This window comes from Balearica regulorum, chromosome 8 (assembly GCF_011004875.1).
Source record: "Balearica regulorum gibbericeps isolate bBalReg1 chromosome 8, bBalReg1.pri, whole genome shotgun sequence".
Taxonomy (NCBI): domain Eukaryota; kingdom Metazoa; phylum Chordata; class Aves; order Gruiformes; family Gruidae; genus Balearica; species Balearica regulorum.
In genome coordinates, this window is record NC_046191.1 from 1,928,815 (window position 1) to 2,032,448 (window position 103,634).

The 103,634-nt window shown below is 53.2% G+C and overlaps 5 protein-coding genes and 3 long non-coding RNA genes across 16 annotated transcripts in view; 4 read left to right on the forward strand and 4 right to left on the reverse strand.

Annotated features, from left to right (window-relative positions):
• Positions 1-876, forward strand: part of GNG12 (G protein subunit gamma 12) — a 23,952-nt gene extending 23,076 nt beyond the window's left edge. For 2 of the 4 annotated variants that reach the window (XM_075759135.1, XM_075759134.1), the window contains exon 5: positions 1-148. This exon is cut by the window's left edge and continues 971 nt beyond it. The gene's annotated coding sequence lies outside the window, so the exon portion shown is untranslated. The other 2 variants (XM_075759136.1, XM_075759137.1) reach the window with 1 other exon arrangement.
• Positions 877-4,983: 4,107 nt separating this feature from the next.
• On the reverse strand, positions 4,984-24,506 carry GADD45A (growth arrest and DNA damage inducible alpha). Of its 2 annotated transcripts, XM_075759145.1 has the most exons (5): positions 24,501-24,506; positions 7,030-7,119; positions 6,825-6,926; positions 6,504-6,717; positions 4,984-5,839 (listed from the first exon to the last, which is right to left on the reverse strand). In XM_075759145.1, the coding sequence occupies exons 2-5, from the start codon at positions 7,071-7,073 to the stop codon at positions 5,726-5,728; spliced, it is 474 nt and encodes a 157-aa protein (XP_075615260.1). In that variant the 5' UTR covers positions 7,074-7,119; positions 24,501-24,506; the 3' UTR covers positions 4,984-5,725. The 2 variants fall into 2 exon arrangements, with proteins under 2 accessions (XP_075615260.1, XP_075615259.1); XM_075759144.1 differs by lacking the exon at positions 24,501-24,506 and having other exon boundaries at positions 7,030-8,200.
• Positions 24,507-25,241: 735 nt separating this feature from the next.
• On the reverse strand, positions 25,242-27,834 carry LOC142602706 (uncharacterized). The gene is made up of 2 exons (XR_012836470.1): positions 27,054-27,834; positions 25,242-26,398 (listed from the first exon to the last, which is right to left on the reverse strand). It is a non-coding gene; the product is annotated as an uncharacterized LOC142602706 (long non-coding RNA).
• Positions 27,835-27,953: 119 nt separating this feature from the next.
• Positions 27,954-44,960, forward strand: SERBP1 (SERPINE1 mRNA binding protein 1). 5 transcript variants are annotated; one of them, XM_075759138.1, is made up of 10 exons: positions 27,955-28,460; positions 31,717-31,879; positions 32,819-32,956; positions 33,078-33,173; positions 33,782-33,856; positions 36,103-36,280; positions 39,523-39,570; positions 42,144-42,317; positions 43,320-43,358; positions 44,549-44,960. In XM_075759138.1, exons 1-10 carry the CDS (start codon positions 28,073-28,075, stop codon positions 44,603-44,605), a joined length of 1,356 nt encoding a protein of 451 aa, XP_075615253.1. In that variant the 5' UTR covers positions 27,955-28,072; the 3' UTR covers positions 44,606-44,960. The 5 variants fall into 5 exon arrangements, with proteins under 5 accessions (XP_075615257.1, XP_075615253.1, XP_075615254.1 ...); XM_075759139.1 differs by having other exon boundaries at positions 33,102-33,173; XM_075759142.1 differs by lacking the exon at positions 33,078-33,173 and having other exon boundaries at positions 27,954-28,460.
• Positions 44,961-51,058: 6,098 nt separating this feature from the next.
• LOC142602708 (uncharacterized) lies at positions 51,059-51,554 on the forward strand. The gene is made up of 2 exons (XR_012836472.1): positions 51,059-51,302; positions 51,385-51,554. It is a non-coding gene; the product is annotated as an uncharacterized LOC142602708 (long non-coding RNA).
• IL12RB2 (interleukin 12 receptor subunit beta 2) lies at positions 51,454-69,489 on the reverse strand. Its single transcript, XM_075759146.1, has 15 exons — positions 69,388-69,489; positions 68,042-68,368; positions 67,252-67,366; positions 65,893-66,068; positions 65,528-65,667; positions 64,680-64,824; positions 62,081-62,160; positions 58,775-58,994; positions 57,311-57,511; positions 56,248-56,349; positions 56,013-56,168; positions 55,242-55,379; positions 53,728-53,815; positions 53,072-53,171; positions 51,454-52,761 (listed from the first exon to the last, which is right to left on the reverse strand). The coding sequence occupies exons 1-15, from the start codon at positions 69,443-69,445 to the stop codon at positions 52,258-52,260; spliced, it is 2,550 nt and encodes an 849-aa protein (XP_075615261.1). The 5' UTR covers positions 69,446-69,489; the 3' UTR covers positions 51,454-52,257.
• Positions 59,191-67,229, forward strand: LOC142602707 (uncharacterized). Its single transcript, XR_012836471.1, has 4 exons — positions 59,191-59,362; positions 61,514-61,599; positions 62,093-62,178; positions 66,667-67,229. It is a non-coding gene; the product is annotated as an uncharacterized LOC142602707 (long non-coding RNA).
• A 12,771-nt stretch (positions 69,490-82,260) lies between the features above and the next one.
• IL23R (interleukin 23 receptor) lies at positions 82,261-99,507 on the reverse strand. The gene is given in 16 exon segments (XM_075759147.1): positions 82,261-83,008; positions 83,472-83,562; positions 84,778-84,874; positions 85,719-85,769; positions 89,722-89,805; positions 90,692-90,889; positions 91,783-91,999; positions 92,280-92,362; positions 93,316-93,475; positions 94,166-94,261; positions 94,263-94,312; positions 94,508-94,683; positions 95,623-95,746; positions 95,903-96,196; positions 96,973-97,067; positions 99,384-99,507. Coding segments are annotated over 15 exon segments (2,400 nt in total). The 5' UTR covers positions 97,031-97,067; positions 99,384-99,507; the 3' UTR covers positions 82,261-82,387.
• Between the last annotated feature and the right edge of the window lie 4,127 nt (positions 99,508-103,634).

Here is a 103,634-nt window from a genome sequence, read left to right on the forward strand (position 1 = left end):
GAGTCAGAATTTGGCTCTTTTTAAAATTCATTTTTAAAGGGGAAAAATGCCAAATTATATCCAGATTGTGGTTATGCAGATACAATTGGAGGGCCTTTCCATCAAGTAAGTGATTTTATATATATACATAATAAATATTCTTTCTCTCTGTGTGTGTATATGTGTATATATATAAAAACTTTAATAGTATATTTATACAAACCTTGCATATTAACAGAAAACTTTGAAGGGATTGAAAATAATACTGACTTCAGCTGCCTACAGGTGTCTTTCCCTGTAGCCGGTGGTTCGGAGGTTGAAGTTGCGATCTGCCATAACTCTGCATTTCTGTAATGGTATTTACAGAATTTATTAACCACTTGTAACTTACTGTCTTACGTTGCATATTTGTCATTTCTATATTAAATTATATACACACTATTGATATATATCGAGAAATTACATATCTGTTTAACAAGCTTCTTTAACAAACAGTTCAAAAATCGACATTCAAGACTGACAGAAAATTGTTCTGCTTATTCTGTGCTTACAGGCAAATTATTTTTATAATTAGAGTATTTTTCTAGTAACAATTTAAAAAACAATAATGTAGATCCACACTAATTTTTTTTTACTGTGTTTGTGTCGATCATTTTTTAACACATCTTGTTAAAAGTAGTTAATGAACTGTGTTTGGGTGTGCAAGGCTGTAAGTGTGGAGAGAACGCCTGCTGTGCTCGGAAGTGTGCAGGCAGGTCTGCGGGGCGGGTAAATAACTGCACCTCGCTGCCGGAATATTGTTCTCCATCAACCTGCTGTCCCTCTAGTAATCTGCGGTTTTATTTCGTTAGAGCTCCCTGCCTCCCCCCCCCAAAAAAAAAAAAAAAAAAAGAAAAAGTCACCTGTGTGCCTGCAGAGATGCTGTTGGGGTCTGGCTGCTTCTCTCTGTCGTCTGTTAAATAAAGCCTGATCCGGCCCCGGGGTGCTGGCGGGTGCTCCGGCCCCAGGGTGCTGCTGGGTGCACTGGAGCTGGAGCTTGGCCACGTCCCGTCATTCCCACCCGTGACACCGTAGTGGGGTGTAACTCTGTACTTTCTAATAAAGAGCTTCTGGCACGTTCCTCGGGCTCGCTCCATCACTCCTCTGCTCCGAACCCCCCCGGCGTTCGTCAAGCCAAGGCCGAGCGTGCCCCAGCTGTGCCCGTGGCTCTGTCCCAGCCCGGCGGCCGAGTTCAGTCTGTTTTTCAACTTTTTCCATGCGATTTTGACATCTTTGTAACGCTGGGGTGAGATTCATGCCAGCATCTATTTCACGCTTGCTTACACATCCCGAGAACAAAAGGGTTGATTGTAGGTGGCCGTGATCCCATCGGTGATCAAAGGCACAGGACTAAAATCACCGCGCCGGGGGTTTTTTTCAGGTGTCTTCTCAGTTTTAGGTCGAAGACTTGAGATCATCAGCTAACTCCACGCAGCTGCCTGCTTCTGACGGCGTTTGGTGTATAGATTTTCGGTGAACTTTATTTTTTAAATGCAGTATATAGGGATGTGCGAAAGCTCGAGCGGTTACATTTGCACTTTGCTCTTTTGCTATAAATACTCCCATGAAAGAACAGGAATTGTAAAATTTTGGGGGAAAATACAGACTCTGCCCTAGCAGAATGAAAAAAGAGAAATGAGACTATCTGCGTGCACAGCTGCTGGGGAAGCCCGTGGAGGTGGCCCGGCGCTGCAGGCCCTCTCTTTTATACCAAGTGAACCCAACACCGCTCCAGAATGCGTATTTATTCTTTTTGCCCCCCCCCATAAATTAAGCAGCCGGCTTGTTGTTTGTGGTTTTTTTCTCCGTATTTGCTAATTTGACTCTTTCACGCTGCGTTGCGTTAAAGGGAGAAGGGCTGCCTGGTGGCGTGGAGACCTGACTCTTGCTGAAACAGCCCCTCGCTAAAACATTTCTGCTTTTTCTTTGCTCCCAGCTCGTCGCCGTTTGTTTGCCTTGGCCTCCTGGAGCTGGTGAGCGGCAAAGGTTGAACTCGCTGGTGCGTCGCTGGGCGTTTCCTCCGCGGGAAGGGTGCTGATGGGGTTGGGATGGGGATGGGACCGGTACCCCCGCTAATCTGCCAAGGGTCCCCGAAAGAACCTGGCTGTCCCGGTGGCGTTGGGTGACAGCAGGACAGGTCTGCTGCAGCCCCCGGGTGGGCTGGCCGGGGTGCACCTACTGAGACCCTCGGTGCTCGCAGGTTGTGTCTCACTCCGGGCGCTGGTGGGACCTGTTCGGGCCAAACCGAGGGGGCTAAAAGGAGGGGAATAGGTGATCTCCCACGATCTGCTCGCAGTTCTGGGCTGGGCATCGCGATGGCGGTATTTGGGTGGGCACCGCCGCAGGGCGGGAGCTGCAGGACACCTCAGCGACAGAAGCTGGGTGTTCCTTAAAAAACAAACCAAAAAAAGTTTAGATTTTTTAAAGGCCCTGGGTAAAGCCTTAGTTCTTTTGGGTGGGGAGATTTTTTTTTTTTCTTTTTTCTTCCTTTCCATATCCTTTGCTCCCGGGCAATCCTGACCCATCCCTCTTCTGGCTTCGTTCTTCGTGCCGGGCTTGGGGCCGTCATCCCCAAAGCACCGATGTCCCTCCCCGGGGGCTGCGGTCCCCCGTGTGAGCCCCCCCCCTTTCCCGGGAGGCTCCTCGTGCTACGCCCTGCCAAAAGTGGGAAGGTTTTGCTTGACTTTGTCGCTCTGTCTGGATGCTTTTTGATTTTGAGTCAGCAGTCCGGGTTGTTAGAAGCCAGAAAAGGAGGCTCTTCCCCAAGCCAAAGCTTTTATTTAGACACGTGTAGGTGTTTATATAAACACGTACGTATAGGTGTATGCGGGGAAGGGGGGTTTCTGGCAGGAGCTGCCCCCTGTGTTAGCAGGTTTTATGAAACGGGGCCTGAACCGCTCCCATCCCCACACGCAGCAGCCCAGACCAGTGGCTGGCCACGCCGGGGAGAGCGGGAGCTGGACCCCTGATGTTGGCTGCAGCACAAAATTAGCCCCAAAATTAAATAAAATAAGCCCAAAATTAGCACTAGGCAGAGCAGCAGCTCCAGCCCAGCTCTCCAGGGCCCCGCTCTGCGGTCTGAAGAGGTCCCATCGCTGGGCGCAGCTGCCGCTTACTCCTCCTTTCGGCTGGTTTTATGGAACTAACGTCCTTCCCGGTACGTGCCGTACGCCCTGCCCGCCTGTCCCGGCAGCCGGTGCTTCCCTGACGAGTGGGTGCTGCTGGGCTCCGGGACGGCTTGGCTCCCCAGAACCCGTTCCTGGCTGCAGCTGCTCGGGGGTGTCAGGGCCCTCCCTTGCCAGGGTGTTTGTGGGAGGGATGGGCATGCGGCCAGGTGGGGACCCCCTCGGAACTGGCCAGTTTGGGGGGGGGGGGGGGGGGGAAGAGTATTTCAGTGCCCAGGCGCGTGCTGGGCCATGTGCCCCTGGGGCCACACATGGTCCTGGCCAGGCAGTTTGGGCTGGGGGAGGCACTGGGACAAACCTGGGGGGGGGTCGGGGGGTGTGGGTGGGTGTTGGTTTGCATTTGAGCTTGGTGAAATAGCAAATATCTCCAATTAACTTTAATTCCAAAAACCCTGATGAATCCACCCGCCCTCTGGTACACACTTGGGAAGAGCAATGGCGTGGCTGGTGTCCAGCAGCAAAGGAGGGTTTGCACGGGTTTAGGGTCAGACATGGCTAAATTTTTTCCTCGGTGTCTGACATTTGTGCAGTAAGAGGGTTTTTAAATACGTGTGAATGGAGGCAACAGCCGGCGGATCAACTCCTGGGAGTGTATTTGCTTTTGAAATGCTGCTGCTGAATACATGCCATAGCGATGAAGCTAAAAATACTAATGTTCAGAAAACTCCCATTTTGTGCGGCTACCGCGTTGGAGCCGGGCTGGGGCTGGGGCTGGCTCTGGCTCTTCTCACTGGGCTGCGTGCCGTGATGGGCAGCGAGCGTGTCCCCTGCACGGGGGGTCCGTGGAGAGGAGCTGCCGCGGGCCGTGTTGCTCCCGCACGCTCCCGCAGCCGTCCTGTGTCCCCAGGGCCCGGGGACGGCGTCTGCCCGGTCCCGAGTTACATGCCGGACACGACGCGAAGCCGCCGCAGGGCGGGGTGACGTGGCCCTGCAGCACCGCGTTGGATGGGGACGGGCGGCCTCGTGCCGGAGCGTGCCGTCCCGCGCGTCCAGGGAGCGGGAGAACTGGTCCGGCCTCGCCGCCGGGCTGGGCACCGATCCCGCTGGGGCTGGGGACAAAGTGACACCCCCTTCCCCCCCCCCCCACCGCCCGCTGCCGGGACACGCACAAGGGCTGCAGGGTCCGGCGAGCTGGGCGGCATCCAAGGCAGGTGCTGCCGGCAGCGTGCCGGGGTGCGGCACACGTGCGCTTAGGGAAGCCCCGATGTAGGTCACCGGCGTCCCTGGGGCCTGCCGCAGGCAGCGCGGCGTGAGGGAGGCTGTTTTCCTGCTCCGGCCCGGCGAGGGATCTCTGCCACACGCGTACAGCCTTTCGTGTGCCGGCGTGGATGCGTAACGAGCAGCCTGGCACAGAACCCCCTGGCCCCGGGGGGCACAGGGAACGGACCCCGGGGGGCTGCGGCTGCCGGCCACTCCGCTAGGCCTGCTGCCTTCCCGGGAAAGGAAATGCCGGGTCCAGTTCTCCACCCGCGGAATCGGGTTTCCCCAACTTCCAAGAAAACTCTGGCTCTGCAGGAGCGCTGGAGCCTCAGAAATAAAGCTTCCTATTGTTTATCTGTGCCGTGAGTGCCAGCGTCGAAGAAAAATAAATAACATTTCCTGCAGCACATCAGCTGCTTTCCCATTTAATGGTGTGGGAGGAGCAAGGAGCAAATCCACCCGGCCCCAGCACAACAGGACCTTGCCCACGGCCAGGACAAGGAAGCAGCTGCCAACTGAGCCCTTTTGAGTGTACACGAACAAACGGCTTAAGAAAATAAAACCCAGGACCAAGAGTTAAGAGTTTAAACTTTATTTCAAAAAAAAAAAAAAAAAAAAAAGGAAAAAGAAAAAAAGAAAAAACACAACACGACACAAAACCAAAAACCCGAAAAACCAAAACACTAACCAATTTCAAACGATTATATTAACGTAGCCAACTGTTAAGAGATGTGTGGTTGCAGACCAACTGCTTAAGGGCATTCTGGTTCTCAAACCTCCCGAGTATAAATAATTTTTTTCATCAATATCATAAAATAACTTATTATATATCTTAGCATAAAAACTTGAGAATTAACATCCCAAAAATACGATAAAATTGTTTGTAAAATGCTTCGATTAACCTTTTTTTGCTCTTTAAGATACCTAAACCAGAAACTCTAAGTTGCACTTTAAAAAACCGTGAAGGGTGTTGGGCGTTTTCGGTGAGTAACCGGCCGTGCGGCACCCCCGCGCGTCAGGCAGGGCTCGTTCCTCCGGCGAGGCAGGCGCAGCTCATCCCGCTTTGCTTCCACGCTCGTCCCCATCGCTTCGGAGTCAACAAGACGTAGTTCAACTTCAGCCTAAACCCCCTTGACATCAGTTTTGTATTTTTTTGTTGGGTTTTTTTTTGTTGTTGTTTTTGTTTGGGTTTTTTTTTTTTCCCTCCCCCCCCCTCCCCTGTAATCCTCGTGCCAGGGCAGGGAGTTACTTCCTGAGCAACTGCTAAAAGTATTGCAAAACTTCAGTGCAATTGGGTTCAGTTCGTTTGCAGCCCGGCGCGGTCACCGCTCGGGGAGGTTTATCACTGGCACCCACTGATCCATGTAGCGACTCTCCCGGCAGAAGCACATCAGCTGACTCAGCGCTGGATCCTTCCACTGCGAGGCGTGGGGGTTCTGGGAACAGAGAGGGGGGGGGACAGCGCTTCAGTGGAGAAACAAAAACAACCCACACGGAAAGAACAAGAGGGGAAAAAAAAAAATAAAAAAAAATAAAAAGCACAGCAGAAAACCCAGTGGCAATTGAGGATGATTCACGCTCCTACGGCAAACAAACAAACCAACGCCAGAACCACGCGAGGAGTTTCGTGGCCTTGGACCCCAGGGCAGAGGGGAAAAAAAAAAAAAAAAAAATTTTTTTTTTTTTTTTTTTTAAATTAAAAGTTTCCCTTGGGCCCCTGCAGCTCCTGCGGGACCCTCTCCCCGTTCTGGCCCAGCCACCGGCCCCGGGTCCGAGCCCCGAGCGAGGGCCGCAGCCGCCGCCAGTTCCGCTTTCACCGAGCGGCCCCGAACGCGCGCTCGGTTCCAGGCTTCGCAGGGCAGCAGAGGCGCCCCGCGCGTTCCTCACGGCGTACCGGCGAGGCGGGTAATGCCTTGGAGCCCCCGGCACCTCAGGAGGAGCCGCCTTGCACTGCCCGAGCACCCCGGGGGCCGGCGGGGGCCTGAGGGCTACGACCGGCTCCTCGGCCGCTCCTACGAGCACCGGGCCGCAGCGCGCTGAGCCCCGGGGGTGCCGGCGGTGCACGGGTGTCCCGTCCCGTCCCCCCCATCCCCGGCTCACCGTGACCAGGACGCAGTGGAGGTCTGCGGGCGGCTCGGGGCCGGCGGCGGGCAGCAGGAGCTGGGCCAGCCGCGCCGGGTTGCTGACGCGGAGGATGTTGATGTCGTTCTCGCAGCAGAAAGCCTGGATCAAGGTGAAGTGGATCTGCAGGGCCGCGTCCCCCGCCTCCTCCTCGTCGGCCGCCAGCAGGCACAGCACCACGTTGTCCGGGTCCCTGCGGGGGGGGACAGCCGCGGTCACCGGCGGGGATGGGGAGGGGACACCGGGGGAAAGGAGCGGGCGGGGGGGGGGGGGGAAGCACCGGGGATGGGGGTCACTCACACGTTGAGCAACTTGGCGGCCTCGTAGACACCGAGGGTGAGGCTCCGCTGGCTCAGCGCCTTGCTCAGCACCTCCTCCAGCGCGTCCCCCGCCTGCTCCATCCTGCCGCCGGGACAAGCACAGACAAGCCGTCGTCACCCGAGGCCGATACCCCTCCTCCTCCGCACGCCCCGCGCCCCGTACGCCCCCCGTACCCGCCCCGTACCTGCCGGCGGCGCGGTGGTCCCCAGGCAGCTCCGCCAGAGTCATAGTGCGGCCGCGGGGAGCTGCCGGCGCCGCTCCCCCACCGCGCTCCCTCCGCTCTGCTCCGCGCCGCCGCCTCTGCGGCACAAAGGCGCCCCGCAGGCGTTATCCCACCCGCGCCCGGCCAACCCGCGCCGGCCATATTTGCATACTCCCCTTCTATTGGTTCATGCAAATGAGGCCGCTCCCCTTCGCCGACGAGAAAGGCCGGCCTGACCCCGCGCTCACGCCGCCGCTACCGGCCGGGCCGCCACGGGAACCGACGGGGTGGTGGCTGCTGATTGGCCGCGGGTAGGGGAGGGAGGGGCGTGGCTTGTGAAGGGGGCGGGGTGAGGGGTGCGGGCAGCACGCGCCGCGGGGCAGCAGAGCGTGGCCGCTGCGGGCAGCGCGTGTGCGGCCCAAACGCCGGTTCCCTTCCCGCCCCCCCCCCCCATTTCCCCCCCCAGAGACGGAGCAGACGCCGCTCCCGGGCCGAGCTGGGGCGGCAGCGGGCAAAGGTCGGGCACCGGCTGCCGGCGGGGACAACCGCGCGTTTGTCCCCGAACCCGCGAGGGGCCGAGAGCCGGAGCTGGGAGCGTGCCCGAGCCGCTCCCGGGCAGGGCTGGCCCGCACAGTGCTCCTGCCCCGGCATCCGGGTCGTCGCGACTGGCAGCGCCAGCGCGTCGCGTTAAACGTCCCGCCGGGCGTTTGGTTTTTTTCCCAGGCTGGGCCGAGCCCGAGCGACGCAAAGTTCACCCGCTCCTGCTGCGACGCCGGCGCTTCGCCGCGTGCAGCTTCCGTTGCCCGCGTCAGGCGTCGCCGGTTTATGGCGATACCCGGAGATAAGAGCGGAAAGCGTGGGCCGCGCCCCGGCGGGAGAGCCCCGGCAGCACCGCCGGGTCACCTGTGCCTCGTGGCCTGGCGTGTCCTCGCCGCGGAGGCCGTGCAGCCGGCTCTGGGATTGCGGTCGGCGGCGTGGGGCAGAGCCGGGCCCGACAAAGCTGGACGGGGCATCTCTGCGCCGGGGCGTCGTCAGAGCAGCCTGGCGCTGCCACCGATTCGGCCTCCGAAGGCCACGAGTTTCCCTTGAAATCCACGATGAGGATGAAGTTGTGTCTCCCCTGCAGCCACAAAGATTGGCCTTCAAGCGAAGGCCGACGCGCTCGGGAAATAACCTCCCCGGCTCTTTAAAACCTCAGCACGAAACGTTGTGAAATACCTGGCGCAGTCTGTAGCACTGGCGGTGGTGAAAGCAAACAGCGTTTTGACGCATGGTTTTCACCGGGAACGTGATAAAGCAATCCCTTGGCCCGACGCTGCGAGCGTTTTGCAGTTACAACGACGCGGCCGACGCAGCGTTTACGCGGTGCCAAGAGTAAACGAGGGGGTGGAGGGACCCACGGGCTGCGGTTGCACAACGTGGTTTAACCCACGGGCCCGGAGAGCGTCTGCGGTGCCGGGAACGCGGCGTGGGGGCCCGTGCCGCCGTCCCTCCGGGAACCCGCGGTTTCCTTCACACGGGCTCTGGCTTTCGCCTCTGCGGCGTCTCCCGGGCCGCGGCGTCTGCTCCGTGCGTGTGCGGTGGCAGCTTTTGTTGGTTCTGAATTGGCTCGTGCTGCACGGGGGGAGGTCAGAAGCTGGTGAGACCCTTCCAGCAGGTCCCTGCCCGGGGCGGGGGTTACCCCAAGCCTTGCCTTAGAGGACGCCCCACCACGTCTTCTGCTAGGCCACGGTATAACTTCCCGGTGAGTCACCGGCATCGCAGCCTGTGCTAATACTTGCAAGAAATACCTTTCCTGAGCGCAGTCTGAAGCCTGTCATAGCCCGACGTCACGGAGTTATCCTGACTTACTGCACCGCCGGGGGTGGGGGTGGGGGGGCGGTGGCATTTCGGCAGAGCACCCGGCCACGCCACGGCGGCTGGCAGGCTGCTGCCCCGGGGCCTGGGCTGCTGCCCTCCGGCACGGTGCGTTGCTGGTGGCAGTTACGGTGCAAAGGACGCCGCGAGCGCTTCCCGCTGCGGTTATCCCTGCCTGGGGAGGGTGGGGGGGGGGGGGTTTGGAGCCGCGCCGGACTCCTCACGACCGCCAGTACGGTGAAGCAATGCTTCATGTTGGCCAGAGCTGCGCAACCGCTCTGCAGCTGGGCGCTCGAGTTTGTTCTTCTGATGCTGACTTAGCTGAACCGTTGGTGTTGGAGCCCGGCGGAGGAGAGCTGCTCCCCCGGCCCCCCGCCACCCCCCCCCGGGCCAGCTGGCTGCCAGGGGCTGGGCAGCACCTCACCCTCGCCGGCCCCTCCGCGGAGTTCCCAAGTGCGGGGTTGAACTTGGGGTTTCTCCAGGAACTTTTGCTGCCATATGGCCCGTCTCAGCTTGGGAGACCTCCGGGGAGGATTTCTTCTAATGGGAGCTGTGTCAAAGATCACGCTTGCTCAGCTGTCGCACCGAGAAGCCGCCTTCCTCCTGCGGCGAGTGCCAAAACGCTTGCCCAACGTGGGCTGCGGGCCAGCGCGGTCCCGCCGGTTCCGGCGGAGCGGGGCTGCAGACGGGACCCTCGGTGGTCCCTCGCAGAGCTTTTGGCAGCCTGCGCTTTAAAGGTTTGCTTCCATCGGTGTTTTCCTTCGGCTCGTAAACAGCAGCAGCTGTTTTCCAGGGCGGTGTTTGCTGAAGCGTGGTGCGCTGCGCCGGTGAGCGCAGCTGAGCGATGCAGCGCGGCGTTCGATACAGGCTGTTTGCAGAATCACTTAATTAGCCATTTGGAATACAAGATCTGGCTACGAAAACGTTTTCCGTAGCAGAATACAGAGAGCGATTTCAGTAGCCCCTCGGTTGCGTTGGCTCCGGCGAGGAAAGCTTCCAAAAGTTTCCATATGTTCCCCCCGTGGGGCTCTCGCTGCCCATTGTCCTGCCGCTGCCGCCCCGATGAGATACGACACAACTTAACGAAGCCCACGGCATCAGGAGAAAGGGAAAAAAGCCTCTTTTGCATCAGGTGGAGGGACGGCAGATGGCAGGACCACAGCTAAACAGGTGGAAGCATTGTGTGGCGACCCTCCGAATTAAGTTCGGTTAATTTGCTGTATCTCTATTAGCAACTAAAATCTCCGGCTTCGCTGCGAGATCTGGGATTGTCTCTCGCAGGCGGTCCGGCTGCGCAGCCCCATCTGTGGCCGGCCGCTGAGCTAAATCTGTCTCGAAGGCAACTGAAAAGCAGCTGAAGGCTCTTTTCTCTCTCCTGGGCAGCAGCAGCTCCCTGACCCGCGCCGGTCATGACAGCAGGCGATGCTCTAAAACTGCGTTTTCCCTGCAGGTTTCCCGGCTGGGGGTGGTTTTCCTTCCCTCCCTTTGCCCAGAGAAGCGGCAAGGGTGCGCGGGAGGCACGCGGTCCCTCCTGTTTTGCAGCGAGGAGACAGAAAGTGGCTGCGCTTTGGATGCGCCTCGGCCGCCGTCCTGGGGAGCCCGGGATGGAGTCGGACCCGCAGTTGTCCCTCCGCCGGCTCCCAGCTGGCAGCTGCTGCTAAACCTCCCTCTTATCGCCTGCCAAAAAGCGTCTGGGGTGTTTTGTTCCCCCCCCCCCCCCGCCCTTTAATCCTGACTTTCACAATTCTCCGGGCCGATGCCTGCGGTCCCCTCCGCGTTCAGCGTCGCAGAGACGGGTGGACTCGGGAGCCGCGTCGGGTTCGGCCGGGGGGGCTCGGCACGTCCCCCCGGCGCTGGCAGACCCCTGGCTCCAAATGTTATCTGGGGCCGTGGGTTTTAGCTGCCTGGTTGTTCAGGGCAGCTCGGGGAGCGCTGGGTTAACGCGCAGGGATTTAGGGGATGCCCGCTCGGGTTCACCCGGAGCTGCCGCTGCAGCAGGAGCACGTTCTCGGCCAGCCGGAGACATGGGTCCTGCACATAAGAGCACCGAGTTGTTTAAGTTTTTGGGAACGAGACCAAACATCAGACCGTGTCAGTGAGAGGTGACTAAGCCCCGGCCCTGCCGAAGGGGCCGGCAGCCAGCCAAGCTCCTTCCCGGGGCGCTGCGGGGGGCTGCCCACGGGTGGTCCCGGCCACCGCTGCTGCTCCTGCACCAGGACCGCGGTGCCGGGGGCCTTTCAGCTCCCTTTTCCCTTGGCTCCGTGCTGTCCCCGTGCTTGTGTGGCCCCGTTCTCGTTTGCAGCGATGTCCCCGTCTGCGCCCTCGGTCCCCCGCCTTGCTGCTGTCCTACGTGGGACCTTTCCCCGGCTCCGCCGACCCCCACCCCGGGCATCCCATTGCTACATGAGTGCCCCGGGTCCGGCCCTTTGCTCGGTGCCGCAGAGACACGCTGCCCGCACTGCCGGGCAGCACAACACCCCCGCCGTGCTCACATAGCGGGACCATGTGTTCCGGGTGAGCGTTTCACTCCCCTTTGAATCAGCCAGATAACGAGGGCAGCGATCGTCTTTGCAAAGCAAACGCCAGCTTGCACATTCCCCGGAACGGCCTCTGGTCCAACAGTCGCTGCATTTTCCCAGCAGCACCCAGTCCCACGTCGACGAGCCAACCCCCGCACCCCGGCTGGTCCCGCCGTTTCCAGCCAGCGCAGGCAGCAGCATCCGCGTTCACCTTCCCAGGCTGGGGCATCCCTGCCTGCGCCGCCCCGGGCCCCTGCGAAGGCAGAGCCCCCAGCCTCCGACGCTCTGCAAACTTTGGCGCGCTCGGCTTTGCCTCCCTGCAGAGCGGAGCAGGAGCCCGGGCTTGCTCCAGGTCTGCGGGACCCGGTTTCCCCGTGCACCATCAGTGCGTGCTCCTTGCTCGGGCACAGAGCGCTGCGGCCCCGGCCGGCACCGGCGGCAAAGCCAGGGCAGAGGTGGGGGCCGCGGACAATGCCTGCAGCCCACGCAGGGCTGAGCCCAGCCGTGGCAGGGTTAGGGGCTCCGGGTAACCCGCCGGCAGGCAGCCCGCGCCCTGGCCGGGTGTCCACAAGGCACTAAATCCACCAAAAAAGCAAAACCAGGAATCGGCTGCTCGGGGATGGGCAGGCACAGGGCTCCAAAGCCACCCTGGGGGGGGGACGGACCCCTGTATATACAAGACAAAAATCGTTTTTCCCCTGTTGTCTTCAGAGGAGTTTCTCCATCCCCGATGGAAATAAAAGCGGGGTTCTGCTAAAGCAACGCCTGCTGGCATTCGGGGTTTAACTTTGGCCGGCGCCTGGGAGTGCGCGGGGCAGGCGGGAAGCGCGGCTCCGGCTGGGTTTGGCTCCGGAGCCAGGCACCGTGCCAGCAGCGTTCCTAACCGCCTGGGTCACGGGCGTGCGGCCGGGAGCCCGGCTCGGTGGCACTCTGCCGGCGGCACGGAGCGGCGATGAGACTTTCCTGGCAGAGGCGTTCACCTTCCCCGGCGGATGCAGGGAGCAGCCTTGGCCCAAGCGAGAGCCGCGCTCCCTCCCCGTGGCCACGGAGTTGTGCAGGTGGAGGTGGCGGGGGCCGACTGTCCCCAAAATCCCGAGTCCCAGCCCCAGAAGAGCGGGTGTGGGCTCAGGAAGAAAGGGGTGCTGGGGATTTTATACTAAACTGCGCCGACTGGTCTGGTACGGGGAGTTTCAAACAGCTCGGGGCTCCCTGCACCAAAAGCAAACGATTGCACCCCCGGCTTTTGTTGGCAGAGGTGGAAACCGTGAGCGAGGACGGCAGTGAAGGGGGCGGGGGTGAACACTGGCTGTCCCCCCACGACCCCATCTGCATGCATGAAAGGAGAAAAGTTGGGGTGCAGGACCCCACGTTCGGGATAATGGTGTCTGCTGCTCTTTGCAGAGCAGGGCTGGCTGCAGACCCCTGCCCCGGGGGTTACCTCTCCCAAAGGGGGGGGGGGCAGGGATCTGGGGGCATAGCGGTCCAGGGCATCTGGGATGTGTTTATCCCACGCCGGTTTGCCAGCGCTCAGCACATTCCTGCTGACCTCCGCGGTGCCGAAGCATCGCTGAAAGGGATTCGGGTCTCACCGGCCGTGGCACGTGGGGTTTGGCAGCAGGCTGCTGTGCTGAGCGGGCTGCGGGAACCGGCTGGATTTGCACAAAATAAGGGACCTGCTCCCGTCAGCAGATGTTCTCACCTGCAGCCAAAAGCCCGTTGCCGCTGCCGGCTCCCGCGGCCCCAGCTGCAGCAGCATCCCAGCTGCCCCTCGCCGAGAAAATCAGGCGCGGGGCTGCGCAGGGAGCGGCGAGCGGGCCAGGAGCCGTGTTTGGTTTGGACTGCTCGGAGAACTGCAATAAAACCCAAGCGCCTTTGGTTGGTGCTGCAGGAAAGCATGCATGGGGCTGGGAGAGGAGAAAACGCCAGAACCTGGGGTGGGGGGGCCGGCCGTGCCCCTCGAGCTGGGGGGCTTTACTCACCTGGGCCTGAATTGTTATCGCAGAGGCCCGGGGATTTTGGGACAGCGGTCACACCCCGAGAGCCCCACGAACAGAGAACGCAAGCGGGAGCCCTGGGAGTGCTGCAGCCCGCGTAGCTGCTTGAAGGGCTTTTTCCTCCTGAGCAGAAGTCGGGCGGCTCAGCAAGGCTCTGCCCCGCTGCCGGCTCCGGGCGGTTAAGGCTCAGCAGCTCCTGGTGCCTCTTAATTCAGGGCAGCAGAAACCAGTGCTGCTCCGTGGAACCTGAAGCGCGCTGGAGAGGGCTGCTGCCGCTCCTGGCACCGACGTTCCCTCTGCCCGCTGCCCGCCCTGGCCCCGGATGCATCCCTGCATCCCTCCTCTCCGGATGGGAGGGGATTTTTCCCACCCTGCGCTCGGGTCTGATCGCAGATCCCCCCCCCCCCCCCGTAACCCGCGTCTGCGCCGGAGCTGTGGCCGGGGGACCCGGTGGCCTGGGCCACGGTGCCGGCAGGCCGGGCGCACGCGGCAGCGTCGGGCGCTCGCACGAGCCCTCCCGCCTGGCCCGGAGCTGAAGCCTGGGCAGTGCCGGGCAAAGTCCGGGAGCTGGGACATCCACTCGCCGCCTGCAGCACCACTCCCCAGATAAACCTGCAGTAAAAGGTAAAAATAAACTTTGTCCCATTTAATAGCTGCGTGGAATCGTAAAACAGCCCACGAGTGGCATTTGCATGAGTAAACACTTTCCCGCCCGCTCGCTCCGTGCGAGGGAATTGGCTTCGTGTGAAATCGTTGCGGGAGCCAGCCCGGCCCTGCATCCGCAGGGATGTTTCCCGTTCGCCGAGGGTTTTGCTTTCCCCCCTGCCCGCAGGAAAGCGCCGGTGGGAGCAGCAGGATCGTGTCCGCCCCCGCCGATGCAAACCCAACCGCTGGTCCTGAGCCCCGTCCCGCACACGAAAACAGAGAACTGGGTTCGTTCAGCCTTTTACTCCAGAGTTTATTGCTGTTCCTGTGACCAGCGGGTAGGTCATGTGGGGACAGGCTAGGAGTTTACATTAATTTGGGTTTAATTTTCTCATATAAAGCACTGAATGGGGGGTGAGGGGGGAGTATTTAGGAATAAAAAGGGGCTCTGAAAGCCCCGAGTTCGATGGAAGTCAACGACTACTGCAGTATATTTCAACAATCCCACGAAGTTTAGTCCAAAGCCGATTTAAAAACGTACCTAACGGCCAGAAACGCAGGAATCTTATTTTCAAGGGCACTGGTTAAGTTTTTTTTAAGGGGCAATTTTAACCCGCGCTGGCAGTGGGGGGACACCCCTCACCCCCCCCTCTTTTTCTTTGCCCACCCTAAGACAAAGGTGGTGTTGAGGTTATTCATCCTGCCTGCTCCTGCCTGCTCCTGCCCGGCTTCGTGCGGCTGCGATCGCCGCCTCTCCGGCCCCCCCCGATTCGGGGGGGGCCGGAGAGGCGGCGATCGCAGCCGCACGAAGCCGGGCTGCCCCCGGGTGGTGAATCCCCGGGTTACCCTATGGAGCAGCGTGGAAGGTATTTCTGGCTCCTACAGGTCTGAAAAAAAAAAAAAAACCCACCAAAAAACCCCCAAAATAAAATTGCTTAATTTAGAAAAAAAAAAAAAAAATTAGGAAAAAAAAAATAAGGAATTTTGCACTATTAACAAAAAAAAAAATACCCGAAGTGCAACGTGTCGCGATAGAAAATCGGGTATTTGCTGCCTGTCTCGGGGTGTGCTGTTGGGGAGTGACTTGGGGTTTTTTTTTGGTGGGGGGGGGGGTGAGGTTGGTGAACCCAGTTGGGTCTCTGGTACTGGGCCAGCCTGTGGGAGCGGTGGGATTGGGGTGCTGCTGGTCGCCCGCACCCCACGCGTCCGTGTCGAGCCGGCGGCCCATGGGGCTGCAGGCTGGGAGCCACTGACCCCCCCCGCCCTGCTCCGGGGAGGGCTTGGGGTGCAAAATTGGAGGAAAAGAAAGGGTGAGAAACCTTCCCGCGGCTGCAGGAGCAGTGGGAGCGAGGTGGGACGGAGATGGGGACATCCCCTCCGGATGGGGACATCCCCTCCTGGTGGCATCTCCCCACCAAACCTGTCCTTCGGCACAGGGAGCGGCTGCAGCCCCCGGGGGGGGGACACGCAGGGCCCCCCGGCTCAGCCCCAGGGCCTCTCTGCCCCCCAGCCCAGAAGCTCTTTAGGAGGAATTAGAGGGGATGAAACAAGCAGAAAAATGCAGTGACCCGTGCTCCGGGGCATCTGCACCGAGCTGCTTCCTGGCTGGCCTCACGGAGCAGCAATGTCCTGCGGGGCAGGAGCAGGGCCGGGGGGGCTCCCCACTTCCCCGGCCACACCGGTGTCACTGCGCTGCCCGCTTCCCTGCCTGCAAAGGGGACAAGGAGCTGCCCTCGCTTCCTGCAGCGCCCTGACCGGGGAAGGAGCGGATCGTTTCCAAGGTCGTGAGCAAGGAGAAGCGTGCAGAGAGCACCGGGTGCTTGCTTGGAGGACGCTTTCCCGGCCGGTGCAGGGGCAGCAAACTGATGGCAAATTAGCACTCGTTAATTGAGTTTTAGTATAGTTGGCATTGCAAAACTCAGTGAATTAGGATGCAAGAAGACCTAGGCTTCCTTTATTCTCCACCAGCAAGCCCTCCTCTGTGCCTGCTGCACTGTGGGGAATGCTGACGGCGAGGGCTCAGCCCGGGTGGGTGTTTTGGGAGCGGTGGAGGTACCCCGGGCGGCTCCGCTGCGGGGCTGGGGCAGCCCGTCCTCGTACCATCACCTCAACGTTCGAAACCATTGAATAACCCCAAACTTGTGACTCTAGTCCCAGGGAAAGGTGCAAGCAGCCATCCCCGCGGTGCCGCAGCCCGGGAATGCCGGCACTGCTGCTGGGCAGCAATTCCCAGGGAAGGGACGGGGCAGAGCCTGGAGCAGCGCCTCTCAGGCCAACCCTTTAACATAAACTTGCAACCAAGGTAATTGATTTATTTTTTATTCAGGTCTGTAGAGCCGTTTAAAATATGCATATTTTTTAATGAATCGTGTCAAGGGTTTTTTCCAGGATATACGCTTCTAAGGAAATCAAGTGTTGCTGCTACAGGTCCCTGGTGCTGGAAGATTCCCTCGTCCCGGAGCAGTCTGGCACATCAGCCCTGGCATGCTTGCGGAGGCCAGTCCGGAGACAGAGCAGCAAGCCATGCTGGTTTTATTTTCATGTATTATGGGAACTGCCAGCACTTTTTAATTAGGAGGATTTTTGCCTCGTTTTCTGCTCAGGAGCAGTCTCTAGGCAGGAGGCAGTTTCCTCTGGTTGCTTTGCAGTTACTCGTGTAATGATTACCCCGCTTGCATACATTCGGGTAAAGCAATTTCTAGCGTTGGTTGCACCGTGCAGCTCCCTCCTCCTCTGCAGCTGGGCTGGGAGCTGGGCAAATACTGAGTTTTCATGATTTTTCATTTGGTTTTGGGCCGGGGCCTTCCCAGGGGCTGCAGCAGTGTCGGCTCCCAAGCGGTGGCCGTGCATGGCTTGGGGAGGAGCCGGAGCCACGAAATTCTGCATCTCTGGAGCTGCGGCACCCCGGGGCTGCAGGAAGGTGACTCCAGGGTGCCAGCGTGGGATGTGGGTTCCCATTTTCCCATTCTGTGTCCCGGCTGGGTCCCAGGACACCGGGGGAGCCGTCAACGCGGAGCGGCCACGGGACGGCGTCCCCGGGGGTGAAGAGGATGCTCTGGAGGGCTGCCCAGGGGACGGGGAGGGGGCGTGGGTCTGTATGGCTGGCAGCGGGTGAGCTGTGAACCAAAGGGCTCCTCTGGAGGCTGAATAAAAAGGGATTTCCTTCGGGAAGGGGGATGCGCCACTGCGAGGAGCCTCAGCGGGAGGGATCCCTGCCTCAGGGAGGGGATAAGAGCCCGCCAGGGCGGCAGAGGTGGGCCAAGCAGCCTGGCAGAGGCTCCTGGTGCCGAGCGGGTGCCGTTCCACACGTAGCCGCCCGCTTTCAGGCAAAATGTTAATAACAATTTGTTCTTCGGTTCCTTCATCGACGGCACTCAGAGCGATTCGCAGGCGGCAGCCGGTGCGTGCAGCAAACCCACGGCAAACGCAAATCCCTTTTTTCCCCTCTGTTTTTTCACAGGCAGGAGCTGGCAGCGAGGGGCTGCCCAGGCCGCCAGCGGATGCTGCGGGGCCGGGGACGTGCTTGGTCCAGCCAGGTCCCTGCTGCGTGGGGAGGGCTGGTGGCTCGGGCAAGCCCGGTGGCTCCGCGGCCCTTCGTCACCAAGGTCTGGCCCCTCGCTGCACAAACCGCCGCTATTTTTGGTCCATTTTTGTAACACCTTTTCAGCCAGGAAAGTAGTGCCTGGGTCTGATTCTTCCTGCAGTCCTCCAAAGTCTGTCTTTAGTCTTGTTTGTGGTTACGGGAGATGTGTTGTGGGTGGGTGTCCCTGCGTGTCCCCCCGGTGCTGGGGACCCGTGCCCTGTTACCAGAGCGGGACCCCCACCACGAACGGGACCTCCACCACAAACAGGACCTCCGTCGCTGGCCCGGGACCGCGCTTCCCACAGCGCCTTATCGGAGCCGGCAGCCCTGCGGCTCTCTGCTCGTTTGTCTCTTTATCTAAAGCAGCAGCCGCGGGGACCCAGCGGGATGCCAGCGCTGGGACAGCCGGGGAGCGATGCCACGTGGACAATGAAACACACCAGGTTAAAACCTCTGCGTGGGGAGGTGCCCGAGGTCTTGCTACCAGGCTACGGGTCAAGCGTCTCTCGTCTCAGGTGCGGGGACGTGCCCCCACGTCGCTGGTGGATGAGAGGATCGCTGTCGCAGGAGTCACACGGGAGGGCGGCCGGCCAAAGGTTGCACCCCCCAGGCAGGAGCTGAGAGCGCTTGGGGTCTCTCAGAAACACGTTCTGAGCAGTTGCACATCCCCCTTAGGCATTTTGGGGGCTGATGCCTTAATGATCGTGTGTGATGGAGAACCAGCCCCTCGGCCCTCTGCTTGAGCCTCCGGTGCTCAAGGCTCCGGCCCCGCCAGCAGCCCCGGCTGAGGTTCAGCCCCCCCTTGACGCCCCCCACACCATGCCTTGGAAGTGCCGCTCTTTGCAGTGCAATCCCCCCGCCATACGTCGGCTCTGGGCTCACGCTGGCAGCAGCACGGCTCGGATGGGCTGAGGAACCGCCCCAGCTCCACTCCGCACCCCGAGGATGCACAACGAGCCTGGCCAGGGCGTGCCGCAGCCATCGGGATTTGGGGCCCCAGCTCCGGCTGGGTGCTGAGACCCTTTGCAGGGCAGGGGACTGGGACGAGCCAGAGCGGTGGGGAACCTCCGGAACTGAACTGCCAGCAAGAGCTGGACACGCAACAACAGCCCCGGGGCTTGTTTGGGGTGCAGAGGCCTGCGCAGGTCAGGCCGCCCACGTCGCTCGTTAGCAGAGAGCCAGGGTAGTTCCTCTGGCTGTAATCACCCTAATGAGTAGTTGTCTTGCCCAGCTGCAGCAGAGGCAATCCTGTGACCTGCTTTCGGTGTGTTTGATCTTGCTTTGCTTGTATTTCCTCGCCCGGGTGAGCCTGCTGCCCCAGCAGGTATGGTCAAGCACACGCGGTCCGAGAGCGCCCAGGACCGGCACGTTGACTGAAGCCGATGTCCTCTGCCGCTCGCCGCCAGCACCCAGAGGCTCGGTGGTGTGCCCTGCTCCGCTGGGAATACATACCTAATGAGTGACTGCCAGCATCACCATTAATGGCTCAGGCTAATCGCCCAGGCCTGACGTGGTGCTGGAGGAGGAGGTGATGCATTCCACACGCTCGTTACACACGAGGTTTGCTGCATGGGAGCTGCTGCTCCCGCACATCCCCACCTGCCCAGAAATCCACGCCTGCGGTTTGCTCCGAGCCCCCGGGATGGGTTGGAGATTCTCCTCGCTGGTTCCCAGCCTCCCCGACACCTCTGCAGAGGTGTCATCCCTGGTGAGAGGAGCCAGCGGCCATCGGAGGCTGCCGTGGCGGTGAATCACGGCTGCTTTAATCCCCGCGTCAGTGCCCTGCCCTGCAGCGCTCGTCTGCCGCAGCGCCAGGCACGAGGGCTCGCCGACGAGCTCGGGTGAACGCCGACGAGCTCGGGTGAACGCCGACGTGCTGAGCGATGCCGCAGCCTGGCCCTCTGCCCGCAACACGGCGAGGGGCGTGGGATCCGACCGCTGCCCATGTGGGATGCTCCGGGAGAGGGATGGCTCTGCTTCTCCGTGCCTGCTACAGGGGACTGTATTTCCATACGGAGGTATTTCTGCATCTCAGGAAGAGTTAAAATCAGTGCTGAATAACACCCCCAGGCATTTCTGGTGCCTGTTTTGTGTAAGGACTGTGGCTGCCTCCAAACCACCACCCCGGTGGCAAGCATGGGATCTCTTCCCAGCCGTCTCCGGGGGGGGGGAAATCGCTGAATTACTCTCCCATGTATCTCCTCTGGGTGGGAGGCAAGGCGACCTCGAACCCTGGCTCTGCCTGAGCACAAAATGAGGGAAATGCCCGGAAATACAGGCATGAAGCAGAGCAACGCCTTCTCCCCAGGAGCGATCTGCGCGGACGAGACGGGCTGGCTGCGTGGGGGTTAGTGGGTCCCACGGGGCTCACCCCCACCCTCCCGGCCCCCACAGCTTCCCCGGCTGAGTGTGCCACAGCCCCACGGCCCGTCCCACGGCCTCTGTCCTCTGCAAGGAGCGCAGAGTCTGCGCTGCTGCACGCCTCGCTGCAAGCCGCCCTTGGGCGCAGCATCTCTCCTTGCTCTGAAGCAGCTGCACAGCGCCGTGCTGGTCGGGGAACTGCAGGACCGAGGGACCCGGCCCTCTGCACCCCACCGCGGGGTGCTGCTTGGGGACACGTGGGGGGTTCGGACCTACCACCCGCTCGGGGCCACGCACTGGGGACGGTGACGGCGTGGGGACCCTCTGTGCACGGAGGAGCAGCCGGTCCCTGGGCGTGCGTTGCTGCGGGGCAGGGGCTGGTGCTGAGCAAGGGCACCCGCAGGAGGAGGGTTTGGGGTGCGGAGCGGCACCGCCCGGGCCAGCACAGGAGGCTCTTGCCAAAGGCTTTCGCTCGGCCTCGTAGCAGCACGCACAGAGCTTGTTTAAATCAAACACAGCGGAGCAAATAAAAGCCTCAGCTGACTGCGGTGCGCTGGGGAGCCAGCAACAGGGTCACCCCGAATGCCGCACACCCCCGGGACCTCTCCTCCCTCCCCGGGGTCCTGCGGGGCTCCGCTCCTCCCAGAACAGAAGCAGGCAGGGAGAAACAGGCAGGGCGAGGGGAGCCAGGGCCCTGCCCCATGTGCAAACAGCCATGGCTGCCCGCTGCCCGCACAGGGTGCTCCCGGGCTGGGCTGCTGGCAGGGACGGCTTGGCTCGGACCCCGGGGCTGGCCCAGCCCCAGCCCGGGTGGCTTTAATTTTAAATGCATCTGCAGGGACAAGTAAGAAAATGCAAACACGAGCGCTGGCTCGTGTTTGGGACAGGTCCCTCGCGCGGGAAGGCTGGGGAAGCACTGCGGGCGGTGGAGCTGCTGCACGCCCAGCAAATGGGCGCGCGGGGCGGGAGGACGAGGGTACCAGGTCGGTTTGCGCTGGTCTCTATTAGAAATCGCTGGCGGCAGGAGAGAGAGCTGCAGGGCAGATGTGCGGGAGAGCTGGGTTTAGGGCAATAAGCCTTGTCTAACCCATTAAGTTGGTGACTTCTTGGAGGCCGGGGTTTGCAGCGCTCTCAGAGTAACCAGGAATGAGCCAGCTGTGGTATCGTTATAGCTACAGATGCAGCAAAAGGCAATTTTTAAAATAATAGCCTGATATGGTAGAATTTTCCCTTTTCTGGATTGCTGCATTTCTGTGTCAGCCCAGAAGTATTTCTGCTTACAGGAGCATCCGGAGGCGGTGGACGTGCCTGGGCTTCCTCCGGGCCCTGGGAAGGACCATCCCGTGCTTCAGGACAGACCACCCGGTGCCGTGCTGCGGTGCCATGAGGCTGGGGGGGTCTGCCGGCGCGGCGGGGAGCTTGGCCAAGCTGCCGGCTCGCAGATGTCGCTCCTGCCCCTTGTTCTCGTGCAGCTGCCAGGTGGGAAGCTGTGTCTTCCTTAACTCAGCCCTGCCTTGGCCCTGCCTCCAAATAACCGTCCGCTCGTTCCCTGCCCTGCATTGTGCTCCATAAAACAAAAGGGCCCTTTTTATTCGAGCGACAGCTGAAATCTGGGCTTTACGGAGCGGCTGTAGCCAGCCCGCAGCAGGCGGAGGGGGACGGAGAGGCTGGGGAGCAAGGCGAGCGGGCAGGCTGAGGATGCTGAAGGTGAGCGCTGCCTCTCCGCAGCCCCAGCGCCGGGTAGAGGAGGCTGCGGGGTGACTCAGAGCAGTCTCGCCTGCTCCTGCGTCGCAGCTCGCCCCGCCGTGTCCCTGCGAAGCTGCCGGCTCAGCAGCCCGGCCCAGCTCTCCCACGGCCGCCCTCCACGCCCTGCAGCCTGTCCGACTCCGATCCAGGCACGCAAACAGGATGGGCTGGTTTTCGGCACGGAGCTGGGCTTGGTGCTGCTCGGGCAGCCGGCGGGGATTGGAGGCGGCACTGCTGAACGCAGCTTCATCCCCACAGCCGCTTCCCCAGCAGGACTGGGACCGGCCGAAGCTCTCCCAGACAGCCTCGGTGGCCGTGTCAGTGTGGGGCACACTAAGAGTTGTACCCCAGGGGTTTTCAGCATCCTACGGACAGCACCCAGTCCGGATTTTGACTGTCCGTTTGGATATGGTGCAGTGAGTCAGCTCGCTGCAGACACGTCCCGTTTGCACAGTGCGGCTCTGAACTCGGACTTTGGCCAAACCTGTAACTTTGGGATGCTTGAACCCAAAGGCCCAAGCCCAGCCCCAGCTGCCCACGCTTACAGGCAGGACACAGGCAGGGATGCAGGCAGGGCAGGACACAGCCCCAGGCTTCCCTCGCTGGCATGGAAAGCCACGCCGATGGCTTTTCTCTGAAACGACATGGGTTGCGGGCTGCTTTGGTTCATTTTCTAAGAGATGTTCACAGGAGCGGTGCAGCGCTAGAGCACCCAGCATGGGTCCAGCTCTGCCCCTGCGACCGGGGCCGGGGCAGGCTGCGGCAGGTATCCGGGCTCCTGCGCGCCTTCCGTTTGCGTGGGAGTGCCAGCCATCACTGGCATCCCCAAATGCCTCTCGGGGGTGGTGTAACCCCGCGGGCACCTGAACCCCCAACACCAAAGACTGCGGCTGTGGGTCAGTGTGAGCGCAAGGGGCTGAGCTGCCCCGTCGAAGACAGCAGAGAAAGTGGGGAGGAAATGTAACTCCCGATGCTGGACTTGCTGCTGAAAGCGCAGGAACGTGCAACCACGGGCTGCCCCACGCTTGGCTGCAATCGTGGTTTAACGTATTCCCCTTCCTGCCAGCCACAGGGCTATGGCATGACCCCAGCCAGCCTGAAAAAAAAATAACACGAGGAAAAAAACAGCATCTTTGCTTTTTTCCAGCCAGATCGGGGCCCTGATCCAGCTGCCGGTGCAGTCCCGTGGACGGTGTGCCAGCACAGCAGCAGCGACGGCCGTACGTGGGAGGCGGCAGCAGGCAGAAAGCGGCCGTGTCAGCTGCAGCCAAGATGGGAACCTGCCCGTGGAAGCAGGAGGCAGTTTTAGCTAGCAGGCAGGAGCAGTTTTCTCCCCAGACAGTTACCAGCCGGCCCAGCGGGTTTCACTTCGGCATGTCCCACTCTTCCCAGCGCTGCTGCACACGACCGTTGGCCGTTTCGCTAAGGCACCTTCATTTTTCCCCTCTAATTTCCCACAGTAATAACCCTGAGAAGAGCCGCTGTGGGTGCTGGCAGCGGCAGCCGGAGCAGCTCGGCGAGGGCTGCTGCAAGTGCAGGGGCACCCGGGCAGGAGGGCTCGGTGTCTGCAGGGGCCGAGCCGAGCAGGGTGCCTGCTGCACGCACGGGCTGTTTTTCGGTGCAGCATTGCTAACTGCATTATTTAACGCGTGGCGGGTGCTGGGGCGCAGAGGCTCCCCTTGGTCCCGCAGCACCTGGACCTCGGCGTCCCTGCGCTCTGCTGAGCTTTTTAGGATGGAAAAACATTTCTTCCTCTTTTGTTTCTCTGTCTTTTCAGATCAGCAAGGCAGCAAAGCCCCCTCTCCTCCAGCGTTGGTCCCAAGGGAGCTGTTTGATCGGGGCAGCTGTGGCAGCTCCTGTGTACCCCAACCCTCCTGGCACCCCCCTCCACAGCACCGGGGCCTCAGGAGCTCCAGGAAGGGGTGGGGAGAGGAGAGCTCATAGAAATAAGGCACACCGAGGCGATAAAAGCAGCGTTTGGTGTACCTGACCTTCTGCTTTGTAAAGTTCCAGTGCTGGTTTTCTAGGCTAAAAATACCTTTTACCTTGAGTGCTGTGAAGGAAGAACACTTGCCTGGCAGGTTGTTTAGGATTCAGGGGAAGAAAGTTCAGGCAGAGCTCAATTAGTCTGGCTTAATTTACAAGCGAAGTTCTGTGTCTGCATGATTTGCTTCACTTGTCTGTTGCACATTTTAGTGCATGGAGCAGTACCGGGCTTTTTTATTTTTCAATGCACGTACTTAATGTAGAAGCACTGTTGTTGTTCACATGTTTACAGCCCTCCTCATAATGAAACTGTTGTTTTTTCTGCTATGAAAAAAAATATCTAGTCCTGTGCTGAAATGAGCAGAATATGTGGGAGGATAAAGCGATGTGGTGCAGATCATGTGTCTTCTCGTAAGCTCTGCCTGACTTCTCCTGGTCATTCCTGTTGTCCTGCCCAGCACCGCTTAACTCTGGGAGTTCTTCTCATAAGGGATCCATGCACCTGAATGCGCTGATGCGAACAGCTCGGCAACAAGTGCTCTGTGTTCTTGCTACCTGCTGTATTCACCGCCATGAGCAAGCCTTAGGTACTGCTTGGCCACTGCGATGTACTTTATTTTTATGTAAGTAATGCAATGCAATGCAAAGTAATTGCAGAAGTTACAGTTTTAGGTAGTCTGCTTCCTGTCTTCCACCGTCTGCTACTTCAGCCTCCCCAGCACTGATGTGCTTTGCTTATAAAAAGCGTCAGGAATAGGTCACCCTTCGCTCTGCGCTGCCTCTGCTCAAGCCGTACGATGGCTGTACAGCATCTCCGTTTGAATGGTCAGTATCTTCATGCAGCAAATCAAAAATCCAAAGAAAACAATTGCCAGAACAAACTGAACAAGAAGTTGCTAAGTTTTTCTGTGGCATACAATGATTATGTGATACCTGAAGTTTTTCTTACTGGTCGGAAGTCATGGCCATACCCAACTTTATTCAGAAGCAAACGTAATGTCTTCTGTACGAGAAATCACTGTAGGAGAAGATCCATCTGAAAAAAAACCCCAACCAGGCAACCTCCTCCTTGTCCGTATATTGTATGTTCTGACAGCAAAGTAACACATGCGTCTGGAGAAAACCAGCAAAATAGATTTATAAAGGTTCTTAAGTTTTATATTAGGAAAAACATGTCTTGGGAGCGGAGCAAGGACCCAAACAGATTCTTCTTCCCCTGGCCTCGACTTGCTGCATTTCCTATTCTTGCTTAATAAGCAGGCAGCCAACAGCTGCTGACAAAGCTTGAAAATAGCATGAGTGTAGCATGTCAGAGAGCACTCCGTGCCTCTTTTGGTAAGCAGTGCCGGAGCGGCTCCTTAGGTAGGTTATCTATAGGCTGGCTTCGGCCAAGGAGCGTTGCGTGTCCCAGCCATAAATAGCACCAGCGATCTACTTCTTTGGGTGGTGGACACGTTGGGTTTACTTCAGTGCGAAATGATAACACAGGTCTCTGCTATGCAGAACTGCATCAGCGTGCCCAGTCTTTGACGCCAGCTCCTGGAAGCCTTCTGCGCGTGTTTGAATTACCCCCTTGCAGTCTGCTAGCATCTAATGACTGCACCAGCAAGCAGCGTTAACGAGATGACTGTCCTGAGACCGACCTGTGGGGTTTCAGTGATTTGGAAGCCATAATATAAAAGTTACATCCTTGATTAGAAGCAGAAGTGCCGAGTTAATAGTCCTTGGCTATTTAATTCCCAGGCAATAGTCATCCGCTGTTCGTATCTTCAGTATCGGCTGCAGTTCAGCATCGCTGAGCATGCACGAATGTTTCTCTGGCAGGAAATTTTCCCGACATTCGGAGAGCAGCAAAGCCACAGACCTCGCAGAGCTCTGTCAGCAAGCCGCGCCTGCAGCATGAAAAGCACTTGGGGCTGTTTCTCCCTGAAGCGATGCACAGGAGGGCCTGGCTGCGGCTGGCCGTGGTTCCGGAGAGCAGAATCTGCAGCATCTCAGCCCAAAACATACTGTGGAAAATATTTTCCTACTCCCCAGGTGCAGGAAGCCAGGCTTTTCAGCTCTGCTGCTCATGAGGTCATTGGTTTGACTTGAACATGCACGGCACTTGCACGGGTACGGCGGTAGGACTCTCCCTCGGTGTAAAGGCTCCCTGTTAGTTTAGAAATTTGTCTTATGGCCAGAAGTGCCTGAAAACTGTGAATTTTATTCAGTGGACAACATTGTCGTTTGGACTTTTGACCCCGTGTGGTTAATTGTCTGGCCTCTGTTGCAAATGCCACCGTGCAAGCAGGCGGCGCGTGCCAAAGCGCGCGATGGTCCCGAGAGGAGCCGGAGCTTCCTACCCTGCACCCTGCAACTCCCGGTTCTTGCTACGCAGAACGAATCAGTCTGGTTGTTGGTGATTGCATTCACATGATGATCAAATTCCCCATTTACATTAAAATAATTTGTGTTTAATTCAAGGTGTGACCCAAAACCTATTATGCTATTATTGCTTGAAGAAAATATTTGGAGTTCTGAGGATATCACTTATGGTGATGACGTAATATCCTGAGAACAGGGCGAGCACCTTGCGCGAGCGACGCAGTGCTTCAATCCGCCTTAGACCTAGCAGCGGTACTGCAGGAGGGGCTTCCTCCAACGCAGAACAGGGAAGGCTGATGAAAAACAATCAATGCGACCAAAATAATTCTCAGCTAATCGAGAAGAAACGAAACTGCGGACTTACTTTTCAAAACCAGTTGGTTTGTGGCATCTTCAATTTATGAGCAAAGCACATTCAAGAACTGAGCAAATGAAACAAACTCCTAAAGCAATTATTTAAAGAGTACGCAAGGCAAATATTAGAAATATTACCCTTGCTGAGGATAAAGTTAATGATGCTAACAGGTACCAAAAGTTCTGACAATTTATTTAAAGATATAAACTCTGAGCGTAGGCAATAGCGCTTTAGGACATGTCAAATCTGTGCCAGTTAAATATGTTTTAATCTCTCAATGTAATTCCCACTGGCTATAAATAGAACGATAAAGACTAATTAATACTGCAAATGTTTACCATCTTCGCTTGATACTGTCTTCTAATTGTGTATATCTGCTAATTAGATGGTATAAATGGTAATGCAAGGCGGAAATTTTATTATACACCTAAGATCAAGGTAAATCTGCCAGGTTTTGAAACAGTAACTTTAATAGGTTATAGCAGCAAATCTCTTAAACCCACGTTACTGATGTTGCCTTCAGTGACACAGACTTTATCTGAGCGTCATGCTTTAAAAAGCAATTTAATGCTGGTGAGAGCTGTCAGATTCACCGGTTTTGAATGCAAAAGCGCTCTGTATCTTCAGCAGGCAACGCGTCGCGGCGTTAAACCCATCTCTTGACAGGACCGTGTCCGCGCTCGCCCAGCCTCCGTACGTGGGGTACTTCATTTTTTTCGATCTATTTTTAAAAAGCAGCAAGATGGAGAGGAAGGACAGTGAGAGAAAGTCAGTAGTTTCATGTATTTGTGTGTTTACCGGGACACGTGCAAGCATGGAAGCATGAATTCGTGAGCGGGCGTCTCAGTACGCTCTTAAACCCAGCCTGCATCATTTAATCCTCAAATAAGCTCTACATACACCCCAGCTGTTTGTCGCACTTTAACGTGCCAATTCGTTAGGAATCTATGGATTTTTTCCCACTTTTTTCCCTCACAACATCCTTGCCCGGTTTCTCCACCGAGGCAGAGCCGCCGGGCCGAGCGCAGGCCGAGGTGCGCCACAGGAGAGCGGGCTGGGACCGGGGCGAATGGCGCCCGCCGCCACACACGCACGCCTTAAGAGTTCAGAAAGACGCTTAAAAAAAGAGGCTCATCGCGTCAGGACTGATGTCATCGCTGCCGGCAAACCCCTTCCAGGGTTCTCGGCACCCCTCCCCGGGGGCCTAGGGTCGCGGCCGGCGCCGGGCCCCTTCAGGCGACCGCCGGGGTCCGTTGAGGGGCCGCCGGGCCCACCCGCGCCGAGCGGTCCCACCGCAACTCCCCGACCCGGGCTCGGTCCCGCCCGGGGCGGCGGCGATGGCGCCCAGAGGCCCCGCGCCCCCCGCCCCGCCCGCCCCACACAATGGCGGCGCAGGGCATGCCGGGAGATGTAGTTCGGCGGGCGGGTGCGGGCGGCGGCGGGCGCGGGCCGCCTGCCGTTCCCGTCGTGCCCCGCGCGGGGTGAGGTGCCCGGATGTGCCCGGCGCCGGAAGAGAAGCGGGTCTCTTCGGGGCCGGCCATCTTGTGCGGCAGCGAGCAGGGCGCGGGGGCCCGGCAGCATCGGAGCAGGATCCCGCCGACGGGGGCCCATCATGCCCGGACACCTGCAGGAGGGCTTCGGCTGCGTCGTCACCAACCGCTTCGACCAGCTCTTTGATGACGAGTCCGACCCCTTCGAGGTGCTGCGGGCGGCCGAGACCCGGAGGAAAGAGAGCGGCGGCGGCGGCGGGAGCCAGGGGGGCGGCGGGGCCCGCGGCGGCCCGGCGGGCGCTCAGACCAACTCCTCCGGCGGGGCCGGCGGCGGCGGCCCGGGCCAGGCGGGCGCCGGCGGCGGCGTCGGCAGCGCGGCCAAGCAGCTGCGCAGGGAGTCCCAGAAGGAGCGCAAGAACCCGCTGCCCCCCTTCGCCGCCTCCGCCGGGGGCGCCGGCGACCGCCGGGAGGAGGGCAGCGGCCAGCCCGGCGCGCCGCTGCGGAAGGAGGGTGAGCGGGGCCGCGGGGGGCTGCGGCGGGGGAGGGAGCCGAGCGCCGCGGCGCTGCCGGGCCCGGCCCCGCCGAGGGGCCGCCCCTCGCCCCGCTGGGGCCGCGTCCCGCCGCGCACAAAGGAGGCGGCGGGAAGGCGGCGGAGCGCGGCGGGCCCCGGGCAGGGCCGAGCCCTCGGCTGCGGCGGCAGCCCCGTGCCCGAGGCGGGCGGGCGAGCGGGCGGCGGCGGCGGCCTCGCCCCCACGTGGGGGAGCGCATGGCGGGGCCGGCGGGCAGCGGGAGCCGCCCGGGGCACCTGCGTGGAGGGAGCCGCCCGCCCGTCCGTCGGTCCGTCCGCGGGGCCCGTTAGCCGGGGTCCCGGGGAGCCGGAGCTCTGGGAGCAGCGGGAGCCCTGCACGCCGTACTGCCCGGCCGCACGTGGCCGCGGGCGGCGTGTCCCCACGGCCCGTCCCGCTCAAAATGGAGGCGGGCGTGCGTGGGGTGCCCGGGTGCTGTTCTGGCGTGGCGGGGCCGTGGGAGGCGGGAGGGCTGCCCGCGGGAGAAGAGTAGCGTGAAATAGAAAATCCCAGCAACGCGTCCTAAACTTAAATTGGGTTTGTGTGGCCTGACGTCTTTGACAGGATTATCTGGCGATTCACTCGGGGCGTTTTTCTAGGGAACGGGTGGTGATAGGAATCACGAGTGTATTTTAGTAATAGGTTGTGTGAGTTCTCACCCGTGTCTGTGTAAACCCATAAGACATCCCACACAAGAAACTTTGTTGGGGGGAAAAAAAAAAAAAGAAAGCATAAATAGGTGAAATGGATATGCTGTGAGCAAAGTAGTGAGTAGGACAGAGCTCTGCATGAAGACGGAGAGAATTCCTGCACAAAATTGTGTCGTCCCGTGGCAGGCACTCGTATCGCGTGTAAACTTCTGCACACGTCGAATTGGTCAGGTCTCTGATTAAATTGGAATCCTTGAAATGCTTCAGAGTGTAGTGACAGCACTTGACGCGCGGGTGAGGAAATCGCTTGCCAATTGCAGTTTAGACGGTCTTCTCAGAAACGCGGGCAGTTCAGAAGAGCACGGTGCTACGTGAAAACATCTTAATACTTTGGCATTTACGGCAGTGCATGTTGCAAAACAATTCTCCGCTTTATAAGAGAGAAAAAGTTTTAATATAATAGTTATTTTAGAAAGTGGGCTTCCCAAACGTTATTTGAAAACACCTTGTGAGAAGCAGAAGTTAGGTACTGTGTTACAATACTCTCTGCTTATGGATCTTTTGTACATTAATGCTTGAGAGCTTTTTCCCTGTGAGGAATGTAGTAATTTGTCCCAAGTGGCAATTTTCTAAGCCAGCGTCCTCTGGAAATACTAGTCAGGTAGAGAATTCTGGCACTGTCCCTCACGACCTAAACCTGAAACACAGGCAGTGTCTTTGGTCGACACAACGCAGAGGATTTTGGTGGGGCTAGCAGTCCGTGTTTACCTCCCAGTTTTCACATTCATTTTCAAGAACAAGCACTATTTCACTGTGAAAAAAGTATTTTGTGGCTTATTATAGTAGTGAAACAGAGAAAGTCAGGCCTGTTTTTCTAGCAGTGTGTATGGAGCACTGTAGTAAACAAAGTCATTTTCCAGTTTGAAAATTTCTAATTTTTGTGCAGAACAGCAGTTCTAACATTATAAAGGTATTGGATGCCATGGTATCGATGTGCTTTGTTTCCTGGGTGAGAACAGAACGTATTGCAGTTTAAAACTATTCCACTACTCTGTAAAGGTGCAGGTGATTTGACTGGTGAATTACCAGTTCAAAGCTTTGTGATGCTACGGAAAAGAAATAACTTGTATTTTTGGTTAGGCTTCACCAGGAACCGGGTTTTTCTGAGCGCAGGGTGTTGAACTTGAAATTCAAAAGACCTGGATTATTCTTCGTTCCAGTTCTGCAGCATACCTCCTATGTGACACTGGCCTGGTTGCTTTCCTTGCTGGGCTTTACCTCTTAAAAGGAAATGGTCGTGTTTAGTCGAGAGTCCTATTCAAAGTAAATGCTAGTGAGTTTAACCCCTGTGTTTCCTCAGGGAGTAAGGATTACTTAGCAAGCAATGTATGTCATGCAAACTTCATGTTAAGTACAGCTTGTAAGGTAAGGAAGACATTGTTCATTTGGGTGTGTTGGCTTGGATATCATTACAACTGTAACTTCTTTAGCCCCACCCAAATATGACATTGCTTGTTAGGCAGGAACTTGGTTCTTTAAAAAAATTAATTAAAAATTGGCAGCTTTTAATTTAAAAGATAGTTCACAATTCTTAAGCCAGCCTTGGGTGGTTTGCTCAGTGTTTTTCCCCTGAACATTTTGGCAAGAAGATAGCATAACAAAGGAGTAATGTGCTTGTCCAGATCTTTCTAAAGAAGAGTAAACAGGCTTTCCCGATGAGTGGAAAAGAAAGCTGTATTTAAGATCTTTCAGATGTCTTAGCGAGGAAGATGATGCTCATGGGGAGCTACTATTTAAAAAAAAACTTAGCAAAGGCCTAGAGAGGGCAGGAAGAAGGTTAGCCAGTTGGGTGGCACGGTGTATTCTTAAGCTATTTTAAGTGCCCAACGAGGTGAGTCTTTGTCAGGGAGCGTCTATGGGACTGCAAGGATTGGTATGGGTGAACGCATCGTTTTGGCACTGGCCTGGCACTGGGCTGCCAGTGAGACCTCTGTGGGTAAGGGTGGCCCTAGGAGAGCAGACCCTGCCCTGGGGAGTGCTGCTCGCCAAAGAAGTTTCCAAGAAGAGCACAGTGGGATGAAGCAGGGTGGCTGTCATAGGGACTTGGGTCCAGTGTGGTGGTGCTGACTTCGTTTTGGTACGCATGAAAATAAAAACCACTTGTTTTGCCTGAACAGCACCTTTCAGAGGAAAAAAAAAATATTAAAAAATCTTGCTTCTCTTGATCCTTCTTTGAAAGTTGACCCTATCGTTTTAAAATGGATTACTGATATATTGTATGCTCTGACAGGTTTTGTTTTCTACAGTATTGTAAGAGTACGCTTGTACAAAATACAATTTGATTGAAATGCTGCGTAAAAATGTAAATAAGAATCAAATGATCTACAGTGACCTTTTTATAAAGGTATAGTTTCTCAGATTGTCCAGTTGCAAGGCTAGAAGAAAAACTTCAATTCCAGCTTACCTTCAGTATTGTTTTATGGTGTTAGAGTCAGTATCTCTCCCGGAGCAGCTCCACATTCCGTTGATGTGTTTTGCCTAATCTTTCAGGGATAAGACGTATTGGCAGGAGGCCTGATCAGCAGCAGCAGCAGCAACAGCAGGGTGAAGGCAAGCCCATCGACAGGAGACCGGAGAGACGACCTCCTCGTGAGCGCCGCTTCGATAAACCTGCTGATGAGAAAGGCGAAGGAGGAGAGTTTTCCGTTGATAAGTAAGAATTTTGTCTTCCCTGACAGCTTTCCTAGCTTTGCTAAGAAGGGGCTGTCCTGCCTTCTGCTACTAAGTTTAAAAAAAAAAAACAAAACAAAAAACAAACAACAAAACTTATTTCATTCAATCAGTTTAATTTTGATTCAATTTTTGTCAGTCGCAAGAAGAGCATATGTCATGCAGGCTATAACACTTTCCTTTTCTGTGATTTTGTTTACAAATTCGACTCACATTTTAGACTGAGTGTGATCTAACATTAACAGTTCCATTGGTTTAACTGAAAATACGGTTTGAATCATTAAAGTATCCACTATCTCTCTCTAAATCTATGGCAGGTGGGTCAGGAATGGAACTCAAGTATAGCTGTTGCCTGCAGGATGAGATTTATCTGCTGTTACAGCTGTTGCTTAAATCCATACAGCTGACTTCAAGCCAATAAAAGTTTGTCCATGTAGGTGTTTACACCTTGGCTGCACTGACTTCAGATGCTGAAGCCATCTTACGTCTAGGCAAGTTTTAAAGTGTCTCAAGTGTCATGTGGGATCCAGAATTCAAGTATGTTAAAATTTTAGTAGTCAAAGTTAAAATCCTTTTTAAAAGTTGGTTGGATGAGTGTGAGTTTTAAATTGAAATTGTAGTATCAACTAGTGACGTAACACAATACAAACACTAAATTTTGGAATTTAATGCCAGAAGATGCAAACAAACGATAATGCTTCTGAGCATTTTATTTTCAGATTCTAAAATGCAGGCGTTGTATATTGGGAGTTTTTTCAGTATAATAATTTGGCATTGAAATTAGAGCCTCCACACAGTTACAAACAGTAATTATCAAAGGAAAAGTAAGTAAATAAAATTCTCAGAAGAGAAGAAGCAAACCTTAAAAACCATGCTGTAAATTTTTGGAGGTGAAATATTCAATTTGACTGTTTCGTGCTAGGCCCATTCTTGACCGACCTATGCGTGGACGTGGTGGACTTGGAAGAGGACGTGGTCGCGGCCGTGGAATGGGTAGAGGAGATGGGTTTGACTCTCGTGGCAAACGCGAATTTGACAGACATAGTGGCAGCGATAGATCGTAAGTCTTTAACTTTTTCTGTTGGTTTTTTTTTTGCTATTCTTTACAATTAGTAAATGTTTTTAAATTTGCCTTTGAATTTCTGTATCTGGACACTATAATGTTAACTCAGTTTTGTTAGTTCTGTTTCACATTCACATTTCAGCGGCCTAAAGCATGAGGACAAGCGTGGTGGCAGTGGATCACACAACTGGGGAACCGTCAAAGACGAGCTAACGTTAGTAATCTGTAATTGCTCAGAAAACTGATAGCAGAATGTTAATAAATCCTAATTCTTACGCCTTGCAAAGTACAAAGATTTAGCTACCTTTTTTGCCTTTGCTTTTTGATAATTTTTGCTATGCTATTAAAGCAGCCTTTGCAGAATTTAGAAAACTGGCAATTTCTTGTAGCATGAGAGATGGCTTCAAAGTTAAAACCAGAATTTTGGGGAAGTTTGGATTGGGGGGTGGGAGGTGTCATACTGGTTTTTGAACAACTCTTTTATACTAAAAATAGAACAATTTAATTTTATCAATTTGGATCAGGTTAAGCATGCTTTTTTTACAAGCATTACATTGAAAACAGTATTTTGAATACCTGTTTTGTGTCAAGGTACAGTGGGAGGCTTTCAGATCAAGCACTAGCAAGTGTTGGAGAAAACCATTAGTAAGGTGGAAAGCATAGAATTCAAGAAGACACAGAGCACCAATTCTTAATAAAATAGCTCTTTTTATAAAGAGTGGGTTGTGTAAATCCCCTGTAGAACTTAGTCTTTAATCTTTGGTAGCTTCACATAGGGATGAACTTTTAAAAAGCAAAACTCCAAACGTTATGTAATTGCAGTGAATTGGATCAGTCAGCTGTAACTGAGGAAACGCCAGAGGGAGAGGAACATCCGCCTGCTGATTCTGAAAATAAGTGAGTACCACCCCTCTTAATGTTCTTTGATCACTTCAAAGGTAGTATTTTGCCTTTAACCTCTGATATTTATTCCTACTTCTGTTTTGCCAAACTTGGATTATGTTTTCTTCAGTAGATATGAAATGATCCGCAATGCTGCTGAAAGACTACCTCTTTAAAAACTGCATGTCTAAAGATTGGTATCTTGAAACTGTTCATTGGTATCATGCAAGCTCTTAGGTCACTTTCAGATTTAGTTACTAATAATCAGTTATAATAGGCTGAGGGTCTCGGGATTGCAGCTCCAAAGTACCAAATCCAAAAGCATCTGTGCTCGTAACTAGGCAGACCAACCAAGCCAAAGGGACAAGATGTTCTTCTGCCAGTGGAAGGCAACTTTTTTTAAGCTTAGTTTTTCAAAACAACTGTTGAGACTGTGTGACTAGCCTATGGAAAGGTTGTATCTCTCATTCTCCGGCTTCTGTGTACTCAGGCAATTTTCACAGTTAAGTGATTGCTTCTCATTCCTCTTGGACACTGTTTCAGAAGGAACCAGTGACTGGATGAATGAAATGGGGTAACTAGAGAAGCAGAAGGAGCAGTAGTGATGCTTACAGTTGATGTAAAAACATGATACAAGTTTTTATGGTAGCGTCGTACAGTAAAATGTTGTATTTTAATGAGGAATGTGCTTTATGGAGGGTCCAAAAGAAAATGGCAAACAGGAAAGATAGAATTTTGAAATACTTGCTTGCACGACCGGAGTCTGCTGTAGCTTGATTTCCTCATTAATAAATTTGGTGAGTGGTAAAGAGGGTACAGCTACTGCGCAGAGAGCAAGAAATTGATTTACTTTAACTAAAAATAAAAAAGACTAAATGCTACTGCTTCTCCAAGGTTGTGGTGGTCCAAGGTTAAGGTCGTCTTGTATACAGAAGTAGTATGAGGATTTTAAAGGCACTACAGCTTGAGCATTGGTCAGAAAATGCAAGCTACCTAGTCTTTTAAAAAAAAAAAAAGTATTGGATATCTGGATATGTTAAATTCATGTCCTTCCTTAAATCTGCGGAAAATGTGTACTCTTCTCAGTTTCAAGCATAACACATCTGTTGTAATCCATCAGTTATCTTTATAGAAAAGCACCTTTATGTGGGTTAGTTTCAGAGTTGGCTAGTTTGGTGTGGATCTCTAACCTAAACGTTTCAGCAGAACTGTAGGGTATTTTACTGCAGTAAAATGTGCAGAATGCCAAAAGATAATATCTTTACCTTGAACAAAAAAAAAAAAAAGCTTCTGAATATACCATGTCAAAAATCATTGTGTCTTACAGAACGAGAAAAAATTGAAATACAGTAATTTTGACATAAAACCTCTGCATTATTAGATCAAAATTAATGGCTACAAGATGAAGACCTCTTAAGTTGAGGCTTTCATGATCTTTTTGGTGCACATACATGCTACTAGTTTTCTATAAATCAGAAATTTAGTTGCATAAATACACTGAGGAATGACAAGACAAGAGGAATGACTGCTTATGTAGTTGGAACATGATCTGTTATTGAGCACAGCGGTTGTGTGTTTTACTTAAAAATAGCTCTTTGGCAGAAGGTAGAGGCACCAGAGATTTACAATGAGGTGATACATCACACAACTAAGTTATACGCTGTTGCTATTTCAAATTAGCTGAAAGTAAAAATTGTTTCCGTTAGCTGGGAAGTTAATAATTACCTTTGGTTCAATAAAGGAAGCAGACTATCCAAAGTTGATTAAATTGTTTGGGGTTTTTTTTTGTTTTTTAAATTAACAAGCTTGAAAATTGTGGTAAGAACAAGCTCTCTCTCACTGCCTTAACTTGAACTTTTGGGAGAGAGGTATCTCAAAAGGGGGAGGGGGGGAAGCTCCAAACAAGTCCATTGCAGAAGTTAGGCTTTAATATTTGTAAAGAAAATTGTTGTTAATGTGGAGAATAGATGACATGGGTCAGTATTAATGTTAATGTTTTGCTGTGCTCCCCATTCAGTTGCTTAAAGGTGTCTTGCCGTGGGTTTGTTGTTTTGGGCTTTTTTGGCACTCTGGCTAAGGGAAATGAGTTTTCTTTTGTGCTTTCTGAGTGGTGGAACTGAGGGGGTTTTGTATACACCTAAATATATACTGCTAAATACTTGTGAAATATTTTTATGATCTGGTGTTGGTAAACAACTGATTTTGAATTTGTTATATCTAGAATGTGAATCATGATCATAATATCCATGCATTTACTACAGAGAGAATGAGGTTGAAGAAGTTAAGGAAGAAGGTCCTAAGGAAATGACCCTGGACGAGTGGAAAGCTATTCAAAGTAAGGATCGTGCAAAAGTTGAGTTCAACATCCGTAAACCAAATGAGGGTGCTGATGGGCAATGGAAAAAAGGATTTGTTCTTCACAAGTCAAAGAGCGAGGAGGTAAAGTGATTTTTGATATTTGTTAGCATCCCAGATTGTGTAGGTTTTTCTGTTGATACATGCTTCTTGGAGTAGAAGCTCCATTCTTTGAGACACTGACCTGTAGCTAAAAGTTTATAAAGTGGGAACAACATTTCTCTTAATAAAACTGAAGTTATGCAGTAGCATAAGTAGCCATTCTTACTGTGGTTAGTTTTAGCAGTGGATCTGAACCCTTGGGTTGGTGTATACTGTGATATAATCTAGAGATAAGGCTGGAGTACTGCTGCATCTGGGCAGGTAACTTTGCAAGTAAGGACTGTCACTTGGTGAGCATTTTAGAAAAAGTTTGTCAGTATCAAATTTATTTGCTTTTTTTAAAGGAAGCTGATGTTATTTACCATCTGTTAGTCTTACAGATTTATGGTGCTTGCTAAGCACAGTGTAAGATTGGAGAAATACTGGTTGTGCCTCACTGTAATATACCTAAACTGTGTATCTTAAGTTTGTAATGTAGGTATCTTGTAATATTATGTAGGCAAGTGTCCTTGAAGCTCTTGAGAAACCAGGTGAAATATATTTGTAGGCTTCAGTGATACTCAACATAGTTGCTGTAGAATTATTTTAAAATTGTAGTTTCTCAAGCGTGCTCATTTTGGTCATTGCAAAATTTTAATTATTCCGTTTGAAGATAGCAAGAGTGGCAAGGAGACACATAATGTTTTACTTCTGAAGGGGAGGGAGGTGCCAAGAGCTCTGTTTTCTAGTGCAGGGCTGCATTAATCTTTGTTATTAGTGTTTGTTTTTAACACTCTGCAATACCTTAAGTGGCCCAGTCTTAATCCGTGGCCTGCAACTTTGTATACCAGATGGTTCTGGCTCCCTTTGAAGTAACTAAATAGCATGTAATACGCTGTTTGGTCTTCTAATGTGTATTTCTGCTTTTTCACACCATGTCAGTTTTTTCTTGTACACTGGGGAGACAGATGGGGAGGTACTATTCAGTACTTTCCAATGAAAACTCCATTTCTGATCTCCCTGAACTCAGAATGAGTTTGACTTTGCCACAATCATGCTATTTTCTTGCCATGTAAGACAGTTCACTTCTTTAAATGATTGCATATCTGTTTACCTTAAGCTATTCAGTGTTTGAAGTATTCATTAAATACCGCTTTCTCTGGCTTGTGTAGAAAAGGGAAATTGTGTTAAACTTAATGTTGCTGTATATTAACAGAGTATATTTAAACAGAAGTATTTATGTACTTTACCAGGATTTACTAGACCTGTAGTCCTGCCAGTGTGTCAAGAAATACCCCCTAGCCCCAGTCTCTCTAAAGCAGATTTATTTGATATTTAGTCAGCTGAAGACAGTGTTTTTTAACATATCTGCATGCATGATAGCATAATACGATGATGGTACTCTTGAGTAATTTAGAAGCTAGGAAGATCCATACTGTACTTTCCATTTGAAAAATGAATCAGTAGTTAACTCAGAAAAACCCAAATAAGAACAATAATCAAAATACTTTCGTGGAGGAACTGACATAATTAGTAGATTCTTCTGTTTGAGAGGTGTATTTGGTTAATGTCTCGTCAAAGAAGTGAGTTAGATATTTTTAACGCTATCACATAAGAAGTTAACAGCTCCTTGCTGTATAAGCACAGAAGTGAGATATTAACAAAACTGCCTTTAAACGTAGATGCTTTTAGCCTGCTTTTATTGTATGTCCAGTAGACATCTCTCCTCATTTCAGTTTTCATTGTTCACTGATCCTGTGGGAAGTGGCATGGGGTTGTTTTTTTTTTTTTTTACAAAGCATTATAGCAGAAGAGCTCTATAATACAGGTGTAAGGAAAGCTTTCACTGTGGCACTCTGTGAGCAGGGTTAGAAGGTGGAATATGTAGAAGCAATGAACAAAACCTACTGATCACCTGCTGTTCTTTTTCTCTTTGTCCTCCTGGATGTACTTATGAGTCATGAAATTAAGGTTGCTGTAAGGTTTCTGTGATTCTTACTGATAACAAGGGGTTTTGATGTGTGGAAGTGACTTGGTTTGTAGGTAAATTCTGGGTTTCAGCCCCAGATCTTCTGTACTCTTATGGCTGAAAAATCACAACCTGCACCAGTAGGTTTTCTCAGAAATTTGGATTGAAGCATTGTGATGACCACCCTCATTCCTGTAGCTTGAGAACTACTGGGAGAGTGAAAGCCCAGGAGTCTGTGAGAAAAGGGAGTATGAGGCTGTAGTGCTGTTCATCTGCCTTAGTCTTGTGGAAGAGCTGTCCTCCTCCTCCTCGCTCTATTCACTGAGGGGTGAGGCACTTGGCCCCATCGAAGGTCTTTCTTCTTTTTCGCATTTGCCATGCAGTTACTGGAGAGTGATACTTTGTATAACATGAACTCTTAATACCCTCTCAGATTCTTGCTGGTTTAATATGAAATCCATGTGTATTGGCAGCCCTAGTCTAATGTTAGAGACTCTTTCCAGGAGATTGGGTCATGCCATAAAATGGAGATCCTCTTTTTTCCTTCTTTGCAGGCTGGTTTAGTGGCCTGACTCTCTTTAAGTTCTGCTGGTGCAGCTGAACAAAAAATGGGAGGGAGTTACATTGTGGAGAGATCTTAAAATTTATTCAGAAAGTTAGATGCAAGTCTCCTGGAAAGATTAAACACTAGTAGAATAGTTCTTACTCTGTGTATCTGCTGTGCCATGCCTCTTTCCTGTGCCTTCAAGCTTTCTTGCTAATCTAATCGCTTCCTTAGAGGAGGTTGCAGTGGGAGACTGAGAAATATGTTTTGGAAATAATACTTCATCTTCTCAAAATTTGGAGGAATGACTCTTGAATTGAGGCTGCGCAGAAACCTTTTCTCATTAAAGTAACTTGAAACATCCCACCTTCTTACCTGTCTAGTTCTGTACGCGGTGTGCCTGGTGTATTGAGGTCCTAGAGATCAGGCTGCTGCGTGTGTGGTCTCTATTAGAGTTTCCAGCAGCTTATGTTAAACTTTTTTGGTATCGATCTGAGATTTCTCTTGTCTCCACGCCTGTGGTACAGTCCATCCCTCTAGTCTTTCTGGATGCTTGCACAGCTGTTGATCTCATCCTTTTGCTGCTTCATGTGCTCAGTGACATCTGTATCCGGCAAGTTCATGTGACCTTATTACCTGTTGTTTCTGTATGTAGTTGAGTCTCATTTCTTCCTTTTGTTTTCTCCCTTTGTTCCTTTTGTCACTTTGGCGTGGACACGCAACTTTCATCAGACAAAGGCGATGACAGAAATGCAGGGGAGTCTGCTGGAGTCAAATGAGGTACTGATCCTTTATATCTAACTGGTAATACCTGTGTTTTGATATGAGCCCCTTCTGAAATGAAGGTCTGGATATTAAGAAATCACAAAAAATAGAGAATACAAGTAGATACAATATGGAGCTCTTCTGTCCATGCCTGTTGTCTAACTGCGCACCATGAAAGACCCTTCATAATTAGTACCCTTGCTCCTGATTGAGCTGAATTCAAACCCCATCATAAATGCTTCTATCATGAGTCTTTTTATTTTTTGCTGTTGTTTTTCCATATCTCACTGTCTGCTTTGGCCTGCTTTCTGTTAGTAGCTTGTTCTTAATTTTTGACAGCCTTCCCCAAGACCCTTAAGCACAGCAATGCCATCAGGAAGCATCGGTTATTAGATCAGGGCACTATCAAGAGTTGCCAATACATATGAGTTAAATTCTTCCAAAGATTATTCAGAATAAGCAATTTGTATGATATGTCTATGACTGTCTTTTGTCACCTAAGTGATAGAAAAGGATGAGGAGAATATGCCAAGTCTTCTGTTGGTGTTTTAAGTTAGCTCTAGTTATTTTGGATAAAGAAATCATCAGATTACACATGGAATTTGCTATTTGTTGGGTTTAGTGGTTAAAGCAAAGTTAATTGGGAAGATACAACGTTTTAGTTGACTGTAGTGTTTCTTTTTTAAGCAGTAACAGTGTAAGGAAGGAATTGCACGGAATTATTGTAGAAAGCCAGTGGTACTACCTGTCACAAAAGAGAATGTCATACAACTACCAATAAGTTGAAAATACCATCTCAGTACCCTGTAGTGATCAAAACTGTAGGTAAAATATTAAGTGGTAAGAAAGGAATCCAAACCATAACAAAAAGTATTGGGTACTGTTTTACAAATTGTTGGTGTACGTTTGAGTACTGCTATGTCAGGCTGAGATCTGGAATGACTTTTCTCTGAAAAATAACTACTTAGGCCAACTTGTTAAGTTTGGAAAAGAGATCTCTGAGGGAAGGGTGTTGTACAGTTCAAATCTATAAAATCAGGAGTGGGACGGGGACCGGTTGTTACATGGAATAGATCACAGCGAAATATGTTTGAGGTAAAGCAGCACGGAGGGGTATTTCTCCTTGTGCCTAATTAAGTTGCAGTGCCTAATTAAGTTGCAGTGCCCTCCACTGTGAGACGTTGTGGAGGCAAAACGTACAGCTGAGCACGGAAAGATGTAATTAATTGTCGAGGGAGAAGGCTCTTTATGGCTCTGGACATTATGGGGCTTGTGACTGACTAAAGGAACCCCTGAAAGCAACTTTCAGCCTTTTGACTGCAGACCTCTGTGTATCCGTTGACTGCCTTGTGAAGGATCCATAAATGGTAATTAAAGGGTATAGGGCTTAATTGCACAATATGTTTGCCTTTGAAAGTCAGCGTGTTGTGTAAGTACACCACAAGAAAAGTAAGTTAGAGTCAAGAAGCTCAAGCTTGCACATGGCACTTCTGTAGGAAAAAAGCAAACTGGCGCAGCAATTATCAAGTTAGGGACTTATGGGAAAAGCAAGCATTGTATGTTGTCGTGTTTCCAGAACATGATGATTGAGCCATGTAATAGGCAGAGTGCTGGACTAGATGAACCCTTGGTCATCTAGTCATGAATCCAGTGTGGTCAGTTTTACATTTTGTGTGTCGTCATGTGTGCCAAAACCTGATTTACCACATGGAAAAATGACTTGTACAAAATAGGAAAAATAATTACCTGAAAACACTTGGTGTTTCTGTGTTCAGTGTGTAATAATTTCAAATAGTCAAATGTGCTGAATAGTAGCATTTATGGTGTTAGACATAAGTCTTTGGTGTATAGCTCGCTCCTTGAGGCTCAGGTTTCTCACTGAATGCGCTGGGAACCCACCAGCTGTAAGATGATGTAGCATGGCAGAGGTGGTGAGAGTCACGGTTTTCAGTGTAACTGGTGAGACTGGTTCTCTGTTTCAGCATTAATGTTTTAGCGACTTCACTTACCTTGTGTTTGAACTGTTTATGCCTCATTTGCTGTTTATTATGGCAAATACAAACCAGTTAAGGGATTCTTACCATCTCCCTTGTTTTAAATATTTATACAGGGCTAAGCAAATGAGAAAATGTAAAGTACTCATTGAGCAAAATAAAGATGGGTTACCAAGTAAGTATTTAAAAAGAATGAAATTAATTGATAGAACCTGAAGATTTCTCAGGATACGAAGTGAGAAGAAAAGTGCTGGAATGGTTTGGTGATAGCTTGGTCTCGGATAAGCCTAAACGTGTTCCTCTGAAGGAACTCCAGAGCTTCCCTGAATTATCCTGGAAATGCAAAATACCTTTGTTTGCTCAAGCGATTATTTGATTACCTATATCTGGGTTTGTCATCTGCACAAGCGGTATAACTTGATTCCTAACAATTCCTGCACTATCTTTTAACCTGGATCAATCAAGGTAATCAATCACCAATTTGGGAGTGCATTTGGAGGTGAACACGCATGCTGTGGTGTGGTAAGAGTGCAATTACGGCTGAAAAGGTTTCTTTGGTGATTTTTCTTACTTACGGAGAAATGCTCATTTCAGGCTCATGCTGAGGACTCTGTAATGGATCATCACTTCCGCAAGCCAGCAAATGATATTACATCCCAGCTGGAGATCAACTTTGGAGACCTCGGCCGCCCCGGACGTGGTGGCAGAGGGGGACGGGGTGGCCGAGGGCGTGGTGGCAGGGCCAGCCGTGGAGGCAGAACTGACAAGGTAAGTAGCTACAGCTTTCACCTGCGAAGGAGTTTAGTTTCAGTTGTTACTACGGTTTGCATACAGATAGTTCTAGGTGCCTGCCTTATTTCTGAGGAATTTGCTCTGACATCAAACACCACATTTTAAAATCAAGTGAAGTGTCTATTCTTACAAGTTTACTTGAAACTAGGTTACTGTTAGGACAAAAGGATGAGTGTTAGCAGTGTTCTTACTAAACGCACAAAAAAAGGGGTGTGCAGTAGTTTGGTTTAAAAAAAAAAAAAAAAAAGTGTCTGTCTTTGAAGGTTGTATCTAAACCCGCAAAAATGACTCTTCAGTATGGGCAGATCTGAATGCACCATGAGATGCTTCTGTTTGTGCCAGAGCGGAACCACAAGTGTTAGAGCAGTTTCACCATCCTGACTGTGTCCGAAGATATCTGTATCGTGACCTGTTGGGGGTGAAAGACTGGGTTTACGGCTATATATCTTGAATTTGAGGAATTTAGTTTCATATAGAAATATGACTCTTACTGTTTGGGGTTTTTTTCCTAATCTGCAGTAATTTTTTTCCTCTAGTCCTAAAGCCCTATGGAAACACTCAGGAGTACTGAATGGGGTTAGGGAGAGAACACGTAACGTTGAAGTACCATAGTGTAGCTACAGCAAAGATTTGATTTAATATGGATCATTTATTTGGCGTAAATGCATGTAATCAAATTATTACTTGCTAGAAAATGAGTTCAGTCTTCACGTAAACCAGACTTGCTTATTTTTGTCTCATGTAGGACACTGACTTTGTTTTCTTTTTTACACTGGGGCACTTTGAGTTTTAGGCTTACTAGTTGGAAAACTCCTGATATTGATACAAGAAAATCTTAAGGAATTGAAATTAAATGGTGGTGGTGTCTGCTCTCAGTTGTCAGTAGTACGACATCTTGCTTCTTCAAGAATGTCGTCACACAGTAGTTAAAAATTTTCTGCAGCTTATTTTATGCTGACTTTGTTTATTTCCTTCCAGTTGGTTAAGGAGTTTGACGTGATCCACACACCCAACCAGGTTGGTGATCTCTGGCACTTATGTTACCTGTGAACAAGGCCCTCCTGTTGCAGGGACCATGACTCCTCTCCTCTTTTGGCTCCTGTTCTGCTTTTGTAGCATGAGCAACTGGAGATGCTGAGGCTTCAGACCCTGCTGTTACTTGTTAACTCTAGTTTGTGAGCTGGATCCTTCTGCAGTGTCTTAGTCTTGCCTGTAGATGTTGATACAACTTTTACTTGGAATGGTTTAAGTAGATGTTTCTGTTGATAGATGAATATGTTTACGGGAAATTCCACTATCCTGGCTCTTCCTACTCTTCTCTTCCACATCCATCATACACAAAGGGAAGAGTATTCTAAAATACTTAATTTCTGCATTTCATCACAGCACTGTTTTTTACATGTAGTACGGAGCCTTTTAAAAAGCCCTGTTAGGGAAGTACTGAGGAGGTTCTTGGTTAATGTGTATGAATTTCTAGGGCTAGATTTGCACAAAAAGCTTTTTATCACATCTAGTTTGTGACCGGGGAAAAATTAAACACATGAAACTTAATTTGTGTTACAAACAGGCCTTTTCTGTAACACTGCAGCGATGTCCTTTGGTAAGAATTGATGGTTATGTGCTCGTAGAATTGCTTAAGTCCACGTGTAGGGATCTCTTTAAGAATGGAGGAGAGATGTAACCTTGTGTGATAATCCTATGCAAACATGGTCTGTTTGCCTCTAATGTCTCTTCAGATCGCTTTGTTTCAAGGAGTAGTATAGGAGACTTCCCAGTTCTTGGAATAAAAAAAAGGGTGGCTTATCATATGGGGGGTGGGGGGGGAGTTGCTCTTGTACTAATCTGTCCAGCACTAGACTGCTTATTCCACAGTAGTATGTTCCTTTTTGAAACCCGGCATTTCCCTATGGAATAGGGCTCAGGCTAAAGTAGTTTTTAAAAATAAAGAATTCACCCCCATTTGGGGTGCGGGGAGCCCCCCTGCCGGCAGCTGCTCCATGTGAGCGCGGCTCAGCCTGTCTGTGCAGGGACAGAGGCTCAACCTTGTCCCTGTGCCACTGGCTACACCCCAGCGTGTGCCCGCAGTTGGGCGGCGTGCTGAGCCGTGTTTGCCTGGCAAATGAAAGGACTTTGGTAATGTGTGAATTAGAGAGACAGTAGGGCTCAATGCCGCTGAAGGTAATAACTTTCTGATGTTTCTTTTTCAGTCAAGTGCTTCTGCTCCTGATGTAGATGACCCAGAGGCTTTCCCAGCTCTGTCCTAAACTGGATGTCATAAGCCAACCCTGCCCTCGTCGGGCCTTCCTCTCCGAGGCTTGCATGCTTAAGGATCCTAAACAACTAAGAAATTTAAAAAAAAAAAAAAAAAAAGAGACTGTCATTCATACCATTCACACCTAAAGACTGAATTTTATCTGTTTTGAAAATGAACTTCTCTCGCTACACAGAAGCAACAATATGGTAGTCAGTTTTGTATTTAGAAATGTAATGGTAGCAGGGATGTTTTCATAATTTTTTCAGAGATTATGCATTCTTCATGGATACTTTTTTGTATTGCTGCTTGAAAATATGCGTTTCCAAACTTGAAATATAGGTGTGAACAGTGTGTACCAGTTAAAAGCTTTCACTTCATTTGTGTTTTTTTTTTTTAATTCAGGATTTTAAACATTTTCCCTGAACTACAAACTGGGTTTTAATTATTGCACACTATTTCCGTTTCCTTAATTCCTGTTTAGCAGATTTTTATCAGCCCATGGTCTTTTGGAATATGTGAAATTTTAATTTGGCAGACTGTTAGTGCTGTATGGAATACTAACTCCCAGAGTACTTTAGTTTTAATGCTTAATTTCAGACTTGGAAAAACAGTCATTTTTCATCTATGTTTGGTAGTTTGTTTGCGCAAAATCTTTATACAAAATTGATACCAGATACTTGAAGAAAGATTCAAAGCACATTGGTTTATAGTTAAAATACCTGTGTATTGATCCAGAAATGATGTGTGGATAATTGGTCTAAACAGTTTTTTAAAATTAATGTATTACACCTTTCACTCACCCTTTTTACCTTTATTTCCTCCTCCTCCCTTCAACAGAACAAGATGCTTTGTTGGCAAAAAAAAAAAAAAAGTTTTTAAAAATTACCTATGTTTTTTCTTTGAGAGGCTACCCTGTAGATGGGAGTGACCTTTCCCGTTGTTGGAGCTGGGGGGAAGGTGGCAGCTGTTGCTCCGGTAGTCCGCCTGGACTCCGGCCGGGACGTGGAATTTAGCAGCATGGCCTGTTGACAAAGTACATCAGTACCTGATGTATTCACAGCACTGCTCTGACAGCCGCAGTTTCAGAAGAAACCGCGGACCCGGCTGGGTCTGGCAGGAGGGAGTTTTGGCTTGCCGTTTCAGAGGGGGACATTGCAATCTGTGCGCCATACAGCAAAAAGATGCAAAACAAAGCCCCAGCACTTAACCTCTCTGTCAAAATTTTGTTCTGGATTTGTGCAGTGTTCAAGATCTGATTGCTAGCTGACAAATGAATGTTTTTCAGAGCGCGATTGTAAGAAACCCTTTCTACCCCCGTAGAAATTTGCTGTAGGTTTAATTTAATCTCTGTGAACAGGATTACCACTTCAGTACACAAAAGGAGTTGAGAGAACGACTAATAGAGGGTTTCTTAGGGTTTTTATCTGCAGCATTTGTTAGGAGACTAGAAACAGGTTTCTCATTTTATTTAACGTTTTACACTTTGGACAGCTTATATTTGTAGTTTCTTAACTAGGTAGATAGAAAACAAAAGGTAACGCCCTATTTTTTTAAAAGCTGTACAGGACAGGCAAAAAGTATTGGAGACCTTTGAATATGAGATATCAAACTCCTTAACTGTGGTGTTTAGCTGGCTTGCTTTATCTGAACTATTTTCTACAAAAGTTTTTGTTGTAAACCACTGTTAATATCATTGGATTAGACTTTTTAGTGCACTCACCTATAGTTTAAAGAACCAGGCTGTGAGAAGGAGGCAAGTTTTCAAACAGTGGATGGTAAAATCTCTCAGTTCATTTCTCCTGACTCTGAGCAGATCTTACGCAGGTGCTCAGGGGGGCTCTTGGACATCCAGCACCGAGTTGTTCCTCTTCCCTCCCCCGTTGTGGCTTGGTAGAATGTGTTGCAGTTCCAGTGTTAGGGGCACCTTGGATAATACAATTAAACAAATGCCTTGATGTGCAGAAACACTTGCGGAAAAGCTTTCTCTGTAACATAAACCTTCCTGCCCTTCTCCAAACTGTATATTTGCTGTTTCGGTTGCCACTCAGCTTTTTTTCCAGATTACTTCTGGGCCAGCCGGTTAGTTGTTTGGGGCCCTGCTAGCCCGACTTGGTCAGAAGCTTCCCCTTCTCCTGCTTTAGAGCGTAGAGCAGTTTCCCGATGCCATGTCGCGTACGATTTTCAAGACAGCTTGTACTTAAAATTGGTCCGTCTGCTGTTCCGATAGATGTAAATTTGCCTCTTTCAGTCCATTTGTGTCAAGAACTAAAACTGTGAACATATATCTCTAATATTGGTGGGTGTTAACTGAAATAAAGGTTTATTTTCATGCTCTTTTAAAAATGTCATGAAAATACATGGAGATGAAATATTAGATTAATAGTCTCTCATCTAGGTTCTGCCCCGAGTGGTCCAGTGTGCCTGTGGCAATGGTGCCCAGGCATTTCCATTGCCAGAATGGACTTTGCCGTGGGAGAGTATCTCCTGAGTAGCTTACTTAAAATTGATGAGCTTACTATTTAGTAACATGTTCTGTCCTCTTGCTTGCTACTTTTGCTGTCACGCCAGATCTGGAGGACTAGACCTTTTAAAATCTGAACTATTTGAAAAAGTTGGAGACAGAGAGAAGCACGTGGTGCAAATTGGCTTTTGAACGTAACGATGGCAAGGTTTGAGCATGAAAGTTCATCTTACAGATGGAATGCCGCTGATGCTGGGAGGAAATAAGACTGATCAATAAATGCAAATGTTAGCTGTGCGGGAGAGGACGTAAATTCTTCTGAAACATCGGAAGTCAGTGTGAATATATGGTGTTTGCAGTTTGAGGAGTTGAGACCGCTCTTGCCTGTAATGACTCTCTGCCCATGGAGATTGGTTTGCATAGCCACGCCTCTTGTTTTAATAAACGCAGGACATATGCCTAAAGCTGACACTTCCAGCATTTGCTAACCTGCTTTTTTTTTTTTTTTTTTTCTAAAAATCATCACAAGGGCCGTGTAACTTCATTTTGTACTCCTGGTCTGCCTTCGCTGGGCAACAGCCTCCTGGCCAGGCTTGGTGTGTCTGAGCGAGCGCCCCGACGCAGGTGGTGCTGCACTAGCAAGGCCGAGCGTTAACAGTCGTGCTGGGAGTGTAACCTGACTGGGGAAAATGGTTCGTTTGCCCTTACTGGGAGGCTTTCAGGGAGGAGTTGTAAAAGTTTGGTCGTTGTCCTACTGACGATGCTATTTGTCTGTTGGACTTTATGGGAAGCCCCACGTGGCAATTTACCTAGAGCCTGGAAGAGCCAGGAGAAAATGCACTCGGGTGTTCTGTGTTCCGTATGTTGAAGATCAATCCATATGCAGAAGTAGATGGATGACGAAATAGTGCGCTTTTACCTTTTTTAAATACCTTTCTTGGGCAATAGGTATCTAATTAGGTTCTGTGCAGGTGACTTGAGGTACTGATTTGTCTCTGATGCCCAGCCAGAATCCTCTTGCCAGGGTGGTTGCCAGATTGGGTATGGAGAGCACAAAAATGGGGTTCTGTTGTCTTGGATGTCTGACCCAAGTCCGAGTGAAACGTTTGCCTTGGCCTGACACCGGACCAGCCTTAAAGGTGGGAGATGTCTGTGTGCCAGGCTGGAGACCAAGCCTTGGAACCAGCTGCTAGACGCAGAAAGCACAGTTGCAGAGCTGGTACTTTGCACAAAAAAACCCCAACCTCTTGCAGACTTTCTGCGTAGCTGGCAGTGCAAGTGGCCTGGTGCCGAGGTGGGGGCAGTGCTTTGCTGCCTTCTCAGAGACCGATCTGGGTGTAGTTTATTTGCCTTGTGTTATTTTCATGGGTGAAATGCCTTGACAGCAGTGGAAAAAAGGCAGTGTGAGAAGAGGGCGTAGACTAACGAAGCTCTTCTCGCTTTCTGCTAAGCTCTGGCTAGGAAAGTGGCCTTGGGTTTGCTCCAGCAGTGGTGGCTGTCCCCGCTGGGCTGCGGCCTGGACTTCAGAATCGAAAACAAATGCGAGGACTGGAGTTGGGCTGCGCGGCTGTCCCCTCTGCGCAGCGTCTCGGCTCTGGGTAGTCGTGCGGCTGTTGACGTGTCTTTGATGTTGGCAGGGAGCTGTGAACCTCTCGGCTTGCTGGGTGCGCTGCAGGAGAGGAGGTGAGCTGGGCTGGTGCTGGTGCTCCTTTGTGGACAGTTCAGCCTGGGCCGAGGCTGCTTTGGTTTGTTGGCTCACTGCTTGAGGGTGTGAGCTTGCCCGTAGCTGCAGAGAAGCGTGCTTGAGCTGTTTGATCTTCACCCGTGAGATGTTGCTACAAAGGTCATCGTAACACTGAGAGGTGAGGGAGCTTTGTACTTCTGTGTTCTTTGCTGGGCGGAGTGAGGGTAAATCAGATATGGGATGGGTTTTACTGCGGTCTTCCAGCTCAGCAGTGTGAATTAGTGCATGCCCGGTTGGTGTTTGGGATTTGTACTTGACACCCTGCAGGTTTTCTGTTGTCTTGTATGGAGGACAAGGAAAAGACTTCCTTGTGTCCTTTCTCCTAAGAAAGCACCTGGAGATCTGTCTGGCTCGGTGAGATTGCGTGGCACTTGCAGGGCAGGAGGGAAGTATGTTGGGTGGGTTAGATGAGATGGGAGGCAGAAATCCTTCCCTGTGAGGGTGCTGAGGCCCTGGCACAGGGTGCCCAGAGAAGCTGTGGCTGCCCCTGGCTCCCTGGCAGTGTTCAAGGCCAGGTTGGATGGGGCTTTGGGCAACCTGGGCTAGTGGAGGGTGTCCCTGCCCATGGCAGGGGTGGCACTGGATGGGCTGGGAGGTCCCTTCACACCCAAACCAGTCTGGGGTTCTGTGATTCCATGACAAGACAGCCTTTGCTACTTAGGTGTTTTTTCGCGCAGCAGTCCCTTTTCTGTTTGCCTTTGTGTCAGACTTGAAGATGCAAAAAGGGGCAGCTGCTCTGCAGCTCGCTAACGGACCGCTGGTAAAAGCTGTTTGATGTGGAAGCGCGTCCTCCCCTGCCGTGCTGTCTGACCACGGCGTGTCTGAGCTGTGACCTTGAGCATGGAGGTCCTGGGTCAGTTTGGAGGTGGCAGTGAGGATGCAAACAAGTCCCGGGGTTGAAATACTAACCCAAAATACAACTCAAAACTAAACTTCGGGTAACTATGTGAGTAAGGCTGCATTGCAGAGCTGCTGCAAAGCCGCCTTCCACGTGGAGCCTGCAGATCAAAAAATCCTGCCAGCTTTGACGCCCCTAGTGAAAGTGTGGGTGTAAGGGGGGAGCACACATCACTTGCACTGGTTCCGTGGCGAGGCAGACTGCAATCTGTGTCTTAATCAGTCCATGCACACGAGCGGGAGGCTGTCGTGCGTTTGCTGGTGCGTCTGGGAATCGTTTTTATTCAGCGCCTGACTTCTCCGTGGGTGTGGTGAGCTCGTTGGACGGCGAGGGTAAGTATTCTCATCCTCCTGTGCCTGCCGAGTTACCCGGCAGGAAGAAGCAGCTTTGCCTTTGCCGCAGCCGTGAGATGAGGAGGGTGCCTTGGCGTGCCTGGGGGAGGTGGCGGGCAGCATCCTGCCGCAGGTGAGCTGAGGGAGGGTGCTGGGCCAGCGTGGGGATGGGGGACGGCTGCCACGCACACCCAGCACGGGTGGGCTATAGCGAGAACGTGCGTCTCAGAAGGGGTCTGTGCCGCAGAGGAGCCCTCAGGCGCACGCCGTGCAGAGCTGTTACCTGGAGTGCTGCTGCTCCTCTGGCAACGCTTTCCCCGCAGCGCCTTCCCTCTGCTTTGGGACAGCCGTTTCCTGGTCTCTGTCTTTGGTCTCTGTCTCTTCCTGCCTGCCTTATCCCCGAGAAGCGACTTTCAGGAGGAGCGCCGCACGCTGCCGTGCCCCCAGCCTTGATCGCAGGCTGCGGCTACTGAAGGTGTCTGGGGCGGGTGCTGGGGCCGGGTCGTTTGGGGGGACCAGAGGGAAGCGTTCGGGGAGGTGCAGTGAGAAGTCCCTGACTGCTGAACGCCAGGAGAGCTGCTGCCAGGGCTGGAGTCTCACATCCCTAAAAAAAAAAAAAAACCTTAAAACTAATGTGTGCACAACTGCGTTCACGTGCTCCTCCTGTTGCAGAGCTGTTTTCACGGTGCGGGTGGAGGCGCAGACCTCGGCAAACCGGGCAATGTGAGCAAGCCCAGCCTGTCTGGCACCGGCGCAGAACTCTGCCTGGTTATTAACGCTCAGACTTGTCCTGCAGCGCCTTTGAACTTGGGAGCACAAGAGCGTATGGGGCTGACTGCTGAGAGTAAAGCAGCCCCATCTGGAATGAAAACTGTGGAGGGGGGGGGGAGACCAGCAGGGATCTCCCTAATGCACCGCTTTGGTTTTGCTTTTCACCTGAAGCAAAAGGCAGTGGGGAAAGCCGTGCCTTGAGGCAGCAGGCTCGTGATGCCGGCACATCCGTCGCTGCTGTGGAAGGAGACCTCGAAGCGAAAGGCAGTGGGGAAAGCCGTGCCTTGAGGCAGCAGGCTCGTGATGCCGGCGCATCCGTCGCTGCTGTGGAAGGAGACCTCGCCGGAGCTGCCGAGGGCCGGTTCCTCGCCCCGCTGGATAACGGCTGGTGGTATCACAGGAGGGTTTCGTCACCAGATCACGCCCCTGCTCGGCTGCTCGTGTAGCCGGCTGGGGATGGAGAGCAGCCACCTGATCCTGGGTGGGAGGAGGATGCTCTAGGTAAGTTCAGATCTGGACTGCCTTGTCTCTAGCAGCAATACTTTAGCTTTATTTTTTTAAAGACACTTTATTCTGTGTGCAGCTGCAGCCTAGCATTTCAGCCTGACCGGAGGAAACGACAGGAAACGAATCTCAGGTTTCCAAAACTTTATTTATGTACACGCACATATAGTAAACAAAGTCATTAAATGTGTAACACATACTTCAAACCTGTAATTGGAATACCTCAATAAACGATTTAAATTCTTCTCACCAGTCCATTTGACTTACTACGCAGATGCGCTGCCTCCTGCTTTTATTTCCGGTGAGGATTTCTCCTGAGCTGCTGCATCGTGTCCCTCGGTACCCACGTGGGCTGGAGCACCAGTGTCACTGGGGACAGCGTGACTCAGTGCCAGGACCGGGGCTGCGGTGAGGAACGCCACGGGAATTCAGCACCAGTGGACGCAGAAGTCCCCACGCGGCATCGCTAACCAGCTGTGCACAGCTGGAGAGGTGAGGGCTGCAGCCGTGGTCCTCCTGGGGTTGGGATGCTGAGGCCTGACCTGGCATAACTCCTCGCTCTTCGGACGGTTGAAACGATGGTCGGCACAGCTCCGATTGCTGGGGTCCGCCAAGCCAGGCTGAGCCACTGGTGATCAGGCGGTGGGACGGGGCCCCGAGGCAACCCAGGCTGCATGAAGGCACCGCAGCGAGTCGTTAACCTCTCCGCAAGCCGGGTCACGCAGCCCTGGCGTTCCTGATCTTCTGTCTTTAGTTCTCCCTGGGCATGCCGGGTGGCCGAGGAGCTGCCGTGCCGTGCAGCGTGGTGTGACCTGCCGCGCTGGGAAGGTTTGTGGGTTGGGTTTTTTATCACTTCAAGGTGTCACGTGCGAGTTGCCGGGTGGCTCTGCTGGAAGGCAGGTTACTTCAGTAAAGTGCAAAAGATCAGGCCAGGCTTACATCGCCCTGACGCCTACCTCGTGAAAGAGCCGCAGTTTATTTTCACCGTATCCAAAGTAAGATTCCCTTCATAGGGAAGCAGGGGTGTCAAAAAAGTTGTTGGGAAGACAGAGAGGGGGTCGCACTCGAGTTCGGGGTGATCTTCGGTAGTGCCTGTCACCAGGGGTAGGTACGGGGCGGCTCTGTCGGTGACGGGGTTGGCGATGTACTCGGAAACGGTCTGCGTGTGCTCCATCACCTCCTCCACTATCCTCTTGTAGAGGTCGGGAAGCTGCTGCTCGTAAACCTCTCCGTCCGTCGTGCTGGGCAGAGCCTTGTACTCCGGCTCCTCCTGCCCCGAGCCGCTCTCCGGCGGCCACTGGCCGTTTCCTCTGCTGCCAACGCTGCCGAAGAGCAGCTTGTCCCGGAGGGCCGGGGGGTCTGCCTTCACGAAGGTTTCCTCTACTTCTGTTGGTTTGGGCTCTTCAAAGCTGCCGGCGCTGTGCAGGAACAGGCTGGAGGGCAAGCTCAGCTCGGCCTGCGGAGGGGCACGTGCGGCAGCGATAATTAATTGTGTGATCAACGTCCCGTGACCTCCCACCCTGGGATGCGAGCATCCCTCCACGCAGCAGCTGCTACTGCTGAAAATGGAAGATCTCTGCGTTGCTCTTGCACGTAATTTGCCCGACGCATCCGGCGGCGTAATGCGAGATGAGAACAGAGCTCGTCCGCTATCCGAGATTGCTGGATTTACCGTGCTAAGAGATTACTGACTTGCATGGCTCCAATCGCTTTTTCTTCTGAAGGTGGTGGGATTAGAAGAAGAAAAAAATAAAAGTACAACTTACCTTCATGGACAGGTAGTTCTTCACCCACGTAGCGTTAGCTGGGTCCGGAATGGCTTTGCTCTGCCACTGCGGCACAAGGGCCGAGAGCAGCAAGCGTAACCTGCAGATGGAAGGAGTGCGGTTAAAAGCGCGCACGCCGATACCTTGCGGTGTGATCACCAAAGAGCTGGCGCTAATCGGGACTCGGCCCCCGGCCGGGGGGGCAGCGGGTCGGGCTTGGCCGCCGGGGCAGGGCGGCTCTGGCAGAGGTAAACGCCACGCAGCGTCCTCCTCCTGCCAGCCCCGCCGGGTGTTTGCCTGGCCTGACCACGGCAGCTCTGCGGGCAGAGCTTGCTGGGCGCCCGAGCCCCGCTCCTGGAACATCTGGCTTGCTCTGAAGGAAAACGGTTTTCAGTCTCGGGGTTTAACTTTGCTCCCAGGTTAATTGCCAAGGACCGTACCCCCTCAGCTTTGTTTTGGCAGAAGCAGACCTCAAGCTCTAGGTTAAAAATTCACAAAATATATGAAATAAGGCTATGTTTTAAGCCCAACAGGTGTTCTTATTATCATTTGTGTACTCTGAGACCTTTATTCAGAACAATCCTCGCTGTTCCCCCAGGTGTCCTTCTACCAACAATCCCCTGCGTTCCTGGAACGCAACGGACGGATCCACTCACGCTTTTCTTGCCGGAGGCACGGAACAAACGCAGGCTGAGAAGATGAAGAAGCTGCAGGTAAGCACAACAGTCATCCAGTCCCCAGCACCTGAAATACAGAGCACCCATCTGGATTTTTTTTTTAAAAAAAAAAGGTAAATATGCTAGTTCAAGTTGGACAACTCGTAACCTGGCTGCTGTTTGCGCTCCTAAAACATGCCAACATTTTTTGGTTTAAAACCAGGAATCCGGATGGACCGTTGAGGATAACGGTACTTTGTACCATAAAGATGCCTCCCGCTGTCTCTCGAGATAACACGCGGTTGCCGATCTCTTTTCCAGTACCCACCCGAACACTGACGGAGGAATTAAGGTTGGGGGGTGCGTGCAGCAGAGAGGTGATCTTGCAAAATTCAGCACGTCTTTAGTAAACTACCAGCAACTCGACTGTTTCTCGGTGAACACCTTGGCTTTACTGTGCCTGCTCTACCTGCTTAAAATGGAACTTTTGCAAATCCAGATTTTATACTGGTCTGGTTGCTTTAATTTCCTCTCCTGCTCAGCTCCCCGGGTTTCTCCTGCAGTCCACGGGAAGAACCTGCCTCCGGAGGAGCCACGCTCCTACGCCGTGGAGATGAATTTCCTAATCTACCTGACTCAGGCCGGGAGGCTTGAAGTTGTTGTGGCACATTGCTGGGGAGGAAACGCAGCAAAACAAACTTTCTGACGATACTTAAGTAATCAATTTTATCGACTCCCTTCTTGGGGTTTAGTGACCGTTTGTCTCGATCTGGGCTCAAAGCAAAAGGGATCAGAACAGTCCGTGTTGCAGGACAGAAACCCTGACTGCTGCCGTTGTGTGTGGTCGAGAAGGTTTTTGGAGGTGGTCTTGCTTTTGCCTCCCCTGGGAGGCACAGGAGCAGGAACCCACACGATGGACACGTGCACGATGGATGCCGCGCTCCTCACCAAGGCTCTGAGGTCACGGCTGCTTTAGTGACCGCGGGTCCTCAGAGACCCACCGACGCGTGGAGGAGGGGAGGAGGTCGGCAGGACTTTCTGCACGGGTACCTGTGCCAGAGCTTGAAGCGCACAGGCCCCATCCCTGGCAGTGTTCAAGGGCAGGTTGGATGGGGCTTTGGGCAACCTGGGCTAGTGGAGGGTGTCCCTGCCCATGGCAGGGGTGGCACTGGGTGGGCTGGGAGGTCCCTTCCCACCCAAACCAGTCTGGGGTTCTATGAATCTAGGCCAGCCCCTCGAAGGGAGCGAACCCTTCTTCCCCCTTCACAACAAACCATCCCACTGGCCTTCGGCTGCTGTTAAACCGTAGAGCTAACAGCTCGGCACAGGGCTGGGACCGCGAAGGAGGAGATGCTGCATCTTAAGACCAGCAGAAACTGGAGATCTTCAGTAATTCAAGAGCAACTGGAGATCTTCAGTAGTTAGCGGAGCCGGCAAAGCATTCCCGGTCTATGGAAAATGTGGGACCAAGGGCTGGGACCTCTCCTGGCCCCTCACCCCCAGTGGGTCATTACTTTCCAAGCGGACGAGCTCACGGTTGCCCCAGGGCCCCTCTCCAGCGGCCGTCGATGCCGTCATCCACAGGGCGTAGTGCTCGCCGGGCCGCAGCGGCGCAATGTACATCGAGCGCTCGGCGGTCACGTTGGAAACGGCTGGAGGGGAGAGGGGGAGAAGCGAATGAAGCACCCGGCACACGGTTTTACTGCATTTAACGCGAATCAACTGGGTTTCCAGAGCTTGGAGCATGGAGAGGTATCTGTTACTTTAATTAATTTCTTTTTTCTGTGTTACCAAATCCTTGGAAGGGCTATAAAAGACCTTACGCTATAGGGGTGACCTGTGCCATTGTATAGGTCGGACAGCTGGGATCGCATATCCCGGCCTTTGGCTACGGTAAGCTTAGCTTGTTAGCTTGGTAAGCTCCTGTTTGGATCTAAAATGAGGTTTGTATGGTGGAACTACAAAACATCCATTAAAAACTGTGGCTCAACTTCTGGATAAAGTTAAGGAAAAAAAAAAATGTTTCTTGGGGTTTTGCCACGCGGGGGTGGGAACGCGGTGTGTGCCACCGGCCGAGTGCGCCGTGAGCAGAGTACCTATCTGTTGGACGGGGCTGTTAGAAAGACCGGTGTTTTACCCTGCCAATAATTACAAGGGTTTGCACTGGTTGCGACTTCAGAAAATAGCTAAAAGAAGGAACAAAAAAAAAAAAAGCTGAGGAGCTGCCCAGGACTCCCTGACCGCAGAGAGCTTTCACGTCAGGGTGCTCCTCGCCGGGTACCTACCGTAGACGTCCGGCGCTGCCTCCCCGTCCTTTTTCTGCAGGTATATACGGTACCCCGTGATGCAGCCCCTTTGCTGGTGGGCAGGGATTGCTTCCCATGAAACCAAGACGCCGTTTGCCCGTGGCGTTGTACACATCTGGGGCCCGGCCGATGGTGCTGCGAAACGTAAGGCTGACTTTTAAAGCTGAACTTAATCTAGCTTAAAAATACCTGGAAGAGTATTACCGTGATTTACCTTCTGCTCTTGAGTATCCCCTAACTGACGCTGCTTGTCCAGCTCTGTCCCGATAGAGTGCAAATACGCTGATCTGGTAGCACACGTTATCTTTTATGTGCTCTAAATAAAGAAATTAAAAGCGGAGAGTTACTAGTTAAAGTATTTACCGTCATGGCTACAGTATTTACCTTAGCTGCTTAAATCTGGGATGAATCTTCTGATTTATTTTTCATAAAGAAGGAGAAATAATGCTTCTCTGTGACGTCCTACTCAGCTTGGCGCAACCTCGCTGTGCATTAACAAGCGACGTCAGCGCTCGGAAGGGCGAGATCCTTCGTGTCCTCGTGCAGCAGCAGCTCCAAAGGAAACCTTGGACCGCGTTTTGTGCTCCAGGTAAGGGGAGGAGGATAGCTATTACCCAGCTCTGAGGTACGAGGGGCAGGGTTTGGCGCTGCGTAAGGTCGCTTAGGAGGCACGAGAATCTCACGCCCTATTTCTTCCCCGTGACTTCATGCGAGCATCCTCCTCCGGGCTGTTCCCGCGGCTTACGGGAGGTCGACAGGAACGCAAAGCAGAGCACAGAGCCGGGGCGGGAATACGCTGCTTTTTCCAGCTCGTTCGAGAGCGGGGATGTACGTGCCTCGGAGGCGCAGCACCAGGGCAGAGGATGGGAAAGACTAACGAGGATAACGCTGTTCCCCCCCGTTGTAACTTCATAGCTACCTGATGCGCAGGACACAGATATGTAGTCCTGGTTGGGATTAGTAACCACAATTAGGAGAAAGGAGATAGTCTTTTCTTAAGCCTTTGATCTCCTGAACCTCTAGCTAGCTTGTTTCATTTTGGAGGGACTGGGTTTTTCAGAGACATTTCACTTGTCAGATATAAATCTCGGCTGAGAGTGACTGTGGAACTGCGCCCAGAGCAGCCGCAGATTTGTTTTCCTCCATAAAAACCCCCCTTTAAACGCCATCATTTCCTTTGCTGAACTAGTAAAAAATCAGAATCTGACTCGTTCCTTAAAAACCTTTCAGAACCAAGCGGTGCCTCGGTGACGTCCCGCCGGTGGTGTGGTAGTTACCTGCTATCACCGTGGACAGGTCGGATGCCGGAAGCTTCACCCAGGCCGGCTGGGGCTCCAGGCGCGTGGTCCTCCGGCTGTCTGCCCACTCCACCACGTATCCGCTGATGGACGCCGTCGGTCTGGCGGGCGGTTTCCAGCTGACAAAGATGCTGCCGTTTCCCATGGCTACGGCAGAGACCTTCTGAGGAGGAGGTAGGTCTTACCGGGGACAAAGAACAAGCAAACAAAAAAGACACCGTCACCGCAGACTTGCCTTAAGCTCGAGCGGACTCGGTAAATTTGAGATACGGTTTTTACTGCGTCCCATCCAGTTTGGTGCCGTGCGACGTATAAAAATAAACTGCCGTTGAAAGAGAAGGTGTTTATACGAGGGCGATGTCTGGGCTGATAGGAACAGAGCCCCGCTCTTGCCCGGTTTCACAGTGCAGCAGTTTGAACGTACGCAGCTTTGCTTGTTCATACCATCCCCGACCCTGGGAAGCCGCTGTCCCGGCACGTCCCAGCACCCTGCGCCGGTGGCAGAGCCACAAACAGGCGTCATCCCCGCGAGACCAAGGCTCTCGCTTTCACGGCTAGGGCCAGGTTACTTTTTTCTTGCAAGAGAGAATGTTAGGAAAGTCAGAAAACTTTTATCGATAGTATAAAAACACCGGCATCTTTTCTGAACGTTTTTTCTAACAAATAGGATGTGAACTGAGCCCACAAAGGAGTTCTTGTTTACCGTCTCCAAATAACCAGATGGCAGTGATCGTTCTGCCTCGATCCTCTCTCTGCCTAAGCCAAGGGCTCACGTAACCGCCGCAGCCTGCGAGCGGAGGAGCTGTGCGTCCGCCTCCGAAGGAGGAGAGCGTCCCGCTGGCGTTCGATGCCGCGCTGGCAAAAAGTGAAATGCTGAGCGGTGGCTCTGCAAACGTTGTACTGACGTTACACCGGGACAAGAGCAAATAGAGAACTGGCTCTTTGAGCAAACCACCCGATGCCGAGAGGCTCCGTCGTGCCCGGTGCTGGCACAGGAAATTCAGGGCTGGGTGGCTTCAGCAAACGCTTCCTAATTTTGCTGCAAGGGTACAGCAGAGCGCAGGAGATAAAGCTGGGGAGATTTCCCCTCACCATCACCTTCCCTTCAGTCCTGCCACCTCTCTCATGCAAAAAAAAAAAACAACCCACCCTTTTTTTTTTTTTTTTTGGCAGGGTTAATTTTCTGCTGTGTCAGGTCCCTGGATGGCTGGCGACGTGGCTCACGCCTGTGTCGGCAGAAAGGGTCGAGGCGAAATTACAGCAGCGCTAACGCAGGGCGACTTCACGCGTCGTGAAACCGCGACCCTGACCGCGCCAAAAACCGTATCTGCGGATCCCCGCAGACTCATTGGGATGGACCTCGATGAGCGCGAGGTGGTGGGACCCAAACCCTTCCGTGGCACAGAGTGCCGCTCTTATTCCCAGCGGTCCAGAAGCCCTTACCTTGGGCGCCCAGCTCGGTGACGATGGCTGCAGGGGGGGACCTGCCCCTCGAGTTCTCGGCGGTCACCGTTATCTTGTAGCCCACCCTGGGCGTGACTCTGGCGTAGCTGGTTTGGGTGGTAAGGTGTGCTTCTCCTGCTGGGGGGCCCCGCTGGCCCAGGGCTTCGAAGGTCACGGTGTACCTCAGGATTCTTCCTCTCGCCTCCGAATCGCTCAAAGCCTGCGGGGAAAAGCGCGTTTGTTTCTCTGTTCCGATGAGCAGAGACCGCAAAAAGCCGCCCGGGCCGCCCGGTTTCAGACCTGCTCGTGGAGGAAGGTGGGGTTTCAGACCTGCTTTTAAACAACCCTACTACCAGGAAGGGGATCTTTGTGTTAAACCCTCCTGAGCGAGGCTTTAACGAGCCCCGCGCGCTCAGTGGGACCGCGGTTTGCCCACCCGCGCTGCATTCCCGGAGGAGCAGCAGCCACGGCCCCTTCGGACGCCGGGCGGAGGCGGGAGCCTTGTCGTCAGCCGGGGATGCCCCGAGAGCATCGCCCTAACGCAGGGGCTCGGCCTGCCCCCTTCAAGTGGGCAACTTTCACTCCAAGGTCATTTTTTTTTTTCTCTTCCGCTCTGATAGTAAAGAGGTTATTTACAGCGACAGCGTTACTTGCTGGACTATAACACGTACAGCTAATGTTCTCCGGTAACCAATTATTAGCTTTTACTTTCTTCTCTGCTAAAAGCTGGAGGAAACTAGCAGCGCCACAGAGCTTGCTCGCTCATCGCTTGTCGAGACTGCTTTCTTCTGTAATGCTTTGTTTTCTTTTAAATTAAATCAGCTCAAGACCTGTTGGCCTGAAGTACAACTAATGCATTTCAAAGGTAGCGTAGTTTCCCCATCAGCACCAACCTGAGAAGACTGCTCATGAGTGAACAGGCACTTTTATTGCTAAAAACATAATTTTTTTTCCAAAGAAAGCTAACGTCCTGGCTGCAGAGTTTCTTTCCCCGCCTCCCAATTTTGCACGTTTCTGTAGAACACCTAACAGCCCGTTCTGATTTTTCCCCTTTGGTTTTGCTGTGCTCTCCGTTCCCAGCTCCGTCACCGCTCTGCTCTTGGGCACCTGGCCACAGGCGATGAGTTAATTCCCTGACGGTGCGGCCAAGAGCATGCACTTACCCCAGAGTCTCTCTTAAGGTTACAAAGCTTTCTTTCTATCTCTTATTTATTTTTCCTGTTTAATTCCAGGTTAGTGAAGCTCTTTTGCTGTTCCAAGCAGCAACACAGCCTCCTCCTTCCTTGAGTCTGAATTCAAGCCGTGCTTTTCACAAGGGGGGGAAAAAGAGTTTTAACTGCACGGCTGGATTTGTAAAAATGAGCAAGCTTTGATTTTGGGAAAAATCCGGATTTTTACTTAAAGCCATGATAAAGAGCAATTTAAATTCAGCCCCTTAGAATACACGTCTCTGAAAAGCCTGTGCCCTCCCCTGTAACACCTCTCGCTGGTTTTTCCACCCCGGGTGTCTGCAGTCGTACTATCAGTTTCACAGTTTCCTGCAGTTCCTATGCAGTAAATTCATGCTGTTTGGCTGGGTTGTTTTGGGGGTTTTTTTGTCATAAGAAAACACAAAAAGGAAGGGGCGGGGGGGGACGACGATGGGGGGAAGAACACTTTTAAAAATAGGAAAATGTTTGCAGCGTTACAGTCGCTTTGGCGGTGGCTCGGGACAAAAGCAGCGCTGAAACCACTCTGAAAGCCTGCCGAAATTCAATCGGCAATCCTTCCTTTGGTGTTCGTGTGAAAATAGGAGAACATACATTGGTAGCAATTTGCACTGAGTCTTTTGCTCTGTCGAGAAAACTATAAAAGCAATGCACCTCACCCGTTATTGTGAACGATGCCGCAGAAGTCTGCTTCGATAAAGAAAGTGTTGCAAGCTCGCTGTTGCAAGTTAAAGGTCTTAAAGTTAAATGTCTTAAAGGCAGGGCAGCTGGAGTCACCTAATTGCATGAGAAATTCTGCTTTCGCTTGCAGCGCGGTGCTTGTTGGCGCGGGGAGAAGATGTGACGTTAATTGGCAGGTTAACTAGAGATTGCAGACTGGAAGTCAAGGATTGTTTGTGCTTAAAAAATAAAAATCTTACTGGCTTTGAAATAAAACCACCAGAGAAAAATGCCCCATGATCCAAAAATTCCTCTTGGACCTGGCTTTAAGTGCCGGGTCGGTAACAGGGGAGAAGCTCAGCACGCAGCACCAGTAACGGGGCTTGGTGTCACTGGGAGCGGTGGTCCAGCAGACCTGGCGCCAGCCTTTTCCCCTGCGCTGGATGGTACTGCACGGTAACGTGGAGTTTGTACCCAGCAGCTGGGTTTTGATCTGAATTCTCTTTGAAATTGCCCTTGCAGGGTCTCTCCCCGCAGCTCACAGGAGGCGTTGCTCAACAGACCCAAACAACCAACTTTTTTTTTCGACTCCGAGTTTGTCCAGTTTCAGATCTGCAGCTTTATTATTAGCAACCCCTTTTGCGTGTGGTTTGCCCATCACCTGCTTGACACCTGTAGAGAAAACCAATTTCTTCCTGTGCTGCTGTATGACGAGAGGCTCGACCGACGGCCCATCCACGCGGCAGTGACGCCCATGGGACCCTTTCGGTTGCCCGTACTACTTTTTTTTTTTTTTTTTAGTTTGGTCACCTTAAAGGGCTATTACAATAAATTGCCTCCCCCATTCTTCGTCGGTCTGTTCTTCATATAGGAAAATCAGAGCGGAAATGCCTCTGAAGGAAGCTCGTACCCAACAGCAGAGACAGGAGGTGTGTGCGTATGGAGAACACAGGCACGGTAGGACCGCGTGTGGCAACCGCAGCAAACGACGACGAGGCGGAGAACGAGGAGAGGGAGATGGCAATTAGCAAATAAATTAGAAAGTCTGTAAGGCTGTTATCTGTCCCTTTAGATATGTCATCAGGGGATGCAGGTCACTGGGTGGAAGGGGGAGGGGATGTGTATCTCTGAAAGGTGGTAACCGAGCTGTGATACCTCCACTTATCGTCGCTGATGTGATGGGAATGTGTTATGTTTCCAGCTCGACAGAAAGTTTAGAGAACTGTAAAAAGGAAATTGCAGCTAGAAAAGAGCTGCTGAATCTCTCGGAGGAGGCCAGCCTTGGGTAGCAGAGCTGGTCCATGTCCCCGTCACCGGGCACCACTAAAAGCCCTGCGCTCTCCTCGGGTTTGGTCCTTTCCTGCGAACGCGTAAACCAGAGCTCCCCCTCTAACCTTGCCGATTATTGCTGCCTCTGCTTAGGTTTCACTTAACTCACCTTCCAAAACAGAGAGATGTTCTGCTGCTGAGAGCCCACGTCCTGCTGGCGGTACCAGACGTCCAGGAGCCCGGTCGGCGCTGGTGTGGAAGGAAAAGGTGAGCGGCGTTAATGGCTGCGTTTTGAAGCAAACAAACAAGACGCTGAGTAAGCGGAGGAGGTAAAAACCCTGAAACAATTAAACGTTAAGATTTAAAACGTCCCTGAAACGATGCAATAAGTAATAGCCCATATCTGCTCTTGCAGCTGGAGTCCAGCTGCGTTGAGGATGGTACTCATGCAGATAACAAGCCATAAACCCAAGAGAGGGTTTTCCTCTGCCGGTGACTTTGTCTTGCACTCAGTAATCAGGATGGCTCCCAAGGAAGCCTGCACATCAAAGTGACAGCACTAGCTCTCATCTTTACAGAAAAGTCGAGGCTAGTTAAGGACCTTGGGGTTGGCTGTGTCGATCCTAAAACAAGGGACAGCCTCAGGTGACTGGGTTGGTAGGATCTGTAGGATTTCCCCGCCTGGCTCTAGGCGATGAATGTCTTTAACAGTTAGCTGGGGAGGACCTCGTCGGAGGTAGCTTAACATCCCCGTTCTTTCCCCGATGCTCCTTACAGTCACAGAGTGACTGGGAACCCTCCGTGTTTTGAATCGATCTTCCCAAAATAACGCTTCCCAAACTTCTGGCTCCAGAAACCGGTGAATGATGTGCTCCGCCAGTTCAGAATCGGAGACACGTAAAGAAAACCAATGTGACAAAAGGTGACAAAGCTTGGTTCCTCAAGGTCTCTGACCAAAGTGAACCCATCAAATTCAAACAGTAATCGTTGCAGCAGGCAGCTGTTGCACAACCCCAGCTAGACTGGGGCTACCTGCTATTTTCTATATTCAAAGACAGAAAAAATCCTCGGTGCCAGCATGTTACGAGCTATTTGTCCTGTATTAACTGCAAATAGTGACTGGAATAGAAACAAGAAGCAGGACTGACAGAAGAAATAAAACCAGAGCACACTCACTGCGAGCGAGGGAGGAAGGGGCAAGCTCAAAGCAAGAAAAAATAAAATATGGGGTTGCATCTGTTGGACTCCAGCCTGGAAAAAAACATATGCTCGCTTATGAACAGTGCTTGCATAAAGCAAGTTTTGTGGCAGGTCAGGCTTAGAGAAACAAGAAAAAACCCCCATCTCATTGAAAAGGTATACTTCTGAATTTGCAAAAGGCCAAACTCCTGTAGAACTTCAGCTCCTTCAAAGGGCAACCGTGATGTACCCAGAGCTGCTCGTCTGCAGCCTCCCCTTGCCGTCACCTAGTCTGAGGTCAGAAAACGCTCCATGATTAGCTGAAAAGACTCGTTTTATAGGATCGGCTATGACCACAAACGCCATAGCAAGCCAGGGTGCATCAAGAAGCTTGAGAAAACTTGAGAGGAAGGTGGGGGAAGGAAGGAAAAGTTCACACCTTTTGCATCAATCAATGCTTCTTACAGAAACTGATGCTGTCAGTAGTGGTAAATAGCATGAGTAATAACAGCACTAGCCTGAAGAGCTTATAGTAATTCACAAAAAAAAGAGCAACGAAAGCCAAGTAGGAGATGAAAGCGAGGGGATGCCAAAGCAGCTGACACATCTTTGTTGAAACACACGCTTCTGAGAAGCTTTCTTCTCTCGTAAGAACTGAAAGTTCTGCAGCATGTGAGTTCGTGCGGCTCAGGGTGAAGGCAGGCAGAGATGTGACCCCGCGGCAGCCAACGTGGACGATGGCAGAAGCAGATAGGCTTGCCCTCGGGTTGGTGCCGTGTGTCCCGCTGTGCCGTCCCCTGGGGCAGAAACGCGCCTTGCCTAATTCACGGCGGGATCTCTCCCGAACGCCTGGCCGCGTTCCGCCCTGCTGAAGCTACCCAGGTCTCTGGCAGCTCCGCGGTGGGGTGGAGGTGGCCACCTGGGCAGGCTCCAACCGAAAGAGCTTCTCTGCTTGGGAAAAGATGACTTGGCAAAATTAAACTGTGTGTTAAAACCTGCCGGCGTCAGCAGAACTGAGAGGGTCCGGGCGGTTTCCTGGCCAATTCACCCAACTTCTCAGCAAACTGTTGGGCGAGCTCCAGGACCCAGAGCGTGCTGCCCGAGCTGTGGTTCATCAGCACCCGAGGGTGACCGGGCAGCCACCCCGACCCGAGTACGGGGTTGTTGAAGGAGCTCAGTAAAATGCTTAGGTAGGAACCAGTACAGAATATTTTTCTTTCCCCAGCTGAGCTGCACAAATTTCTCTGCCTTCTCCAGACGTCTCACAACGCAGCAGCCCACTACGGCTCTTCCAACCTTCAACGGCATCCAGTGAATACATCCTTCGGGCCTTCTCAGTCAACTCTTGAAATTCCTGTTTTGCAAGGAGCTTGAACAGCTTCATTTTTTGTTCATTAAAGGAAAAAAAAAAAAAAAAAGCAATTCTCTTACAGAAGTTCCTTCCCTGTTGGCTCTGCATCTGGATCTACAGAGACTCTGCAAACCAACCAGCAAAAACCCAACGGCGTTTTGACTTCGTTAGCTAAAGTTTCCACTCGTATGCAAACGTTGGACCCAGGCTCGTTGGCAGAAATACCATCTTGTGTTACCTGCTTCCGGCGTCCAGGTTCGGTACGTGCGCCAGTTGCTCCACAGTCCTCGCTCGGGGTGAATTTTACAGCTGACCTGAAACTCGTAGGCTGTATGAGGCTCCAGACCATAAAGACTGCATTTCTCGCTATTTAAGCTTTCAACCTTTAACGAAGATAAAGGGTGTGTAACGTTAAACTCACAAGGAAATAAAGGTCGAAGGCAGTGACAGGCTGAATTACTAGTGCCCAAAGGAAGCCCAGCCAGCCAAAACACATCTTTTTTAAAAAAAACAATGGGCAAACCCTGATCTGAGGCAGCTTTAATAACTCAAAGAACGGTGTAATGGATCATCAGGCTTGCAGTTCTTCATCAGAAAAAAACCCTCATTTAATTATGTGAAGATAACAAATTTTCTGTTCACGTGCTTTACTCAACTTCAAGCAATACGTTTATTTTACCACCTAAAATAAAAGCAAAGGTTTCCAATCGACGTTAGGGAAGGCACAAATATTTGGAAATTTCACGCCTGTAGCTGTGAGCTACAATGAGCAGGTGTGACCGTATTCCAGTTAACGGTGGGTCAAACATACGCTCCGATTCTTCAGTGCATTGTACAGACACTGGCATAAAGGGAAATATTCATGGATGCAGGTGCTTTTTTTTTTTTTTTTAATAAGATCAGTGTTTTACCTTCAGTTTTAGACCAACGATAACTTTTGACCCGTGGGCAATAGTTTTTCTTAAATACTTTAGAGAGCAGAGAGAGGCAAATTTGTACGTACTGATTCTAGTAAGAAGTAACAAACAAATAATTAAAGCAACCTCCAAGGATCATAATTTCTTTTACTCTTCAGAAGAGGATTACCGTGCTCCAGGTGTGCCTGGCAAGTGGACGGTATCTCAGCCTGCAGTGCTGCGCTTGCGCTTTATCGTGCCAAAAGAAGGTGCAATTGGTCGCAGAAGAATTTTCAAATTCCACTAAAAAGTTGGGAGGATGTGGTTTCACTAACAGCAAACAAAAAAAAAAAAAAAGAAAGAAGCAAACGGCGCTCAGATATGCGGCACAGCTTGAAAACGGGGAGGGGAGGGGGGTTACATGGAAAACAGAGTTACTGGTTTAGACTGGATGGATGCTTTTTCTGAGAGGTTTAAATAAGAAAGTGCTCAAAATGTTTTCACGTCTTTCTGAGAGGCTGGGACTAGCTGAAAGGCAGTAAGTAACGCATTTACCTATGTCTATTAACATGAACACGAGTGGCTGTGAAAAAGCACTTCCGAGCTCATTGGAGGCAGCAACCACAACGGTGTAAGTAGAGTCAAAATTCAACTTGCTCAGAGCCAGCGAGCCAAACTTCTTATTCAGGCTCTCTTCTGAAACGCAGAAGACATCCGTCCCGTTCGATAGCCTGGAACAGAAGAAAAACGCTTGGTTAATGCTCTCCTGTACCCCAAAAGCTGCCGCCCTGGGTCCCTGGGGGCTCTCCCAGCAGCTCCCCCCCCAGTTTTTGCTGGCAGCCGGGCAGGGTGTCCGCTCCGCGAGAGCGCCGCGTTATCTGCTGAAATACAGCGGTTACAGTAAATCGGTAGTGAAGGTGTTACGCTGCTTCTGGTTATTAATTGCAGGCAAAGGAAATACTTTCGGATTTCCACTGAGCTGCACGTAGGTGAGCCGGTTCCTTTTAATACCGTAATGGTTACCTAATATCGGTTGCCCAATGCTTCTCTATGAATGAGCATAGGTGCTGACACACAGAATTTGGGGGAATGGTGGATTTGGGGATTTTTTTTTTTTTTTTGGTCATTTCTTACAAAAGTTAGTGATTAAAACCATAAATTATCTGCAGTCTAACGGTTAGACCGCATGACTTCAAACACAACTTTTAATTCTCAACCCGTCTTTCAACCCGCTGCCTTGAGTAACTCAACTTCTCTGTGTATTTTCTTCCACCTGGATCAGAGACAATTGTATCCTGCTGCTTCAGGCTGACCTTCTGTATGTTGTAGGATACGCAATAACTTCCTAGCGAGCACTGCCGTATCTCCCTGTTACGACACTTGCAGGACTCGTTATCCGCACTTCCCTACCCTTCTGCAAATTACCTGTGTGTTCTCCTTCCGCTTAATGAGCGAGGACAGGTTTCTGCAAGCTGCTAAGAAAATTGCTGCACCCTTGGCCAACAGAAGGAGGTGAGGAAGAAGGAGGAGGAGGTGAGGAAGAAGAAGGAGGAGGTGAGGAAGAAGAAGGAGGAGGTGAAGAAGAAGAAGGAGGAGGTGGAGGAGGTGAAGAAGAGTGAGCCTCGCAGGGCAAGGAGATGGTCAACGTGCAGCATCTCAGAAACAAATGGGGACCGGTTCAGCCTACCCAGAGGTTTGCAAAGGGCAAAATTAATTCGTTCTACCCAGATGTTTGCTTGAATAGAAGTTTTTAATAAGGTTCCTCCTATGCACAGTAGCCTTGGGCTGACTTATTCATAAACCAACTCTTTTGTGTGCTTTGATAAGGGTAAATCTGCAATAAATGGTGTAAAAAATAAATAAAAACACCCCCTCTAACAGGTGCTAACAAACCTACGTCCCTGCGTTACTTACTGTATGACGTAGGTAGTGTTGATGTAGGTGAGCCTGCCTTTCTCCCAGGTGCAGGTGGGATGGCTGTCTGTCCCGTGCTGGATACACGACACGTTTCTCGGCTCATCTGGAGGACCTTAAACGGATATTCTTATCAGTTTCTTCCTTAAAGATGTTAATAGGAGACATTTTAAGAAATGCTAGGTTTGGCTTTTTGATTGTTTGGGGTTTTGTTTTTTTTTTTAAAGAATGTATAGAAAAAATATTCGGGCTAATAATTTTTATACATGAAAACAGCTGAGTCTGTGATCTCGGCAGCCCGTCGAGACCTCTGACACTTGAGCGAAACTCCAGTGACTTTACAAGGGTGCCAGGTGACTACGAGTGCTTAACAGCTCTCCACACAGGGCACCACATGCTTTACTTCAAGCAATCAACCATTATTCTTATTAAAGAAAAAAAAAAAAAAAAAAAAAAAAAGCAGCACTGATACAGCAGCCAACCACCGCAGCAGCAGCAGCTCATCAGGCTGGAAGAAAAATCTAAAATTTCCTTAGAACTCTTCTTGCAAGTCCCCTGTGTCCTGGAGAGACTGGTGGGTGTCAGGGGTAGAGCAGGAGGGAGTACAAGGCTTGCAGGTAGTTTTATTTAGCATCTCTCTGTTGATCAATAACGGGGTTGCACAGTCCCATCCAGGAATATTTTAAATACAAAGAGCTGCCGAAAGGCCACCCGCTGCCAGTTTCTAACGCGTGTCTCAGAGGTACCGCAGGAAACGTTTAAGGACAAGGAATAATTAAATTCTCCTTACTTCCAGATTCTATATCGATTCCACAAATGAGTTTTTTCTTGTATTCACAAACTATTTTGCACGTAAACATGTGTTTGCCGTGTGTATGGACTAGAAACTTGGTGCTTACTGAACTGCCGTAATTGCTAATTAGTTCAGAGCTGTTAAAGAAAATAGCTATCCTGCACTGCTCAGCGTATCGCAGGGCTTTCAGCTGGCAGGAGAGGGTGACGCTGGTTCCAGGCTGGACGTGAGGAGCCGTGTCAGCGGTCATGTTCCCTTTGTCGCATATTTCTGCGGCGCCACGGGGCAGTTTGCGAGCAGGCGCGTTCCCTTTGCTGCAGGCTTCTGCAACGGAAGGGGAAAACAAACCTTTAACGCGGATCCATCGCTTAGCTTGTACGACGTACCGCGCTCGAGGAAGAATTTATAATGCAAGAATTGCTGCCTCTGCGCGGCTACTCGTGGGATATTGTTGTGCTTCACCGAGCTGATAACTGGGGTCAGAAACCAAGGGCTGGCCACCGGTCATCATGCAAAAAAGCACAATCCCAGGCAAAAATCTCTCTATCGGAACTCTTTTTTCAGCGTGGTTTAGGGAAATACCTGCGTTTGGGTAAGGCGGCGGCAGGCACGTCTCTACCGAAGAGACAAACAAAATTTTCTCTGACTTGCAGAGACCTCCCCTCGTGCGTTAACGTCTTTTCAAAGCGGCACAGGACGCAGACGGGGACAGGCAATCCTGCGCTCAGCGTACACGACCACGCGCTTGCTGGCAGGCTCCAGCCCGGGCAAACCAGCCGAGCAGCGGCGGAGGACGAGGGAAAACGCTGGAGCATCGCTTCTCCTCGCGTGCGAGTTCTGACGGTCTCTGCGGAAGCTAACTGCAGGGATGCTTTCTCCCGTAACCAACAGCTCTACCTTGAACCAAACCAAAGAACCTCCCCGCGTAACTTATTAGCAACCGTTTGCTATACGCCGCCTTAAACGTGCAAACGGAACAGGCTTGCAGCGCCAATTACTCATCGCATAAACCTGAGCTGCCAATGCCTGAGCGTGTTCTGCAGCCGTGCGGCCAGCACCCGGAGCGCTGCCAGACCAGATGCCGCTGCCCGCAGCCTGCCCGGGCTGTCGAGGACGCGGTGCGTGGCCGTGGAGCACGGGATGGACGTTCGGCGGTACTAGGGGATCAGGGAGTTCCTATGGCAATTACAGCATAAACCTAACCAAGCATCAAATTTTGCTCTCTCTGATAAGAAAGATGTTTGCTAGCACACACGCCGAAGTGGGGGGGAAAAAAAAAGCCCTAATTAGCCGAGAGCTTCTTTTAAGTGATTTTTAGGAGGGGAAAAAAAATAAAATCTTACCTGTCATGAAGTGCACCAAGAACCAAATTGCTGCAGGCACAATCCATGCAAATAGCATTTTGTTCCCTATAGAGAAATTAATACCTTTTACCAGTTCCTAAAAAGTGAGAAAATCAGTTACAGATATCTGTATTTTACTAATTTACAACTTCAGAAAATCCAGAATGCTTATTTCACGAGACTTTTCTAATTAACATTCTCTGCTAACACTGCGAAGTTGTGATTCTCGAGACCCTACGGTCAGCGGCAGATTTTTAGAGGGTTCGCCCTGGAGACAGGCACAAGAGCTAGGGGGATGCCAGAGTTACGCGTACTTTAAAACCAGAGAACTCTGTGCTTTAGAAAAATAAATATTTGCTGCCTTCCCTCCCGAAGCCTCCCCTGCAAGCCCAGAACCAAAAAAATGTTCCTGTGAAGGACAAGAACAAGCCATCAGCACCCGTCGTGCTGTTTCTCCCCGAGATAGGGTTTGCACGCCCCGCAATCTCTGAAATCCCGCACCCCCTTTTGCAGTAGGAGCTCCCCGGGGCGCCCCGCGGGACCCCCGTCTCCTGGGCACACCGCCTGCGTGGCGGTGGTGGAGCATCGGGGTCCTTTAGGCGGAAGCCCCCCCCAACGCGATCCTAGAGCCAGACCGCGTGTCCAGCGCCGCGGAGCAGAAGGTGGAGCAGCCTTGTTTCTGCACCTCGTGAGGACCTCAGGCTTTGTACAGGTGACCCCAAATCCAAGCGAATTGGTCTCATCCCAGATGACCGACAGAGTATTACACGCAAAATTTTGGCTAAGGTCTTGGGAACGAGCGATCTGACAATTTCTTCCGGCTGCTTTCCCAGAGGAAAGCCATCCCACGCAGCTTATTTACGACTATTTAACTGGAGCCTGACGGACACAGCTGCGGACGCTGGCGGTAAGCACGCCGTTAACGACACAACCAAACCAAACGGCTTTTGAAACGTTTTAAACTCCACGGGATTGCACAAAAGTTCTGCTCAAAAGCAAACCCGTGCCATGCCTAGACTTACTAGACAAAACCACACTCCGGTACTGGAAATTACGAACGCAAACGTTTTACGCAAATTATTCCAGGTCCGCCTGAACTAAGCTCGGTATTTTCCCATACATTTTGCAACCAGCATTAACAACTATTTCCTTTTTCAGCCTTCCCCTGCAGAACTGCGGGAGCAGCGGGAATGCGTTGGGTGCTTCGGAAGGGAACACGCCAACGCGCGCGTTGCTGTAACTCCTGACCTGTCACAGAGATGCAGCGATTTTAGTAACGCGATGCCACGTCGGAAACTCGCTGCCGTAGAGTGAAACTTTAAATCCTGACTGCTTGTCATGCCACCGCAGATGGAGGGCCACTTCCATGGGGACAGATTGCACAGTATAGTCTTTGCTACGTGTATATTAATATTAAAAAATATATATATTTCAGGTTGTTTTTATATAATGAGGTGGGATCCATTCCATCCTTTGAAGTGGACCGATACCTGATGTGAATGTCAAATACGTCAGATTTGCCAAAATGCACGTTAACCCCTCGCTTTATTTAAACCCAGATGTTCCTCGGACCGAAATGTTAAGCCTTGCTGGGGGTGCCTCTGCTTCACACAAAGACACTTCACGCGGTGCCTTCCGTAGGTGATTAGTAACTGCCAGAATGAGCAATCACAGCACCAAGGTTCTTCAAGTAAATGCCCTGCCTTCCAATAAACTGAAATTGCCCCGAGACTGTGTAAACATCCTTCAGACAACTTGCTTTCTGACAGCAAAACTGTACCCAAAATGCTTGAGTCAACAGACAAAAATAGTCTCGCTTCAAATTATTTTAATCAGTGGTTTACTTAGGTAAGCGCTAGACAATTTATGCAGCATCGAATGAGTGCAGCAGAGCATATAAAATACCATCGGAGTAAAATATGAGAAAAGAATGAGAAAGAGCCTTCACCTTGGAGCAAAGATATATGGAAAAAAAAGAATTTTAAGAAGAAAAATATCTCCGGTTCCCACATCAATGAGGGAAAATGGTATTGCTGTGAACAGGTTAAAGAAAATATAAAGGACATCGTCCCGGTAAGTGCAGGGTAGAGGAATTACACCAAGTGTTCACAGGAGATCGTGCCTGTTTATGCGTACTTATCTCTATGAAATCTCAATTGAAAACGCAAGGGCTAAAGACCGTACATTTTGTTTACCTATGGATTTGCCAGAATTACATCAGCTGCTTACAGCAGCCAGCTCAAGTTCTTGTAAAGCACGCGAGCTCTGCAGTTTGCTTTTAACCAGCTTTTTATGCCCTTGCCCCCGCTTCTCCCTAAAAAAGCTCCACATAAAGCAAGTGCCTGGTCTAAGGGTCTGGCACGCAACGCGCAGGAACGGCCGACCGAACGCTGGTGGAGAGAGGAACATTTCTCACCGTTACATTTCGCCCAGAAACGCCCCCCCCCCCTCCCCCAATGCTATTTGTGCCCAAACTGCACCGTTGCTTACGTGTGGCTAGTACCACTAGCTGTATTTTTAGGGAAACTTCCCGCCGTCGGCAGGCTCACGGGTGCCGCTCTGACTCTGCCGCGGGCCCAGCGAGGATGGCGGCACCTCGTGCTCTCAGCTGGGGAACCGCAGCCTTGGTGCCATCCCACCCAAAGTCAGTGACTCTTCCCCGGAGCTACCGAGTGCAAGTTATTTAATAAGACCTCACCGTATGAAGGAAAGAGATGGCGTTCTTTCTAGAGGATGGCCCTTCAGCGCTGCTCTCCCTTAGGCAGCTCCATCCCAGGCTGCAGCGAGCATCCCGGGGCAGGGAGCATCCCGGGGCAGGGAGCATCCCGGGGCAGGGAGCATCCCGGGGCAGCGAGCATCCCGGGGCAGGGAGCATCCCGGGGCAGGGAGCATCCTGGGGCAGGGAACAAGCATCCCAGGGCAGGGAGCATCCCGGGGCAGGCAGCATCCCGAGGTAGGGAGCATTCCAGGGCAGCCAGCATCCCAAGCAGCGAGCATCCCGGGGCGGGCAGGCAGCATCCCGGGGCAGGCAGGCAGCATCCCGGGGCAGGCAGCACCCCGGGGCAGGCAGGCAGCACCCCGGGGAAGGCAGGCAGCACCCCGGGGCAGGCAGCATCCCGGGGCAGGCAGGCAGCACCCCGGGGCAGGCAGGCAGCACCCCGGGGCAGGCAGCATCCCGGGGCAGGCAGGCAGCATCCCGGGGCAGGCAGGCAGCACCCCGGGGCAGGCAGGCAGCACCCCGGGGCAGGCAGCATCCCGGGGCAGGCAGGCAGCATCCCGGGGCAGGCAGCACCCCGGGGCAGGCAGGCAGCACCCCGGAGCAGGCAGGCAGCACCCCGGGGCAGGCAGCACCCCGGGGCAGGCAGGCAGCATCCCGGGGCAGGCAGCATCCCAGGGCAGGCAGGCAGCACCCCGGGGCAGGCAGGCAGCACCCCGGGGCAGGCAGCATCCCGGGGCAGGCAGCATCCCGGGGCAGGCAGGCAGCATCCCGGGGCAGGCAGCATCCCGGGGCAGGCAGGCAGCACCCCGGGGCAGGCAGGCAGCATCCCGGGGCAGGCAGGCAGCACCCCGGGGCAGGCAGCACCCCGGGGCAGGCAGGCAGCACCCCGGGGCAGGCAGCACCCCGGGGCAGGCAGGCAGCACCCCGGGGCAGGCAGCACCCCGGGGCAGGCAGGCAGGCAGCACCCCGGAGCAGGCAGGCAGCACCCCGGGGCCCCCATCCGCGGGATGCTGCGTTTCCCAGCACACCGCTAACTTGCTGCCTGCGACAGACGCTTCGGGCCGGCGCCCAGCACCCCGGGGATCGCTCCTCGGGACCGAAAAGCCGCGGCGGGGGGGGTGGGGTGTGTGTGTGTGTGTGTGTGTGTGTGTGTGGCGCGGAATACCCGTTCCCTTCAGCCCCTCCCCCCCCCCGCCACCTCCCGCCGCCCCCTCGCCCCCACGGCCCGGCCCGGCCCCAGCGGGAGCCGAGGGCAGCCCGGGCTGGTCCCCCCCGAGCCGGGGTTACTCACCGCGGAGCCCCGCAGCCACCGGGAGGGAGCCGGCAGCCTCCGGCGTGTGCGCAGCGGCACCGGCCGAGGTACCTGCCCGCCCCGGCCCGCCCCGCTGCCCCGGCTGCCGGCCCGGGGGAAGACGGGCGGGGGGGGGGGGTGCAGGGGAGGGGTGCGGGGGTGCAGGGGAGGGGTGCGGGGGTGCTTTGCCGGGTGCCGGCAGGGTTTCATCCGGCCCCGCAGAGCAGCTGGCTGCAGGCAGGAAAAAGAGCAGCAGGAAGGCGGCGGGTGGCTGCGGGGCACGGCTGCCTGTACCCCCCCCCCCCCCAACCCCAGACACCCCCACAGCCCCTTCCCAGCCCCGGGGGGGGGCTCGCTGGAAGGTAACGCACGGGAAATTTCAACGACAGAAAGCCCGGGTATGAGAAAAGGATGAGATTACCAGAAAAAGTTAGTGAAACTCCAAGTATAAATCTCACTACCTGTGTGATGCCTCTTAAACTGGAAAGAGCAAGACGTAGACTGAAGTTAACCCGTGAAGAGAGATGGGGGTTTGTCCTGAGATACAGCCACCGTGATCCCGACCCTCTCTTTAAAGTGACTCTCGCTTTCTCTCAGTTTTTCAGCGCTCCCACAAACTACCACCATATTTCAAAGAGCTTTTCATGAAAAATTATCTTGTTCCCTCTCTCTTCTGGACATTGATAACATAAACTTGGTTTTCCTGCCAGCATCTCCCTGATGGGATTAAATTTTTCTAGCTTGAAAATTCTAGCAAAGGTATTTTGGGGGCAGACGGGTAGAGGAAGCACAAAGTTTGCAGCTTCCGAGAGTCCAGAGTTTTGCGTTTGGCCGTCTGGTCCACTCTACCTCTCTGCCAAAGCCCAGCCTAACATTTGTACTTCTTTCTAGAGAGCCGACAAGATTCCTTAAAATATCATGTGTGACCTGCGTGAGTCTGTACCCCACGAAACTCCAACAGTTTCTTTTTAAGTATGTATCTTTGTTTCCTCTCTGCCTTTTCTTCGCTCCCGCTACATTTTCACTTTTCGCAGTACTGCTCCCCAGCACAGGCTTGATCTACGCTCGGGAAAACCAGGATTCATACAAGTTTAAGCTAGGATGGACGCCGTTAGGAGTTTGTACGGAATCTTATCTTGTGTTTCTTATCAAGGCCTTGTCCGTCGCTACCCCTCGCCGCGCGTAGTTACTTCTCCTCCCTGGAAAAAATACGGCAGCAGCCGTTAGGTGATGTGCTCCACCGGCAGCAGCCACACTTGAGTGGTGTTTTACTCATGGGTGACACAGTGAAGGGAAGAGGCCCGTCGGGTGGCCCCGAGTGTTCAGAGTTTTGTGTCCTGGTGAGAGGAAGCTAAACTGAGAATCACCCATCCATAATCTTTCACAAAATGCAGTTGCTTTCTTTTTCCTCTTTGCTTATTTTTTAGCACCGAAGTCTGCTTTTTCGTACGATTCTTTCTTTATCAGCTTGCGTTGAGCACAAAGCTCCAGGAGAAAGCACATGGTACTTATGAATCATAAAGAAAAGAGTGTGTTCCCTGCAGTCGGATGTCTCACCAACACCTCTACGCTCTGCTTGACTTCAGCAGCAGAACCAAAGCACAAGGTCCTGCTGCAAACGGAGCTGCCGGTGCTGAGAGGATGTTGTGCCAACCTCCCTGCTCCACCAGGCAGGGGATGATGTCAAGGAAAGTACGGAGTCATCAGTTCTCCGAGAGGAGGGGGTGTCTGCTATTCTGAAAACGGATGCTTGGGAAAGCACCAGCAGCAGTTGACAGAAGAACGTGCGATGCTTGGTGGTGACAGTGGCCAGCTCCTGAGGAGCATCTCTACCGCCGCAGCAGAGGAGGGCAAAGAAAGAGGCGGTAACAACGGGCTATCAGTGGTTGTAGCGTAAGCCCTTACACCCCAGGCAACATTGTGCTGTCTGAGATCCAGCCCTGCCCCGTGCAAGCAGAAGATACGCTGTGCCGGTAGTCTGGTTTTCAGGGGGTGAAGCCTATAGGATCGAACTGAGCACACGCCAACGCACAGCCGTAAGCGCAAGCCCTAAGGCAGCTTGTTGACCCTGCACTGGGGCGACCGGCTGCCTCGGGTGGAGGAGAATGACAAAGTGTCTCCTAGCAGAGCTTTGCTGCCAACAGCAGATGGTGGTGGCTACAGCGAGGGAGGCAGGGAGCGCTTCCGTCACCCGTGGGACACGAGGGACGGGTGTCTGCTGCTGCCTCGCCGCCTTATTTCTGCAGAGCTTCCCGTGATGCAAAGCTGAAAGGAATCTCCATTGGTCGAGGCACTCAACATATCGAGGTCAAGACGCTTTCTGCTTCAACCCACCCTCATAACACGACGAATGCCGGAGTAAGGAAAAAGAGTAAAGAATATGGGCTTTCCTTTGAGATAGTGAAAATAAAATGGGTGTAAATGATGTAATGAAATTTGAACGTATATCGTCGCGGCAATTCACGCTCAGCTTCTGGAAGTGAAAGACGAAATAATTTATCTGGGATCAAAAACGCACATAAAAGGAGATTTCTAAAGCAAAGCAAAATAAAACAGAGGACCAGGAATGGTTTATTCAGCCACTGTGTCCACTGGCTTTGTAAGGGCAAAAATTGCTATCCAAAAATGTAAGAAGTTTCAAATGGTGAAAAGCTGCCTCTTTTCCAACTATTTTAATGGGAATCAGAGAATGTTAACGCTGACGATGGAAGAAGGCTGGAGCCCGGTCAGAAAACAGGCGAGTGCTAATGTTAAAATTATTACTGGAGGAAATGGAATTCAAACTCAAAAGTGAAATCAGAAACCTTACGTTCTGGTTTTGTCAGGTTGTAGGTCTGGAAATAACCTTGAGAGAAGAATTGTGAAAGAATGGTGGTGAGTCACCACCATGGAAATGATAAGGCTGACAGAGCACTGGGAATTAATTACTGGGTGCTTGAAAACCCATGCAAGAGAATGGAGCGTATCCAAAACCCCGCTGTGGTTGCCATCAGTGGTCAGTCAGGAAGCAGTAGCGTTGGTTTATTTAATGTATTTCCTTGGTAATATTCTCCAGAGTTCTTGACTTTACCGCATTGCCTTGCCCAGCTTAGGGAGAGCTGTCGTGATAGTGCTGGCCTGCCCGCTCTCTGAAAGGTACGCCATGATTTGTTTGTCTTCAGTTTGTGTTCAACATAATGCCATTGTCTTGTGTCAGCAAAGATGAACAATTATTTAAAAAAAAAACCCCACAAGTATTTTTTCTGCCTGCTTGAAGACCTCAGAGGTCCATAGGGTGCTTTCAGACTGGCATCTCTCACCCCTTAGGAGGGTCACTCCTTCCAGCCCGCTCTTTTTTTTTTTTTTTAATTTCTCTGAATATGTGTTGGTTTCTTGCTGGGTTTGGGGATGTTGGTTTCTAGATCTGATTGTAGCAGAGACCACACGGGCAAAGCTGTACAGCTGCACTGCACAAAATGAGAGTTCTCTGGCCACACCATGAGCGCTGAGTTGATCTTACTGTCAAAACTGTGGTTGCATTTGGGTAGTGGAGGGTGTCCCTGCCCATGGCAGGGGGGTTGGAACTAGATGATCTTGGAGGTCCCTTCCAACCCAAACCATTCTATGATTCTATGATTTTTGTTGCAATTTCATATTTCGTCTACGTTTTTCTGCGATGCTGCCAAGTCCCCATCATCGGCCGCGCTCCCTATGGACGAGAAGGTCTCCGGTTCTCCAGTGCTGAGCTTCAGCTGCTGATTTCAACAGTCGATAACAGGGCAGCAGGGAAGAGCCTTCTCAACGGCAGGGCCACGACGGGGGGCTGAGGATGAGGACTTGTGGAGCAGCCAGAGCCAGCAACACCAACACGCCGCACACCAGCCCTCTGCGGTCTCCAAAGTGGTCCTGACACTTGAGAAGCTGAAAGAAGGTAATGCTGATTTAGTGTGGAATACAGGAATTAACAAAACCAAAGCGCAGATGTCGTTATCTGGAATTACCATCGGTTGTTTGGTCCAATTTGCCGCGCAGGACGGTGACTCCTGTCGGCGCCGTAGAAGAGGTGACACTACTCAACGCGGTTGAGAGGACACACAGCTCAGGCTGGCAGGGGCAGCTCGGCTGCTGAATGTCAAACCGCGGCACGCACAGCTCTGTTTCCAGGAACCCAGCTTGGTCTGCTCATTCCTGCTGCCTTTCTCGCTTCAGCTCCCGTCATGACTTTCACCTGCTCGGATGTCCGGTTCTTGCAACTCAGACCGTGCCGGTTTTGGCCCACGGCACTGCGGTGATATTGAAGTAACTTTCGCAGCAGTAGAACGGGCAATAATTCCCCGTGTGTTCGTCTGTCTTCAATAGCGTGGGCAGCCTGTGCGCTGACTCCCTTAGCTTTACATTCGCCGCGTACGCCAGCGATTCTCATTGAATTTGCCCGAACCCAGCGGGATGAAATCGGTTACTCGGTTTGGTAAACGCTCTCCCTGCTCTTGAGTGCAAAACTGAGCCGAGGGAGGCTGAGTGCACGGGCAGAGCAAGGGACCAGCAGTGCCATCCCAGAAATTCGTATGGACGATGCGCGACAGAGAGCGTCACCCTCTATCCTTTAAGAGATTAAGAATTGTGGGGGTTTTTTTTCTAATATTCTTGTGGCAAGATTAATTCCTCTCTGTTAAGGAAAGACTTGGCTGGTTTGGTAAGCAACAATCCTGAAATCTCCTTTAACATATCGCTTCTAAAATTTGTTTCCTATTCGTTGTGTTCGACGCTTGCTGTGAGCTTTTACCCGAACCCTGCTCCCGTTGTTTTACAAGTGCCATTTTCATGGGATTTGGCTCTGTGAAGCTGACATTCAGTGAAGCCACTCAAGACACAAACCACAGCCTCACTTCTCACATCCTCTTCTACGAAACGCGGATTTGGTTTCAGTCTGCAGTTGTGCTCAGCCCTTCTCCCCTGCGAATAACTCCTCATCTTCTCTCTTAAAGAATTAATCCTTCTGAAGGCTCAGGAGTGTAAGAGGCTATACCCTACAGTCATTTTTAATGAATATTCCTGCTTTCGTTGTGTGGCTGTTTCATCTGCTGTCATTTTTCCGTTGCCGCATTTTCAGAAGGCTTTTGCTGATCCAGGCGTTTATTTGCAGCTTTGCTCGCAAGCGTTGGTCACAACCTGGGCTTTGATCTTTCATCTTTGCATTCAGAAATCCCCGGAGGTCTGCTGTTGTTATTTAGCTTTGTGAAACATTCAAGTTTTTCATCCAATTTTTGCCTCTGTAGCAAATTTATCTGCCGCTAAATCTCTTCCACAATTTACTGACGCAAATACTTACAAACCTTTCAGCATGGCGTAGTCCGGCAAATGCGTATGCAGAATAAAAATGAGCAGCGCAAGATTGCTTAAAAATAATTTCTATTATTTTCACAGTCTTGTACCGTTCCCGTTCCCAAGTACTATACGGTGCTTTCAGACTTTAGATCCCGAGGCTTTACCAGAGGTAGTATTTGTTACTATCCAGGCTCTGTGGATAAGAAACGGAGGCAAGGTGGCTTGGTGAAGGTCACGCAGCCAGTCCGTGACTAAGCTGAGACTAAACCCCAGCTCTCCCGTGCTTTAAAAGCTAAACCAGAATTAAAGCGGTGTCCTCCTGCAGAAAGCCTGGTAATGGTGGCAGAGCAGCAGCATAAAAGATTTAAAGTTGTAGCTATTGATGCATATTTAATGCATAATTCATCATGCGTTAAGTTTATTTATTACGTGTTTATTATGCGTGTCTTTTAATGGATTTTCAAGCATATTTTGCGAAGGGGGACGGTAAGCCAGAAGACCCAAAGGGACTGTGTCTCTGGCTGAGCTGCGCCGTGCTGTTAGTAACTCCTCCGGCCGGGCTGAGGGCTTGCACCCCAGCAAGATCACACGTTCACACCTGATACGCCCCGTACTGATGCGACGGGATGGAGATACGAGCAGGCACCGAACGGCTCGGCTCTTCTCCCAGCCTGCTCAAGCTTTGAAGACACTACACCCAATTTCTTATTTCTTTTTTTTTTAATTTGTTCTCTCCTTCCATTTATAGAAAAAGATGTCGGCCTCCGGCTGTCTCTGGGTGACAGGGACACCAAGATCAGGGGACACGGGGTCACCACTCCTTTTCATCAAGGGACATCGGGTCATCGCTTCCGCGCCCCCAAAAAAGCCCGCCTTGTGCAAAGCCCCTCGTCCCTGCTACAACTTCAACAGCCGCCGCTTTCTCCCTGTTACTCATTCGGCAGGAATAGAAAATGGCTTGTCAGAAAATCATTGCACCGAGATTTCAGGCGCCTGGGATAACGTACAGATGAGTTTGCAGGTGGCGCGAGAGTTGCACGAGAGATCAATGCTCTTCGGTGCATGCTGTCTGCGGGTAGAGACATTACTCAGCGGATGCTTCCTCTCTGTGCCTCCAAGGTGCAGAACCCCACGTTACAACGAAGCTGAACAACCCACGAAGCTCATTACAAACTGATAAATAACCTCTGGAAATCGCTGGCACAAGATACGGCTGCCAACGGTTTAACCAAACTCAGAAGAAGCTCGAGAAGATGCTGCCGTCAAGAACTGGAGAGCACGTAACACTGGAGGGAGTGAACCCTGAGGTGTTAAAATACATGTACTGAGAACGACATCACGATTTGACTCAAAACACTGCCCCGTCCGTACGTTCAAAGGTTGCCATAGGAAGGTCTCGGTGTCAGGAGATCCCAGCCACAGAGACATTTGCAGGTATCCATCCCGGAGCGAGTTAGCAGGGTTGGAAATTCAACCAGCAGGTGCCTGAAATGTAAGACCAGGCTTTCAGGCTTTTTTTTTTTTTTTTTTTCCTGTCAAGATGAGCGTTTTCAGCCCCGGGGTTTGGTAGTTCAGGTGATACAGGCAGCGCAAGTCTCAGGATGTGGACATTGAAAAAAAATACCTTCCCCATCTCACATTTGGGCTGCCGATAGTATGTGGCTGTTCTTTTACAATTTCCTTCCTGTACAGGCAGCAATCACTAATTTTAGACTCGCTTACACGTAAAAGTTGCATTTCTGGCTTGGAAACAGTTTGCTGCTTCTAAAGAAGAATCCTACCCCGCCTTGCCAGGTTACTACTACTCGGTAAATTTAAGTGACGGATCTCTTGGGTTGTTAAAGGAAACAAGTGCAGCGCAGAGCAACGTCGGTTCGAAGGGATCCAGGACTAAACGACAAAATCGATCCATTTGTGCAACAGCTGTTAGAGAAATGCAGACAGTGCCTAGCAAAAATCGAAAGAAAGATTATAATCTCCAGGTTTAGCAGTTCTACTGCAAAAAAAGTGATTTCCTAATAGTAAGGTGGATAACTCCAGATAGGTAATTACGTATAGGTTAACATTTACATCAGCTTTGTAGCTTTTAAGACTTACAAAAAATTTGTCAGGCCTTGCTCTATTTTACAGATTTTGGGTTGGTGCCGCCCAGTCAGGCGACCCTTTCGCCTTGTCACGTCCCTCTCCCAAGAGGCGTTCCCCCGCACGTACCCCCCCTGCGCTGTGCACAGCCAGCTCGGCCCCCCCAGCACCCGACGAGCCCCCCGGGCTGCTCGGTGAGCGGAAAGCACCCGTACGGGTACGTGGCTCAGAGGCTCTTTGTGCTACTGATTGCGAACGGAGACTCAAAGCTAGGTGCAAATATGATGGGATGTTTGGGAGCCCCCGGTCCCTCCCGGCAGCGATGGCGGGAGCCATGTGCTCTTTGCTCTTTCGGTGGATGCAGGGTGGGGAAGGCACCGACTGCACCAGGCTGCTCCGGGTTGTCTCGAACCGGAGTTTTACGTGCAGAGTGTCCGTGTGCTGCTGTAGACAGCCCCAAAACAGCCGCCGTGCGTGGGCGTGCGTGGGCACCAGCACCCCACCACCACCACCCCAGCCACACGCGGCGGCTCCTCCGCCGGCTGCAGCTCCGGATCAGAGCCAGGCTCTGCGGGGAGAAGAGGAGCAGCAGAGCAACCATCCCAGAGAGCACGGAGCGCCCAGGCATCTAACAGAGTATCGTAAACTTTTTTGATGCTTGTATTCCTTAGAAGCATTTGGAGAATTTCCTTAAAAAGGTGTGGGCGGTCAGCGAATAGATACGTAATCCAACCTCCCGCGTTTCCAGGGAGTTTCTGGTTGCTTTAGGAGCATTTTGCAAGACCGCTTCTGAAGGCAAACTTGTAAATGATTTCCTGACCGCTCAGCAGGAAGGAGACTCCAGCCGTTCATTTTTTTTGGATGCCACAAGATCCCGATTCCCTGCCGCGTGCCGAATAAACCCCATTTCGCCGAACCACGTTGTGCTTCACGGCAAGGCTGAGGAGGTGACAAGCTGCTGCAAGATGATAAAACCCTCACTCAAAATGAAGAATCTATCCAGTGACCAATTCAGAGAGATTTTAAATCGGGCTGGCAGATGATGAAGGCTTGTTCTTACCTGATGTAGTTTTTATTATTGAACCGGAGGGAAAATGAATTTGGGTTATTCTGTCACACAGAAAAGATTTCATGTTCTTGGGATCCACGTCTGCTGTATGATATATAAATCCTCCCTGGTGTAGTGTCTCTTCATTAGGAGTGATCCCAAGATATTCTACACAATCCAGTCAGGATGTCTAAGGGATCGTTTTATCCATCTTAACTGCAATCAGCTCCAGGGATGAAATGCCCCAACTATTTAACAAGAGAATGGTTTTGAATAATGATTGAAGCGTATCACATCCTGCAAAAGTCACCTGCTCTGTATTTCGGTTCTTATGGGAATCCAAGCTTTATGGGTTTTATGCTTGGGACAATATGAGGTAAGTTTAAAATTGTGATTCACTGGCCAAAGCGTTCCGGGCAGCCAAAGTATTTGTAGTCGATTGAGAAAATGAATTTCAGACTCGGAGTTTTGTTCCAGTTCTGCTGTTTGCAGGCTCAGAGGCTGATAGGTGCTATGGTCATCGCTTCGGGGTTTTTAATCACAACTACAATTTATTTCAAAATAACCTCCCGATGCTTTGCGGAAAGCAGGTCTTTATATCCACTGACTCCTTGTTCATGGCTCTCAGGCAGGAGACCAGCTCATCGGGGACCAGCGTTTGCTCTTGAACATCGTTGGCCAACGTGTGTCCCCACCGGTTCTCCAGGAAGGAACTGTGTCCCCCCTGGGCTGAGCCGAACACGTGGCTTTGCCCGCTCCGGCTGTTGTTTAAGATGAGGTTGATCTTCTCCAGCAGACAGACGTGGTGTCCCCCTCCCTCCCCGTCCCATAGGTGGGGAACGGGGCTCGTGTAGTCTCTGAAGAAGATGCTCGTCTCCGGTTCTGGGAGGAGCACGGGGGGCTGTGTTTGGTAAATGTTGGCAGCGACGTACCCCAGCGGGTTCCCGTCGGACACCTGAGGTTTGTAGTCACTGATCTGCTCAGGGGTCGTGATGCTGGCAGGCACCACGGTCCCCGGGTGCTCTTCAGCCCCGGGGACCCCTCTGCTGGGCTTCCTTCTGGTGGCCACGTTCTTGTACTCCATGTGCACCAGCACCTCCTCGATTTCTATAACTGTGGGGTCACTGGTGTCCAAGAACGGCTCGTGGAAACTGTTACTCGTGAAATCACTCTTTTCCTGGAAAAAAATTATGAGTGTGGTAACAAACTGGCACATTTTACCAACAGGAGAGCTTTCATTAGAGCATCCCAAGGAAGAAATGGGGCAATGACGTGTTGTCTTCATCCCGTTTTCCTTCCCACCTCTCCCATCCAATCCCGCCTGTGAAAGACACCGCAGCGAGGTGGACAGGAGAAGACAGGGGGGCCGCCGTGCCTGTCTCCGCGCTTCTGCATGGGCTTCAAGGGCAGCTCGAGTCAACTGTGGCCACTGAATAAAGAGTGTATCGAGGCAAGGTCTATAGACCTCAGCTAAGCCGGGCTCCCACACACCTTGCAAATGCCTGGGAAATAATTCCCAATCTGTTCCCAGTCCCTTAGTGCTTAATCCTCCTCCCATCTGTGTTTCTCACAGCTCTGGAGCAAGCTTTAATGTAAGGGGACACAAGCAAAGAAAAGCTGGGAGATAATGGTGCAATTACCTGGAGTGACTTTACCACGTTGCTGTTTTCCATGTGAGGAAAGTCTTCGAACAGCCACTTTGGCAAGAGCGACACAACGGTGGTGTTAATTCTTTACCAAAAAGAAAAATAAGTAAATAAATAAATAAATTCCAAGAAGTTAGTCCGTTTTATTAGTCACTTTTTCTTCACGCAGGATGAAGCTGTCCCCCCCCAAGGAGGGGCACACAAAGTGCATCCATCCTTCAAGGATGGCTTGGAAGCCCCAGGTTTCCCCGCTACGGGTGGGTTTGAACTCTAGCTCTTCATCTTTCAACCTCATTCCCCCCCCCCAGGTTTGATTCGTGGCGGTGCAAGCCTGGAAGCTAAATTACTCTAGGTGAATCCCTTCTGTAAAACTTTGTACGTGAACATGTAGGGGGAGAACCAAGCTGTGTGTGGGTGAGCGAGGAGGCATGTGTGTCCTCAACTGATGAAATCCACTGCACAGCGGGAAGGAAAGATGGCTTTCCTACAGCCGAATCTGCTGCAGAAATGACCATCGCTTGCAGGAGATTTTAATCTCTCTGAGCTTTGCTGATGTTCTGGTGCGTTCCTGCGTTCCTGGGAGAACACACGGCCCCTGTGGGTGCTGAAATCCCCGTGTTTCACAATTACATCGAGAGCAGAAGAATTACGCTGGGTTCAGGAACCAAAAGGGGCAGCTCCTCGCCACCCTCGCGCCCCAGGTCTCCTCTCCCTTATTTCTTGGTCTGTCGGGAAGACCCAAGCAGTAGCTCCGTGCCGCGGAGATCACCCATTCCCCCTGGATTTGTGCCGGGGACAGCAGCGTCTCCTGGCCGTCCCTATTCCAGTTCAACGGCACACTGGGACAGGAGGAGCGCTGGTTTGTGAGCGTGCCCGGCGAAGAGCAGCCAGTCTTACAAACCAGTACTGAGAGCCTCCCCGCTGAGTTTTTCTGCTGTTGCACGCTCTGGTCTCTGCCTGTCCCTCGGGGTCCAGCATCCCCTCCTCGGGCAAAACTGGGTCAGCAAGTCCCAGGATAAAACCTGCCTCCAGAGGCTATGTTTCTCCTTTTTCACCCCCTTTTACCCGTGTAATAATATATGGTACGTCCCTAAGTCTGGCCTTGAAAGAGGAGTGATTTTTTAATTTCTTTGTTGGTCTCTGCCTTACTGTGGAGCACATAGATGTCTTTTCATATTGCAATATGTTTAATGGGAAAGGTTGTTGTTAGTAAGAGCAAGTTTCTGTAGTTAATTTTCAAATATTCTGGAAGAAAGGCAGGAGTCAGAAACAAGGAAAAAAATTGCGAAGAAAGCAATACCTTTTTCTGGCTGATTTTTTAAACATCAGAATTACAAAAACAACCGATAATATGACCACGCTGATGCCCAGTCCCAGGAAAACTCCAACGTCGTCATCTGAAAAAGGATGGAGAGGAAAAACGTCAGTCGGGTGGCCCGGCTCCAGCATCCATCTGCCACGACCTTCGTTGATGTCAAGGGCAGATCTTTGGCAAAGCAGCCTTCAGCGTTTCATTTGCTCTTTGGCTCCTCAGTTAATGAAGCAAAAACCATAACAAAAGCAAAACCAAAACTGCTGTCCCACCCACGTTGTCCTGTGCCCGGAGCACCGCGGACCCTGTGCCCCCGTCGTCTCCCCATCGCCGTGCATGGGGGGTTCAGCCGGGTAATTCAAAGAAGTGTGGTCACTGTGTTTTACCATTTCCTACGCAGCCTCACCTTCCAGAAATGCTGAAGTGAATTCTTCAGCTGACGTTGGTTTTGCTTTTGGTTTAAGTACTGCAGCAGACCATAACGTAACCTTTACCAGAAGACGCGCAAGCCAGAAGCGTAAGCAAAGTTAGAAAAATGGATGGGAAAACGCTTAAACAAGTCTCTGGTTCAAAACTGCAGGATTGAAACAGTCTCTCGCTGTCACGCTATATCTTAACCTTATCTTATAGCGTCCTTGTTTTCTCGTCTCCTCCTTGTTGTGATGTACATCATAAGTCTCATAAAAAGCAAAACGTAAGGCGTGCGTTACGCGGGTGCTATCCATCCGTGCGAGCGCTGCAGCTTTCCTGCCATGCGGCTCACGTTCCCATCCAGTGAAAAGCTGCTTTTCTGGCCCTGACCTCTCCAAAGCGTAAGGGAGCTTTCGCTTCCCCATCACCGGGTGCTGCAGGTGCTGCTCGGCCTAAAACTTCCACTTCTGGTCAAGGAGAAAGTCTGGCTTACCAAGTCTGAGCTACCATCGTCTTACCATGGGGGATCTCACTGTAGATGCTGCCCAGGAGCTGGTCCTCTGAAGGGACTGAAACAGAGGGAGGGAAAAAATGTCCATAACTTCATTTACAGGACAGCGGGTGACATAGAAGCTATTGCTTGTTTTTATTTTGTTAATATTATTTAGAAAAACCGATAATGGCATAATGAGAAAAATAAAGCCCCCTAAAGCAATTAGTATCTCCAGCTCCGGCCGGACTCTACATCATCTCCTGCTTCTCAGAGATCCAATTAAACAAGATGCTGATGAACACATAACACCAATTACAGACCACCTTCCACGCGCCATCGCTCCCCTCAGCACCCGAAACACGAGTTCAGTCTTCCTGAGGAGTCAAAGGTCATTTTTCACAAGCACCTACAGATTATTTCCCAAAGTGTCTGAACCCCACGGAACTGAATTTTCCGATAATACCTGTTTGTGTGACGGACTGTGCGGTGAGGGGAGATCTGCAGCTAAAGAGCCTGCCACGGCAAGAAGCATATTTTTGCTAAAATAAGCAGGAAGCTTGCTTCCCGGCCAAATCCAGCAATTCCCTTGGGATCTCTTTGCCTTAACCAATGCCCGGTGCCATTGCTGCCACAGAGAAGGGATGAGGCTCCAGGTCAAGGGCGATCCCACCGCTGGGCTGGGGCTTGGACTGAACCTGTAGCCTGAACCAGAAGCAGAGCTCTGCGGTCGGGACAAGCCACCCACCGCATCTCCCCGGGGTCACCTCCCTGCGTGGGGACCGGCCGGCTGGAGAGTGAAGGAACCCCCGTGTCCTGCAGTCAGACCTCAGCTAGAGCGATCTGCTGGGATCGGGGACACCCAGCAAGGAAAAGGGGCTCTGCTGGGATGCGCACGGCTTGCCCTCGGGAGAACGTGACCCGCCGGAGCATCCCGGGGAGAAGGCATCGCAGGGAGGCTTGCTGGGGCGGCAAGCGAGCGCTGCTGCAAGGACAAGGGAGGTAGTGGGTCCCTTTCACCGCGAGCAGGACGAGAGTCATCGTCTTAAACTGCAGCAGTTCAAGCGTGGGACATGAAAGAGGACAACAGCAAGGATGAGGAGCACCGGAGCAGGTTGCCTTTTCCTGGGAATCCAAGAGCAGTTTCACAAACATCTGTCAGGAATGAAAGCAATCCAGCTGATCTTCCCTCGGGATGGGGTAATCCTCCTTTCCAGCCCTGGTCCCTCTGAGTTCCCTGTGCCTTCCCTATGCCTTTCAGTGGCGGTGAACGTTGCTGCTGATGTGGTTGTGGGTCTGTGTTGTGTTTGAAGGAAGGGAAATGCCCCCAAAGCAGCTGGCCACATAAAGGGCCCTTTTGCAGAGTCATCCCTGCAAACACAGCTCAAGCTGGCAGCTGGATTTTCCCAAGGCAGGGAATTGCCAATACTGGGAAATTCGGGATGGGCAGACTCACAAGTGCATCTTTAGAAGCACAAGGATCCAGGCGCTTTATGAAATCCCTCATTTGCACATCTGAAAGCACCTGCACACCCTTCCGTCATGCTGACCGCTTTAGGGAAAATCCTGCTGCTCCCCACGTTTGCCTCTCTGTCCCCGAGAGCCGGCTGTCCCACCAGGGCAGGCACGAGAAGTCACCTCCTCTGCAGTGGGACCATCACCCGGCTCAAGCCAAACATCTGCTCGGGGCAGCAGAGAGCTGAATGCGTGAAAGCGGAGGATCGGCATTAATAAGAATAGCAGGTAGCATCCTCATCTACAATCACGGAGCTTCAACTGGCCGAGACAATTAAGGATAGCCAGAGTAATGTCCTGAACAACACAGGCTGCTGATTTCAGCTGGTGCCTTCTGCAACAGAGTCAGTAACCCATCAGTTGAGACTGGTTCAGAGGAAAAAGAGTGAAAACCTTTCTGAATGAACAGTATTTAATGAATGAAACAGCGGCTGTCAAAGGACGGAGCTCGCCCAAGCCTGGTAGAGCAAGCCTCGTTCCGCTGCTGTTTGGTACTTGTTTCGCATGGAGCAATGCAAACCCAGGGCCAAATGCAATTTCTTCCTCCCCAAAGGGGGAAAAAAAAAAAAAAAAAATCCCAGAAAAGGTACTGTCTCTGCTTTTGTGCATTTGAAGCATATGCATCTCCTAGCAGAGCTCCTGGAGTTCGAGTATTTCGGTTCCCTAAGTACTTGTTTGCAGTACAAGCCCACTCAGCTGGGGTGCGCTGCAGACACTGCAAAGCTTCTCTCGAACGTACGGGATTGCAGAAGGCAAGCGATGGAGTACGTTATTCTGCAGCCTGGGAATGCAGCAGTTTTGGGGGGCAGGTGTCGCTGGGACATTGAACTGGTATAAATGAAAAAAAAAATTAATATGATTAGAGTAATGCCTTGCTGACGATGGACGGGCTCAATCTGAATAAGGAATATGAAGCAGGAGGGTCAGCCCGTGGGGTCAAGCTGGAGGACTTTACTGTGGGTGTCCGCCGTGGGTTGTGTGGTGCCTTGGAAGCAAACCTTGTCAAAGACACGAGCCTCACCGCTGCCTCATGCTGGATCTTCCCCACAGGAACCCCAAGTTTTGTTAGAGTCTATGCAACCACTGAGGAGAAAGTCTCTCTTTTTAAGCATTTAATGCATTTCTAAGCCATTTGCTAGTGCAAAAGTTCGAGCACCCTCCCTTTGACAGCCAGCTCTTCCCCTTCCACGCAGACGTGGACCCGCTGCTGAAGTTTAAGCCCCACTTGAGGATCAGGACCCTGGAAATTCACGTCAGCAGAGCTGGAGGTGCCCAAGCCCCGACCTGCCCAGAGCCAAAGGCCGTCAGTGTGTCCGTGAGGATAACAGCTAACGGCCAGGGCCAGCAGCCGGGGGGGGGGAACCAGGCGGGAGTATCGATTTCCATTTCTTGGGAAAAAAAACTGAATAACCACCCTTCTCAAAGCCATGACGGGTGCCAGAGCCGGTTTGTCACGGGGAAGTATCTGAGCAGCTGCAATAACCCATCTAACATTGCATCACCGCAGGTGAACTGATGACATCCTCGGGTGTTACCGCTGCCTGCAGCTACAGCCGGCTACGACGGGGCACCGCGGGCGCTAAGAGGTCTCAACGGCCCTGGCCAGCGTCCCCTGCCCCCCAGCCCCTGCGCAAGGGGCTGTTTAAGCTCATCCCTGGGTCCTCAGCCCCACCTGGGCTATGCTGGAGGAGCTCTGGAGGTCCAAACCCCATGACCTGGCTCCATGACTTGACCTTGTCTCCATCACGGACCTGCCCAGCCACCCCCGGCCGCTGCGCATCAGCCGTACGCGCAGAGGTCTCGTCTGCGGCGTGCCTGGCGCAGGTACGGTGGTGCTGGGACGTGTCCCCGGCGCTCGGGTGTTGAGCTGTGCATGGTTTATCCTGGCTCGCCTGGGGGAGGACCAGCAGCGGGGTGGAACAGCTCGGGGAGCTCAGTATGCCCAGCTCCCGAGGACAACCGAAGCCAACGCACACCACGCTGGAGACGATGACAATCCTTACTTTGTAAACTGGCCCAAGCTCTTATCTAAAAGAGTTTCCAGAGCTGCAGCCTGCTTGCTTCCCCTCCCGGTAAGAAAGGGCAAGTGGGCCCATCTCCGTAAGGTTTGTTTTCTGTGTTTGGGTTTATCTATAACATTTTATTGTCAAATGTGCAAAGCAGCAACCTCATTTTTTCTATCACAAGAAGGGAGGATGGCTCCGTTGGTGTACCTTGTGAAGTAAGTTGTGGTTCTCCCGTGCATTAGTTCTGTGCACAGGAGCAGAGATCAGCTACAGAAAGCTTTCATACAGATGCATCCATAAAAAATCTGTATTTTCACGTGCTGCAGCCAAGTGGTTTCTGTCTAGAGCCCTGCTTTCCTCTGGTCAACGGGAGGGTTTTACATCTTGTTTCTAGAACTCAGTAATTCTACAAAACTGGTGGATTGTGGGAACATCGAGATCAAAGCAGCAAGCTGAGCTCTGCAGCTCCACTGCAGCAAGCAGCACGTTCTCCACCCTCCTCCGGCTTACCTTGGCCAGCACTTGGTTTGCTGACTCCGTCGGGGTAGACGGCGTATACCAACACGTTGGTGCGATCTCCTGCTACCGCCCCTTCTGGAAAGAAGCAAGATTTGCCTTTAATATGTATTTGTGATCTGCCGTGAAAGCTCTGGGCTTGCTCCAGGGCTTGTTACTGAGGGGTGAAAGTAGATGGAGGTTTTTTTGGGGGGGTCCCCAGCTCTGCGTCTTCCCTCCCCTGGGGAAAGCCACTGCACGAGCCGTCCCCAAAACCACACACAGAGGAGCAAAAGCCTGGCCAGGTAACTGCCTCGGAAGTACCCCCAGCCCAATTAACACCAGGATTAATGTGGGAAGCAGGAAGGGAGTGGGATGGGTCCTGAGGTGTTCGTGCTGCTGGGCTCAGGCTGCGTCGGTGAGGACGCACAGGCTTGTCTCTTTGGGCATGGGGGGGAGGAGAGGTGCTGAAGCAACGCTCTTGGTGCATCCGGTGTTGTGCATCCTTTCAACGCACACCTGCATCTCCTGTGCTTGGGCAGGTCCCCACAGGTCTAGTGGGGTGTCCCTGCCTGCCATCCCACTTGTCACTTCATTTTCTGTCCCTGTAGAACCCCAGACTGGTTTGGGTGGGCAGGGACCTCCCAGCCCATCCAGTCCCACCCCCTGCCATGGGCAGGGACACCCTCCACTAGCCCAGGTTGCCCAAAGCCCCATCCAACCTGGCCTTGAACACTGCCAGGGATCCCTGTCCCTTCTTTCCCTGTGACCTTTCCCGGGGGGGCCCAAATCCCACTGACTGCCCCATGCCCCCTGTCGCTTCACTCCCCCTTGCTCCCCAAGGGCTCTTCACGGCCCCACTCTCCAAAAAACAAGTGAGCAGGGGCTCAATTTCAAATGAAACTCTGCCTTTATAACATATTTTGGCTTTATAATAGCCTGATGACCGGCACCAAATAGCAAAAGGACTCCTGGAATATCTTACCTTGGATGTACGTGTGCGTTTCCTGGTATGGGACTTTCTTCCAAAAATACCGCTCCTCCTGGCTGTCCTGGGAGGTGGAAACCCACTCCACGATGAACCAGAGCGGGGACCTCCCGCTGCGAGGAGGGGGCTGCCAGGCCACCGAGACCCTGCTCCGGTTCTCGGGTTTGACCTCCACGGCCACCGGCGCTGGGAACTCTGCGGAGAGAGATGGCGAGGGGGTGTCACCCCAACCTCCGCTTCGAAGGGCGGGAGGATCCGAAGGGGCAGCTGAGCCCAGGAGGCAAAATACGACTTTCCTGAGAGTGTTTAAGGACCGAAGAGGGAACAAGAAATTCTAGCATAGGGTGGTTATACATATAGAATTTTATATATATATATATCTCTATATCACAAAAGCACAGCTTCAGCTGTGTCACGTCTGGTCTGAAATGCTTTACCTGTCATTTCTTACAAGAAAGGCGCGTGATTCTGATAAGTATGAGAGACTAGAGAATTTTTTCCACCTTATTTCTCTTTAGTTTCTTTTTAGTCATATATTTGTCCTCGATTTGAATGGGACTTTCCCCTCCCATTGCTCATTAAAAGTGACATTTTTCAAAAATAGGAAAGTGTGGTTGTGGGGAAAACCACAACCTGTGGCGCAGGGAACCTAAGGTGGCCCAGAAAGGATTTTTTTTTAATTTTTCTTTTTTTTTTTTCTTGTTTTCCTCCCTTTCTGTTTGCAAGGACCCAGCTCACAGCTGGCGGAGGCAGCCGGCGTTATTTTTGGGAGCAGGGAGCAGAGGAGCACCCTTGCACCGAGCCCGCCGCACAGCCCAGCCCAGCCCAGCCCAGCCCAGCCAGCCGACGCGGGCAGGACAAACTTATTTTTAAGCTTGTTGCTGCAGAGACCAAGGGCTGTGACAGGAGCCTGCGGAGCATCTCCATCCCCGGAGGATGCTGGCCTTGTCTAGAGGACGTCGTGCTCCCTCGGCAGAGTCCCGCCGGGGCTTTTCCCTCGCTTTAAAGCCGCGCGTGCTACACGCCGCCAGCGTTTTTCCCCTGAAATCCTCATAAATGCCGGTCTCTATCAAAGCGTGAGATCCTACCTTCCTGGCCGCTGGCTCCCCGGCCAAGGGCGATGCTGGCGGGGCTGGAAGCCCCCCTGGAGTTGTGAGCAGTGACGTGGAGGGCGCGGGCTCCCGGGGGCACCAGGACGCTGCAGGCGGTGCTGGAGGTGTTGCAGAGGAGCAACGCTCCCGAGGGGCTCTCGGCGGCCACGGCGTAGCCCAGGATCCTCCCGCGGGCATCCCGGGGCGGCAGGGGCTGCGGACGGGCGAGACAGACGGCCCCGTGGGGACGGCTGCGGGGTCTGAGCCCGAGCCGCCCCAGCACAGGACAGATGTCCCCTCGGCCGAATGACGCACGGAGAGATTTTCGCAAGGACAGAGAGATTTTTGCCCCAAGGACACGTTGAGGTCTCATCTTCCCCCCCATCGCTTTGGTGGAAGGGGTCTTTAGGAGGGGCACCGCCTCGGGCTGCCTCTCGCAGGGAGGAACAGAGCACGCGAAAAATTACACAGGAGCTGCCGAAAAAGCGCTTTACCTTGATCAAGACCGTCACCTCGTGGCTGCCGTTCGGGAACGCCGGGCCCAGGCGCCGCCAGACGTCGGGCGCCACGGCGGGGGCTGCGGGAAGAAGCGTGGGACGTGGCGTGAGCTTCCAAAGGGGAACCAGCCAGGGCTCCCACCCACGCGACGTGGCTCCCACCCACGCGCAGCCTTTGCAGAAAGCCTCGCTTGGCTGGCGGCTCCCCCGGCAGCGCCGAAGCCCGACGGCAGGCTGGTTGCTGCGTGGTTCTGCCGCCGCAGAGAGGAAACGGCCCAGACTGCACGCAGCAGCCGGCGCTGCTTTTTAGGACAAGCGCGTCCCCCGGCTTCCTCTCCGTGACCAGGATAGAGGCGAGGGCATCGCTCCTCGGGCGTCCCAGCCCGCTGCCGGCCGGGATAACTGAGCCGGCTGTGCCTCAACTCATCCCGGTGTTAGTAACCGGGATGCAAGGGGGGAAAGCTGACCTGGGACGCCTGGTCTTTGCGGCCGGTGGGACACCTCGGCCGGTGCGGCTTTTCCACCTCGGGCGAGAAGTGCTCCCTGCTGCCGGGAGCAAGCAAGCCAGCTACCAAAGGTGGATGAGCACACCCCATCCCTCTTTCTGTTTGGAAAACCACGTCCCTGCAAAGCCTCCTGGTTTCCCTCCGGCTCTCACCGGGCCGCAGCAGCCTCAGGACTCTGCCAAAATCGCCATCACCTGCGATGTGCCGCGGGGCCGGAGGACACGAGAGGAACTGCCGGCTCGTAACAGCGCTCAGCCCTCGGCTGCGGCGTGGGGACGGCAGCGGTGCCTCCCGGGCCACGGCATCACGCCCCATGTCTGCCAACAGCGGTCTCCGGCAGCGCGGGGACGTGCAGGGTCCCGTGCCACGCGCATGCCGTACACACACGCCATGTGCACGCCAAGCACACGCGTGTTGCTGGCTAACTCGAGCTGCCCAGCAGCCGGAGCTTGGGCCAGGTCCCTGCAGAGCATCTCAAGGAGCCGACGGGCTGCTTGGGAGAACGCGGCGAGAGCAACTGAGCGTACCTGCCTCGGGGGTGGTGTAGAGAAAGGGGGTGCTCCAGGGGCTCCAGGGGCTGTCTGCAGGGCTGAGCCGGCACCTGACCTGAAACGCGTACCGGGTGTTACTCTGCAGGTTGTGCCGGGAGCGGGGCCCGTGCTGTGCCGCACCATCCCACGCCTCCACCTGCAAAGGAAGCAGGGTGCTAGGGGGGAGCAGGACCCAGCTGGCCCCCCCCCCCTCCCCGCCGCGGCCGGCCCCCCACGCAGAGCGGGAGCGAGCGGCGGTCGCTGCCATCCTCATCTGCACGGATGGGGCCGGGGATGGTCCTGTGAGGGGGTGCAGCGAGAGCCCCCGGCCCGCTGCCGCACGGGGCTTCTGGCACCGCGGCAATTTTGGGGGCTCCGGATGCAGCCTGAGCCCCTGCCAGCGCCTGGGGAGGTTCCCAAAAGGAGCTGCCCCAGGGGTAGTTGTGTCTGCGAGCGTGCGGGGGCGACCGAAGAAGCGTGCGTGCGCTGAGCATCCCTAGGGGCTGCTTTGCCTTGGCCTTGCAGAGCTAGATAACGTCTGGAAATATTTCAAATTTTGCCCTTTTGCTTAAAAAGCAGACACAACTCTGCCCGAAAGTCTGTCTGCTCCTCTTGGGGGGCAGCAGCTGTCCTGCCCCACCAAAGCGGGGGGGGGGTGGGTGACCCCCGCGGCGCTGAAGCAGAGGGGTGGGTTTTGAATGACCCCAAATGCTCCCATTGCCCCTGGGTGCTCAGGGGTCTCCAGCAGGACCAGGACCGGCCCCTCTCCTAACGGGGGGGGCAGCTTGCGCAGGACCCCCACCCCCGTGGGTCTGCGTGGGTTTGGGGGGGTCCCAGGCCGTCTCACATGCCATGCCAGGGCACCCGTAGCTTTGTGCCGCTCCTCGCAGTGCACGTTCTCCAGCAGCGTCTGCCTCCTCCAGTGGATGGTGGTGGTGGGGGGGCGACGTCTCCATCGTCTCGGCGCCGGCGACCAGGGGCAGAGTGGGCACCACTGCGGGGAGAGCCGGGAAAGCGCGCGTCGGCGGGGGGCTGACACCCGCCGGGGGGGGGGGGTTGCCCTCGCACACGTGAGCCGCACCGCTCGTGCGCGTCCCTAAAGCGGCATCGCGGGGCGGTGCACGCGGCATCGCACGGCCCCAGCACGCGGCGCGGCTCGTGGGTGGACGGGATGGACGGACGGATGTACCGAGGTCCTGCAGGTTGAGGCGTCGCGGGGCTGAGCGAGCAGCGCCCAGCGCGTTGCTGGCCTGCACCCACGCAGAGTAGTGGCTCCTGCTGCGCAGCATGCTCAGCGGCACCGGGGAGCCTTCGGGGAAGACCTCCTCCTCCTCGGCATCCTCAGCATCCTCCGCCGTCCCCACGCTGGGAAGCAGAAGGCAGCCCTGGTCAGAGCCCGTCCCAGCTCCATCGCGCACCCCGGCTCTCGAGGGGTCGCGGCTCGCGACTGGGGCACAGTCAGCTCCGAAACTGGAGTTTGTCACTGCTAGAGCGAACTAGAAAGTAATTGCCTTCGGTTCTTGGCATTTCTGTAGGGCATTTGCATTTTCGCTGCGGGAAGGGAACTTGCTCAGTTCTTTCTGGCTGCACGGTTCAAAGTTTGAACCCAAGCACACTTAGGCAGGTGGTTAATCACTGCCCTTCACAAAGCCTACATATGACAGAATTTAATACATTTACTTTAATAATTGACTCAGATTAACTTTGAAAGCCTGCCAGTCTTGTGTCATGGGGGCTTCCGTGCCAGACGTGGCAGAAAGCATCCCGGGCCAGGTAGGAAGGGTTGCGGCACGCTACGCAGCAGCCAGCACGCCAGCTTCAGGTTCAAGCTTTTGTACCCCGCTGGAGTTTCAGTTTCGGGGTTTGGGCAGCGTTAGGTGCGCACCGCCGGCTGCACCCTCTGCACGCCCTTTAGCTTAGAGAGAGCCAAGGCATCTGCAAAAAAATGCATGGCCGTAACGCGTCGCAACGCGATGCGATGTTTGCTGGGCCACTAATACCACCGAGCGCGTAAAGTCCATCCTGCAGAATTAAACCCTCGCTTTAACGTGCGGTTTGCAAGCAGGAAACCGGGAAGACGTGAGCTTTAGAAAGCGTAACTAGGGCACGGCACCCGCTGCCAGCCGCCAGCAGCAGAGCAGCCCCGGCGTCGCCTGCCTCTGCGGCCGCCGCACCCCGACTGCACCCCCTGCGCTGGCTCTGCCGATTACCGCGCTCCCTCTCGGCCCCATCCGGCTGGGTGCATCGCCCGCCCCGCAGCCCCGTCCCGTCGTCCCGCCGTCCCGCCGTCCCGCAGGGCCTTACCTGCGCAGGTGGAGGGCATAGCGGGTGCGCAGGTGGGTCGTGCGCCCCGTGTCCCACGTGCACGCCAGGTGCCCCGAGTGCTCGCGGATGGTGCAGGTCAGGTTGCTGGGGGGGTCCGGAGGGTCTGCGGAGACAAGGTCAGGCAGAGCGCGTGCCCCCCCACCCCCCCGCAGTGCAAAGCCCAGGCTGCTGCGACCCCCCAGCCCCGACCTCCTCGGTGCCGGCGGCTTAACAAAAACCACCAACCCCCCCCCCCCCCCATAGCCATGGGGGTACTCACAGCCGGCCCAGAGGTCGGTGCCGCACACCGGCTGGTGCTTTTCGCTGTTGGGGCAGCGGGCAAAGCAGGCGACGGTCCCGTAGGGCATCCGGAAATCGCGTAGCCGGAGCTGGACGGCGCTGCTGTTGAGGGGGCGCAGGGGACCCTCAGTGTGGCTGTAGTTGAGGAGGATGAGGAACTCGGCCCAGGGGCACCCGAGGGTGGAGAGGCAGTTGACGGAGACGTCGGTGCCCATCCGCACCACCGGAGCGGGCTCGATCCAGACGTGCCCCGAGCACGAGATGTTTGTGACACCTGCGCCAACACCCACCGGGTCAGGGCGGCTCTGGGTGGGTGTCCCACGGGAGGAGAGGACATCCACAGGCTGCGCCGCTCTGCACGGGTGGCTGCTTTGCTGGGATGCCGGCAGCGGCATGGCAGGACCCCGCGGCGGGGTGTCCCCCCCCCAGCCCCCTTGCTCCCCCTGCCCCGGGACAGGGATAAACTCCCTGCCCTGAGCAGCGACCCGGCACCCGCTGACTCATCCTCTCGGATTGGAAACAGCTAATTTCACCGATTTTAGGTTTTGCTCTAATGCTTAAATGACTGCAGGGAAATAACACGTAGTCTCGAGAGCTCTGATGCCCCGAGATTAGGACGCAGCCCCCGCGCAGAGGCGCACGCTGCCCTTCGCTATCAGATGAGGGCTCTGCGCCAGCCCCAGCACGCCCGGCTCGCAGCCGGTATCGCGCTCGATCTGGCCTTCCTGGAAAGGGCGCAGCTGCGCTCCGGCTTCTCACGTGCGGAGGCAGGATCACGCTGCTGGTCACAGCCGCTGAGCGGCCAGCCTGCTCCAACGCGGCTGCGTGCGGCCCTGGCCCCAGGGTGCAAGCAGGGAGGAGAGGGTGCCGTAGGGCGTAGGGCCCTTGGATGCTAACCAAGTGCTCCCCCCAAAATCCATAGCTGTAGCATTATAACGTTCCCGTTCCCGCTCCGATTCCCCAGCAGGACCGAGGCGTTTGGCTCAGCGGTCCGTGAGGGCGATGCCGCGGCGGCCGTGCCGTGCCGAGCCGTGCCGCGCTGCCGCTTACCTCTGCACAGGCAGCAGAGCAAGACATGGAGCGCCAAAGCCTCGCCGGATCCCGCCATGGCCTGGGCTGCGGCCGCTGCCCGCGCGTGGCATAGTCTGGAGGGAGGAAAGGCGTCAGTCGTCCCCGTGAGCGGCACCGCCAGCCGCGCCGCTGCCGGACGCCGCCGGGTCGGCCCTTGCCGCGGGATGCTCGGGGACCATCGCGGAGGTGGCAACGGGGATGCGGGGCAAGGCTGTGGTCGGGGGTTCGGGGGTCAGGCGAGGTTGTGCTCGCAGCAGGAGCACAATGAGGCACGCAGGGCTCAGCGTGTCGGGTAACAGGCACCCCGCTGGCACCCCCGAGGCCACCTTCCCCGAGCTCCCACCTCCGGTGACGTTTCTCTTAGTTTGCGTATCTGTGAAATTTCTCCAATCCTTATAAGCATAACCATCCACGCAGGTTTGCGTAACGCCGGGCAGGCAGGACGCAGGGAAGCGCAGGCAGGACAGCCTCAGCTCCCCTGGGCAGGTGACGGAGCAAACCCTCCTGGAAACCAGCCCCCAGCACGTGCAAGAGGACCAGGAGGTGATGGGAGCAGGCAGCGTGGATTTACGCAAGGGAAATGATGCCTGAGCGGCCCCGGAGCCTTCCTCGAAGAAGACTGGCAGGGTGGGTGAGGGGGATGCAGGGGACGCTGCTTGTTTTCGTCCTGCCCCTCTGCTCAGCCCTGGTGAGAGGTGTCTGGAGGGCATGGTCTAGGGCTGGGCTCCCCAGGACAGGAGACACAGGGATGGACTGGAATGAGCCCAGCAAAGGCTGCAAAAAAAAAAAAAAAAGTCTGGAGCACCTGAGACGTGAGGAGGGGCTGGGAGAGCTGGGGCTGTTCAGCCTGGGGAGGGCTCGGGGGGTCTGATGTCTGATGGGGGGGTAGAGATGAGGGACCAGGCTCCTCTCAGCGCTGCGCGGGGGGGGGGGGGCAATGGGCTCACATTGACAGTCAGCAAATTCCAGTTAAAGATAAGAAAAAGCACTTTAAGGGTGACCACGCGTGGGGCCGGCTGCCCTGAGGGCTTGCCCTGCAGCCTCCGTCCCTGGGGATGCTCAGACCCGGCCAGACATGGTTTCGCGGGACAGAAATTTCCTATTTCCATAACTGTGGCGGGTCCTGCCCAAACCAAGCAACGGCTCTTCCTGCCAGCGCTCCCCCCCCAAGGCATTCCCAAAATCCCGGGCAAGGGCTTCCCCCTCTCTCCGAGGAGCCACCCTTGCATCCCAATCCCACAATCTTGCCTGAATTTCTCCCCGCTCACTTTGCCTTCCCCCCCGCCAGCCTCTTTGGAGTCACCCCCCCAGGCCAACCCCCCCCCCCCCAGCAGGAAAGCTGCAGCAGCCGGGGCACAGACCGGTGGGGTGCAAGGAAATACAGAAATACAGCTGGGGGGGCGGATATCGCTCTTTTCCAGGAGAAGCACCCACCTGGGAGCAGGCTGCACGGCCCCCCCGAAGGCTGGGGCGACGCTGCGGCGGGCGCGGGGCTGGGTGCCGGGCACACCGTTAACTGTAGCCTCACGCCTCGCTCACGTGCACGGCGCCGAAAACGGAGCAAAGCCCCACACCTCCAGAGTTTTCTTTTCAAGCCAGCAATAATTAAAATAACCCTGTACAAAAGCTGACGTTAGAAATGGCAAGTTTGGGATATGCTGAACCAGAGGCTGCTGCAAAAGCTTCAAAATGCCGTTGCTCGACCCAAACCAGGCTCCTAGCTACAGCTAACGCTGCTGCACATCTCTGCTGTGCGAGCTGGCCTCGTTTGCTTTAAGGGCTGTTCCAGTATTCATAATTTCCAGCGCCTTCCTACTACCTGACCTGCTCAGAGAACTGGAAGGTCTCCCAATTGCCCTCAAACCTTCTGCAAGTTAGAACAAATTAAAAAAACAAAACAAAACAAAAAACAACAAACCACCAACCAAAAACTCGTGGTCTATGAAAAAAGCTGAAAATACAATAAATCTACCTGGCTGCCAGCTCTGAGACAAGATCGCAGGCTCTGCCTCCCCCAGGGATCGCTCACATTCACGTTTTTATTCCGATTTACAGGCATTTGCAAACTCCAAAGCCAGAAGGAACGAGACCGTTTCCCTTGTTGAGAGATACTGATCTTTGATCTCATCTCTATTAAAAAGTCTCCTCGTACATCAGTGCTAAAGAAACGCGAAGCAAACGAAGAAGAAGGAAAAAGCCATCCCGGTCGTACGAGCCCAAACCGTGCGAAATCTTTGCGACGCGTGTCAGAAGCGGCTAAGGTACACGAGCAGCGGCCGAGAAACACGAGCTGGGATTTTTTCTTTTTTGTTGGTTTTTTTTTTTTTTGCCTTTAAATCGGGGTGGTCGCGGGCTGGAAGCTGGGCAGAGCAGGGAGGGGGGGTCCTTACCTTGCCAGTGCTCAGGACATGTGCTGCCGGGCCCCTCTGCCCGCTGCTGCGGCCGGGGCTGCCGAGCGAGGTGAGAAGCATCAGCAACTGTCAGCAAGCCTGACCTAGATAGCTGAGCCTAGAAAAACCGAGAGTTTCCAGTCTGAGTCAGTCCATGGGAAAACCCAGCATCCCTTAAAGGAACAGCCTCGGGGGGGGGGCGGTTGTTTTGGTTTTTTGGGGTTTTTTTTTTTGTTTTTTTAGCTGGTAAGTAGTTACAGAATTTGGAGTCACCCTGGCGAATTCAAGTCCGTCCCGAATGGATTTTTGTGACGGCGGCGCGGCGCGCGAGGAGACAGGAACCCAGCGGAGGGGCCCTGGGGAGCCAGGCTGGGCTCCCTCAGCAAAAGAACATTTTTCTCCTGACCCCGGGAGCTTACGATGAAAAACTCCTCAGGGACCAAGACCTTGTTTTCCCCGGCACCCAGTGTCACCCCCTCTGCTCGTCCAGGTCCCCAGCTCACCTGGGGACGCTACGGGCTGCGGAGCCCCGGGCCGGGGGGCAGAAGGGCTTGAGGCTTCGGGGGGGCTGCCCCGGTGCTCCCCATCCCACCAGCTCCCACCACTGCTCCCAAACACCCCCCACCCCCCCCTTACAGAGCCCGTGGCTTCCTTTTTCACGTCAGTTGAAGAGTTAACCTCAATAACAGTGTTAACCTCATTAGACGCTGCAACCACAGGAAATACCACACCGCTACCCCAGCAAACGTTAGGAAACATCATTTCCAACCCCTACCCCCCCACCCTGGGGCAAGGCAGACCCCTCCTCTGCTCTGGGAGGGGGTTTGACCGATCCATAGCGGGGTTTGTGAAAGTGAGGGGCGGGTGAGAGCATCAGCCTGCTGGCACCGCAGGGGCGAAGCCTCGCTGCGGGCTGAAACTCTAACGTGTACCTATAGTAACCTATACATTGTGTCTGGGTGCAGGGTTATACACACACCGAGCAAGGTCGGGAGGGTTTCGCTGGGAATTTTAGTTTCGGCGCGTTACGGGTGTCTTTAAGGCATTGCGTAATTAAAGTATTTGTATTTATCTATCGAAAAACATTTTGGGGGGGGGGGTGTATCGCTTTGCGAGTGGGCTTTGCTGCGGTTTGGGGGTCCTGGCGTGGAGGGGAGCAAGCGCCAAGGAGGGTCCCGGGGGAATCGCAACCCCCTCCGCAGGGCTGTCGGGGCTGGGGGGGTCGTCTGCCTGCGGTGACACAGCTGGGGCTGAGCAAGGAACGCTGGCTGGGACCTGCTGCGGGGCACACATCTGGGGCTGGGGCTGCACATCTGGGGCTGGGGCTGCACATCTGGGGCTGGGGCTGCACATCTGGGGGCCTGGGCAGCACCGCGGACCTTCACATTTGGGTTGGGGCCAGCATTGCAAGCGTGCACATCTGGAGCCAGGCCCTGGCGCCTGGATCCGGGGTGGCACGGTGCGTGCGTGCACATCTGGAGCTGGGACAGCACCAAGGGCAAGCACATCTGGGCCCAGGCAGCACATCTGGAGCCAGGGCAGCAGTGTGGGGGTGCACATCTGGAGCCGGCACAGTGCCTCTGGGAGCGGCGCAGCGTGCCTCCAGCCACGGTGCGTTGTGGCCGCTGCCCAGCACCCAGCCAGCCTCGGCCCCTTCCCAGGACGGGTGTCACGGCCCCTCCGAGCTGCAGGTTCCCGTATTTCCCAGACCATCGGTCTTTCGTGGTGCTGGTTAAACTCGTGTCTTCTTATCTCTTCCTGAGCGGCCAGGGCGAGCTGCGGCTCCGTGCCCCGATACAGCCAGCCCTCGGGCAGGAGGGGAGCAGAGTAAACGCTTGTGCCCGGCTCTTTCCCACCCTGTGCTCATAAACCCCAGTTGCTTCAGCCTTCCTCCGAAGCAGGTTACACTGCCTGGGTTTCCAAACCCCGTCCTCCCTTCGGGGCTCTTTCTGCTTTGCTTAGATCTTCCTTACAGCCCCATGCCCACAGGTGGTTTTGCTGCTGCAGAAGGAGTCCTTCCAGAGACTGGCAGGCACGGCATCGCACGGCATGGCACGGCACGGCATGGCACAGCATGGCATGGCACGGCACGGCACGGCACGGCAGGCTTCTCCCAGTGCTCCCCATGATGCTGCCTTCAGCCTGACCTCAGTGCCCATTTCTCTTGGGAGCCAGGGTGGTCCCCAGCCTATTTCCAGCCCAACGCCCGCCTGGCCGATGGTCCGTGCGGCACGCTCGCTGTGTCCCACCCAGGGCTGGGGTCGGTTACCCCCTTCCCCACCAGCGCTTTCTCCCGACCCCCAACCTGCCTCGGTTGCATCGAGCACTTGTGCCCCTTCTCCCCCCCCCTCCGCCCCAGCAGCACCCGTGTTTCGGGGGTCACCCGCTAGCCCCAAATTCAAGCCGCCAAGAGCACGCACGTGGGCCACGTCGCTCCCGCCTCTGCTCTAGCGTGACTTTCCCGAGCCGCGCGGCCGCCCCCGCGCAGGCGATTGCATCTCGCAGACATTTCCTCGCCGGCTGCGGAGACCTGCCCTGCCCCGGCCCCCGCGCCAGCCCCCCACCCTCCGCCAGCACCGGGTGCTGCCAGATCCTGCCACCTCCTCCGTGCCCCTCCGACCACCGTCCCTCTGCCCTCCGCCCCGGGGGTACCGGGCTCGGAAGCCCCTTTACCCATCCCCCCTGCCCGGGATGTAGATGCCGCCCCAGAGTCATCGTGAATTTGGCACCGAGCAGAAACCTCTGGCTGAGCTGGTCATCAAATGAGATTAAGATTAAATCGGATTAATTTAACGTTTGTTATCTTTGGTGGGCTCGCTGCTGGCTGGCCACGCTAAAATTACTGCGGTGAGTCAGAGGCTTAGTTTAGCAGGAAGGAAAGGTCGGGCCAGAACGGGCTTTGCTGCCAAAAGCAAAGCGCTTGGGTCATGCCCAGGGCCGTGCTTGGCACGAGGGACATGGGGGACACAGGGGACACGGGGGACACGGGGACATGGGGAACATGGGGGACACGAGGGACATGGGGACACGAGGGACACGAGGGACACAAGGGACACGGGGACATGAGGGACATGGGGACATGGGGTACACGGGGGACACAGAGACACGGCCATCCCAGGCACGCGGACCTGCGGCAGGCACTGGGCACGTCCCCTTCTCGCCATGCCCGTATCACCGCAGCTGCACCTTCTGCTGCCGCCCAAACCCCTTCACCCAGAGGGTCCAAATATTTGACCTTAAAACCGTCGCGGTGGCATTTGTGCCACGGGTGCTGCCGGGGGCGGGGGGGGCAAGGGGCTGCACCCACGGGGGCTATCCCGCACCCCTCGTGGGGTTGGGGTTGCCGGTGCTGCCGGGGGGCACGGACGTGCTGGCGGGAGGGCAGACCTGGGAATCGGGGCCCTTTGCGTCAATCCCGCTGGCACCAGTGTCCGGGCAGGATCAGGTTCCTCTCTGCTGCTGGAGGAGTCAGTATTTCCAGGTCCAAGCCCGCGCTGAGGCTTGATAAGGATGGACAGGACTTAGCGCAGGAACGAGGAAGGTGATGACAGTAAGAGAGCTTTTCTGATGGTGGTTTGTGGCCAGGCTAAAAGGACATCCAAGGTAGGGAAAGGTGCTTTAAAGTCGGTCTGTCCTTCCCGCAGCCGGGTGTGAGCTGTGCCGGGGAACGGCCCCCGCTCCTCTGTGTCCCTTCGCTGGAGCGGGGCAGCGGCGGGGACACAAATCGGACAGGAAAAAGGAAAGAGGCAAAGAGTTTGCTTTTCCCCTGCGAGAGGAGGGGGTGAGGGCGAGCGGGTGCTCCCCACAACCCCCTTTTCGTGCTGGACGCCGCAGGGGTTGGCCATGCCCAGGCACCTCTGGATGCACATGGAGAGATAATCGGGGGTAAAGCTCCGAAAAAGGGGTCGTTTCCACCGCAAACGCCACCGCGGCCAAGGACAACAACCATGGCGCAGCCCCAGCCCCGCGGTGGTTGGCGCTGCCGGAGGGAAGCCACGGCGCAGGGTGGGAACCGGCCGCCCGGCTGCGAGCGGGACGTGTGGGCGGTGGAAAGCAGATACGGCAGCAGCGCCTGCTCTAGGTGCACACGTTAGTTCTTGTCTTCCAGCGAAATCCTAAACAATGCTGGTTTTTTTTTTTTCTGATGTAACCTATAGGGCCGTGGGGTTTTTTTTTTTTTGTTTTTTTTTTTTTTTTATTCAAGCTGCCTTATTTTGGGGTTTTTCCACTTGGCAAAACGTGGCCCAGAGG

Coding starts and splice junctions, on each gene's coding strand:
- GADD45A (XM_075759145.1), bottom strand. CDS start 7,073: ATGACTCTGGCGGAGCTGCCTGGGGACCACCGCGCCGCCGGCAG. Junction 6,927..7,029: donor GACCACCGCGCCGCCGGCAG/GTACGGGGCGGG, acceptor TCCCGGCGGCAG/GATGGAGCAGGCGGGGGACG. Junction 6,718..6,824: donor GCCGCCAAGTTGCTCAACGT/GTGAGTGACCCC, acceptor CCCCCCCCGCAG/GGACCCGGACAACGTGGTGC.
- SERBP1 (XM_075759138.1), top strand. CDS start 28,073: ATGCCCGGACACCTGCAGGAGGGCTTCGGCTGCGTCGTCACCAACCGC. Junction 32,957..33,077: donor CATAGTGGCAGCGATAGATC/GTAAGTCTTTAA, acceptor CAGTTTTGTTAG/TTCTGTTTCACATTCACATT. Junction 39,571..42,143: donor GTCTGCTGGAGTCAAATGAG/GTACTGATCCTT, acceptor TGCTCATTTCAG/GCTCATGCTGAGGACTCTGT.
- IL12RB2 (XM_075759146.1), bottom strand. CDS start 69,445: ATGCTATTTGCATGGATTGTGCCTGCAGCAATTTGGTTCTTGGTGCAC. Junction 64,825..65,527: donor CCAGGCACACCTGGAGCACG/GTAATCCTCTTC, acceptor TCTTCGTTAAAG/GTTGAAAGCTTAAATAGCGA. Junction 58,995..62,080: donor ACATCTCTCTGTTTTGGAAG/GTGAGTTAAGTG, acceptor TTTTCCCCGCAG/GCTTTGAGCGATTCGGAGGC.